Source organism: Lethenteron reissneri, chromosome 59 (genome assembly GCF_015708825.2).
Source record: "Lethenteron reissneri isolate LAM-NWPU_2019-01 chromosome 59, ASM1570882v1, whole genome shotgun sequence".
Classification (NCBI taxonomy): domain Eukaryota; kingdom Metazoa; phylum Chordata; class Hyperoartia; order Petromyzontiformes; family Petromyzontidae; genus Lethenteron; species Lethenteron reissneri.
This window is the reverse complement of record NC_083837.1, coordinates 738004-844553: the sequence shown is the minus strand read 5'-3', so window position 1 is coordinate 844553 and position 106550 is coordinate 738004. Positions and strand designations below refer to the sequence as shown.

General features: G+C 55.5%; 3 protein-coding genes across 5 annotated transcripts in view; 1 reads left to right on the top strand and 2 right to left on the bottom strand.

The window, feature by feature from the left end:
* Positions 1–12432, bottom strand: part of LOC133357708 (von Willebrand factor A domain-containing protein 3B-like) — a 13954-nt gene extending 1522 nt beyond the window's left edge. Inside the window, exons 1-11 of the mRNA XM_061575801.1 lie at positions 12319–12432; positions 9797–10094; positions 8349–8440; positions 6829–7121; positions 5863–6025; positions 4908–5080; positions 4224–4321; positions 3178–3324; positions 2248–2552; positions 1564–1721; positions 501–639 (exon numbers count right to left, since the gene is read on the bottom strand). Coding sequence (XP_061431785.1) covers positions 501–639; positions 1564–1721; positions 2248–2552; positions 3178–3324; positions 4224–4321; positions 4908–5080; positions 5863–6025; positions 6829–7121; positions 8349–8440; positions 9797–10049 — 1821 coding nt within the window. The 5' untranslated portion in view covers positions 10050–10094; positions 12319–12432. The remainder of the gene's footprint in view (positions 1–500; positions 640–1563; positions 1722–2247; positions 2553–3177; positions 3325–4223; positions 4322–4907; positions 5081–5862; positions 6026–6828; positions 7122–8348; positions 8441–9796; positions 10095–12318) is intronic.
* Positions 12433–17492: 5060 nt separating this feature from the next.
* Positions 17493–38834, top strand: LOC133357744 (protocadherin gamma-A4-like). Of its 3 annotated transcripts, none has more exons than XM_061575842.1 (7): positions 17493–17800; positions 25208–25305; positions 26269–27183; positions 29566–31482; positions 32413–32462; positions 33941–34185; positions 35255–38834. In XM_061575842.1, the coding sequence occupies exons 2-7, from the start codon at positions 25216–25218 to the stop codon at positions 35935–35937; spliced, it is 3900 nt and encodes a 1299-aa protein (XP_061431826.1). In that variant the 5' UTR covers positions 17493–17800; positions 25208–25215; the 3' UTR covers positions 35938–38834. The 3 variants fall into 3 exon arrangements, with proteins under 3 accessions (XP_061431826.1, XP_061431824.1, XP_061431825.1); XM_061575840.1 differs by having other exon boundaries at positions 29566–31494; XM_061575841.1 differs by having other exon boundaries at positions 25187–25305; positions 29566–31494.
* A 708-nt stretch (positions 38835–39542) lies between these two features.
* Positions 39543–106005, bottom strand: LOC133357781 (protein diaphanous homolog 2-like). Its single transcript, XM_061575901.1, is given in 29 exon segments — positions 39543–42873; positions 43626–43688; positions 44235–44330; positions 45021–45159; positions 45726–45890; positions 58021–58145; positions 61152–61281; positions 61703–61942; positions 62628–62729; positions 63432–63526; positions 65235–65333; positions 73707–73821; positions 74260–74449; positions 74451–74521; positions 76265–76369; positions 76992–77038; positions 77041–77055; positions 78060–78178; positions 78434–78550; positions 79131–79249; positions 79779–79889; positions 80610–80730; positions 81654–81790; positions 82600–82669; positions 82965–83039; positions 83512–83651; positions 86295–86399; positions 87399–87578; positions 105313–106005. Coding segments are annotated over 29 exon segments (3498 nt in total). The 5' UTR covers positions 105538–106005; the 3' UTR covers positions 39543–42691.
* Between the last annotated feature and the right edge of the window lie 545 nt (positions 106006–106550).

Below are 106550 nucleotides of genomic sequence, written 5' to 3'. Positions count from 1 at the left end.
CGCATCATCATCGTCGTCGTCATCAAATCATCATCGGTATCATCATAATCAACGTTTTTGGGTTTAGATCGCGTTATTTATAAATGTGTCGTAACCCTCCACCACCCGACACGGCCAATCAGTAAAAAAGTGTCACGTTGACAAAAGACAAATAGTTCACTGCTTTAGCCCACCGGTGTGTTGAAGCGTGAAACCACAACAATTTACAATTTGAGTACGACGTTTCGCTGGTAATTGCATCCAGCATCATCGGGCAATTCGCCAGAATGGTGAGGCTCTGCTGTGTCTCCCGTTCTTATATAGAAAGCCTACGTGTTAAACTGGTATCATCATTATCAAATCATCATCATTATCATCAGTATTGGGATGTTGCACTGCTTGCTGCGAGAGTCAAAAATGCAAACTTGACTCGTGACGTGATGCGGATAACACCATTAGCATTTACCTGGGGGGGGAAAAAACAAAACACTTTGGTGGCCATAAAACGTCGACTGACTCACGTCGATGAGGAGATAGAGCTTTTCTTTGAGCAGGTCCAGTTTGTCCTCCATCGAGAGGGAGGTGTCGATCAGGACGTACACACGGTCCTCCACGATCGAGCCAAACAGAACTCGGCTGCCTCTCTGCAGCCACTCCAGCCTGGGCGACACACAGGCAGCGACGTGACGACACACAGGCAGCGACGTGACGACACACAGGCAGCGACGTGACCACCACGGGACCCTTCCAGGGCCAGGCAACACATGCACCAACTCACCTGCGCCCACACAAAGCGACCCCTAAACAACCCAACACCTACACACACAAACACAATCCAACCCATGCATACACAACCCATCGTCCGTACAATCCGTCAGCTAATCGGCATGGATCTCTTCCTCTATCTACTATCACTGCTTTGTTCATCATAAGTAATATATTTTTTATATATATCTTTAACTAATACACAAGCCAACCAACACCTTACAAAAGCCAACACCTTATACAACACAAGGCAGTCAACAATCTACATGATAAAACAAAGACAAAGATCGCCTGTACAGCCTTAACAGACTGTTGGGGAAAGTTCTGTAAGCGAGTAGCACCTATGAATGCCGGCACGGCACAAGAGGGGGTGGGTGGCCAGCACCACGCCCGGCCGCCTTTGTCTCTCTAGTGGCGATGTTTACACACTGCACCAGGTACTCACTTGAGGCTGAGTCGACCTAGGGGAGGCCCAGGGACCGGTTCAGATAATCGTCACAGGTGTTGGCCGTGAGCGGGAATCGAACTTGGCTCGCCGGATATGTAGTGCAGCGCGCTAACGTGCTACACTACCACTCCGCACACACGCACACAAAACAAAGATCCCCCATATAGCCTTAACAGATTGTAGGGGCAAGTGCTGTTAGCGAGCAGCACCTATGAAGGCTGGAACGGCACACGAGGGGGTGGGTGGCCAGCACCACGCCCGACCGCCTTTGTCTCACTAGTGGCGATGTTTAAACACCGCACCAGGTACTCATTTGAGGCTGAGTCGACACACGCACACACACAGATTGTCGGTGCCGTGGTGGACTCCACCTGCTCTGGATGAGGCGCAGGGCGGCGGTGAGGCGCACGGCGTAGTCTCGGTAGACGCGCTCGGGCACGTAGACGTGCACCAGGGCCCCGTCGGCCCACAGCGTGTGCACGAAGCACGAGCAGTAGCGCGCGTTCACGAGCACGCGCCGCCGCCGTCCCTGCGCGCACGCACAAGCACAATATTCATTTACACTGCAGGAGGAATAACGATGAGCGGTAAAGCTCTTTTTCACAGGTGTCCAGTGGAGGCATGAGGTCAGAACATTACAACAAACAATACAACAAATACAATAAGAGTGCGAGGTGTAGGAAAAGTAAACAAATCAGCATGGGCTTTCACTCGTAATCTGAACTAAACTATAAACTATTTTTATATTTCAGAAGCAACCTGGCCACAAAAGAAGTGGCTAATCACGTGAAAATATTTATAGCAGCCAAATTCTGTTAAACGCGTGATTTCGATTCTAAATGTGGAGGGAAAAATCCACGCGACCACAAGGAGAACACGCAAACTCCAACTATGCAGCCGTCAGGGTCAGGCTCAAACCCACGACCTCCTGCATACCAGGCTAGGTAGTTAACATCGCCACCGTGGTGGTGCCACGGTGGCGATTTTGCCCGAATCGCCGAGGGGGCAAACCGCTTGGCAACAGGGGAGCGTTCCCCCCTCCCCCGGACACTCACGCAGTCGCCGTGTGCCGAGTCCACGACGCCGTCGGCGTGGCGGAACGCGCAGCGTCCCAGTGCCGTGTGCAGCGCGAGGCCGCGCGCCTCCAGCCCGTAGCGAGCGAGCCACGCGCGCGAGCTCTGCTCGGCCTCGTCGCTCCGCACGCTCGCGCAGTCCTCGCTCCATGAATCGCCATCATCCGCGGCGGCGGCGGTGGCATAGGTGGTGACGGCAGAGGTGGTGGTGGTGGCGGCGGCGGCAGCGTCGCACCGATTGTAGGGGACGCACGGCCACGACTTCTGGCACGCGCTCCGGCTTGGACCTGCGGAACGAGAAGCCCGCAGGCGGCAGTTGCCGCGTCGTTCGCTCTTCTTCCTCCAACCTTCAGTGCTGTTGACTCCCGGGCCCCCGTTTAAGTCCAGGTGAAGGGCTTTCCTTTTCCCCCCTCTGTTTATCACTGCACACGGCGCTTGGTTGCTGCGCCTTCGTCCACGCGGATGGCGCGGTGGACGTGGCGCGCGGCGACTGCGGCATGCGGTTTGTCCCCGTGTGATTCTGGCAAAATCGGCACCGTGGGAGCTCCGCCGTGCTCCCCCGAGATGTTAACTACCACGCCTGGTATGCGGGAGGTCGTGAATTCGATCCCATCCCTGACGCCTGCTGCTGTATATTTAGAGTTTGTGTGTCTTTCTCTCTGTGCTCGTGTAGATTTTTCTCCCGGTCCTCCGGTTTTTCCCTCTGTATTTAAAAACATGTGTTTAGAGTATTTGGCTGCTAAAAATTTCCACGCGATAAGCAACTTCGTTGGGCTATCATTTGTGATAGCCAGGTCACTTCTGAAAAAGAGCTGCATAGCTCAGTGTGCCTTGCCTGGTAAAATAAAAATAGTTTAAAGTAAAGTTTTGATAATGGACAAAGGCCTGTGCTGCATTGTCACGATGCCTTACGTTGTGGGGAAGCCGCGGAGGTAGTGGATGGACCAGAGGTGGCGGAGGGAGCGGAGATCTCCCGTAGGATGAGGCGGATCTCCCCGAGGATTTGCGATGCCTCCTCCTTCTCCTTCCAAACCTCCCACACATCCTGCTGAACGCCCACTGCGAGGCGAGGCGGGGGGGGGGGGGTCGCAAGACACCAGCGTTATCTTAGTTCCATGCGACGGTCAACTTGCAGCAACCCGCGGTTGTTCAGTACACCAGTTGGAAAGTTTTAATTTATTTTCTTTAACTAAGAAGGTGAACGTGCAGCCCCCACTAGAGCGAGCAGTCGAGAGCCCCTCCAGGGGGTATTGGGACTACTCTTCCACACGAGCCTGACATCTTGGAAGAGATGGGGGTGCACAGCGTTGGTGTACGGTGCTTTTTCTGCAATATTTTGCTGTCTTTTCTTGGATTTTCTGTTTGCACATAGTCACATAGTCACTTTAAGATGTTTTCTTGTTCATGTTTTTTTTGTTGTTGCGGTTGCACCCGATTCAAGAGCTGAATGGTTCACAGGGCTACACCAAATAAATGAAACTGAAACCTACACGTCCGTCCACCCAGCACAACCTGTCGATCGACCGTTGTTGCAACTGCCATGCCAGGGAGACCAAACCGGAGACCTCTGCATTGCAGGTCCAGTACGTGAACCATTACAACATTTGGAAAAATCCCGTCCACATACACACACACACACATATATATATAAAATATGACCAAATGTGTAATGATCTCCCTAAACTAAAATTAGATTTTTGTTTCCTCTCCCCCACAATGGGCACTTAATTGGTTGTGACAGTCTGCTACCATTTTCAAATTTCGATCAGCTTCCAGTTTGCGTTATTTTTCTCATACTGGTAGGAACCTCCTGGTTACACCAGCCCACAAGGGATTATTGTGTCCGTCCGTCGTGCAGGGAGGGGCTGAGTGGGGAGGGGAGGGTGGGGAGGGGCTGGGTGGGGAGGGTAAAAATACGCGAGCGCTAAGGACTGTCCCGTCGCTCGAGTCACCCTTACCGCACTGCTGGGAAGAACGCGGCTGGGAGGCTGAAACGGCGGTGTCGCGGGCGAGGGACACGGACTGGGCGCAAGACGTCAGCACGCACGTGTGGAACCTGCGGCAACGGACGGCATCAACGTTGTACCGACGGAGATGCTAAACGGTGCCTCCATCCCACTACGACGTGGGGTAAAACTCCAAAACAAACCCGAAGTGGAATCAGATTAAGAATGTTTATTTAACTGGAGGAAATCCGATGAGCGATAAAGTTATTTTTCACAGATGTCCAGCAGGAGCGGGTCAGAACGTTACAACAACAATACAGAAACACGATAGAAGTGCAAAATATAGAAAATGGTAAGAAAATCACTTTAAAAAATACAACAACAAAAATTATGAAACAATCAAAATAGGTTTGACCCTTTCTGGCAATAAAACAGGTGTTAAGATGTTCAAACACCAAATCGATAACTTTTGCAAGGCATCAAGTCTGCATTAACCACACACAGTACTTGTGGCAAAACCATGCAAACAAAACATGCTCCGATAATGAAATTGATTGGCCTACACCAGAGCCAGCAGCCTTCTTCACGGCCTAGTCTCACCAGTGTTAGACCAGAATCATTTTGAAACTGGCAACAAAGGTCCCATAAATATTTGTATCTGACCAGGTGAAGCCAACCTTCCCACGAGCCTCTCACCTGCCCCCCGTGAGGTCCGCGATCTCCCGCAAGAAGTCGCGCGAGGCCGACGGGGCGGCAGCGTCAACGCACGCGACGTGCACGGGACGCCCGGCCGTGTGCACCGCCTTCCTCAGCAGCTCACGGAACACGCCCTCCACGGGCCCGGCCACCACCAGGCACACCGCCTCCACCTGGCGGGCCGGGGGGGGGGGGGGGCGGCACGGTGGCCAGATGTTAACTAACTCACCTGGCATACAGGAGGTCACGGATTCGATCCTGGCCGTGACGCCCATTGCATATTTGGAGTTTGCGTGTCGCGTGGATTTTTCTCCCCACGTTTGGAAGCATGCGATTAGAGTATTTGGCTGCTATAAATTTCCACGTGGTAAGCCGCTTCGTTGAGCTATCATTTGTGATAGCGAGGTCGCGTCTGAAAAAGAGCTACGTAGCTCGGTGGGCCTTACCTGGTAAAATAAAAACAGTTTAGTGTTATATTCTTGGTTCTTTCGGTAAAGTCACGTAGAAGGGAAATACGTGACTTTACCGAAAGAACCAAGAATATGAATCCCTGCAGTCACGAAAGCTTTAAATCAAACAGTTTAGTGTTTGTTTAGTCTGGTCATATTTTCCCAAATTATTATCTCATAGGGCAGAAACACTTTCGAAGCATTCAGGGGGTTTAAAAAAACAACGCTTATTCAACAGCACTTGCCACTATAGGCTAAATGGTTAGATGGGGGATTTTAGTCTTTGTATGTATGTACGTTCAACTTCTTTCGCACCGTACGTAGCCAACCGTGCTAATCGGAGGTGCGGGGTGGGGGGGGGGAAGGGCAACAAACTAGACGCAAAAAGCAGTTCAGTTTGTTGTCCCTTCCCCCGTTACTCCGACATTACGCCCGCGTGCGTCGCCTCAGCCGACCGACCGCACGCCGCGAACACCGGCGAGAGCCTGGTGGTGCTCGGCTCTCACCGTGGGGTCCCCCAGCGCGTGCGTCAGCGCCTCCGCGCAGGCCGTGCCGCCGCAGGGCGCAGCCTGCGGCTCCAGCGAGCGGAGCCACGACGAGGCGGAGAGCAGCGACCGCGGCGTCACCGGCACGGCACGCTCCTGCCACGCCTCCAGAGTGTCACCCGCGCTGTGTCACACGCACACATGCACAAAGATCCCCCGCCGTGGAGCCTTACACAGACTTTTGGGGAAAGTGCTGTTGGCGAGTAGCACCTATGAAGGCCGGCACGGCACACGAGGGGGTGGGAGGCCAGCACCACGCCTGGCCGCTTTTGTCTCCCCGGTGGCGATGTTTACACACTGCACCAGGTACTCATTTGAGGCTGAGTCGATCTAGGGAAGCCCCAGGACCGGTTCAAATATTCGCCACTGTTAGCTGTCGTGAGCGGGAACTGAACTTGGGTCGCCGGGTTTGTAGCGCACAGCGCTGACCATTGTACCACCACTCCTCTTTGTCTCTGTGTCACACACACGCGCACGCACAGCCAGGGAAACACAACTGGCCAGATCAAAGGGATGTAGTGATGCATCGCTTAATATTGATTCGTATCACTACTTAGGTTCACGATATAGCCATCGAATCACGAAAGAGTGGATCCGTAAAAATGGTGTAAAGCCTATAACCAAATCTTCCTGAATGCGCCCAATCTTGTCGGATCTCAGAAGCTAAGCAAGTTTTGAGCCCGGATTGTGTTTGGATGATAAATCATGGTCAACAGTACAAGCCACCTTAACTAATCCGCACTGACCAGAGCGGGGAAATATAGTCCAATATATCCCACGACTGGAGAGGCTCCCATCCAGCAGTGGCTTGACACAGGGCCGTACCCGTACATATCAAGACGATTAATGTCATCCACGAAAAGCACGGATCATTACAGCGCTGCCGCCCCTTTTCACTTCACGATGCGACGACGCGTCCATCCGTACCGGATCACGTTAAACCGCTCCATCTGCGCCAGCTGTTCTTGAACCAGCAGAACGAGCGCCTGGCGCAGGGCCCGGAATCGTCCCTCGTGTGCGCCCCCCTCAGCATCTCCGGTGCCACCAACGTCGATACCGCCGCCGCCGTCATACAGCACCAGCGCGATGCTACGCTCGTGAAAGACGCCGAATGCCCGGCGCGAGCCTGAGCCGAGCCACAGCAGACGCTCGCGATAGAGCTGCTCGCAGCGCCACACCGCCTCGGCCAGGCTCTCCAGCTCCGCGCGACTTGCCGTCAGCTGGTGTTTGCAAGACAAAGCACACGCGGTCGGGCCCCGTCAGCGGCCCCGCTGTGCAATCGATCATTAATTCGATCAATCACCACGCGAGGGTCGTCCAGCGAGACTGGCAGTCTCCCCGATAGCTATCCGGTGCGCTTTCGGGTTGTGACGCGTGTTGTCCGGCATGACGGCTGACGTTTCGCTCCCGGAGAAGCTCCCCGCACGCGCAGCGAAAACATTGGACATCATGCCGAGCAACACGCGGTACAACCCGAAACCACATCGGTGAGCTCCATAGCAGAACCGCACACAACCCTCTGCAGGAGCGTGTCTCTTTTTTGGTACAAATGAGAGCAAAGGGAGAAATAAAAAACCAACACGGTACAAAACACTTGGAGCGTGTCTGGTTTGTGACGCATCTCGGATGGAGGATTGTGTCTCAACATGGCTCCACCATGCAACAACCAGATTATGTAGGATTCTGGTGGGGGGCTGTCGTGGCAGGCATTACACTAAATGCTATTTTCGGTTGCAATGCAGCCTCACAATGGCCAGCGCTTTGAAACGCAACCTTCCAAGCTTTCAAATACCTCTTGTTTTATGTGGTCGGCGCCACGACAGATTGCCTCGGGCTAAGCTGCTTCCGGGCACCGTACGATATGGTCGGCAGTAACGGCGAACAGGGTTGCATAATTCTAGATTTGAAGCTTTTGTGACTGCAAGGATTCATATTCTGAGGTTTTTTCGGTAAAGTCACGTAGGTAAAAAATTAAAATTAATAAAAGTAAAATAAAAATAAAATAAAGTGATACAGCTGTCGTGCTGTGACGGTTCCACCTGAAGACGGAAGCTTGTGTTGCCTCCGAAACGTCGTGATTTTTATTTTTATTTTACTTTTATTAATTTAAATGTTTTACCTACGTGACTTTACCGAAAAAACCTAAGAATAGGGTTGCATAATTCAATCAAATTGTCACGAGTTTGGATCATGACTTGATTGACATTTTTCCCTTATAGAATCTATAGACGTGTGAATCTAGAACCTGTACCAGCTACAATGGTGCGATTTAGATAATCTGTAGCAGTATGACTACAAACTATAGTGTTGTGAAACTACAGCACCTATAGTTTTATTAAAAATGTCGAATCTTACGTGGTGTGAATCTTTGGAATCTACGGTGGTAAGAATATATATAATCTATCATGTTGAGAATCTGTAGAATTGATAGTGGTGTGACCTTTTACCCGATAGAGAGTCCCATCTCGCCGGCAGTACTCCAGAAAGCGACCCTCGCCATACCGGGAGCTCACCAACCGGCCCAGGGACGGCTCAAAGTCTGCACACGCACACGGAACACGTGTCATGGCAATTTCAGCGTCAATGTCCTTTTTCGCCGTCCTTCTGCCGCACCTTCGATTAGCGCGATGTTAGCTACGTATACGGTGCGAAAGAAGTTCAACATATATACACATACATGATACGCATCGCTTAAGCGTAACTTTTTTGAGTAACACGTTTAAAAAAAAATACTGCAATTTTATGCGTTACAATTAGAATCACCGGACATTTCCAGCTCTGCCTGATCGCAACGGACAGCATGGTCAAATAACCCCCCCAAGAACCACAACTGAAGCCAGACTATCAGACGCTTCCAAAGTAACCGGTTAGCTTATCGGATATGGTGTGTAACGTTTGAAGTTTCCCCGTTTCACGTCGTGAGAGCTTCCTCCACTGTGGAGCAAGAGGCAGACAGCTCCACTGTAAGACAGCGAGCGGTGGCATAAACATCAACATATTTTCAGAGGTAAAAATGTCTTAGCGACCGCACGGCGCCAATGAGACTATAATGGAATTTTGCTCTGAAGTCTAAACCCACCCGATGTCGATTCTGCTGCGTCGTGTACAACAAAAGTTTATTCCACTGCTCGCCGTCTCTCCCAGAGGAGCTGCAACTCTCCGGCTCCACGGTGGAGGCGGCTCCCACAAACGTGAAACAGGGACACTTCTCACGTCACGCTCTGCGTCCCGTAGGCTCACACAGGCACTTTGGAAGTGTCTGACAGCTTGACCTCGTTGACACCAAACGGGGAGGCATTCATCTGGCAGTGGATTAACGCAGGAATGTAAATGATTATTCCACACTGCCAGACTGGAGGGATCGGCACACCTGAGCCATCGGCTAAACTAAACTAAAAAAATATATTTTACCAGGTAAGGCCCAATGATCTAAACAGCTCTTTTTCAGAAACGACCCAGCCACAAATGATCGATCAACGAAGTGGCTTATCATGTGGAAATGGATAGAAATCAAATACTCTAAAGGCATAAAATCTTGACTTAAAGCATTCGTGACTGCAGGAATTCATATTCTTTGGGTCTTCGGTAAAGCCACGTAGATAGGTAAAAAAAGTAAACTCGAAACGTCGTAGTTTTTTCATTTATTTTTTTCTTTTAACCTAAGTGACTTTACCGAAAGACCCAAAGAATACTCTAAAGGTATATTTTTTACATGCAGGGAAAAATCAAAGGACATGGAGAAAAATCCACGCAGCCACGAGGCGAGAGACACGCAAACTGCAAATATACAACAGGTGTCAGGGTCGGGTTCGAACACACGATCTCCTGTATACAAGGCGAGGTAGTTAACATCTCTCCGCCGTGGCTACCCAATGCTGCGAGAAGCAGGACTCACCCTCGCGCTGTCTGAATCCGATCCTGGCCAGCACGTGCCGGAGTGACAGCCTCTGCCTCTTGAGGCCGTGCTGAGCGACCCAGACCGACGAGGGTAGCTGCAGCGTGGCCTCGGTGCTCCACGCGGGGGTCACCCCCTCCCTGCTGCCGGGCCTCGACTCGCGCGTCCCCGTGGGGTCCTTCATCTCGCCCTCTTGACGCACGAAGGCCCTTGAACGCGGCCGCAGACTCCACTCGTCCGAACTTGACCCCATCTTCAACGTCACTTTATTTTCTTTGAAACGTAGAACCTGCTAAGTCTTAACAACACAAATAACACAGGAATCCGCATTAAAAGAAATGTTAGTAAATGCCATCATTTTAAATGGGCGCCACGGTGGTGTGATGTTAGGGGCCATCCATTTAGTACGTACGCAAAAAATCTGTCAAAACTTGACCACTCCCCACCTCCCTGTACGCATGCGGACTTTTTACACCCCCCCCCTACCTGCGTGTGTACGCCTGACGCTTTACAGCTCATCCGATTCCTCCAGCAGTCTAAATAAATATTCAGAAATATTCCGATTCAATGACTGTACATATTGTCTTTAATTCACGGTTGCCGAGCACAAGGTCTGAAACGCCAAGGGGTTAAGAGGCCGTCCATAAATGACGTCACGCACCTGGAGGGGGGGGTCAGACATTTGTGACGATGTTTGACGAGGGGGGGGTTTGAGAAATGTGACGTCACATCAAAATGCGCAACTTTAAATAAATATAGACAACACGTTCTACTTAATTAAATAGACTTTTTAATAAATGTTTTCTCCTACAACATCAGTGCAGCGCCACATTAAATACGCACTACAATGACAATAGTTTAAAGCGATTTGAAGCATGTTTTTTTTTGGGGGGGGGGCAGAGCTTTGTGACATCATAGGGGGGGGGTCTGACTTTTTGTGACGCCGTGTGACGAGGGGGGGGGATAAAAAAAATCGTCCAAAATCGCGTGACGTCATTTATGGACGGCCCCTTATCCCGAATCCCGGATAACCACACGGCGCTTCCCACTCGGCTAAAGACCAACAGATGCAGCCCGAATCTTTTAAACTCCCCCCCCCCCCCCACAATTCCCACACGTGCCCCCTACTACACACAAATCATCGCCGTCTCTTTAAACCGTCTCACTCCAGTCTACAAATCCCTTTTGACGATCTTGCTCCAACTTCTCTCGCCCCTCATTTATTTTTTACGATCAGAGGAAACAAGAAGATGCTCGGTGTAGCCGACACTTTGCTTCGTTCATCATTTCGGTTTTTTTTGTTCAATGCTTTGCTTTATGTGCCCCCCCACCCCCCTTTTCAAACGAAAGATTTCACAAAATATTTCACGCTCTTCTCTCCTCCTTATTACCTCCCCTCTCTCTCTACCCCCCCTCTCTCTCTACCCCCTCTCCTCTCCCTAAGCCATGTCTATGTTCCCCCTGTTTTCTATGGATTTTTTGTTTACTACAACAAGTGCTGCATCTGCACCCAGCCCTTCTCGCAGTCCTATGGCCTCCGACGGTAGCTCGTATCTGCAGTCTCGCGTCTCTCGCTCCTCATGTCCCTGGCCCGTCCTGTGCGCTCCCAATCTCTCCCCGTCTCTCTGCATCTCGATTCGTCACGCTCCTACTCCCTTCTCGCTCCCCTCCACTTGGAATCAACAGCCCCCTGCGGGCACACAGGGCAACCATCTTCACTCCAACCTGCAGCTTGCCTTCCTCCCTTAGAACAACCATCATCTCTGTTCCCTGCCCATCCTATCATGCAAGTTACTGCTACCTTGCTCCCAGATACGACCAGGCTTAACCCCAACCCCTATCACTACCCCTATCACAACCCCTATCACTACCCCAACCCCTATCACTACCCCAACCCCTATCACCACCACAACCCCTATCACTACCCCAACCCTTATCACTACCCCAACCCCTATCACTACCCCAACCCCTATCACTACCCCAACCCCTATCACTACCTCAACCCCTATCACTACCCCTATCAATACCCATATCAATACCCCTATCACTACCCAAACCCATATCACTAACCCAACCACTATCACTATCACGTCCCCTATCACTCCCCTTCCTTAACCTCTCCCGCCTGTTCTCCTGTTACCATAACCACCACATTCTAATAACCCCACTCTTAATCTCAACCACTATCGCCTCATGTACAATTTTACAATTGCTGTAAACCGCCCTGGAATAAGGCGCTGCTATATAGAAATCTACGTAAGCTAAAGCGATGGCACAGTTTCATATTCCGAGCAGCATGAACACTTCGTTAAACGATGCCACGATTCCGAGAGAGAGATCTTCCGTCGCAGAGAGAGAGAAGATGACGCCACCGCCCAGCAGCGCTGTGACAATAGCTGCTGATTGTAACGACGATGATGATGATTATAACAATGATTACAAGACATTAATCTACAATGGCAAGTCGACAAAACGTTAACAACTCGGCAGCTTGAAGGCAAACCCTCCCAGGGGACACTCACCTCCCTCCCCGCCTCCTCGCAACTTTCTCTAAAGTCGCTCCGAGCCAAGAAACATTCACTCACAACTTCATAGCGACCGCACTGTACGTACAGTCTTCGCCTCGGACACGTCGCCGTGGCAACGGACGCGCCTGCCGGTGTCACGTGACTGGGGCGTGAGGGTGACACGTGACGTGACCGGGGGGGGGCAACGTGAGGGTGACACGTGACCGGGGGGGGGGGGGCAACGTGGGGGTGACACGTGACCGGGGGGGGGGCAACGTGAGGGTGACACGTGACCGGGGGGGGGGGCAACGTGGGGGTGACACGTGACGTGGGGGGGGGGGTGACACGTGACGTGGGGAGGGGGGTAGTTTCCGACACGTGGTCAGGATCAGAACGAGAATACTGAGACTGGAGGTTTGGAATCCGATGAGCTGTGAAGCTCTTTGTGTCACAGATGTCCAGTTCGGGGCACGGGGTCAGAACGTCACAACAGCAACAAACACAATGACACGGCAGGAGTGCAAAGTATAGGAAAGGTAAACAAACCACTAACAGCAATACAACTAAACTGTTTGTATTTTACCAGGTAAGGGGCCGTCCATAAATGACGTCACGCGATTTTGGACGATTTTTGACCCCCCTCGTCACACGGCGTCACAAAAAGTCAGACCCCCCCTCAAATATGATGTCACAAAGCTCTGCCCCCCCCCAAAAAAATATATTAAACATGCTTCAAATCGCTTTAAACTATTGTCATTGTAGTGCGTATTTAATGTGGCGCTGCACTCTGATGTTGTAGGAGAAAACATGTATTTAAAAGTCTATTTAATTAAGTAGAACGTGTTGTCTATATTTATTTAAAGTTGCGCACTTTTGATGTGACGTCACATTTCTCACCCCCCCCTCGTCACACATCGTCACAAATGTCTGACCCCCCGCCCCCCCAGGTGCGTGACGTCATTTATGGCCAGCCCCAAAGACAAAGATCCCCGATTAGCCTTCACACACTTTCGGGGCAAGTGCTGTTAGCGAGCACAACGACAACAACCACAGCTGCCATTCGCCACTAAGTGCCAGGCTAGGTGCACGTTGAGGCAGTCACGTGAAGTGTCGAACGCCCGCTGGCAGGAGGTCACGGGACAGACCCAGCAGGTGCCACGGGTTCACTGACTGAGATGAGTGGCCGATGCACCACCCGTGCCCCAGACTGTGCCAACTCGCTGCGTTTTATCCGCCCGGCGCTCTGCTCGTTGTTGTGAGCGTCGCTCCTCTTGCCCTCCGTTGTTGCTGGAGGGCGACTGCCTCCAGCTGCCCAGTAGCAGCAGAAGTGTCCTTCACGAGCCTCCGCCAATTGTATAACACACACACACACAGAGGGTGGCCCAGAATTCAGGACACGCAGGATAATTCCGTTGATTTGAACACTGCCATTAGCACGAGATGACATCTAAACAACCAAAGACATTTTACGAAAGGCAGCTGTAATCTTGAAAAGAAAAGTCCTATATTCATTTAAAAAAAAATTAATGCAGCATGCATTCGTGTTAACAATGGAAGTTAGCGTGATTGTATGGGTGTTGAACTTCTTTCACACCGGACGTAACCAAGCGTGCTAATCTCAGGTGTGAACATTTGTTAAAATAAATATAATACCCCGAAATGTCCCGACTTTTAGGCACATCAAATACAAAGATCCCCCGTACAGCCTTAACAGACTGTTGGGGCAAGTGCACGGCACACAAGGGGGTGGGTGGCCAACACCACGCCCGGCCGCCTTTGTCTCCCCAGTGACGATGTTTACACACCGCACCGGGTACTCATTTGAAGCTGAGTCGACCTAGGGGAGGCCCAGGACCGGTTCAGATCATCGTCACCGGTGTTGGCAGTGAGCGACGAATCGAACTCGTGTCGCCAGGTTCGTAGTGTGTGGGTGAGTGTGTGGCACAAGCACCCACTAAAAACTCTGTGATACCTTCGATTCCTGAATCGACCAAGCTTGCACCATTATTAAGGCCTCGACACAGTAACGTGGTTTCTCTGTGTGCCTATGTACGTCTCTCTCTCTCTATATATGTATCTCTGTGATATCTGTCTCTACTTATATGTCTGTCTATGTCTCTGGTTCTGTGTTTTATCTCTCTCTCAAATGTAGCATTCTCAGGAAGAACGTAATCAACCAGGTAGGGTGTTGACTGTTATGTTATCCGAATTTCTGTTGTATTACATTACATTTCTAAGTATACTAGATTTGTGTTTCTATTTCATTTATACCTGATGATGATTGCTCGTGTTGCAATCGAAACGTCGTATGCTAGTATTTAATTTATTACTTTCTCTTTTTAAATCATTTATATTAAGTTCACTTGCTTGCGCGCTTACGTCCGTGCAAATCTTTCGGTCGTTTTTTAACCCACTTCCCGTGATCCAATCGAGCTGACATTTTGCACACACACTCGTTGTGCGTGACAATTTATATTCGTGAAAAATGTTTTCCATAAATGTACACTTTTTAGGAATTTTTTTTTATATTTAATTACCAATTGCTTAATGGTGGCAGGCAATCATCTGACCCATAGGTGGCAGCCATCTCAAGCCAGAGGACGAGAGGACTCTAGCCGCCACACATATAAAGGATTTATAGTGAAAAACGTTGTTTTTACGGGTTAATTTTTTATACGTGACTTTACCGAAAGAACCAAAGAGTAATTTCTGCAGTCACGAAAGCTCCTAATTAAGTTTGCACCCTTCCTTCTGCCACTTCGCCGACCCGCTGTGACCAGCGTGGTGAAGTATGGTCATGCAACTAGCAAGACCCACACGAGGTCGAGTAAGGATGCCTTTGTCATCCAGAGGTGGACTAACAAATCACTGCGCACAATATTGAATCACTACCATTGCAACTTTCGTTGTTTTATACACACGAGGTGAGACGATGTCAACAAAGAAAATGCACGCGCGTGCGATGTTGTGTATACTGTGAACCTTCACCGCAGAGCCGCAATAACTATTCCTGTGCGTACCTGTGTGTGTCTTCGTGTGTCTGTGTGTGTGCGTCTGTGTGTGTGTGCGTGCCTGTGTGTGGCTGTCTGTGTGTGTGCCTGTGTGTGTCTGTGTGTCTGTCTGTGTGTGTCTGTCTGTGTATCTGTCTGTGTGTGTGTCTATGTGTGTGTCTGTCTGTGTGTGTGCCTGTGTGTGTCTGTGTGTGTGTCTGATTTTCTGTTTGCACTTAGTCACATATTCACTTTAAGATGTTTTTTGTTCATGTTTTTGTTTGTTGCGGTTGCACCCGATTCAAGAGCCGAATGGCTCACAGGGCTATACCTAATAAATGAACTTGAACTTGAACTGTCTGTGTGTCTGCCTGTGTGTGTCTGTGGGTGTGTGCCTGTGTGTGTGCGTGCCTGTGTGTGTGTCTGTGTGTGTACATATAAACACGAAACACATTTCAAATACAACGTCAAACAAAATAGGAACGTTTGCAATGTGTGTGGTTACCGTGCGCACCGCGTACCGGTGAAAGTTTGTAAACTTTGTCACACACTGGGTTGGCACTCGTCCGAGCCGGCGATGGAAATTCCACGTTCCTATGAACGAGTCTGTGAACATTCACCAAACATCACCCTCCCCCCCATACACCATATCTCGTCAGGTCTCGGAAAACAACCGATCAGGAGGACTAAGCCAGGATAATGCTTCCATGTCTACTTGTTGCTACCAAAAGACACGAAATCCCACGTGATAATGGGCTGATGCTGCTGCTGTTGTTGTTGCGGTGCAGTAGTTTGTGACCGCGTTCTCTGGGACCATCATCAAGTTGAAGGCGTCCGGTCCCACCACGGGTCACGACAACCTCGGATTCAGACGGGCGGCATTGGCAGCTGTCTCCGGCATGGCAAGCGGGCACCCGTCGATTACATCTGCCGGGTGTCATCAGATCCTGTGCGGGGTTGCCCTCCTCCTTCCTTATCTTCTCGCATCGTCGCTATCCTGCAGAGTGGCTGATTCAGGTTTTGGCTGGATCGTGCTTTGTGCGATTGAACTTTTTTCGCACCAAAAAAAAGACAAAAAGCTCCCCCCGTATAGCCTGAGCAGACTGTCGGGGCAAGTGCTGTTAGCGAGCAGCACCCATGAAGTCCACCACACCCGGCCGCCTTTGTCTCCCCAGTGGCGACGTTTACTACACACCGCGCCAGGTACTCGTTTGAGGCCGAGTCGACCTAGGGGGAGGTCCCGGAACCGGTTCAGATACCATCGGTGTTGGTGGCCGTGAGAGGGAATCGAACTCGGGTCCGTCGGGTTTGGAGCGCAGCGGCACTCCCTACACACACGCACGTGCACACACACACACACCCCGCGAGTGCACACACACACACGTGCACACACACACACGTGCACACACACACACGTGCACACACGTGCAGCACCTATGAAGGCTAGAACGGCACACGAGTTGGTAGGTGGCCAGCACCACGCCCGGCCGCCTTTGTCTCCCCCGTGGCGATGTTTACTGCACACCGCTATACCAGGTACTCATTTAAGGCTGAGTCGACCTAAGGGAGGCCCAGGACCGGTTCAGATAATCGCCACCGGTGTTGGCCGTGAGCGGGAATCGAACCCGGGCCGCCAGGTTCGTAGCGCAGCGTGGCGCTAACCGTTGCACCACCGCTCCCCACACACACAGACAAAGATAACGATCCCCCGTATAGCCTTGACAGATTGTAGGGGCAAGCGCTGTTAGCGAGCACCTATGAAGGCCGGAACGGTACACGAGGGGGTGGGTGGCCAGAACCACGCCCGACCGGCTTTGTCTCCCTAGTGGCGATGTTTACACACCGCACCAGGTACTCATTTGAGGCTGAGTCGATCTAAGGGAGGCCCAGGACCGGTTCAGATAATCGCCACCGGTGTTGGTCGTGAGCGGGAATCGAACTCGGGTCGCCAGGTTCGTAGCGCAGCGTGGCGCTAACCGTTGCACCACCGCTCCCCACACACACAGACACACACAGACACATACACGCACATACACACACATACACGCACACAAGAACAATGACAATTCGTCACGAGCAGCAAAGCGCCAGCAACAGCAAGCCCAGCCCTGCAGCTCGTCGTTTCCTTCCTCGTGGGGTGGTGCTTGGTGGGTGACTGGCCATCAACCCCCTTCTCAAAGTCCCTCCGTGCGCCCACGCCGCTCCCAGTCAGTGTGGTTCTAACTCATCAGTGGCAGCAGCGGAGAGGTCCTCCAACAGCCCCGGACGGGAGCTGCACCTCCACAAATCGCTCGCCGATATCTCTTGCGGCACCGCAGGGTTGTCGGACAGGAAAAGTTGCCTCTAAGAGTTTTGTTTATTTCATTGTTTTTTTTTATTTCGCCCGCAAGGAGGAATGCTCGGCATACCTGTGCGGATCGTGGCCCGCCTCTAAACTCCCACTCATCGCGTGAGATTCATTTCGTGTTCATCTCCGTGCCTCTGCGGTTACGAAGATCTCTGACAAGGTAAAGTAATGTGTGTGCGCGTGTGTTTTTGTTTTACATTTTTACATTAATTCTTGAAGGCATTGATGCATTGTTAGCTCTGCCCGTGTTTCCGTCCGTCCGTCCGCCCGCCTGTGCGTCAATCTGTCTGCAGCGGTGTCATTCACTCACCAAATGTCTCGTGATTAGGAAACAGTGGCTTTTGCAACTATGGATGTACCGTATGTTGAACTTCGTTTGCACCGTACGTGGCTAGCGGCGCTAATCGGAGGTGCGGGGGAAGGACACAAACAACAACAAGCAGCTAGAGGAATTAGTTTGTCGAAGCTCGAAGATGATGATGATGATGATTTATAAGCGCACAGCTCCTGTGGCTTCCTAATGTCGGAAGGAAGAGAGCGTTCCAGACGGCCGCAAGAAGCAGCATCTGAAGACTTGCTGCTGCTGCTTTGGGAATTGATGCTTAAGCAGTCTTAACAATAATGGGTGACGTTTCGGGCACTGGCCCTTCGCGTGCACGTGCGACGAAGAAGGGCAACTGCAGCCCCGTATCATTGACGAATACGCTCAAGACGTCGTTGTTATTAGGATTATTATTTAATGTTACTAACAAAGACCAGTGCGTGAGTTGACTTTGATAGGCGGTTTAAAGATCATTGTGCAACTCAAGCCAAGCAGTGTTAGTTAGACTTCTCGGACTTGTTACAAGAAAACAATCACGGGGAAAATGAGAGCCAGTCAAATACTCTGAACGCGCGATGTTGATTCTAAACGTGGAGGGGGGAAAACCGGAGGACCCGGAGACAAAGCCGAACGACCACGGGGAGAGAGACACGCAAACTCCAAATATACAGCAGCAGCAGGCGTCAGGGTCGGGATCGAACCCACGACCTCATGTAGACCAGGCGAGGGAGTTAACATCTCACCACCACAGCGGTCTCCAACTCATATTATCCCCTCTGTTTCTCCACTGGTCTCTCTGCAGTCTGAGTGCTATGAAGAAGGGCCATTTCCCGAAACGTCGTATGTTATATCATCGTATTATTTTTAGGCCACGCACAGCGATGTGAATGACGAACGCGTTGGGTTTGTTCAACGCGTGATCATTCAATTGCGTTGTCTTTGCGTGCTAATTGTACCTGGAGTTGTATGTGTGTCTCTATATATTTGTGTGCACGTTGAACCTCTCCCGCACCGAACGTAGCGAGCCGTACTAACCGGAGTAGCAGCCGTCGTAGTTTTGTCTCGGACTACCACTGCGATGGTCAAGTTGTACTTTGTGGGTATCCACTCGAGAACTCAATATTGGAGCTGGAGGCGCTTGCACCTCCGATCAGCACGGTTGGGCCACTACGTACGGTGCGAAGGAAGTCCAACATACATACAGCAGTACCTTTACCTCTCTCGTGTCTCTCTCGGGGCGCGCCACGGTGGTGAGATGTTAACTACCTCGCCTGGTCTACTGGAGGTCGTGGGTTCGATCCCGACCCTGACGACGCCTGCTGCTGTATATTTGGAGTTTGCGCGTCTCTCTCTCTACGTGGTCGTCTGTATTTTTCTCCGGGTCCTTAGCTTTTATCCCTCCACATTTAGACTCAACATCACGACTTCAGAGAATTTGTCTATTGCTATAGATCCCCACGTGATAAGCCAGATGATTGGGCCATTGTTTGTGGTAACCAAGTCGCTTCTGAAAAAGAGCTAAGTGGTTCAGTGGGCTTTACCTGGTAAAATAAAAACAATCGTTTCAATCGTAAAATAGTTTATAGCTTAATAGTTTACACCGTGTGGGGCGAGCGGCTGATGATAATTCAATTTAAAAAAATATATATTTTCGAATGACCAATTTGTAAATAGGCACGTGCACAGTCAGTTGTGAATAGTTGGTTGTGATTCGGTGGTTGTGAATAGGTGGTTGTGAATGGTCGGCTGTGAATAGTTAGTTGTGCATAGTTGGTTCTGCACAGTTGATTGTGAATAGTCGGGTTGCCTGACTGTTTCTGTTGAGTGCCCCGTACGGGGGCTGATAGGGCCGTGTGAATGTTGCCACGCGTGGCCTCAAAGTCGATGTGCAAGGGTCCATCTCTGTGTGTGTAGCATATGTTATGAAGGGACACTAAATTAAAAAATAACACGTAAATATTAAAAGACAATTTTTTACTTGCACAGTAAAGTAATTGTATTTTTTCATTTGTGCTATACAGCCAGATAATACGACACATCGCTAACCTTAAACACCCAGTCGTTCATACAAGTTGAAGGCGGTATAGTACTATAGTAATAGAGCAAGTGCAGAATCACTGAACCGGAATTGATCGCTTGAAAAGCATTTAGCGCGGGGCCCTTGAAAGTGCGGGGTCCGTAGCCACATGTGTAGTAGCTACTACACATGTAGTAGCTACTACCACATATCTACATGTGTAGTAGCTACATATCTAGTAGTAGCTACCACACATGTGGCTACTTTTGCTACTGGGATAATCCGACATTGGCTGTGTGCACGCGCTCAGGGGCGGCCTGCAACAATCAGCCGCCTTTGTGTAAACAGAGAACCTTGGAGCGCTGGTGGTATGTCTCAGACGAGGTTGGCCACCACGGCTCAACTCTGCTTTGCGTCAGCCCGACATGAAGAGCCACTCTCTCGCGGGCTGCAATTGACGGCAATTACCGCCGGTAACCACCTCGCACGTGCCGTCACGCGGCTTTCTGTGACAAAGCGGATGCCAATTGACCCCCGGAACCTTTAGATTCACACGAACGGTAATTTTGGGTTTATCATCATCATCATCTTTTCTTCATCGGCATTATTATAGGGCAGCGTTCGGTAATGGTCCGCTTTAATCCCCAAAGCCTTTTTGTCGGTAAATGTTTTCTGTGGGTCATGGAATGCTCAAAAGCAACAAAAAGAACCCTTTTGACTGTCTGCTAACAGCGCGTTTAGTTTATCTTTCGACTTATGTATACATTTATCTTAAATGTTAGACTCGATCAATGAATTGGTCAAACACCGAAAAAATTACAGAACCCTTCTTGGGGTAAAAAAGCATCGTGATACTTTTGGCTTCGCTTGGTGGGAGAGTTTCTGTAATGTCATTCTCTCTCTGCGATACGATATCAATCTAAGCGATATTAATCTAAACTATTTTAATCTAAAACATATTAATCTCAACTATAATAATCTAAACTATTTTAATCTAAACTATAATAATCTAAGCGATATTAAGCTTAACGATTTTAAGCTTAGCGATATTAATCTAAACAATATCAATCCAAGAAATATTAATTTAAGCGATATTAATCGAAGTGATATTACGCTTAGCGATATGAATCTATCTAAACGATATCAATCTAAGCAATATTAATTTAAGCGATATTAATTTAAGCGATATTAATCTAGGCAATGCAAATCGAAGCGATATTAACTTGAGCGATATTGAAATGACCGGTAGATGCACCACCAGCTGTACCCCCCTACTGTGCCAGGCTAGGTGCTAGAGGTCTCGGGACAGACCCAGCAAGTGCCATGGGTTGGCTGACTGAGATGACTGGCAGATGCACCACCAGCTGTACCTACACATACATACACATACATTTATAATCACTTAAACGTCAAATTTTGTTTTAAAGCTTTCGTGACTGCAGGGATTCATATTCTTGGTTCTTTCGGTAAAGTCACGTAGAAGGGAAATAATAAAATAAAATAAATATAAAACACTTGTGATGGGTCGCTTCTGCAAAAAAGATAGAGCTGCACAGCCCATTGGGGGCCTTACGGCTGGCAAAAATAAACATCGTTAAATAGTGATAACAGTTAATGAACGTCTGAGTCTGATGCATGAAGGTTGAACCTCTTTTAGCACCGTGCATAACCAACCGCGCTCGTCGGAGTGGTGAAATCGGCTTTACTTGGTAAAATAAAAATGTAGTTCACTAAAAAAACACATTGCGATGCGCTAACCTCTCCTTTACTTTGCAACTACTTTGTTGTGTTTTTTGTTAACTGTTTGTTGGTGTTACTTTCTGACTCGTCTCTGGCCTGAACAGCTGTCATTAAAGAGCTTTATAGCTCATGGGATTCCTCCTGCCGTATAAATACACAGTCTGACGAATCGGTAACAGCTATTTATTTACGGATTTTAATCGTCGTTTGTTTTAATCTCACAACTATTTAGCCAGGATTTTTTTTTATTTCATGTCTGTTTTCTTGTTCTTGTTGTTGTTGTTGGTAGCTAAACAAGCGGCGACTATTACGATCTAAGCCATTCAATGCCGTTCACACAAAAAACCGGACGACGCCGATGACCACGTGATGTGGCATCGCCCGAGTGCGGCGATGCACACATTCTGTGACGTATGAAGCACGTGATCGTCATTATCGTGATACAATAATTGTTATTATGTCGTACGTAGCCCAGAGCTACTTGTCCACTTTTGAGCAAAGAAGTGTTGAGATGTGAGCGAGGCCTGGGCTGCAAAGAGCTGGTGACTGACGTCTAAATTACAGCAGCGAGCAAACGTCTCCACGTGACATCCACCAGCCCTCGGCTGTCACAGCACACACAGTAACTCTGTGCACAGTGTCGAGGTGTGATCCCCTAACTGCAGAGTTCAGCTTCACGAGTATGTCTCACATATTTTCCTTCCTGCGGGAGAAACACAATTACAGAATCCAGTCAAAGGCCCGCGACAATCATTTACCTTTGAGCTTAAATTTAGTGGCTTTCTTGAACGGGAACAATGCACAATGCTGCGTCAAATTCAATCAGTGCTGACGGAGGGTCATTGTGTGGGAATTATGGCTGTGGTTGTTATTGTTATTGATGATGGGCATGTCTGTGACACGGTGTGGGACGCTGGGGAGCGGTGGTGTAGCGGTTAGCGCGCTGCGCTATGAACCTGGCGACCCGAGTTCGATTCCCGCTCACGGCCAACACCAGTGACGATTATCTGAACCGGTCCTGGGCCTCCCCTAGGTCGACTCAGCCTTAAATGAGTACCTGGTGCGGTGTGTAAACATCGCCACTGGGGAGACAAAGGCGGTCGGGCGTGGTGCTGGCCACCCACCCCCTCGTTCGTGTACCGTTCCGGCCTTCATAGGTGCTCGCTAACAGCACGCCGTGGGTGGAGCGGTCTGGTAGCGGTCAGCGCTACTAACTAGGCCAGCCGAGTTCGATTCCCGCTCACGGCCACCAACACAAAGTGACGATTATATCATCTGACCCGGTCGTGGGCCTCCCCTAGGTCGACTCAGCCGCAAATGAGTACCTGGTGCTGTGTGTAGTAAACATCGTGGTCCGGGAGACAAAGGTTCCGTGCCGGCCTTCATGGGTGCTGCTACTCGCTACTAACAGCACTTGCCCCAAACCTTACCCACACACCTACCCATTCACCAGTCCACTTAACAACCACACTTATCCACGCACCCACGTATTAACCAAGCCAGCCACCTACATACTGACCAACGTATCCACCCACCTACATGTCAACTCGCCTATCTGCCCATCTCGACACCCACCCACCCACCTCCAACATTCAACACGCAACCATCAACACATGCCGACCGAGTGTCGGATTAAGCTAATGCGGGGCCTGTAGCACGATGTTATAAAGGGGCCCTAAATAAAATACAAAAAACACGTAAACATTCAAAACACGAATATTTAACTTGCATTGTAAAGTAATTGTATTTTTTCATTTGCTATACAGCCAGATAATACGACAAATCGCTAACCTTAAACACCCAGTCGTTCGTAAAAGTTGAAGGCGGTATAGTACTATAGTAATAGAGCAAGTGCAGAATCACTGAACCGGAATTGATGGCTTGAAAGCATTTAGCGCGGGGCCCTTGAAAGTGCGGGGCCCGTAGCTACTACAGTAGTACCACATATGTAGTAGCTACATATGTGGTACTACATATGTAGCTACTACACATGTAGCGATGTAGTAGCTATCAATTCTGGTTCAGTGATTCTGCACTTGCTCTATTACTATAGTACTATACTGCCTTCAACTTTTACGAACTACACGTGTAGTAGCTACCATGTAGTAGTTACTACACGTGTAGTAGCTACTACTACACGTGCATCCACTTTTGCTACCGGGATAATCTGGCACTGTGCCCACCTGCCCAGGTCACCTCCCACGACTCGCACAGACGCGGCTTCCTGCTCAGATTAGCACCGCGCCCGCGACCCACTCCACGGTGGCTTGCCCCGCCACCTTGGGGGCGATGCGCCAAGAAAGAGGAATGAACGGATGGGATGGGTGGATGGGGCAGGGTGGATGGGGCAGGGTGGGTGGATGGGATGGGTGGATGGGTGGATGGGGCAGGGTGGGTGGATGGGTGGATGGGGCAGGGTGGGTGGATGGGTGGATGGGGCAGGGTGGGTGGATGGGGCAGGGTGTGTGGATGGGGCAGGGTGGGTGGATGGGTGGATGGGGCAGGGTGAGTGGATGGGGCAAGGTGGGTGGATGGGTGGATGGGGCAGGGTGGGTGGATGGGTGGATGGGGCAGGGTGGGTGGATGGGGCAGGGTGGGTGGATGGGTGGATGGGGCAAGGTGGGTGGATGGGTGGATGGGGCAGGGTGGGTGGATGGGGCAGGGTGAGTGGATGGGGCAAGGTGGGTGGATGGGTGGATGGGGCAGGGTGGGTGGATGGGGCAAGGTGGGTGGATGGGTGGATGGGGCAGGGTGGGGGGCAGGGGCAGGGTGGGGGGATGGGTGGATGGGGCAGGGTGGGTGGATGGGGCAGGGTGGGTGGATGGGTGGATGGGGCAGGGTGGGTGGATGGGGCAGGGTGGGTGGATGGGGCAGGGTGGGTGGATGGGGCAAGGTGGGTGGGTGGGTGGATGGGGCAGGGTGGGTGGATGGGGCAGGGTGGGTGGATGGGTGGATGGGGCAGGGTGGGTGGATGGGGCAAGGTGGGTGGGTGGGTGGATGGGGCAGGGTGGGTGGATGGGGCAGGGTGGGTGGATGGGTGGATGGGGCAGGGTGGGTGGATGGGGCAAGGTGGGTGGGTGGGTGGATGGGGCAGGGTGGGTGGATGGGGCAGGGTGGGGCGGCTCTCGCTCCTTCTCACTGCGCGGAGACGGACGGCTGCAGAGCGCGCGGTGTTGTCACAACACACACGGGGTGGGGGGGAGGGAGGGAGGAGCGGCTGGAATTGTTGGGGCTTAGTCCAAGTTAATCTCCCCCCCCCCCTCTCGCTCTCCATCTCCTACTCCCTCCCCTCCCTCCCCCTCCCTCCCCTCCCTCCCATCCTCGCTCCCTCCCTCTCTCCTTTTTTGTACGATCAGAGGAAACAAGAAGATGCTCGGTGTAGTCGGCACTTTGCTTCGTTCATCATTTCGGTTTTTTTCCCATTGCTTTGCTTTATGTGCCCCCCCCGCCTCCTGTTTAAATGACAGATTTCTCTTTCTCGACTCCAGGGAGAGCGATGGCAGCAGCCCGAGGACTCCGCCTCGTGTCCCTCTGCCTCGCCACGCTACTCTGCTGCCACGCCAGCCCCACGGAACTGCGGCTCCAGGTTCGATTCTGAGCACGGGCGCCCCCCCCCCCCCCACTCTCCCCACACCGACTATCACGGTCCGCGACGTACGGCGTTGAACCAAGTTCCACCCACATGCATCGGAATCAGAAATATTATGACTATGAATCTTTCACGATGTCTAATTTGCCAGATAAGGGCCACTGAGACATTCGCTTATTTATCAGAAGCGACCTGGCCACAAATGAGAGTTTGAACGAAGTGGCCCATAATTTGAACATTTAAAGCGGCAAAATAATCAAAACAACCTCAATGCACGTTTTAAAATGTGGAGAGAAAAACCGGAGGACCCGGAGAAAAATTCTAAGCAACCACGGGGAGAGAGAGACACGCACACTCCAAATATACAGCAGCAGGCGTCAGGGTTGGGATCGGACCCACGACCTCCCCCATACCAGGCGAGGTAGTTAACATCTCACCACTGTGGTGCCCTGGATAGCCCATTGAGCTCAGAGTCGCTTTTTTGAAGGGTGATTCGGCTGCCAGGCAACATCAAAGCATTCCACAATTTACAGATAAAAAAAAACAAGTGAAGAATAATAATAGCAATTTGGTTGTAAAATCACTTTCACGCTCAGACTTTAGTGATTTTAACCGTAGTGTCGGTTTAAACGAGGAGAGAGATGGCAGTAGAATGGAGATGCCAAGAAACAAACCGGGTGGGTTCCAAAGACTTTTGGGGCAGCAGCAGCTACATGAAAAAAACTGATCATCCAAATTACGTGCGAAATCTGGGGAACTGTCAACAGGCAATCCAACGTGCATCGCAGATTTTATTTGGATTGCCCAACGGTAATCAATAGGCCAGAGGAGGTACGTTTAGACTCCACTCGCACAGCCCACCCCATCCAATGCCTGGATTAGAACCCAGCGGCTGGGTCAGTGGCGGTCTGGCGCCTCTCAACCCCTCACCTGCCCTCCCCCTCCCCCCGCCCTCGCAAGGTGCCGGAGGAGCAGCCGCCCGGCTCCGTGCTGGGCAGCCTGGCCCAGGCCCTGGGGCTGACGCCACGAGAGCTTCGCGACCGCGGGTTCCGGCTGCTGCCGCCGCCGCCATCGCCGCCGGGCCCCGGCGGCGCCGCCTCCTCCTCGCCGCGCCTCCTCGTGCGCCTGCGCGAGGCCACGGGCGAGCTCGTGTCGCTGGGCCGCCTCGACCGCGAGGCCCTCTGCCCCGCCGCGGCCGCCCAAGTCGCCCCACCGCCGCTGCCGCCGCCGCCGGCGTCTCTCTTCGCCGGCGCGGCGGCCGCCGTCGGAGGCCCCGACGCCTCCGCCGCCGGCCGGGAAGAGCCGGCGGCGTGCTCCGTGGTGCTAGACGCCGTGCTGGAGAGGCCGCGGCGCTCGGCGGTGCGCGTGGTGCTCGACATCCTGGACGTGAACGACAACGCGCCACGTTTCGATGCTGGCTCGCGGCGCGACGACGGCGACGACGGTGACGACGGCGACAATGGCGAAGAAGAAGGAGGCTGCGCCCGCGTCGCCGTGTCCGAGTCGGCGCGGCCCGGGACGCGCTTCGCGCTGCCCGCGGCCCACGACGCCGACGCGGGGCCCAACGCGCGTCTGCGCTACGCCCTCAACGCCAGCGCCAGCGACGCCTTCTACCTGAGGGTGTCTCGCGGCGACGACGACGACGGAGACGACGACGACGGCGGAGACGGAGATAGCGGGGGAGGAGGAGGAGGGTTCCCCGAGCTGGTACTGCGCAGGCCGCTGGACCGCGAGCGGCAGGCCGAGCACCGGCTGCGCCTCACGGCCACGGACGGCGGCTCCCCGGCGCGGGTGGGCGTGTGCGGCGTGGTGGTGCGCGTGCTGGACGCCAACGACAACGCGCCGGCCTTCGAGCGGCCGCACTACCGCGTCGAGGTGGGGCACCGCTCGCTGACCGTGACCCCATGACCCCTATCTCTGACCCCATGAGCCCTATCTCTGACCCCATGAGCCCTATCTCTGACCCCATGACCCCTATCTCTGACCCCATGACCCCTATCTCTGACCCCTGCGCGCGGGAAGCGGCGGCGCGGCAGAGACCCAAGTCCGATTCTCGATCGCCGGCCACCACCGGCACCGGTGACGATTCGCTGAACCGATCCGTGGGCCTCCGCTGGTGCGCTGTGTCATAAAACATCGCCACCAGGGAGGCCACCCAGTCGTGTTGCCGTGCCGGCCTTCATAAAGGGGCTGCCGCTCGCGGGCAGGAGGGGGTGGGGAAGGCAGAGGCAGCGTTGGGCGGCGGTGCCGTTGATGCTACGACACAATTAACCGCACGCCCTTCATTGTACGGTGGGCGGGGGGGGCGGGCAGCGTCACAGAAAGCGGCCGCGTGCCGGCAGGCGGCACGTCGGAGAGCCGGCGTCGCGACATCTCCATTCTCATTTTACCTTACTCTTGCGGCTCACCAACCCCCCTCCCTCCCTCCCCTCCCTCTCTTTCTTGTTTATCTGTTGTTTCATCTCACTGATCTATATCTCTCCTCTCCAGGTCTCTCCCCCATCTCTCTCCCTCTTATCTCCCGTACATCGCACTGATCTCTATCTAGGCCCCTGGAGGGCTCTCTCTCTCTCTCTCTCATCTCTCTCGTACGCTGTTTATCTATCACTTCATCCCACTCATCCGTACGCCGCTTGCGTCGCAGCCGAGCCTCATCTCTCGGTGTGGCCGTGGCCCGGCGGGTCACTCCCAGGGTCAGACGAAGGCCCGTGAGGCAGCGTAGCAAACTTGGCAGGAATCCGTCGCGGAGATGCGGCCGCTCTGCCGCTACGCAATGCGCGGGACCGACCTAAAACCCGAGATGGATTCCTGGTTCGGCACGGCATGGGGGGGAGGCCTTCAGCCAGCAACGGATTGACCAAACGACTGCAAACGGATTGGTAATTCTTTTGTTCGGTTGGGTCTGATCGCCGCGGAGCGAGCAAACAGTAGCGTGCGTGTGTGTGTCTCGTAACACCCCTTCTCCACCCGGCGCAAATCCACGTCAGCGAAGTTGTCGCGTAATGAAGAAAAATGCGGCCGAGCTATCTGCTGCTTCAGCAGGCAGCCGGCAGCAGGCAGCAAACAATAGCAGCAGGCAGCAGCAGCTGGCAGCAGGAAGCAGGAGGTAGCAGCAGGTAGCAGCAGCTCCTCTCGCTCGTGCCGCTGGAGCGTCGAACGATCAGGTCCGTGCGGACATCTCGCTGGAAGTCGCAGCTGACTGCTGCTGCCTGCTGCTGCCTGCTGCCTGCTGCAGCCTGCAGCCTGCAGCCTGCAGCCTGCTACCTGCAGCCTGCAGGCTGCCGTCCAGGGAGTTCCCAGAGCAACGAATTTGTCCTCCAGTCCGGGGACTGCGGAGCGCGCCAGCGTTCCACACTCAATTTCAGAGGGGGGGGGGGGGCACTTTCGCCGATAAGACATCAGCGGTGCGAGGGGCCGCCGCGCGTGTTGTGCATTGTCGGGGTGCCGCACGTCAGGGGCTGCACTAAAAAGGTCACCGGGGGCCGCCCAGTGGCCCCGCGGGCCTCGCAAAGCAGGAGCACTGCTGTGGGCGGCCATAGCGGGTGCAGCAAGGGTCGCCATGGGAGGGCCGTAGCGGCCACTTCCTCCCGTCGCTCAGCTGGCCATCGCGGACTTTGGCCTTCTTCCCACTCGCGTCTCGTTCCTCGAAACGTGCGCCGTGCGAATCCGCTCGCGGTGATGACACACATCCCGCACCATCGTGCGCCGATGATGAATCGCGTGGCCTTCGTCACGATCCTCATTCGGAGACGTGAATCACTCCGCCTACTTCCTAGGTCACGTTCGTTATCTGCAAACAAAACACCACAAATGTGTGCACGAGAGACGGCTTCCTGTCATGATTAATTACTCCGGCGCTGTGTCACGCCGGAGTAGCCAGCGTCGTTCGGCTTGTGATAACATCATCTGGAATTTATAGCTCGATATTTGTTTTCTCTAACGCGTCACTGGTTAAGGGGGCACATGACCGGGGCAGGTGGTGGTAGCAGCACTCTCAGGTAGCAGCAGCAGCAGCAGCGATGGTTGGTGCATCACGCACAGATGCCATGTCATCGATTAGCACGGTCGGCTACGCACGGTGCAAAAGAAGTTCGTGAAGTTGTGGCATGGCTCGGTTTTGCACGGTGGAAAAAACGACTCCCCGAGCCGTGCCGAGCCTCGCGTCCCGGTTGAGCCTCGCGGAAATCCGTGAGGCTCGAGACGATGCCGGCAATTGACGGTCGCCCTCCTGTACACCCCCCCTCCGTGTCGTCCCAGGTGCGGGAGGGCGCGCCGCTGGGCACCGAGGTGGCACGCGTGCGCGCCATCGACCCGGACGAGGGCACCAACGGGCGCGTGGCGTACGCGCTGAGCCGGCACGCGGGTGAGCGCGCGCGCCGCCTCTTCTCCATCGAGCCGCTCTCGGGCGTTGTGCGGCTCGCGGCGCCGCTGGACCGCGAGCGGCGCGCCGTCGAGGAGCTGTACGTGGAGGCGCGCGACATGGGCCCGGACGGCGTGGCGGCGCACTGCAAGGTGACGGTCGCCGTGCTGGACGACAACGACAACGCGCCGGAGATATTCGTCTCGGCGCCGACCGACGGCGGCGGAGCCGGAGCCGGAGCCGGCGCGCCGTCTTCCCCGGACGTGGCGGTCGTCACCGTCGGGGAGTCGCGCCCGCCCGGCTCGTTCGTGGCGTTCGTGCGCGTGGCGGACGGCGACGCGGGCGACAACGGGCGGGTGGAGTGCGTCCTGCGGGGCGCGGGGCCCTTCGCGCTGCGGCCGTCCTTCGAGAACGGCTTCGCGCTCGTCACGAGCGACGCCCTCGACCGCGAGCGCGCCGGCCGCTTCAACGTGACGGTGGTGGCGCGCGACGCCGGGCGCCCGCCGCTGGAGTCCTCCAAGGAGATCACGGTGATCGTCGCCGACGAGAATGACAACGCGCCGCGGTTCGGCGCGCCGTCGTACCGCGCGTCCCTGTCGGAGAACAACGCGGCCAACGCGCCGATCCTCGCCGTGTCGGCCCGCGACCCCGACGAGGGCGAGAACGGCCGCGTGAGCTACTCGATCGGCGCGGGCGAGGCCGGCGGGCTGCCCGCGGCGGCGCTGGTGTCGGTGGACGAGCGGAGCGGCGAGGTGCGGGCGCTGCGCCCCTTCGACCACGAGAGGCTGCAGTCGCTGAGCTTCGAGGTGGTGGCGCGGGACCACGGCTCGCCGGCGCTCAGCGCCACGGCCACCGTCGCCGTGGACGTGCTGGACCGCAACGACAACGCGCCAGCCGTCTCCCGGCCGCGTCTCCGGCGCGGCAACGCGACGGTGTACGCGCTGTGGAGCACGCCCGCCGAGGCGCAGCTCGCCAGGATCCAGGCCGTGGACGAGGACCCCGGCGACAACGGGAAGCTCGCCTTCCGGCTGCTGCGCGGCAACGACGGGGGCCTGTTCCGGCTCGACGGGGACACGGGCGAGCTGGCGACGACGCGCGACTTCGCGGAGGGCGACCGCGCCAGCCACGAGCTGCTGGTCGAGGTGAGGGACCACGGCAAGCCGTCGCTGTCGTCGCTCGCCACTATCCACGTCGTGCTCACCGACATCATCCCCGCGCACTACCACCGGGACGGCGGCGACGACGGCGACGACGACGACGACGGCGGCCTCTTCATGGGGCTGCCGCTCATCCTCATCGTGGCGCTCGCGGCCGTCTGCTCGGTGCTGCTCATCACCATGGTGGTGGTGGCCGTCGTGTGCAAGCGCGAGAACAAGGAGATGCGCACCTACAACTGCCGCGCCGCCGAGACCACGTACTGCCGGAAGCCCGAGAAGAACGGCGGCGGCGGAGAGGCGGAGCGCGGCCTCCCCTCGTCGTCCGAGCCGGGCGGCGTCGGCGCCCCGCCGCCCGACGTCATGCTGGGCCTCGGGGCGCCGATGCCGCCCGGCGTCATGCTGGGCCTCGGGGCCAGGGCCTCGCTCGAGCGGCTGTCCCGCCTGCTGGCCGAGACGTCGGGCGGGAGGGGGGGAGGCTCGCAGGTCGACATCGCGCGGGAGCACGCCTGGATGGCCGATGAGACGGAGTCGCTGCCGGCGTGCTACCCGGCGCTCGGAGGGGCGGCCCGCGGGTCGATGCGGACCTTCCGCTGCTGGGACGAGGCCACGAGCGCAGCGGCGGCGGCCGCTGGCGCCGCGGCGCGGTACGGCTCGCCGGTGAGAGATACGGTGAGAGATACGGGGTGAGAGAGACGTGGTGAGAGAAAGGGGGTGAGAGAGAGACGGTGAGAGACGGTGAGAGATACAGGGTGAGAGAGATGGTGACAGAGATACGGTGAGAGATAGGGGGTGAGAGACGGTGAGAGATACGGGGTGAGAGAGACGGTGAGAGATAGGGGGTGAGAGACGGTGAGAGAGAGACGGGGTGAGAGATACGGTGAGAGAGACGGTGAGAGACGGTGAGAGATAGGGGGTGAGAGACGGGGTGAGAGACGGGGTGAGAGAGACGGGGTGAGAGACGGTGAGAGATACGGGGGAGAGGTAGCACCGAGGTGATGACGACGATGATGATGATGATAGTGATAATGATGGTGATGTTGATGGTGATGATGGTGATGATGGTGATGATGGTGATGATGGTATCGTACGTTCAGTGTCAATGTTATCTCCGAGTAGCACGGTTGGCTCCGTCCGTTGCGTGGGGGTACAACTCGCTCACGCGTTCGTAGCGGTGATGTGTAGCGATAAACTGTGATGGTGGTGTCACACATTGAGTGACAATATCAACATCGTCCTCATCATCGTCATCGTTGGACTTTATCAGAATGAAAAGACAACACTGCCATGTATGCCTTAGTAAGGCGGCGTCGATCATTGACGTACGACGAGGCCGTCATTATCATAGATATTGGGGGGGGGACACACCGCAACACCAGGTACTCATTTGAAGCTGAGTTGTCCGAGGCGAGGAGGCCGTGAGTTGACCGCTACGCTGCGGTCACAGGGCCACGCGGCCTCCTGACCCTGCGCTGCGGAGGCGGCGGCATTGGCCCCACGATGGCCCCTTGACCTTTGCGCCGTGTCCCCGTTGTGTCGCCGCGTGGCCATGACGCCCGCCCGGCTGTCGCCCTGTGTCTGCGTGAGCAGCTGATACCCAGCAATGAACACCGGCTCAAGTTTCCCACCGACGCTTTCAGGTGATTGCGCCGGAGTTGTATGTGTGTCTCTATATATTTGTGTGCACGTTCAACCTCTCCCGCACCGAACGTAGCGAGCCGTGCTAACCGGAGTTCTGCATCACGGCATAACAACCACGGGGTAGCAGCCGTCGTAGTTTTGTCTCGGACTAGCACTGCGATGGTCAAGTTGTACTTTGCGGGTATCCACTCGAGAACTCAATACTCGGCGCTTGCCCCTGCACCTCCGATTAGCACGGTAGGGCCACTATGTACGGTGCGAAAGAAGTCCAACAAACATACAGCAGCACCTTTACCTCTCTCGTGTCTCTCTCTCTTTTGGGGCGCGCCATGGTGGTGAGATGTTAACTACCTCGCCTGGTATACAGGAGGTCGTGGGTTCAAACCCTGACGATGCCTGCTGTATATTTGGAGTTTGCGTGTCTCTCTCTCTGCTTGGTCGCGTGGATTTTTCTCGGGGTCCTCTGGTTTTTCCCTCCACATTTGGAATCAACGTCACCACGCGTTTAGAGTATTTGGCTGCGATCAGTTTCCACGTGATTGGGAGTCGTCATCGTTGTTGTGCCGTCATTTGTGACCGCCAGGTCGCTTCTGAGCAAGAGCTACAGAGCAACTCTGTGAGCCTCGCCTCAATACTTTAGTTCGTAGTCGAGTTTAGATTGCCTGAAACGCATCGACAGCAGCTGCTGCTGAAAACAGTGGTGATGATGATGATGATCTTGACGATTGATGGTAATGGTGATAAAGCTGTTGATGTCGATGATGATGAAGGCAATGGTGATGTTGGTGATGGTTGAATAATTACGGTCGTTCTTTCGGTAAAGTCACGTATACCCACGTGACTTTACCGAAAGAACCAAAGAGTATGGATTCCTGCAGTCACGAAAGCTTCAAATCAAGATTTTAAAAAACATCGTGATTAATTTTAAACGGCGGCATCGTTCGTGAAAATTGCATCTCACAATCGCCGCTGTGGAACCACAGACCAAGCTGGAAGGCTACGAGGCAATGAGCGTGCGCTATCAACTGCAATGTGGGACCTTTCCTGACAGTGCTTTATTGCCAGAAAGGGTAAACTCGATTGCTATACCTTGCTCTGCAGTTCTCTACACAGTAAGATGTTTCCAGCCTGTCAGCGAGCATCGTTTAAACACGCGGGAGCAAACCGGAGAAACCCCACGCATGCGAGGAGGCAACGCTCGATCCCATACAGATGGGACAAATGATATGAGACAACGACACTGGCAAAAGAGATCCCATGCTGGAGCTGCTCACCACGAGCTCTCAATGCCCTGATAGTGGCATTGCCCTTGTCCTGTTCACCTTTTGGCGTCGTTCTCTGGTCCGACGAGGCCCTAAAGAAGGCTGCCGTCCCTGGTCGTTGTTGTTGCTACGGTTCGTTTAAGGCAGCTCGTCATCGTCGTAGTCATCATCGTCGTCGTCGTCATCATCGCATCCCCCCGTGTCTCGCGAGCCAGGCGTGTGTGCACCGAAGCGGACGGCATCAGTGGCAAGGACAGCGGCCGCGGGAGCGACCCACGGGACAGCGACCCCGGCGACGCGGACAGCGACGCGGAGGGAGCCGCGGCCGGGATCCGCGCGGCGGCGGAGATGCCGCCACCGCCGCCGCCGCCGCCGGTCACCGCCGCCGACGGCGCCGCCGGAGGGCGCCGCGTGGCACTCGGCGCCGGGCCGCTCTGCTCGTCACGGCCACTGCGCCCCGGTACGTGCGGTGACAGAAGGCCGAGTGGTGGACCCGGATAATAGGATAACGCTTGAGAGCGGTGGTGGTGGCGGTGGTGGTGGCGGTGGTGGTAGCGGTGGCGGTAGCGGTGGTGGTAGCGGTGGCGGTGGTGGTAGCGGTGGTGGCGGCGGTGGTGGTGGTGGTGGTAGCGGTGGTGGTAGCGGTGGTGGCAGCGGTGGTGGCAGCGGTGGCGGCGGTGGTAGCGGTGGTGGTGGTAGTGGTGGTGGTGGTAGCGGTGGTGGCAGCGGTGGTGGCTGCGGTGGTAGCGGTGGTGGTGGTAGTGGTGGTGGCGGTGGTGGCGGCGGTGGTAGCGGTGGTGGTGGTAGTGGTGGTGGCGGCGGTGGTGGTAGCGGTGGTAGTGGTGGTAGCGGTGGTGGTAGCGGTGGTGGTGGTGGTAGCGGTGGTGGTGGCGGTGGTAGCGGTGGTGGTAGCGGTGGTGGCAGCGGTAACGAAAGTGGTGCTAGATGGCGATGCTTATGGAGCTTAGTTAGTTCAACACATCAGCTTTCGCGACCAATTGTAAATGTTGTCGGTTTACTCTCCAACACACCGGCGTGCTGAACCAGTAACGAATTGGCACGTTCTGTTGACGTGACAAACCTTCCTAATTGGCTATGTCGGGTGGTGGCGGGTTTCACGACACTTTTATTCCTACCCAATCTAACCTCCCAAAAAACTGCGCAACCGATCTGGCCCGAGGCCGTGCCGAGCCAGCGCAGCTTGGCAGGCGCCAGCTCCTCCTTCCACTGAGATGGGCCGGCGGGAAACGCGCGATGGCCTCGTACCGGCGCGGTTCGCGTGTGGCAGCGAGGAAAGTCTGGGATGGAGGCCGCCGGCCTGGGGCGTCTAGGGTCAGCAGCGTCGGCGAGCCGCCAGTGGGGCCCGAGGTGGACTCCACGTGACGACGGTGGCGGCCGATCGAGGGGGTTTTCGCCAATCCGTCCATGCGTCTGTTCGTCCGTGCGTTTGTCCACGCGTCTGTGTGTCCGTGCGATGGACTGAACGGACGTCCGTCTGAACGTCTTCTCCCGCGTCTCTCCCCCACCAGACCTGGCGCGGCGCAAGGCGACCACGCCGACGTGGGAGCTCATGCCGCACCGTGACGCCCGCTGCCTGTGCCCCACGCCGACGCCGCCCAGCGCCTCGGCGGCCGCCACTCCCGGCGGATCTCCCGCCCAGCGCCGTCGCCACCACCACAACCACCACCACCACGGCCACGCGGCGGAAGCGGACGGCGGCCGGCGGCGCCGCATGGCAATCTCCCACCAAGACGTGTCCGCGTCGAACCCTCGCCACAACAACAACTACCACAACAACAACTACTACCAGCAGCAGCAACCGCAAGACGACGAGCTGCCGATCCCGCGCCACCACGCGACGGCGCGCTACCACCACGTGAAGCGCGCCAACTCGGGGCCCCAGCGCCGCTCGCTCGTCAACCCCGCCGTGCCGGAGATGAGCCGCTTCATCGGCGAGTGCATGCAGGCCTACAGCTCGGGCACGCTCGCCGATGGCACGGGCAAGGCCCTCGCGTCCCGGCACACTTCGTCGTCCTCGTCGTCGTCGTCCTCTTCGTCCGACGAGGAGGGCGGCGGCGGCGGCGAAGGCGACGGAAGGGGCGGCCGGAGCGTGAGGTTCCACCGCTGCGGGGTGGCCGCCGGTGCCGACGGAGCGCGGGGGGCGGCCGGGGGCGGCCCGGCGTGCGGGGCGAGGGACGCGCTGGCGCTGTGAGCCGGCTTGCTCGCTCGCTGCTGTCGCGTGGCAATGCCGGTTTGTTGATGTTTGTCGTCGTCGTCGCTTCAATGTGGGACGCTCGGCAATGGCCGCCACGGCTCACGCGTTCACATTTTGTCCAACGCTCAATCCGACGGTGCGGCAACGTTGCCGCGACGATTTCTCCAGCGCGAGCACACTGACTTCGGGTTATTTGTTGCTGTTGTTGTTGTTTGTGTGGTTTAGCCGGCCTGCGCTCTGCCGATGAGCCTTAAGAGCGGTCGAAAACCTCTCCACGTGATCGTCCACTGAAGACGAACGCTGCCTCTGTTGAGTGTTGGTCTGGAAGGCCAACATGGCCAATGATGGACTGAGCAAAAAGAACGACACTTCCCACGCAGGACAGACAGATTTGACGTGCCGGTGATTATTTATTAAATTGTATAATGCGCGGAGTGCTCACTGTTTGTGTGTGTTGTCCTATGGATAGACTGGCACTTGTCATGGGAACGTGGAAAGCTCAACCGCTGGCTCAGGGCCAGTCGAGCGAGCGCCTCCTTCAATACCGGGACGTGGAAAACCAATCCCCCCCCCCCCTTATCGTCAGCGCTCACCCAACTCGCGTAAAGCGAAACGCGTCTTGGTTAAAAATCGCTCCGGTGATGTCCACATGACTCACGATATCCTTGCACGCAATTTGGACGTGGGGAGCGGTGGCGCTGCGATTAGCGCACATCCCCCCCCCCACGCCCGCCGGGCATGGCTGACATTCCCCCTCGAGACCATCGCCAGACCGACCAGCGTGGTGAAATATGGTCAAACAAACATACCCCGTGACCGGCACGGGGGAAGGAGGCCCTCATCCAGCAGTGGATCGCCGTGGGTCTGCAATTAAACGTTGTGGTTGCGAACGTAATTGTTGTTAAGTTGTTGTGCGGCGCAACTTTATATAGATCCAGGTCAGCCTCGCCGAGGCTCAAGACTCGTTGTGCAGGAGGGTCCTGCTACACGGGGCAACTTGCTGAAGTTTGGCTTCCGCGTGGTTGGTGATTGGGAAGTTCCAGAGAAAGCTAACGCCACGGCGATGGGGATTGCGAGGTTCATCCGTGAGGGGATGGTTCACAAAACCCACTTGCTGTACTGCCATCATGTGACCTGCTCCTTCAGAAGCAGGGCGACACTGGGGTTGGCTCTCCGCTCAAACACGGCTGAAGTCGCACGCCGACCGCGCCTGATGATTGGTGAAACACGGCACCTGTGACGTGGAGAGCGCCGGTTCACGTTAAGGAAGACCATTATCTGAATCTGTTCTGGGCCTCCCCTAGGTCGACTCAGCCTCAAATGAGTACCTCGTGCTACGTGTAAAACATCACCACTAGGGAGACAAAGGCGGCCGGGCGTGGTGTTGGCCACACCACCTCCTCGCATGCCGTGCCGGCCTTCATAGGCGCTCGCGAACAGCACTTGCCCCAACAGCCTGCGCAAGGAAGTGTTTACCAATCATCGGGCAAGTGCAGTGTGTGTACAACGGCTACGTTTGCCTGAGAACAAAGCTTAGCACACTTGTAAAGGTGGACGGCGGTGGGTTGGTGAGGATCTGAAGTGTGGACGGGACGACCTCCTTGACGCAGAGGCGTTCCTTCCACGCTCATTCGCTCATCGTCATAATCGTCATCATCGTCGCCGCCGTAGTCGTCGTCGGCATCATTGTCGTCATCGCCGCCGTTGTCATCGTCATAATCATCGTTATCGCCGTTGTAATCGTCATCATCGTTGTCATCGTCATCATCATCGTTGTCACACGAAGTGTCAACAAGTGAACATGAGGCCTACTGAAGGCTCTTGTAGAAACGTGGTCCATTACCCCGCTCCCCGTTAGCACGACCTGCATTCGCATGGCTGTATAAAGTCAACTTCCCAACCCTAATTTATTACTTATATATTTGTTATATATATCTTCGTATTCTTCGACATCACTTAATCACCTATTTACATTCTCACTGTATTTATACCCCTACTCTCGCACCGATGAAAATATCGCCGTGATTTTTGTTTCGTTTTTTTTGTAACCGCAGCGCGAACGGAGGGCGATTGAATAACCGCGGTGCCTTGAAAGTGAAACAATATAATGGGCAACGTTTCAGGACACGGGCCTACTTCATGGCCAAATGCCGTGCCATTAAAGGCGACTTCACGGGGCTCGACAGCAGCCAGACGAGGGCGGCGGTTTCTTCTTACGAACAAACGCTTCTCGTGCGCCGTGAAGAAGGGCCGTTGACCGAAACGTTGCCCGTTGACATTTTCTGTTTTGTGTCGAGTTTCGTGTTGTGTTTGGGCACCACCACGTGACTGGAACGCTTTTGCAGGCTGGGAATGCCACTCAATAAAGTGAGCCTCTTGGTCACGCCGATTGACTCCGTCAGTGCGATTGATTCTGCCCCCTGCGACTGTGTTTGCTGATCTCCCGCGCCGACAAACAGTGCCGGATTATCCCAGCGGCAAAAGTGACTCCAAATGTAGCTAAGGGCCCCGTGCTAAATGCTTTAAAGCCATCAATTCCGGTTCAGTGATTCTGCACTTGTTCTATTACTATAGTACTATACCGCCTTCGACTTTTATGAACGACCGGGTGTAATATTTGGCTGTATTGCAAATGATAAAATACAATTAATTTACTATGCAAGCTAAAAATGCGTGTGTTTTAATGTGTTTTTAAAATGTAGGGCCCCTTTATGCTACAGGCCCCACCCTGGCTTCATCCGGCACCGACTTCACGGCCCGCTAACTTCAAGGCTTTAACGCATTCATCATGTTTGTTATTATCGAACATTTTTTTGCAATGGTCTGTCATTGGGTGATGGTGATTTTGGCGACGTGGTTATGAGGAAATAAACTTATCAATGAATGCACGTCAATATTGCGTTTACCAACTGTCCGTTTTAGCGAGGTGTATCCTAACTGCTAGCGGAGGTAATTGCAAGCGAATTAATTACAATTCAACGGACACTGCATGCGTCATGTAATTTTCTCATCTCGCTGGTTACTCTTGGAAAGCGCGTTGTTTACGACCAATGATTTAGAACGGTCTTTTATATCGTTATAGGCTACGATCTGCATTTAAATGTTCTCGTAGTTACTGCATTAACCACACATCGTCGCACTTGTGGCATAAAAAAAGCAAGCAAACAAACACGCTCTGATCATCCTAACATCCGCAATTGTGTTTGAAACGGAATGGCCTACACCTGAGACGACATTTTGTCCGTTAGCTGCAAGGACGTTGCGATTTAAAGAGGCGTCAAAGTCGCGCGAGAAACAGTTTGTACCTCATGGAAACATTTGTGCATCCAGCCAAAGAAAAAACCAAATTAAAAACAAAAAAATGTACAAATGATATCCCGCCAGTTATTTTGTACCCAAGTTGAACTTTTTTGCGGAGCAGAGACCCCCAGGGCTCCCCCCCCCAGCTCGAGAACCACTGGTGTAGTGTAGCATGTAGTGTAGCATGTATAGCGTAGCGTGTAGTGTATAGTGTAGCGTAGTGTGTAGTGTATAGTGTAGCATGTAGTGTAGACGATTTCAATGCGCGCCGTTTTAACAAAGCTCTCTCACACACGCGCCTGCGTGCTTATTGTTAAGTTTTATTGTATCGTGTCCCGCTGGGAGAACTGACAGGACGTGCAGGTTTGTTGAAAACCCATGGCTTTGAACCATCCACAGCGAGAGCGTGGCAATGCGCAAAAAACCATCGGGTCAACTCAACCCGACTTTGGCGACTTCAACCTGGCATTGGACCCGACACGTAACAATAACAATATAGCTATGGGTATTGCATTATAATATATTTTTTGTTTATCAATAATAAAAACAATATTCTAGTGCAATGCGAAGGGTTAGGCTCGGTAGTAAAATGACGACAATGGCCGTGCCCATTACCGCTTAAATTTACAAGCGATTATAAAACTGTTGCAATATTATTATTAATAAAAAAGCACGTACACACGCGAATGCACTTCAGTGTCAAAACAAGCGAGCGGCCGCCTTTAAAACAGTAAAGCGCAAAATCTTCCCTGGTCCAAATACAAAACGGACCCTCAACGACAGACCGGGGCAGTGGATTGTCCATCACCGCTCTGTCCCATCGAGTCCACGACGCTCCCAGCTGACCCCCCCCTTTCTCTGTGCCACAAGTTGGAACGATGCGGGTGATGCGGGGGGGGGGGGGCATGCCACGTGGCATTGAGGGACGAGTGAGAGCAGCGATAGAGGGGGTTGCTTAGGGGATCACGAAAAGGGATCACGTGGGGAGGGATGACGGGGCGATGGAGAAGATGTTGATGTTGAGGCTTTAAGAGAAGAACGGAAGGCGGGGGGGGCTGCCTAATGTAGAATGGGAAGTTTACTCTTACGTACAATTTCATCATTGTTGTAAAGCGCCTTGGAATAAGGTGCCACATGAACCTACATAAGGTAATAAAAACAAATACAAACGACAAAGTTTGAGAACAGTTTGAATAAAAACGCAATTCCAGAAAAACAACCGAGACACGTTCCCCGCTTTGCGAAGTCCTCCCAGGAGCGCGTGGTGGCAGTCCCGGTTTAAATTCACCCTTGCGATCGACCAATGACAAGGTGGTCAACCCTTCGCCGAGAAGACTCGACGATCCGATCCCCGCTAATCGCGAGCGAGGCGGCCGCTGCCCATTCCGCGGAACACCGGGAAACTCAAATCGCGGAGAGGCTCAGAGATTCATCTTCTTGGTTCTTTCGGTAAAGTCACGTGACTTTACCGAAAGAACCAAGAAGATGAATCCCTGCAGTCACGAAAGCTTTAAATCGAAATTTAGGTTCAGAGATCTGGCGAGCGCACACCAGTCCCGGCTCGCGGCGATCATCAGTGCCGGATGAGCCCGGTCCACGTGGAAAACCGGGTTCCAGAGCCCGCGACGAGTGAGGAGCGACCGACAGATTGAACCGGGACGGACGCGTACCACGTGCGGAACGGACGCGGGTTGTTAATCCGCGAGCCTGATAATAATCCGCCCCAAGGTTCAATCCGTGTTATCGGCACAGACACAATTGCAGGTATCCCTCGGTTCACGAAAGGGACGCGCGTCCGTCGAAAACCACGAGCAGCAGGAAATGTCGCAGAATGGCTTTTCCCGTGACTTCAATACAAGAACATTCGGAATGTGTTTCGGACAGTCATTCCAACTCGGACACCACCTCTATCTATCACGTTTAGCAATCCAAAAATAGTAATAAAGAACGTTGACATTAAATCAATCGAATCACAATTTATAACAATTATAACAATTCGCCTTTTCAGGGAACTCGCCAAAAGATCTGCTGCACGTTGGAGTGACGCTGAGGCGACGCGGAGACGTCACGTTTGCACTGCAGGGACTCCGTGACGCTGTATCCGATGGATGACGACGCAGCCTCCGCGCGTTTGATGATCTCACGGTGCCCGGCGTGCCGTTGTTGAGATTTGGCCCACGTGAGAATTCAATTTCGTTCATCAAAAGGCGTCCATAATGTCAACTGCTTTCATGCGGAAATTCGTAAACCTAACGTTCGTTAATCGAGGGATACCTTTAAAATAAAATTGCGGCCGAAACCACAGACCACAATTTTAAAAGTCACATTTTTTTCTTCCCACGGATGTCGCTTCGGTTGAGCTCATGCCACGTCAGCTCCAGGCTAAGTGGAGCCGGGTTGCGTGGGCTTCCGAGCTGTTTTCATCGATTCTTTTCAAAAAGGTGGTCTCTCAATCTGGTCTTGGCAGCTTTAATAAAAATTACAATATAAAAATCGGACGAGCTAAAACATTTTTTTGTAAACAACTCCCGCTCATCGACGGCGATTACTCGGAGATGCCCCTTTAAAAATGGTGGCCGCCAAATAACCGCCACCCTCCAAAGGCGGGAACCCCCCCCCCCCCCCCTACGAGGTCAACGATGACATCACCCAGGACCGACCTGTCACCTCCCGTGCAGCGGCACCGGTGGTAACGGGGGAGGGGGGGGGGGTTGATTCCACGAATTGCCGCGACTCTATAACCCTTTCTCTGAAAACACCAGCGGTCGACGCACACGAATCTGACTCCCCGATTCTTACGCAACGCCATCTTAGTAACAGTAGTAATAATAACGACCGAAGCATCATTACACCTCCAATACACACACGGCATCGTTACACGCGCGGAGAGAATTGTGGCCGTGACCCCCACGAAGGCTGTAAAAGTGGCAGCCGCAGTAACGTTTGTGGCATCTGCGCGTCGTGCAGACGCGTTAACCGAATATTGCAAAGCAATTGGTCCCGTGAATACGAGTGGACTAATCATCCTATATATTTATACTGTATATAATCGACTCGGCAGGTAATGATACATTCCTTCGTTAATAAATTAGCCTCCCGAGCCGCTAATTAACTCGCCTAACCGAGCTCACCACTCACCCACGTTAATTTGACCTACAATCACCGTGTCCTATGATACAGCGCCGCGCACAGCCTCGCTAGCGACACTCGGCCCGACGGCCTCCGGAGGCGACGAGGCGGCAAGGCGTCTCTTCGTCTTCGTACAACTGCGCCCACGGCAGCGAGGAGCGGCAGGCGGCCGCATCTCGTCGCAAGTCCATCCCAGGCCGCGTCTTTGTCCCATCACCTCCCGCGCCACTTCCCGCGACATCCTCGAACCGATCATTCAACCGCCCGGGGCGATCCCGCGATGCGTTCCGCTCGCGGTGTTCGTCCCAGAATGCACCGCGGCTCACAGGTTGCGCAGCCGTGCCAGCAGGGAGTCGGCGTTCCCGACCGGATCGCCCTTGCGATTGGACCCCGGATCGGCCTTGCGATTGTGACGAGCGGACGGATCCGCATTCGATGCCGGAGTCCGCGCGGCGCGATTCCGATCCTGGGTTTTCTGACCACCCTTCGTCGCCGTCGTTGTCGCTGAGGACACAAAAAAATGTTGGTGAAACGGGAGGGACGGCCACGTGACGACGCCATCACGAGTTCGACGATTTCACAGAACAGGCTGCGGCAGTTAGCCCACCTAAAGCCTCAATATTGTAAAAAAATAATATTCTTTATTAAAATCAAGTTAAAATAACAGTTTAAACGGTGTAATTTTTTTGTACCAGGTGACCGCAATTTAAGTCGAGTAATTTTGGCTTCTTGAATCGACGTGGATCAAAGAAGATTTTTGTTCCTGGGTACTAAGTGTTATCACACGCTTTTCATTAACTCACTCTGTCTGTTGTTGTCGTATCCTCAAATCTTGTAACTCAATTTGAACCCACTTTCCAATGTCGTATCGACTGCAAACTTGGTATAGTTATGTCACACTGATGACAATACTATATTCTATCATTAAAAATAAAATATATATATTTTTTAACAATCTTTTTTATATGTTATGTTTCGGCTTGGGTCTAATTGTCCACGCTCAACTGAAGTTGGCTGTAATTGGCCACGGTCCCTTACGTTGTGGCAAGCTTCAGGGCCACTTCCTGGAGTCGTGGAGTTCTGCCATTACTAGTACATTTCATTAAAGCGTGTTTATAAAAAAGTTTTTTTAAATATTACTTATTCTGTAATTGCTTATGCCTCAAAAGTACAGAAGATGGCTGCTATTATTATTACTCCCCACAAACTTTGCTTCTGAGACAAGAGCGATACTGAGAGCGCTAACGGGCAGATACCATTGGCTGCCGCTTTCTCCGTTGCCTGCTTCTTTGCACCGATCGGAGCGCAGTTCTCCTCTCCTGCAACGAGTCACGGAACAATAATTAATCACTCGTGAGCGAGCGAGAGAGAGAGGTGAGAGAGAGGTGAGAGAGAGGTGAGAGTACGGCGGCCGCGGAGATGGAGCGACCAAATCGGCTCGGTGGGCCCTAACCTGGTAAAATAAAAAAATTGTGTAATTTTTATTATTTTTGTTTAAATAAAAAATAAAAACTCCCGTCGAACATTTCCATCATGAAGGTCGTTAACAAAAGTAACACCGGCGGGCATCGTCGCCTTCATCGGCGATCGCCAAGCGTCCGCGCCCCCCGTGCCCCCCCCCCGTACTCCCCGTGCCCCCCCTCATGCTCTCCCCGTTCGCTCCGTGCCCCCCATGCCCCCTCCGTATCCGTATTCCCCGTGCCCAATGTGCCCCCCCGTGCGCTCCGTGCGTTTTGTGCCCCCCGTGCCCCTCCGTGCACCACCATGCCCCCCATGTCTCCCGTGCCCCCCCATGTCTCCCATGCCCCCCCATTCCCCCCCATGCCCCCCGTGCCCCCCCCCGTGCCACCGGTGCTCCAGCGTACCTGTCTGGGGGGGGCTCCGCTTGCGCCGCTCACGGAAGGCAGCGCCGGACTGCAGCGCCTCCAGCAACGTGTCCATAACTCCCGTCTCACCACCCTCTGAAACGCCGGGAGACACGGGGGGGGGGGGGGGAGACACGGGGGGGGGGGGGCACACGGGGGGAGGGAGCACGGGGGGTGGACACGGGAGGGACAGAGGGTAGACATGAGGGGGGGGGCATGGGGGGAAGCGGGGGACACAGAGAGACACGGGGAGACACGGGGGACCCACGGAGACACTGAAGACAGGGAAAGTGGGACATGGGTATGTGAGGACACGGAGACATGCAGATAAAGAGAAACGTGAGCACACGGTGACAAGGATGTTCCAAGATGACAACCCCAACAACTCAGCGATGCCGGCTCAGTGTCTGCAAGGTGGCCATCGTGAAACCCGTGGGTGAAGGCGAGACTCCAAGTCACAGTGGTGATCGGTGACGCACAACACGGCCATCGCAAACCCCCTGCGGTGCCCAGCGTGCCACATCCAGAAGCAGGATGTCACCGGCGCCGTGACCGTGACCCAGCCACTATGAACTCCACGAGACCAAGATCCTCAGGATAGTCTTCGACAGACCGTTGGGGCAAGTGCTGCTATTTAATGAACCTCTGGTCGCATCTGCAATGTCCGCACGCAGACAGGCCCGTCGGGCCCAGCTGGTGGCGCTTGCCCGACGGCCCAGTCCGGGACCCTGGGCTGCTCCCACCGAGCGCCGCGACCCGCCCACGGCCCACGCTGGCGCCGCGTACCGGGCCGCTCGATGTCCGCCAGGTGCTTGCGCCGCTGCCGGCGCTCCGAGCGCTCCTTCTCCGCCGCCTCCTTGGCGATGCGCGCCCGCCCGATCTTCTCCTCCGTCTCGCGACGCTTGGCGTTGTCACGGAGAGCGTCCTGCCCCCCGCGCGGTGAGTGAGGCGCGAGGGACGGGGGGGGAGGGGAGGCGGGGGGGGGGGCAGCAGGGGGGGCGATGGAGTTGAGGAGACGACGCAGCGACCGCGGAGGCGAAAATTGTGGTGCCGTTGGTGGTGGTGTTGATGGTGGTTATGGTGTCATGGTGGTGATAGTGTTGTTGTTGGTGGTGGTGTTGATGGTGGTTATAGTGTCATGGTGGTGAAGGTGATAGTGTTGCTGTCGTTGGTGGTGTTGATGGTGGTTATGGTGTGGTAGTGAAGGTGATAGTATTGTTGATGGTGGTGATGGTGTGGTGGTGGTGATGGTGTGGTGGTGATGTTTATTGTGGTGGAGAGCGGCAGAGCAGTAGGTTAGCCCCCTGCGCTACAAACTCGGTGACCCGAGTTCGATTCCCACCAACGCTGTCAATGGTGATATTGACGGTGGCTATGGTGGCAACAATTTCAGCGACCCCATTTCCCACGCAACCCCCACGACCCTCGTGACCCCACGACCCCGTGACCCTCGCTTCCCCCACAAAACCCGTGACCCTCACGACCCCGTACCTGGAAGGCGGAGCGAAACTCCTCCAGGTCGGCGAAGAACTCCTCGGGGGGCACCTTGGCGATGTCGAAGGCGTAGAAGCGGCCCAGTTCGCGGTAGCGGCGGTCCATCCCGTCGCGCTGCTGCACCAGCTTGCCGTGCGTCTCGAGCGCCGCGCGCAGGAAGCCGTGAGCCCCGCCGACAACGCCGCCACGGAGTCAAGGGGGGAACTCGCCGGGCCTTCTCTCCCGTGGTGTTAGCGCTCGGTGTCGGTGCTGACGCGTTGTGTGGCGTTGTTGTCTTGTGGTGCTATTATGTGGTGTTGTTGTGGTGCGGTGTTGTTGTGGTGCGGTGTTGTGGTGGTGTTGTGTTGTGGTGTGTTGTTGTGGTGGTGTTGTGTTGTGGTGGTGTTGTGTTGTGGTGGTGTTGTACGCTGTTGCGTTGTGTGGTGGTTGTTGTTTTGTGGTGTTATTGGTGTTGTTGTAGTGCGGTGTTGTTGTGGTGTGTTGTTGTGGTGCGGTGTTGTTGTGATGGTGTTGTGTTGTGGTGGTGTTGTTGTGCTGTTGTACGCTGTTGCGTTGTGCTGCTTGTTGTTGTTGTTTTGGCGTCACAACAAAGACAACGACATCGTCGGCGCAAACACCGCCCCAAATTCTCAGCAAAAACATTCCCCCCATTGTTGTTGCTAATGACCTGTACAGTCATTTCCTGCCTTGTTATTGACAACAACAGCAGCAGCGGCGGTAGTAGTGGTAGCGGCGGTAGCAACACTCGGTGGTGCACTTCCCTTCGTGTCATCTGCACGCGAGTCGACGGGATTCGACGCGGGCACTTTGCGCGCGATCCACTGCCGGTCGGGGGACTCCTCCCCCCCGGCCGTACTTCACCACGCTGGTCACCGTGGGGGGGCTGGCGAACGCCGAGGAACGTACGACGCAGGAGCATAGAAGTACGACAGCGCGACGATGGTTTTGCCGCACCGCCCTCTGTTAGTGGCCCATTCAAGCCCTGGCCGGGCTCAACTCCGCTTAACCTCCCACATCAGAGGGGATCGGATGCGTTCCGGCTGACTTGACGACCGCGGGCCCACAAATTGGTACTTGGTATTTTATCCAACCCGGAGTGAGGATGGTAATGACGACAGCGAGAGCCGAACCTGTCACCCCGTAACGGCGAGCGGAACGACAAGTAGTTAAAGCTCTTACATTACACGCCGTGATTTCACTCGTGTGTTAACTCGATCCCGGCCACGATAATTAAATAAAACATTTACATTTAAAGTTATTACCCGAGCGCTGCTGAACGTCCATTAAGGAAACTGCGTAGACTTACAGGCCGCTGGGGCAGGTGCTGTGGGCAGAGACAAAGGTGCCCCGCGTAGCCTCAACGGAGCGTCGGGGCAAGTGCCGTGAGCGAGCAGCACCGAAGGAGGCCGGCGACGGCGCGTGGCGGGGTGGCGTGTGGCCAGCACCGCATACGCCCCCCCCCCGGCCACCTTTGTCTCCCCAGTGCCGACGAAGGAGCACGAGCCGGCACGACACGAGCCGGCGCAGGGGAAGGGGCCGGCGACGGTTTTGGAGGTCGCTCCTGGCCAGCGACGCTCCGCTGGTCGAGAATTCCGAGCCACAAATAAACAAACAAACTCCTCGTCGTCGTCGTCGCCGTCGTCGCGAGAGAGACGTGATACGAGGACGAAGCGGGAGGCGCCCTGGGGGCTTCCATCAACCCGCCTCCTGAAGCTTCCGGGAGGCCACAAAAGCCGTGAACGGCATCATCCACGTGGACGACAACGACGACGACGTTGATGCACACGTGGAAATTAAAAATCTCTGCGGTCAGTGCGCAGCGACCGTCGTCCCCACCCAGAACAGACGACTCGCGGGCCGATTGAGGGCTACGTACGTACGCACGTAGACCTTCTTTCGCGCCGTGCGTAGCCGGCCGTGCCAATCGCAGGTGCGGGGGAAGGAGGAAGAAACGAAGCAGGAGGAGGAGGCGCCATCACGGCGGCGATGAGCCGCCACTCCGCGGCCATCTGGCTCATCGACCAAACTAAGAGCTCAACTGTTTCTATTTGACCAGGTAAGGTAGGCCCCCACTGAGCTGTATCACTGGCTATCACAAACTATAGCTCGTCCAAGTGGCTTGTTATCGTGTGCAAATTTATCGCGTGCATCGATTCTAAATATGGAGGGAAAACACTGCAGGACCCGGAGAAGAATCCACACGACCACGGGGAGACAGAGAGAGAGGGCCGGGCTCGAACCCACGACCTCCCGCAGACCAGGCGAGGGAGTTAACATCTTGCCACCACGGCACCCAACAATCAGGGATGAGAGTTTGGGAGGCAGGAGGATAAGTTTGACCGGGCCACACCGTTGCTTCTAGTTCTAGCGCAACTCCGCCATCTGCAAGTCGGCGAGCTCCGATTCTTATTCCGCGTTAAAATTGAACAACGCCAAGGTGCGTGCTGGCGGAGGTGGCTAAAAAGTCCCATTCGGGCTCCGAATAAGTCGGCAAATTCCCTGTCCCCCCCGCCCCCCCACCCCCAGGGCCTACCTACAAGTAGGGATGGGGGGGGGGCAACATCTGGCCGTGGTTGTGCGGTTGAGGCTTGCGAGCCGAGGGGAGCTCCGACCGAGCGTCTGCGCCCCCCACCCCCCACGCCCTTCCTCTCTGCGGACTCTCGCTCGGCCCGCGATGGACGGCGCAGGAAGGCGAGCGCCCGGATGGACCGCGGCAAAACACAATAGCACGGCCGCCCCCACCCCCCAACCACCTACAACCACCCACCCACTCGGATCGCCAGCACCCCCACGGGAGTGGAACAGAAACCCCCACCCCACCACCCAACCCCCTCCCCCCCCCAGACTCATTGTCAATCCACTGCTGGATGGATGGGGGGCCCTCCCCCCGCTCATGCGTGGGTCGTTGTTTGACCAAGGTCGGCATGCTAGGTCAAACCCCACGGCGACTCGTTTCTTTATAGAAGTGTTTTTTGTGTTTAGTGTTGTTGTCCTTCCAACGCCGCACCTCCGGTTAGCACGGTTGGCTACATACAGTGCGAAAGAAGTTCAATGTACACACACACATACTGCACAGACTCAACACTGCCCATAGACTCAGCACTACCCATAGACTCAACACTACCCAGACTCAACACTGCCCATAGACTCAACACTACCCATAGACTCAACACTGCCCATAGACTCACACGACCCATAGAACTCAACACTGCACCTCCGATTAGCACGGTTGGCTATGTACGGTGTGAAAAAAGTTCAACGCACATGCACCCGGGTCTGCCCCGTGACCTCCTGCCAGCAGCGAGCCTTCCACACTTCACGTGACCTCAACGTGCACCTAGCATGGCACAGACGTCTCGGTGACGTCACAGTCGCTTAGTAGCGAACGGGCGGCCGTTGTCGTCGACTAGATTTGATGATGCGAGAGTTCGTCGGGGCAGGGAGCGTAGAAGTACAGTACAACAATGGATTGTTGCTGCACTGCCTCCCACGTAGCACCACGTGACGAGCCGCTTGGGGCGTGGTGCTCGCCCATCCGAGCGCCGTCCCGGCTTCCTGGGTCACACAGGAGGGGCCCCTGTTGGTACCGTAAACCGTCGGCCATCGTCTAACCGCTGCTGGATGAAGGCCGCTCCGCTCGCGCGCACGAGCCGACCTCGTCGCCGCTCCATCTCCGCAGGGGGGTGGAGACCCCCTCGTGTAAGTGTGCACCACTCCCTGGATCAGACGGCAAAACAATTCACCCCCCCCCACCCCCGCTACCCCCTCCGCCCCCCCCCCCCCACCGTGCCCACCTCCAACGGCACCCCCCCCCCCCTCCCCAGCAACCGCACGACCCGTCGCGATTCTGTGGGGGCGGAATCGCGATGCCATTCACGGAACCGATCCCATCGGCGCCGTCTCGTGTGGCCAACGGGTCTCCTTCGCCCTGTCGGCCTCAAAGTAAAACAATCGGCATCTCGTTCGATTGCACGAAACGTTTACCGATCCTCCGGGCAGGGGCCAGATGATTGGTCCATCGTCGTTACTTCGTCAGCGTGCCCAGCGCCGGGCTCTGCGCGATGACGACGACGACGACTCTAGGTCAGGCGATGCGGTCATCAAACGATCGCCCGACGCGCGATGACCGACACCACCGACCAACCACCCCCCCCACCGACCGCCCCCCCAAAACGATGACGCCGCGAACCCGCGACCCCCGCGGTAGCATCGCCGCTCGTAGAGGCGCGCTGGAGATGTTTCCACTCGGAGCCACCGAGGCAGGAAGCCGGAGCGAGGAAGGAAGGAAGCAGCTTTCAAGGGAGGGCCTTAGGAAGGAGCCATTCCTTCTTCGTTCGACTTTCCTTAACGTTTAAAAAATATATATTCACGACTTTGTTTCTGTGCGGAAGTCGAGGCTTCCGCTTTCGCGATGAGTTCTCACAGAGCCTCGGAGAGCGAGAGAGACGAGGGGGGGGGGGAGGAACGGAACGCGCTTCCAGAGGACGTCCACCACGGAGGCGGAGCGAGTTAATCCACGCGTGGTGCAGGAACACGGTGGATCATCGCGTCGCGACGAGAGATGGCGACGGCTTGGGGAGGAATCCACGCGGCGGTGGACGGTGCACGGTTGATGATGATGATTGTGATTGATGATGATGGTGATTGATGATGATGGTGATTGATGATGATTGTGATTGATGATGATTGTGATTGATGATGATTGTGATTGATGATGGTGATGATGGTGATTGTGATTGATGATGATGATTGTGATTGATGATGATGATGGTGATTGATGATGATGGTGATTGATGATGATTGTGATTGATGATGATGACCGAGTTTGACATTTTGACCGCGAGGTCACCCACACTCGTCGTGTATCGTCCAAACTCGCGGCACCGGTTCCGTTAATCTGGCCAGAGCGCTGGCCGCCATCGCCACAGGCTCGTGCGGCAATCCGCCACCGCCACCGCCACCGGCGCGTCGACACCGCGACGCCCTTCGCTGCCCGCCTCCCGTCTCCCGCGGCGTCGCCCTCCCGGGGCCGCTTTGATGTCCCCCTCCCAATGTCGCCCTCGCTCATTTTTCACCGCCGGTACTTTTGCATTTTTTTTTACTATTCTTATTTTGAAAACGGGTCGTGGCGTGGGAACAATCGGGCGGGCGGCCGGCACCGTGTGGGAGGGGGCTGCTGTTTGTTGGGGGGGGTGGGGGGGGGGGTGGGGGGGGTGGGGGGGGGTCTCGCTTTGAGGGCGGGGGACTTGGAGAAGCCGAAAGGGAGCTCGCTCGCGAGATGGAAACTGTCTGTTTAGTTTCAGGCCGGACACACTGCATGAGAACATATCCGGGCCGGGTTCCGATAGATCCGCGGTGGCCGGCAAAAGGCTCACGTACGTACGTGCGTGCGTGCGTGCACACGCCTATATCCACGTGCGCGTGTGTACGTGGATACGCACGCAACGGAACTCCCTCCTCCTCCTCCACAAAAAATAATAACAACATCACGCAACGGGCCGTTTGTGTTTTGCTTTCGAAAAAATGCAACGCTGCGCCGTGCGTTTACCAGCGTGGTTAGCGTGCGAGCGTGCCAGCAAGTTGGTGGCTACGTCGTTAAGGTAGATTAGTTTACGGGTAGGTACATTGGTGGGTAGGTACTTGGTGGGTAGGTACATTGGAGGGCAGCGACATTGGTGGGTAGGTACATTGGTATGTGGGGCCCGCGGCTGTTCTCAACGTTGGCCTACCGCTCCACCTGTGCCGGGTAAGGTCGGCATATCAATTGGAACGCAGGTTGGCAGACAGCGAGGCAGAAGCAGCCATTCGCTCGTCACGCGTCGTCCAGCGAAGCAGCGTTGCGCCAAAACGCGTCACCTCTTGCGACGGCCTTCACGTGAACCGCTCCGGGCTGATCACGTCGGGGGGGGGGCCGGGGGGGGGGGCCACGGGTGAGGGTGGCGCCGTTCCTTCGAGGGCCGCAGTCTCTCACTTCGAACGTCGACCCAAGTGAGCGCAATTCCCCTGCAGGAGTTTGCGCATCGAGGTGGGGGGGGGGGCGACGCGCGTCCAAAAGTAGTGAGAGTTGCACGAGCCGACGCTGAACAGCGGACGGCAAGAAAGGCCTCTCTCTCTCGCTCTACATCCGGTTCCGGCAGTCACCGGGACGCCGGCGCGGGCCCCCCCCCCCCCCCCCTGCTTAGCGTCGCGTCCATCGAGTGCAGCCGGAGAGAGCGATCGCACCGCCGCTAATCTGTAACTCTCGCGTGCCCACGCACACAAAGAGCCCCCCACCACCCACGCCCCCCCCCACCCCCCGTTGGAGGCCCGCCCACTCGTTTGGGGCCAACATTCAATGACAGGAAGTCGGCAGAATAAGAAAATTGTTAAAGTGAAGCGAGCGAGCGGGCGGGTTACAGGAGCCACGCCAACGGTTATCAGCCGCCCAGCCCCCTCCCTCCCAGCCAGAGTCAACACGCCACGTGGTGCCGTGTTATAACACGTCACGTGATGCCGTGTGTTATAACACGTCACGTGATGCCGTGTGTTATAACATGTCACGTGATGCCGTGCGTTATAACATGTCACGGGTTGGTAGTGTGGCTTTCCTGGATAAACAGGTAAATAGTTATTATTGAGTATTATACCCAGGACCCCCTCAATGGCCTCCGTGGCTCGTCACTGGGCGAGCGAAAAAACTCAGCCAAAGATTTAGGAGTTCCCCCGGCCACCAACGAACAAAAATAACTTTTTATTTTACCGGGTTAAGGCCCGACTGAGCTATGCAGCTCTGTTGTTTAGATTCGACCCGGCCAACACAAAATGAGAGCTCCAAAAAAGTGGCTTATCATTATCATCAACACGTTGAAATTTATAGCAATTACTCTGAACGCACAATTATAAAAATGTGGAGGGGAAACACCGGAGGACCCGGAGGAAAATCCACACGGCCACGGGGAGAGAATCTCCCAATATACAGCAGGCACCTTCAGGGTCGGGATCGAACCCACGGCCTCCTGTAGACCAGGCGAGGTAGTCAACATCTCACCACGGAGAGAGAGAGACACGCAAACTCCAAATATACAGCAGGCATCTTCAGGGTCGGGATCGAACCCATGACCTCCTGTAGACCAGGCGAGGTAGTCAACATCTCACCACGGAGAGAGACACGCAAACTCCAAATATACAGCAGGCATCTTCAGGGTCGGGATCGAACCCACGACCTCCTGTAGACCAGGCGAGGTAGTCAACATCTCACCACGGAGAGAGAGAGACACGCAAACTCAAAATATACAGTAGGCATCTTCAGGGTCGGGATCGAACCCACGACCTCCTGTAGACCAGGCGAGGTAGTTAACATCTCACCACGGAGAGAGAGACACACAAACTACAAATATACAAAAGGCATCGTCAAGGTCTGGATCGAACCCACGACCTCCTGCATACCAGGCGAGGTAGTCAACATCTCCTAGCCACCGTGGCAGCCAGTCGGCGAACAACCCAGGCTGCGGGGGGGGGGGGGGGGGGGCGTCTCTGTCCGATGACCTCACGCGAGAGGGCCTGCTGGCGATCTCATTAAACCCGCCCGTTGGGTGTGCACGTGCGCCCACGCCACCGGCTCCACGCGAACGTCAAACTCAATTTAGCAATCCAATCAAGCCGTCGCCGCCGCGGTTTTTAATTTTTTCCTCGCTCGGGGGGCCCCTTTACTTAGGAGCGCGTGTCGAGAGAAACGTTTGTTTCTCCCTCCCCCCCCCCCCCCCAGGGTCCGAGCGGGGGACATCTGCGTTGCGTCGCCGGACAAGCGGCGGGGGGAAGGAAGCTCCTGGTTGCCACCTCCGGGGGCGGCGCAACAAAGCGGGGAGGGAGCGAGCCTCGCCACACGGGGAGGGAGCGGGAGAGCTCCGTGCACACGACGCATCGTCGTCGTCGTGCGTGGCGCATGGCCGCGCGCAAACTCACAAAAGCCGGGCGAACTCTACGCGCACCTGGGGAGGGAGACTCGCGTATTGACGTCAGCTCCTCCGACGAGCGGACGTGGCCTGGGAGGACCTGGACAGGTGGCGACACGAGGGGAGGGGGCGGACGCCTGCAAAACAGGCGGCGGCCTACGTCAGGCTTCGTGCAAATTTCCTCTCGCGGGGGACGGCGCTTATCGTCAACAACATCGGCCCAGTTCTATCCACTGCTGGATGAAGGCGTCCCCCCCCCCTCCTCCTGCCAAGATAAAATCAGCAGCAAAGACAAAGATCCCACGTATAGCCTTAACAGACTTGTTGGGGCAAATGCTGTTCGTGAGTAGCAGCACCTATGAAGGCCGGCACGGCACACGGGGGAGAGTGGGGGGGGGCACCACGCCTAAGCAGCGCTGTTTTACACAGGTACTCATTTGAGGCCGAGTCGACCTAGGGGAGGCCCAGTCCCAGTTCAGATAATAGTCGCCGGTGATGGCCGCGAGCGAGAATCAACTCGGGTTGCCCGGTTCGTGGCAAAGCGCTGACCGCGACACTACCGCTCCCCCCCCCCCTCCACACACACACACAAACGAATACGCACGCACAGCTGCATATTAATAATCGGTATAAAACAATAACAATAATTGCCTTTCCGTTGTTCCTCAGCAGATTGCATCTCAATATTTTTATAATCTGTTGTTTGGGAAAAGTTAAACGTGTTCTTTGTTTGAATTGGATGACTTTGTTAGCACTGTTTACTGCAAGGCAGTTACACCCCCCCCCCCCCCCCCCATCATTACGAACGAACAATAATGGAGGTGGCTGTGTTGGATACACCAAGCTGCCAAGGCCGAGGATGCTGGGTTCAAACTCTGGGGCTGGGTGCGTCACTCTCTCTCGCTCGCTCTCAATCAATCGATCGTTCGATCGATCCATCAATCGATCGTTCGATCGATCCATACAAGAGCACGGATTAGATCAAAGCTGGACTCCTTGTTGCGATCACACCTGGGCCCAGGCCCCAACCTACCCCGCCGCAGCACCTGCTGGGAGCAGCCAGCGTGGACTGACGAACCGGCGCTCGCCAATTCATCTCACTCACCGGTGGTCAGTCACCTCCTCATCGCTCTTCTATCGCTACCACCACCGCGGGTTCCTGTTCCCGTGAGCTGCACTCGTTGAGTCCGACAGCCGCGTTGAGGACTCGGTCTGTACCAGACGCTCACCGCGTCGTCGTCCCATCATCCGCGCTGCGTTCAACCACCACCACACGTGCAGGTTCACGAAAAGTAACTCGCCCAGCCACTCACTCACCCACTCCTCACTCGCCCCCTACCCACACACTCGCCCACCCACTCTCAACACACTCGCCCACTCACCCACTCACTCGCCCACCCACTCCACACACACTCGCCCACCCACTCCCCACACACTCGCCCACCCACTCCCCACTCACTCGCCCACCCACTCCCCACTCACCCACTCACAGGGTTCACACCTTCCATATTCTCCCCCCCCGCTCTGCCCCCGCCCTGGAATTCCCTCCCAAAGCTCGTGGACAATAAATAATTCCACCAACGCAGTCACAGGGTCCGGGATCGAACCCGCGACCTCCTGCGTACCGGGCGAGGGGGGGGGGGTAACGGTCTCGTTGGGTGGCGCGGCGCCGTTAAGAGCTCCAAGTCGATCGACGCCGATAGCAGCGCCATCGCGGGGACGTCGGGGGGGCGGGGGGGGGCGGAAGGGCGCTAGATTTTGAAAATGTGACATAATGGAACAAACGAGAAAACACCGTGGTTGCATTATATTCCACTCGGCCGTTAATGCGGTCCACATACCGCCGATTTCCGTCGTAAGCAAATAAAAATATAAACAAAGATTTCCCACCCCCTCTCCCTCCCCTAGTGTCGCCCTAAACAGGCTGTGGGGTCAAGTGCTGTTCGCGGAGTAGCACCAGGTACTCGTTTTAGGCCGAGTCGACCTAGGGGAGGCCTAGGACCGGTTCGGATAATAGTCCCGGTGTTGGCCGTGAGCGGGAACCGAACGCGGGTCGCCGGGTTCGTAACGCAGCTCGCTAACCGATGCACCACCGCTCCCCACATACACATACTCACACACACTCACAGAATCACACGCAACAACCGCCATTCGCCACTAAGTGGCGGTGACGTCACCACGACGCTTGTGCCAGGCCATGTGCACCTTGAGGCCAGACACACACACGCACACACACACAGACACACACATACACACATACGCACGCACACACACAGACACACACACGCGCACACACACACAGACACACACATACACACAGACGCACACACACAGACACACACACAGACACACACACGCACACACACACAGACGACACACACACACACACACGCGCGTGCGAGTGGACAAGCGCAGGCTGCGAGATAGAATTGTGGCCACGTCACCCCATGATAGTGTGGGAGAATAAACAGCTACAGATGTAAAACATCACATGAGAGAGACTTGAGAATCAGAAACATTCGCACTCACGCAACCACACACACAAAGACCTCCCGTATAGCCTTAAGAGACTGTTGGGGCAAGTGCTGCGCGCGAGCGGCACCTCTGAAGGCCGACACGGCGCAATGATGTGGCCAGCACCACGCCCGGCCGCCTTCTCAATGTTGATTGTTGACAACAACAACAACCGCCATTTTCAATAAAGTGGCGGTGACGTCACCACGGGGCCTGTGCCAGGCCAGGTGCACTTTGAGGCCAAGTGAAAGTGTGGAAGCCTCGCTGGCAGGAGGAGGTCACGGGACAGACCCAGCAGGTGCCATGGGATGACCGACTTGAGATGACCGGCAGATGCACCACCAACCGTGCCCCCTGCCGTGCCAACTCACTGCGTTTTAGCGGCCCGGCAGGAGGACACGCACGCACGGACGCACGCACACGCGCACAATGGCGCACACATAAAGGGACGGACACACACACCCATTTCCTCTGCCTCCATTAAGTCTCGCGTTCAAATGGAACTATTCTGGTATCTGACGACATCCCGGCAAACGGAGAGCTTTCTGCTTGGGTCAATAAAGGGTGCAGCTTACTGGCACACACGCACGCATACACACGCACCTACACACACACGCAACACACGCACGCACGGGTACACACACACGCACGCACGGGTACACACACACGCACACACGCACGCACACACACACGCACGCACACACGCGTACACACACACGCACCTACACACACACGCGTACACACACACGCACCTACACACACACGCGTACACACACCCACACACGCACGCGTACACACACACGTACACACACACGCACACACACACACTCGCACACACACACGCACACACACACACTCGCACACACACTCGCACGCAAAAACGTACACGCATGCACACACACACGCACGCACACGCATGCACACACACACATCCTCCAACAATTGCCCAGGCTCTGTGGCCCTCTATCAGGCTGCTTTGATGCCATTTCTCAACTTGTTTTATTCATTTTGATTCTGCGTGGTAGGAGTGGCAGCCATATGGTTTTCATTTGATTGGCAGTGGCTGTATATGGGATTTGGTCCTCGTATATACATGGTGCTTCAAAAAAACACTTATATGGGACTATCGTTTTTAATGGAAAAATAATGTATAATGCCCTGTAACATGATAACAACTTGTACGTTACTAGCTTCTCAAAGTCAAGGAGTCTCTCCCACGTGTCCGCCATCGTTGTCAACGCGTGGCCTGGGATCTTCTCCAGGGGGTCTCCAGAGCTCGCTGGAGGAGGAGGAGGCACATTTCTCGTGGTTGTTGTTGCAAATTCTCAGAAGTGAACTTTTTTTTAAAACGCGCCCTGTATATAATTAATGTACAGCGACATGGAATGCTGTTCGCATGAATGACGCCAAATCAAGTGAAAGTATGATTATTATTAAGGTCTGTGGGGGTCCTATGCCTGACCGGCACCAGTAAAAAGTGTTAACACTCCAACAATTATCCAAGCTCTGCGTTCCTATGTTGTGATGCTTGACCAACACCAGACCGTGAGTGTTTACACGTGAGAGGAAGCCGGAGTAAGTGGAGACAAACCCCGCACGTGTTAAAAGGGGGGGTCCCGTTACCACTCAAGCTCAACAACGACAATCGCCCAAGCTCTCGCGGTCCTACATCGGGATGTCCGACCCAACTCCATTAATGCGCGAGGGAACCGGAGCACTCTGAGACAAACCTCCCGGCCCGCCCGGCGCGCGAGGGGGGTAGCGATCTCCCCCCCCCCCCGCCGCCCCCCACCGTGACCCCACACGGCGGCACCTCCGGAGGACGTCACGCGCGCCAGAGAGGATATCGTCATCTTGGCCACGAACTGGTCGTTGGGGTCGCTGCTCGCCGGGAAGGTCTTCAGCTCCTTGTCCAGCTGCTGGAGCTGCGTGCCCATGGCGGTGACGCTCTTCTGCACGTTCTCCGTCGACACTGGCGGGCGGGTGGGCACAGCGATGCCGGGCGGGTGAATGCCGGATTAAAACGACGGCGGTCCGGTGATAACGCGGCAATGCCGCTATTGAAACCGAAACAATGTTTTTTTTTTATTTTACCCGGTAAAGGCCCCACTGAGCTATACGGCTCTTTTTCTCAGAAGCGACGTGTCCACGACAAATGACGGCTCAACGAAGGGGCTCTTCATCATCCTCTTAGTTCTTTCGGTAAAGTCACGTAGGTAAAAAATGAAATTAAAATTCATCAAAAATAAAAACAATAAAATCACGACGTTTCGGAGGCAACACAAGCTTCCGTCTTCAGGTGAAACTGTCACAGCAAAATATCTGTATCAAGTGAAAGAACTAAGAGTATGAATCCTTGCAGTCACGAAAGCTTCCAATCTAGAACTCATCATCATCGTCGTGTGCAAACGCGTAGATGCAAAATACCCTAAAACGTGCGACGTCGATTCTAAATGTGGAAGGAAAAAACTGGAGCGCCCTGCGGAAAATTCACGCGACCACGGGCAGAGAGACACGCAAACTCCAAATATACAGACCTCCTGTATAGCAGGCGAGGTAGTGAACATTTCGCCCGGTCATACAAACTCCACACACTCACCGACTCGCTCAACAACAACCGCTATTCACTACTAAGTGGTGGTGACGTCACCACGGCGCTTGTGCCAGGCTATGTGCACTTTAAGGCCACGTGAAGTATCGAACGCAGGAGGTCACGGAACAGACCCAATTGCCATGGGTTGACTGGCCGATGCACCATCTGTGCCAACTTGCTGCGTTTTATTCACCTGGCACTCCGCTCGTTGTTGTGAGCGTCGCTCCTCTGCCCTCCGTTGTTGTTGGAGGGCGACTGCCTCCAACTGCCCAGTAGCGTCCTTCACGAGCCTCCTCCACTGAGGCCGATCTTGACACCGCTGGTACCAGTCATCGGCAAGTCCACTCACCTCACACACTCACTCACTCACACACTCACTCACTCACACACTCACTCACACACACACTCGCATCCGTGAGCTGCAAGTGTTCCCACTACGCCGCTACAGCTCACGTGACCGCTGGCTTACGCCGGCGGCGTTCAGAACGGCCGCATCTTCACGGGAGAATTCACAATAGCGAAAAAATATAAATCGCAATATAAAAAAAGAAAAAAATTATAATCTAAGCCATTTGTCCACGTGGCTTTCTTACCACGCTCTATGCGGCCTCATTTGTTCATTAGAAAAAATTACGATGCTCAGTTCCAGACACACAGGCACAGTGTCACACACGTGTCCCTAATGTAATAAAGCGCCCTAATGCCGAGTCTAGACTGCTGCGCTTAATTAAACCCTCGCCTGCCCGAGACGGCCGGGTGGCTCTGGGGTGAGAGACGCCGACTCGGCACGGATCCTGGGTTCTTATCTGGGCCGTAGACTCACACAGAGACCCGTAGACTCACACAGAGACCCGTAGACTCACACAGAGACCCGTAGACTCACACAGAGACCCGTAGACGCACTCAGAGACCCGCAGACTCACACAGAAATCCATAGACTCACACAGAGAGATATAGACTCAGACATAGATCCCGTAGACTCACACAGAGACCCATAGACTCACACAGAGACCCGTAGACTCACTCAGAAACCTGTAGACTCACACAGAGACCCGTAGACCCATAGACTCACACAGAGACCCATAGACTCACAGAGACCCATAGACTCACACAGAGACACACAGACTCACAGAGCCCACAGACTCGCACAGAGACCCGTAGACTCAGAGACCCATAGAGTCACATAGAGACCCGTAGACTCACACAGTGACCCATAGACTCGCACAGAGACACACTGACCCACAGTCCCATAGACTCACACAGACGGGGGGTTGCGATTGAACCGGGTTCTCAAGCCTAGCGAGTTGCCGGTCTGCTCAGAGAAAACCTTTTCCAGGGCTCCCTCTAGAGGGGCGGCCCTGCCTCCAGCAGGGACGTGGCCAGCGGTTGCGGGTCTGCACCTTCATCTCGACACCACCCACCCACAACAGGGGGGCCCGCCCAGCCCACTGTGTAGAGGCGGCAGCCCCTGCGGATGCTCAATCCACTGCTGGATGAGGGCCTCCCCCGCGCCGTGGCCATGATGGGATTGTACTGGGGGGTGGGGAAGATGCATTTCTCAAGGAATATTGGCGCAATAAAATTGCAAGGTGGGGGGGGGGGGGCTGCACCGTCACCCGTTGCGTATTTTTCGTCTTCTCCGATTGGTCGAGCCGAATCGAACCCAACGGTCGTGGTGGGCGGAGAGAATCGACGGCTTCGACGAATCGGATCTCGCAGCTGCCCTGTCCACGTGTCCACCGCTCCTCCACCTCCCCCCTCCCCCCCCTGCTCCACCGCAGCTGCTTCCTCCGAAATAAATAACCACCCCCCCCTCTTCCCCCCCCCCCTCTTCCTCCTCCTCCTCGCGCAGCGGGAGACGAGAACAATCAACCGGAAGGCTCGCGGACTGAGGCTCGCGGACGAGGCTCGCGGACGAGGCTCGCGGACGAGGCTCGCGGACGAGGCTCGCGGACGAGGCTCACGGACGAGGCTCGCTCTTCCCTAGGCCCCGGGCAGGCCCGCGGGCGACTCGGCAAAACGGGGGGGGGAGGCAACAACTCTACCCCCTCCCCCACATCCCCCCCAACCCCCACCTTCCCGGCCCCCCCCCCCCCCGCAAGTGGAGGTTCCCTAGAGAACGGTGGGAAAGCCCTCCCAACGCCACGACGGCTTTGCTGCTGCTGCTGCTGCCCCTGTTTCCGGGGAGAGGCCAACGACAACGACGGCCGCCTCTAGCGCTGGCGGCGCCTCTCGAGAGCCGTCGCCAGCGCTGGCCTGAGGGGCGATGCTCGGTGGGCATCGCCCCGCTGGTCCAGTGGAAACGAGTTTAGTTCCTAGCTTAGAGGCCTCCAACTGGCCACGCAAGTTCCCACGGAGTTCCCGCTGGTTCCGGTAGGTTCTCACCTTTGGCCGCCATCTCGACGCTGGCGATCTCGCTGGTGAACCTCGCGATGTCCGGGTGCTTCTCCTCGCACAGCCGAGCCAGGAAGTGCAGCAGCGTCTGGGACTGGTCGTGTGACTTCGTGTCCTTCAGCTGCACGCACAACGACGACGACAACAACAAAGATCCCCCGTACAGCCTTAACAGAATGTTGGGGCAAGTGCTGTTAGCGAGCACCTATGAAGGCCGGCACGGCACACGAGGGGGTGGGTGGCCAGCACCACGCCCGGCCGCCTTTGTCTCCCCCAGTGGCGAAGTTTACACACCGCACCAGGTACTCATTTGAGGCCGAATCGGTTCAGATAACCGTCACCGGTGTTGGCCGTGAGCGGGAATCTCGTCGTACCCCACGTCCCTTCGTGTCCCGCGTCTCACGGCATTCTACACGCACCACGTTGCACGTGGGCCCCTCACGTCGGGCGTGTCCAAGCTCGTCGCGTCCCGTGTTTCAATGTCCCGTCGTATCTCCGTTCCCGACGGGTCCACGACATCGTCCGCGCCGTCGCCCGCTCACCCGCTTCAGGAAGGAGAACTGGAAGCCGTGGGCGCCGGCGTTGCGCGAGCCGGCGTTCATCACGTTGCCCACGAGCAGCACCAGCTCCAGGAGGCGCGCCAGTCCGGCGCTGCGCCGCACCTCGTCGCACGCGGCGCTCACCGCCACCATGGCCGGGCTCAGCACGCCGGCCTGCTCCGCCAGCTGCAGGCGCAGCAGGATGGCGGCGAGGCGCGGCCGCAGGCGCGGCACCGAGCCGATCTGAGCCGACCGACGGCGAGGGGGGGGGGTACGGACGGAGACGACGACGACGTGAACGTTACGAACGGTCGGCTGTCGTCATGATGTCCCGACGTTTCGCCACCTCTCCCCTTACCCACCCCGGGCATGCTGGCAGCTTCTTCAGGGACCGAGCAGCGTCCGTGTGCGTTGCGTGTGCGTTGCGTGTGCATTGCGTGTGCGTTGCGTGTGCGCTGCGTGTGCGTTGCGTGCCTGCGCGTAGCGCTGGTGTTAGCGGTTAGTGCGGCTGCGCTACGATTCCGGCGACCCGAGTTTGATTCCCGCTGGCGGCCGACACCGGTGACGATGATATGAACCGGTCCTGGGCCTCATCAAGGTGGACTAAAACAAGTACCCGGTGCCGCGTGTAAACATCGCCACTGGGGAGACAAAGGTGGCCGGGCGTGGTGTTGTCCACCCACCCCCTCGTGTGCTACAGTGCGGCCTTCACAGGTGCCACTCGCTAACGGCACTCGCCCCAACAGTCCGTGAAGGCTACGCGGGGGATCTTTATCTTTGCCTGCCGCTAAGTTAGTAAGCGAGCGGTGGAGCGATGCTTCCCGGGCCCCGAGCCGTCGTTTCCCCGAGGCTTAATCACAGCGGGGCTCGAACCCAGGTCACCGGCATTCACCGGCCCGGTGCGCGTTCACCGGTGAGAGACACCCACCACCACGGCGAACTGTTCCGGCTCGCACATCTCCTCGAAGTCATCGCGCATCTGCATGAGCGACGCCAGGTGGTCCGGTTCCGGCAGCTGCTTTATGAGGTTCTGGGAGGGGGGGTGGGGGGGGGTACCGAGTCACGGACACGGACACCCGCCAGAGCGAGCGACGCGCCACGCCGACGCGTCGTTGACAGGCCATCACCGTGGCGACGCACATCGCATTCAGAATGTTGACTTGAGACTGCAAGAGGAACCCGATGAGCTGTGGAGCGCTTGGTCGCAGGCGTCCAGTCGGGGCACGGGTCAGAACGTTTCAACAAGCGACAATACAAAAACACAATAGGAGTTCCAAGTACGGGAAAGGTAAACACATTGCTAAAAGAGTATAGAAATTAAACTATTTTTATTTTCCCAGTTGAGGCCCACCGAGCTATTTCGCTTCTCATTCAGAAGCGACCTGGCCACAGATGACAGCTCTCATCATCACGTGGACATTTACAGCAGCCAAATAATCGAAATGAACGCCCTACAAAGCGTCTTGGTGGAGTAAAATTTCAGCGCGGCGGTCGTGTTCTGAGAGATCCAAACAATCGAATTCCACACCAGCCCAACGCTCTAATCTAAATCATCGGAAAGTGTCTTCTGCCCCGTGCCGCGGACAGCCGCTCGTGAGCGCAGGGCGAAGAGGGTCGAGGCCTTCGAAGCCTGCCTGGACCTGAACCGGGGCAGGGAGTGGCGGGCACGGATGGCTGTGGGGGATGGGGCCGGTAGGGGGAGGTGCGTGGGGGGACGGTGTGCAGCTCTCACCTGCACCATGGACTCGGTGAGATTCTCCTCGTCCACGGAGAGAACGGCGTTCTTGATGCCCACGTAGGACATCTTGAACGAGCCCAGGAAAATGGCTGCCGAGACAAACGCGCGCACGGTCACGGCGGAGATCCCCCCCCCCCCTCCCGCCCCCGTTGAGCGGTCAGCGAGCGGCCCGTTAACCCCCCTCCCGTTCCGAGACGTTTGCGAGTCGCAGGGTGGGGCGGGCGGGCGTCCCGTTCACCGCCGAGCGGTTAGCGGTCAATTTAATTGAGAGAGGCGCGACTGCGGCGGCGTTGTTTTGAAAGACGTCACTCAGGGAACCGCAGCGACACGGCTCTGCGATAGCCGGCGTCAAACTGTGCCGCACGCCCTCCCCTCGCGTGGCCTTTGACTTCCGATTCCGTTCGGATGACGTACGTGTGTACCGTCCTCCCGCGTACGTCATCGGAATGGGAAAGTTGTTCGGGACGGGACGGAGGGCGCACGAGGGAGGTGGGTGGTCAGCACCGCGCTGGCCCGTCGATGGCGCGCCGCGTCGGGTACTAATTTAAGGTTGAGTTGACCTAGGGGAGGCCCAGGACCGGTTCAGATAATCGTCACCGGTGTTGGCCGTGAGAGGGAATCAAACCCGGGTCGCCGGGTTCATAGCGCAGCGTAGTGCTAACTGCTACACTACCGCTCCCCACAAATGCACACACACGCACGAACACACACACACGCATACACACGCACACACACACACGCACGCACACGCACACACGCGCAGAGTCGCTATCAGCACCGAGGGTTAATGGTTTTGCACTGTTCCAGAGTCTGGAGAAGCGGCGAGGCTTTGCTGTAGGAAATTAAATAAATAACTCCTCCACAAAAAACGTTAAAACGTTATTTTAGTTTCTTACGCAACCCACAGGCCGCACGACCTCCTCCTGGGACGACATCTTATCAGCGGCATTGATTGCCGACAAGGAACACTCTGGGCCGGTTTCAACATTCAGTCTCTCATCAGCAGAGCCAGGCTACTCGCTTAAACAAACGCTTGTTTGTAATGAAACCAAGGATGCCGATAAGATTAACTCCCGAAAGGCCGTGCGGCCGACCGATTGCAAGAAACTATACTTACATTAACACGAGTAAATAATCCTTGATAGTAAATAAGCCTTTTATATATTTTTTTTATGCCCATTGGCAAACATGGGAAGGCGTTATTTACTCTGTTATGATTATCATTAACCTCCTCCAACGGGCTTCATGATTATTCCGGGTCAAGTGGAGGTGATGTGAGCGTGTCAGGTCGCGCGGAGGTCAGAGCACTCAACCCGCGTCCCTCCCTCCCCTCCCTCCCTCCCTCCCTCCCTCCCTCCCCTCCCTCACCCTCCCTCCCCCCCCTCCCTCCCCTCACCCTCCCTCCCCCCTAGGGTTTCGAATCTCTCCGAGCGCAGAGTGCACGGCTGGGCCGCTGTACCCCGCACCCAAACCCGCGTGCCTTCACTTCTCTCCTTCCCGCGACGGTGGCTGCTGTTGTTAGGGAACGATTCGCTCGACCCCTCCCCTCCCGTCCCACCGTTCGTCGCCTCGTCCCCGTTGCCCGCACGGGGCGTCCCCGTTTGTTCATTTTGTGTTGTTCTTTGCGCGTCAAGTTTGAACCCACACCGCCTCCGACGTGTTCCGTCGCGTTATGCCGCCCGCGCGACGAACGCCGTCGCCGTCGTTCCGCACCGACGGCACCACTGGTCCCTTCGCTTGCAAACCTAGCTGGGTAGCTGGCTACACGCGACGTTGCGGAATCGCGGCGAGGCTTACACAGGTTCTGCGCCGCCTTGGGGTCCAGGACCTTCAGCTCTTTGACCTTCTTCCTCTGCGTCAGCAGCTTATTGCCGTCCGCGTCATCGTCTTTCTTTCCTGCCGACGGCAAACGAGAACGCCGCGAGCCGTTAGCATTTGCACCTCCGTGGGCGGCATCATCGTCATCATTGTCATCATTGTCATCAGTCATCGACGTCATCGTCACCATCGTCACCATTGTCGCCATGTGGCCATGCCAAGGTGCCAGCTACGATATTCCCCATCGCTTCTCTCTTGCGGTCGGCAAAGAGCGGCGGAGTTGTACTGCACATCTATGCTGTGCCGCGTCTATGCTCCCGGCCTTCGCCAGCCCACGCGGCTGACCAGCGCGGTACAGAAAGGTCAAGCAACGAACCCCGTCGCGACCCACGTGTGCGTGGGGAGGCCCTCGTCCTAGTTCAGCAGTGCAGCCGTAACGAGGGCTGTTGGGCGACTTTGACGCCAGTGACGTGATAATGACCAGACAATACAAACGGAGAAGACAATACAAACGGGGTTGACAATACAAACGGGGTTGACAATACAAACGGGGTTGACAATACAAACGGGGTTGACAATACAAACGGGGTTGACAATACAAACGGGGTTGACAATACAAACGGGGTTGACAATACAAACGGGGTTGACAATACAAACGGGGTTGACAATACAAACGGGGTTGACAATACAAACGGGGTTGACAATACAAACGGTGGCACAAACCCCTGCCCCAGCGAGATCAACCCTTTCCCGTTCCGATGACGTACGTCATCGTTTTTTCTTCGTCGTACGTCGTCAAAATGAAGAAAAACCGAAACTAAAGATCTTCATGGGTACCGAGGCTCGCCACAAAGCCTCCCCCCCGCCCGTGTAGCCTTAACAGACTGTTGGGGCAAGTGCTGTTAGCGAGCAGCAGCAGCAGCATCATGAAGGCCGGCACTGTGGCACACGTGGGGGGTGCGTGGCCAGCACCACGCCCGGACCGCCTTTGTCTCCCCAGTGGCGATGTTTTCACATCGCACCAGGCAATCATTTGAGGCTGAGTCGACGTAGGGGAGGCCCAGGACCGGTTCAGGTAATCGTCACTGGTGGTGGCCGTGGGAGGGAATTGAACTCGAGTCACCGGGTTGGATAGTGCAACGCGCGCTAACCGCTATGACAGCGCGCTCATCGCAGGACACACACAGGACACACACACACACACGCAGGACACACACACACGCACAAGCAGGACACACACACACACAGGACACACACACACGCAGGACACACACACACGCAGGACACACACACGCACGCACAGGACACACACACAAAATCAGGAACCCTGAAAGCGCGTCACGAAACCGCATATTTCCGGAAGCGTCGAATCCGAAGCAACAAAAAAAACTCGGACGCTGGAAATAACGAACGCAAACAAGAAAACAAAAACAAAGGCCAAAATGGGAAAGCCGCGGGGGGCGTCGAGTGCCTGCCGCGTATCCTGTTGTCGCTCAGCGCCTTCGCAGAAAGGCGCCGAGCGACAACACGGAGGGCTGACGCGTGACGCGGGGCGGGTCTCGGGAGACGGGGGGCGTGACAACGGCGTCGTCCGTTCCCCCGCTCGTCGTTGCGAGAGGTTCGCTGGTTCGAATGCAGCGGCCGCCCCCGGAAAATACTGCCGTGCGCGTATTGACCGCCTTGCGGTGACGGTGATAATAATAATGCCACCGAGCGCCGTCCGCGTCGCTCGCGGTGAGCGTTGAAGATCCCCGTGACGTCGCTCGCAAGAGGCGGGCCGTCGGGGTGCCGCCATCCAAGTTTGAGAGGTTTCACCGCAGATTTCTCGACGGCGGGAATCTGCAAAGCGATTCCAGGACCCTCCGGCGAAAAGTCACGAGACTCGGCGAGGCTTCCCCCCCCCACCCCCCCACGCCGCGGGGGTAACGCAAACATGAAACAGGAGGTGTATTTTAAAATGTTAAGCACGATTAACAAATATAATCACGGGGCGGCTGAACCTCGCTGCGCCAAGGGGCGCTGCGTGTGGCCTGGGACCGGGGACGGGCCGCTTCGCAGGCGCGAGACGGCGGCCGCGTGCGTTCTTCCGCCGGCAGCAGCAGCAGCGCCGTCGTCGTTGTGAGCAGCGCGGTTACGAGGCGCACGGGAATCTCGCGGCCAATCGAGTCGCGGCGAACCGGCGAACTTTGGCGGGAACGGTCGAATCCGAGACAGGGAAAAAAATCCCGCGATGGGCAAGGTTTTGGCGAACTGCGAATGTTTCCGTTGTGCGGGAGACGAAGGGAAGGAACGAACCGGACGACGGAGGCGGAAAACCAAGACGGATGGGGCGCAACGGATGAGACGGTGCGAGAGAGACAAACGCTCGAAGCGCAGCTTGCGAAAGGCAACATCTCACAACCACGAGAGGGCCGCCACTCGCCACTCGGTGCCAGTGACGTCACCGCGGCGGTCGTACCGGGCCAGGTGCACCCTCTTTGAGGCGCAAGACGGGACACCCCCGACGACACGACAACGACGAACAACGTGGAGGGAAACGTCGGACATGGCGCCCACCTCACGTGGACAACATCGCACAAACACAACAACGCAGGACAACGCAAACACCAGGGACCTCTCGCCAACACCACCAACTCGCAAAACACGACAACGCCGGGTCTCGACGCCGCAACAACAACAAGGCGGTGACGGCGGTCGTCGTAATCGCACGCGAGTGAGAGAGAGCGAGAGAGCGGGAGAGCGAGAGAGCGGGAGGGAGAGCGAGCGGGAGGGAGAGCGAACGGGAGAGAGAGCGAGCGGGAGGGAGAGCGGGAGGGAGAGCGAACGGGAGAGAGAGCGAGCGGGAGGGAGAGCGAGCGAGAGAGCGGGAGGGAGAGCGAGCGAGCGGGAGGGAGGGAGAGCGAGCGAGCGAGTGAGAGCGAACGGGAGAGAGAGAGCGAGCGGGAGGGAGAGCGAGCGAGCGAGAGAGCGGGAGGGAGAGCGAGCGAGCGGGAGGGAGAGTGGGAGGGAGAGTGAGCGAGCGGGAGGGAGAGTGGGAGGGAGAGCGAGCGAGCGGGAGGGAGAGCGAGCGAGCGAGTGAGAGCGAACGGGAGAGAGAGAGCGAGCGGGAGGGAGAGCGAGCGAGCGAGAGAGCGGGAGGGAGAGCGAGCGAGCGGGAGGGAGAGTGGGAGGGAGAGCGAGCGAGCGGGAGGGAGAGCGAGCGAGCGAGAGAGTGAGAGCGAACGGGAGAGAGAGAGCGAGCGGGAGGGAGAGCGAGAGAGCGAGAGAGAGAGAGCGAGCGGGAGGGAGAGCGAGCGGGCAAGAGAGTGAGCGGGAGGGACAGCGAGCGAGCGGGAGGGAGAGCGAGCGGGCAAGAGAGTGAGCGGGAGGGACAGCGAGCGAGCGGGAGGGAGAGCGAGCAGGAGGGAGGATGTGCGGGAGTCGTCACGAGCTCCGCGGGACCTCCGCTTCCCGCGCGTGCGTGCAGGATGTTTGCGACGCGCGCACGCGGACGCACGTGGCCGCGCGCGGGGACAATGAATACCACCACCACCGCCCCCCACACGCCCCCCACACGCCCCCCCCCCACCGCCCCACGTGCGTTTGTCTTGACTCCGCTAATTGGCGGATGTCGCGATAGCGAGCCGCGCTCGTTAACCCGCCCGCCCGCCGCGTTGTTTTCCGAGGGAGATGCGACAGGTGGGCTGGGCATTGTTCACGCCGCTAAATGTGTTGTTGTTGTTGTTGTTCTAACCGGCAGCCGAATAATCGCTCTTCCCGGGGAAATATTATTTCCGTCCGTGTGTGTCGTTCGCCGGACGGACGTCCACACCGCTCCTGTTGACACAAACACGCCGCGCTGCGCCGCAGCCAGTCGGCCACCGCTCGCTCGTGAAGCTGCTGCGATCAATCGCTGGCCACACGACAGTTCAATCTCTGGGTCTCTATTGAAGTCCAGTGGTCTATAAGTCTGCGGATCTTGATTCAAGTCTCTGGGTTTGTGGAGAAGTTTATGGGTGTCCATGTAAGTTTAGCGGTCTATATTTAAATCTGCGGGTCCCTTTGTGAATCTATGGCTCTATATTATATGTGGTTCTCCAAGTCTATTGATCTGTTTTTCAATCCATGAGCGTACATGTGAATCTCTGGCTCTATAAATAAATGTGGGTTTCTAAATCGACGGCACCACCCACAGCACCGACAGGACATAATATTGACGCGGTTCTGTTTTGTTGTCGATAGAACAAAAACACCACATTGGGGGGAACGCAGCCGGATACAAGCCCGGCCCCATCGTACGGAAACACGCACACACGCACACACACACACACGCCCACACACACACACGCACGCACGCACAACAACAACCGCCATTCGCCACTAAGTGGCGGTAACGTCACCACGACGCTTGTGCCAGGCTAGGTGCACCTTGAGGCCACGTGACGTGTCGAACGCCCGCTGGCAGGAGGTCACGGGGCAGTCCCAGGTGCCACGGGTCGACTGACTGAGATGACCGAGATGACTGGCTGATGCACCACCTGTGCCCCCTACTGTGCCAACTTGCTGTGCTTTAGCTACCCGGCGCTCCGCTCGTTGTTGTGAGCGTCGCTCCTCCGCCCTCCGTTGTTGTTGGAGGGCGACTGCCTCCAACTGCCCAATAGCGTCCTTCACAAGCCTCCTCCACAGAGGCCGATCTTGACACCGCTGGTATCAGTCATCGGCAAGTCCACTCAGCTCCACGTCCTGCACCACATCACTCCATCTCTTCTCTAGCCCGTGCCGCGCCCATTAGATCCGGCCAAACAAAAGCTGTTTAGGCATGCGGTGGCTGGGTATGTGGGCTACATGACCCAGCCAACGCAGCCTTGCCTGCCGGAGGAACTCACCGAAGGGACTTTGCCCAGATCTTCCAAGGATTTGTGAGCTCCTCACACAATCCAGCCTGGTTAAACCCAGGATGGATCGTAGGCAGGCCAGCCTAAATGTTTCTAACCGGCGAAGATGCTCCATTAGGGGGGGTCCACGTTTCGCAAGCGTAGATAAGGGAGGGAATGACCGTGGCCGAGAAGACCTGAAGCTTCGTGCGGAGCGACAGACCGGTAGCTTCCACACAGCGTTACGCAACCGATGGAAAGATATTGACACTCAACTGATTCGGTCTGAGACCTCTGCTGCACACACATGCACACACGCGCACGCACGCGCACGCAAAGATTAAGACAAAGATCCCCCATATAGCTTTAACAGACTGTAAGGGCAAGTGCTGTTAGCGAGCACCTATGAAGGCCGCAACGGTACACGAGGGGGTGGGTGGACAGCACCACGCCCTGCCGTCTTTGTCTCCCCCAGTGGCGATGTTTACTACACACCGCACCAGGTACTCATTTGAGGTCGAGTCGACATAGAGGAGGCCCAGGGACCGGCTCAGACATTTGTCACCGGCAATCGAACTCGGCTCGCCGGGTTCGTAGCGCAGCAGCGCGCTCACCGCTACAACTTTCGCTCCGCACACACACACACACATTTACACACACACAGTCGCACACACAGTCGCACACACTCGCACACACTCGCACACGTGCGCTCAAGTGCACGCACGTGCGCTCAAGTGCACGCACGTGCGCTCACGCAAACTAACAACCGACTGATGGACGTGGGAAGCCTTTCCCGCCCGCCCCGTGTTTGTTCCTGTCCCGTGGTATTTTGCGTCAAAGCGACCTCGCTTTTAAGGGCCGCTCATCCTGTTGCGAACACGACAAGCGGATGTCCGCCACCCAGCAAGTGAAGTGACATTTTTTGTTTTTTTAAAATAAATTCCGATCCAGATTATCTGTCGGTAGCGATGGGAGCGACTGGCTCACGGGAAATTCTCCAACGTGGAGACGACACACGAAACCCCACGGACCCCACGGACCCCACGGCCCAGTTGTCAGATCAACGCCACCAAAGAGCAATCGATCAAAAGCAATGGCAGCAGAGGGGCAGATGGTGGGCGGCAGAAAGACGGACTGACGAGGAGGAGGAGGAGGCGGTGGCACGAGAGTAGAGATGAATGACAGCGAAACGTCGGCAACAGATGGACGCGGTGATGACGACGGCGACGACGGCGGCGACGTAAGGGGCCACACGGAGCGAGAGAGAGAGTGAGAGTGAGAGAGAGAGCGAGAGAGAGAAAGAGCGAATGCGCGAGTCTCCGCGTGTGCCGCCACTGCGGTCGCCTTGCGAGTAGACGGTGACGTGGGGCTTAGGAGCGAGGGTTCCGTATCGGCGGGGTCTGTGGGTATCGGATGGGATGAGGGTTCTGTGTTGGTCGCGCTTCGTACCCTCCCCACACACCCTGCCGATGCCGCGGTGCCGCTTCCCGATATTTCCGCGGCTCACGGAGTTTCCGGTAAAATCTGTGCCGGCAGGAAAACAGCGGGGGGGGGGGGAGGGCGGGGGGGGCTGGGGGGGGGGGCGCGTGGTTTACGAGGACGAGTGACACGTGCGGAGGACGCGGGGACGGACACGCGTGTCCGCTCCACGTGGCATTCTGTCACGGACGCAGGTGGGGGAGTCGAGATCCGGATTCCGGAGCATTTGGCACGCCGAGCGTTCCCGGCGTCCTCTCGGCGTGGGCGGGGGGGGAGTGGAGTGGGGGGACGGGAGTGGAGCGGGGGGGGGGGGGGGGAGTGGAGCGGGGGGGGGGGGGGGGGGGGGGGGAAGCGGGAGACGGGAGTGGAGCGGGGGGACGGCCGTCGCCACCGCCGTCAGCTACGCGGGGCGCAAATCGCGGTTCGCAGAATCCCGGCAAGGCGGCGTGACGACCGCGCGCCCACTGGCTTGCGGAGGAGGGCGGAGGTGGGGGAAGGAGAAACTGTGCGCACTCGTGGGGGGGGGGGGGGGGGCGGTGGGGGGGGGGGGCGGTGGGGGGGAGCCCCAAAGAATTTTGGGGGAATTTTGGTGAAGGCCCCAAAACTTCCCGCGCTGCAGAAGCAAACAGCAACAACAACCACAACACGCGCACACAAACGCCCACACACCCACATGCGCGCACACACACACACATGCACTCACACACGCTCACACACGCATGCACACACGCATGCACACATGCGCGCACACAATGGGTCGATGTGAGTCGAAGAGTCGATCTGTATCGATCGGAATGATGAATCGACCAGAATCAACCGAATCGAATAATCAATGTGAATTGACGACTCGATCATAATCCATCTGAATCCAACAAATCCATATAAATCGAATAATCCATCTCACTTTACGAATCGATCAGAATTTAATCTGAATCGAATATAATCGATCTGATTTAAAAATTCGAAATAAACTGATGAATCTATCCAAATCGATCCGGATCGATGCCTATGTTTCATGAGAATCAGAATGTTTATCTGCACTGGAGGAATCCGATGATCCGCGAAGCTCTGCGTCCACAGATGTCCCAGTAGTTTTAAAACGGATGTGCAGTCGACATCCGCCCGATGAGCACGGACGGTTGTGTCTGTACGGTGGAGTGAAAGAAGCTCAACGCACGCACAGACGCACGTGCAGGCGGCTCTTGCCGGGCAGTGAGCTCACCAGAGTCCAGAACGTAAACAGCGGTAATGCCACAGCCCCGCCAAGCGTCTGAGCAGCGCTACTACACCAACGGATGGTGGAGAGGTCGTGGCAAAGGCCCGTGGTGTGTGTGTGTGCACGTTGAACGTGGTGTGTGTGTGTGCGTGCACGTTGAACGTGGTGTGTGTGTGCACGTTGAACGTGGTGTGTGTGTGTGCACGTTGAACGTGGTGTGTGTGTGTGCACGTTGAACGTGGTGTGTGTGTGTGTGCACGTTGAACGTGGTGTGTGTGTGTGTGTGCACGTTGAACGTGGTGTGTGTGTGTGCACGTTGAGCGTAGTGTGTGTGTGTGTGCACGTTGAACGTGGTGTGTGTGTGCGCACGTTGAACGCCTATCGCACCACGGCACGTAGCCGGCCGCGCTGCTAGTCGGAGGCGGCGGTTGGGGGAAGGACAACAAGCTGAACACAAAAAGCAGTTCTATAAAGAAATGAGTGAGAGAGCGGGCGGGTGATAGAGTAAGCAGGTGAATAAGTGAGTGAGTGAGCGGGTGAGTGAGCGGGTGAGTGAGTGAGCGGGTGAGTGAGCGAGCGAGGGAGTGAGTGAGGAGTGAGCGAGAGAGCGAGTGAGCGAGCGGGTGCGTGAGTGAGCGAGCGGGTGAGTGAATGAGCGGGTGAGTGAGTGAGCGGGTGAGCGAGCGGGTGAGTGAGCGAGCGAGCGAGTGAGCGGGTGAGTGAATGACCGAGGGAGTGAGCGAGCGGGCAGGTGAGTGAGCGGGTGAGTGAGCGAGCGGGTGAGTGAGTGAGCGGGTGAGTGAGTGAGTGAGTGGGTGAGTGCGTGAGTGAGCGAGCCAGCGGGTTCGTGAATGAGTGAGCGAGCGGGTGAGTGGGCGAGGAGTGAGAAGTGAGTGGCGGCACCTTTGCCCTGCGAGGAGAAGGTGAGGGCGAGCTGAGCCATGAGCTCGGGGCTCTCGAAGCGATCCTCGCTCGTCTGCAGCCAGAAGCAGTCCGACGGCATTTCCTGTGGTGCAATCTACTCGCACACAGACACACACAGAGAAAAACATCTCCCGTGTAGCGCTTGTGCCAGGCTAGGTGCACGTTGAGGCCGCGCGAAGTGTCGAACGCCCGCCGGCAGGAGGTCACGGGGCAGACCCAGCAGGTGCCACGGGTCGACTGACTGAGATGACTGGCCGATGCACCTCCTCCATACACGCACAAAGACCCCCCATATAGCCTTAACAGACTGGGGCAAGTGCTGTTAGCGAGCACCTATGAAGGCCGAGATGAGTGGCCGATGCACCACGCACACACACACGCACGCACACACGGACACACACACGCACGCACACACGCACACACGCACGCACACACACACGCGCACGCACGTGCACACAGACGCACACACACACGCACGCGCACACACGCACACATACACGCACACGCACGCACATCCCCCCGGGGCGGGCACCTTGCTCCAGTTGGCGCGCTTGAGCACCACGCTGGGCTTGTACTCCTTCTTGGGCTTCACGCCGGGGGGCAAGGCGTTGAAGGCCCCCGCCATCGGCGGCGCGCCCGGAGGCCCCCCCGGAGGGGGAGGGGGCGGCGGGGGAGGGGGCGGTCCCCCGAGGCCGGGGGGAGGGGGGGGTGGCGGGGGCGGCGGGGGGCGGCGGCGGGGGGGGTGGCGAGGTTGCCCCGGCGGTGCCCGTGACCGCGCCGCCGCCCGACACGATCTGCGAGGAGGAGAGGGCAGCCGTTAGTCGTCGTCGCGCGCGGCGGGAGAGGGGTAAAGGTCCCCCGCGTAGCCTGCGCCGAGCTGTCGGGGCAAGTGCGGTCAAGCGAGCGGTGCCCGTGAAGGCCGGCGACGGGGGGGGGGGGGGGGGGCGTTGAAGGCCCTCGCCTTTAGTCGCACGGCGACGCGCACAGGAGGGATGTGCACAACAACAACAACCGCCATTCGCCACCAAGTGGCGGCGATATCGCCATCGTGCCTGCGCCAGGCTAGGTGCACGTTGAGGCCACGTGAAGTGTCAAGCGTCTGCTGGCAGGAGGTCACGGGGCAGACCCAGGTGCCAGCGGGTCGACTGACTGAGACGAGTGGCCGATGCACCATCCGTGCCCCTATTGTGCCAACTCGCTGCGTTTTATCCACCCGGCGCTCCACTCGTAGTTGTGAGCGTCGCTCCTTCGCCCTCTGTTGTTGTTGGAGGGCGACTGCCTCCAACTGCCCAGTATCGTCCTTCACGAGCCTCCTCCACAGAGGCCGATCTTGACACCGCTGATACCAGTCATCGGCAAGTCCACTCAGCTCCACGTCCTCCTGTACCATATCACTCCATCTCTTCTCCATGCCCGTACCGCGCCCGTTTAGCCCCCTCGATCCGGCCGAACAAAAGCTGTTTAGGCATGCGGTGGCTGGGCATGCGGGCGGACATGACCCAGCCAACACAGCCTTGCCTGGCGGAGGAGCTCACCGATGGGACTTTGTCCACATCTTTCAAGGATTTGTGAGCTCCTCACACAATCCAGCCTCGTTAAACCCAGGATTGAGCGTAGGCAGGCCAGACCGTGGCTGAGAAGACCCGAAGCTTCGTGTGGAGCGACAGTGTTTCTCCACAAGGCCCCACACAAAGACAAAGATTCCCCGTATAGCCTTAACAGACTGTAGGGGCAAGTGTTGTTAGCGAGCACCTATGAAGGCCGGAACGGTACACGAGGGGGTGGGTGGCCAGCACCACGCCCGACCGCCTTTGTCTCCCTAGCGGCGATGTTTACACACCGCACCAGGTACTCATTTGAGGCTGAGTCGACCTAGGGGAGGCCCAGGACCGGTTCAGATTATCGTCACTGGTGTTTGCCGTGAGCGGGAATCGAACCCAGGTCGCCAAGTTCGTAGTGCAGCGCGCTAACCGCTACACTACCGCTCCACACACACACACACACACAGGGACACACACACACACAAAGGGACACACACACACACAGGGACACACACACATAGGGACACACACACACAGTGACGCACACACACAGTGACGCACACACACACAGGGACACACACTCACACACACAGGGACACGCACACACACACAGTGACACACACGCACAGCGACACACACGCCCAGGGACACACACACACACACAGGGACACACAGGGACACACACACAGTGACACACAGGGACACACACACAGTGACACACAGGGACACACAACAGTGACACACACAGACACGCACACACACAGTGACACACACACACGCACAGTGACACACACAGTGACACACACACAGTGACACACACACACAATGACACACACATACAGTGACACACACACACACAGTGACACGCACACACACACAGTGACACGCACACACATACACACAGTGACACACACACACAGCGACACGCACACACACACGCACAGTGACACACACACAGTGACACACACGCCCAGGGACGGCTGTGCGCCCACTCGCCTGCTGCTGGATGCGCGCCACCTCGCCCTCGAGCTCGCGCTCCCGGTTCTCCTTCTGCTGCAGCGCGACCTGCATCTCCTGCCTCGCAGCCAGCTCCGCCTCCAGCTATACACACACACACGCACACACACACATGCACACACGCACACACATGCACACACGCACACACATGCACACGCACACACGCACACACACACACATTGCCCGTGCAGCCTTCGCACTGTGCGTAGCCTACCGTGCTAATCGGAGGTGCGGGGAAGGACAACAAACTAAACACAAAAAGCAGTTCCAAAATAAATTAGTTTTCAATTTCGACGTAAGAGTGCACACAGCTGCAGTGGCTTCCTAGTATCGGAGGAGCGTTCCCGACGGCCACAGAAGGGCGTCCGAAAGCGCCGCGCGATGCGGCGACCGCCTTTGTTCCATGGCCAGCCAGAAGCTGCTGCTGTTGCCGCCGCCGCGAGGATAACCGGAGTTTGCGTGATGGTTTATGCTCCTTGATGAGAAAGTGCCGTGTCAGCGAGCGGCACTTGTGAAGTCCGGCACGGCACACGAGGGGGTTGTGTGGCCGCAGACCACCTTTGTCTCCCCAGTGGCGATGTTTACACACCGCACCGGGTACGCATTTGAGGCCGAGTCGACCCGACCGCCAGAGAAAAAAAATGTACATCGCGCGCCGGTTGCGGACGCATTGGACAGGGCGGGGTTCTCAAGATTTTTCCGTCACCTGCTTTGCGAGTTCCTCCACCTTCCGTTCGATCTCCGCCGATTTTCCTTGTCCACCATCCCCTCTGCGGGCACACAAACACACCAAAAAAAGGCAAAGGTTCCCTGTGTAGCCTCCATCGTGCCGCGAGCGGTAAGTGGCACTAACGAAGGCGGCCGCGGTGCTCCACGGCGTGGTTTGGCCGCAATCCTAGCAGCGGGCACGACTACACGCAGCAGCGGTGGCGTGTTCGGCACTCGTTGCTGCAGAGAGCATCGCGCGTTCAAATTCGGCGGCCGCGCCCGGTTAAGACGCCATTGCGCCGGTCGCTTCGCTCACAGCGGACGACTTTAAAGATCCCGCGGCGTCGTTTGCTGGAGTTGTTGGGCCGTCGCGTGCCGGCGACGCGGTGCCAAATTAGCCAAATCAGAGGAATCTCACCGGAGGCGACTGGGCTGCGATCGCACACAGCGACCGTCGGCCTCCCAAATCGATCCTTCATTGCTCTCGATATCAATTTTTTTTCATTTCACCATCGGTTCATGGCAGCACCCCTCCTGAAAAAAATTCCCACGAGACTTTAAACTATTGCATTTTACCAGGGAAGGCCCACTGAGCTACGTGGCTCTTTTCAAGAAGCGCCCCGGCTATCACAAATGACAGCTCAAGGAAGTGACTTATCAAATACAAATTTAAAGCAGCCAAAAATACTCTCAACGCATGACGTCGATTCTAAATGAGGACCCGGAGAAAAATCCACGCGCGACCAAGGGGAGAGAGAGACACGCAAACTCCAAATATACAGCAGGCGACGTCAGGGTCGGGATCGAACCCACGACCTCCTGTATACCAGGCGAGGTAGTTAACATCTCACCACCGAGAGAGAGAAACACGCAAAGTCCAAATATACAGCAGCAGGCGTTGTCAGGGTCGGGGTCGAACCAATGACCTCCTGTAGACCAGGCGAGGTAGTTAACATCTCCTAGCCACCGTGGTGTCCCATTGAACCCAGGACTTGGCGAGGCTTCTCCCTCCACACCCCAATAGGGGAGGGGAGGGGGGGCACCCCCTCCCTGCCTCCCCCCTCACCGATGAGGTGCTCCACGTCCAGGCAGAATCGTTTGCCGTGCCGGAAGTCGGGATCGCAGCCGCCCCGGTGGAGCACGATCTGAGAGACGCACTCGTCCACCAGCCGGTAGTACTGAGGCCTGCGTGCACGCACACACACACACAAGGCAAAGGGCCCCCTGTGTAGCCTTCGCGGACTGGTGTGGGGCAAGTGTAGCAAGTCACCGGTGTTGGCCGTGAGCGGAAATCAAACTCGGGTCGCTGGGTTCGTAGCGCGAACCACTACACCACCGCGCCACACACACACACACACATCATATCGCCGCCGCCATATCGGTCGTTTCCCCCCAGAGATTTTGGGCCGAGCGGACCCGGGGGCGGGCGGGCGGTCTTACCGGGCGTAGAAGTCGTTGCGCACGAGCAGGAGGTGCTGCAGCAGCGAGAGGAGGAAGCCCTCTGCCGCAGTGTCCTTCACCACGTTCGCCACCACCGAGAAGACCTCCTGGACATCGGTGAGTGCCCGTCAAGGAGCGCCGTGTTGAGATGGGACAGGTGGCTCGGGGCTCAGGGGTCAGGGGTCAGGGGTCAGGGGCGCCGAGGGGAGCCGCTGAGGTCCTGGGTTCTACTATTAACCTATTTGTATTTTACCAGGTCAGGCCTACGGAGCTATATAGCTCTTTTTCAGAAGCGACATCGCCTGGTGTACAGGAGGTCGTGGGTTCGATCCCGACCCTGACGCCTTATGTAATTTGGAGTTTGCGAGTCTCTCTCTCCGTGGTGAAATGTTAACTACCTCGCCTGGTCTACAGGAAGTCCGTGGTCGTGTGGATTTGTCTCCGGGTCCTCCGTTTTTTCCCTTCCACATTTAGAATCGACATCGCGCGTTCAGAGTATTTGGCCGCTATAAATATCCCACGTGGACGATGACGACAAGCCACTTGGCCGAGCTATCGTTCGTGTTCGCCAGGTCGCCTCCGAAAAAGAGCCACGCTGCTCAGTGGGGGCCCTAGCCTGGTAAAATGAAAATAAAAATTGTATGTTTTGAATGTAAACGAATCTCCGTGCGTTCTCTCCATCGCGACCAAAGGATATTCGATCTCCAAGCGAATGTCGTGGTAGCGGTGAGAGAGCTCCAGAGAATCTTCCTCGCGGTTTTCATCGAACACCTTCAGCTGGACCTCGAGCTCCTCGTTCTCCAGCTTCCTCAGCTCCTGCGGCCATGACGACGACGACGAGGAGGGGGGGGGGAGGAGGAGGGGGGGGATGGCACCGCGTCTACACGCCCCTCTCCAACGACGCACACGCGGGAAGCCGTCCTGTGAACGTGGTGGCCTGACGACACTCGCCCGACAGACGATGACTCGCCATCAACTCACCTGAACCTCACCACCACCACTCACCAACTCACCTGAACCTCACCACCACCACTACAACCACTCACCACTCACCAACTCACCCGAACCTCACCACCACCACCACCACCACCACCACTCACCAACTCACCTGAACCTCACCACCACCACTACAACCACTCACCAACTCACCTGAACCTCACCACCACCACCACCACCACTCACCGACTTACCTGAACCTCACCACCACCACTACAACCACTCACCACTCACCAACTCACCCGAACCTCACCACCACCACCACCACTCACCACTCACCAACTCACCCGAACCTCACCACCACCACCACTCACCAACTCACCTGAACCTCACCACTACCACCACTCACCGGCAGGAGGTCGACGAGGCCACAGCGCATGAACTCGCTGCGCAGGTGAAGCCGGAAGTCGAGCTCGTCCACGGAGGTGACGAGAGCGTTGATCAGCTGCATGCACGCCACCTGTGGGGGGGGGGCGAGGGGAGGGGGGGAGCGGGGGGAAGGGAGGGTGCAGGGGGGAGAGTGCGGGGGGCGGGAGGGAGCGGGGAGGAGGGGTGGGGGAGTGGGGGAGTGGGAGGGAGGGGAGGGGGGGAGCGGGGGGAAGGGAGGGAGCGGGGAGGGGGGAGATGGAGGGAGTGGGGGAGTGGGAGGGAGGAAGGCAGGGCAGGGCGATTGATGTTAAAGAGGCTCAGCTGGCGGCAAGGGTGGGGATGGCGGCGAGAGTGACGATGATGGTGAGGATGATGGTGATGATGGTAAGGATGATGGTGAGGATGATGATGGTGATGATGGTGATGATAGTGATGATGGTGATGGTGATGATGGTGATGATGATGGTGATGATGGTGATGATGATGGTGATGATGATGATGGTGATGATGATGGTGATGATGGTGATGATGATGATGGTGATGATGATGGTGATGATGATGGTGAGGATGATGATGATGGTGATGATGGTGATGGTGATGATGATGGTGATGATGATGGTGATGATGGTGATGATGATGATGATGGTGATGATGGTGATGATGATGATGGTGATGATGATGGTGATGATGATGGTGAGGATGATGATGATGGTGATGATGGTGATGATGATGGTGAGGATGATGGTGATGATGGTGAGGGTGAGTGTGATGGTGACGCCGGCGAGGTTGCTTCTGGCGACGGGGTCCGCACCTTGAGTGGGAAGCTCTGCTGCTGCTGCACCCCCCGCACGATGCGGGAGAAGCGCTCCTCCTCCTTCTCCACCGCACTCGCCTCCACGTGCCGAGTCAGAGCCTCCAGGATCCTGCCGTGCCTGCACACGGGGGACGGGGGGCGGGGTCAGCGGTGGGGGTCAAGGGTGGGGGACAAACACAACGATAACGAATACGGTCACATGACGACGACGACGATGACGACGATGATCGTAGCCAACGATGACGACGACGGGAAACACCGTCACCGTCAAGGTGAGCGCTGATCATTGACGGACCGCGCCTCCGCCAGCCGTGTACGTTGGTCCTTCTCGGGATGCAAACTCTCACTTTGTCGCGCGGGCCGGCGGGCGGGAAGGAGGGGAGGGAGGGAGGGCAGGAGGGAGGGAGCGAGGGTGGGAGGGAGGATGGGAGGGAGGGAGGGGAGGGAGGTCAGGCAGGTGCCTTCGCCGCTATGGTGCTGGTAGCGCAGCAGCAGGGGATCTGGTGATGGGTTTTTGAGGGCGATTTGTTTTCTTGTTGGTGTCTATGAACACAGTAACACACAATGGGACTAATGTTACACGGGAAACCCGCGTTATATCTCTGATAAAAAAAGGGAGCACATAAGCAAACAAAAAAACTAAAACAAAAAACGACATGATGAACAAAGTAAAATGCCGAAAGACCGAGCATCTTTCTCGTCTGATCGTTAAAAAAAAGGAGGGAGAGAGTGAGCGAGAGAGTGAGCGAGAGAGTGAGCGAGAGAGTGAGCGAGAGAGTGAGCGAGTGAGAAGGTGAGCGAGAGAGTGAGCGAGAGGTGGGGGTTTACATAAAGCAAAGTTATTATTAAAAAAAAAAATTACGAAATGATGAACGAAGAAAAGTTCCGACTACACCGAGCATCTTCTTGTTTCCACTGATCGTAAAAAAAAGGAGGGAGGGCAGGAGGGAGGGCAGGAGGGAGGGAGGGCGGGAGGGAGGGGCAGGAGGGCGAGAGGGAGGGCGGGAGGGAGGGTGGGAGGGAGGGAGGGGACACACTCACATGCCGCCCTCATCCAGGATGCACAGCGCCGACAGCAGCTTCACGGCGTCGGCCATCATGGGCGGGTAGGCCGGGTCGACGGCCCGGGACAGGAGGTAGACGCCATTCTCCTCCGCGAGCATTCGCATGATGCCGTACTATGGGTACACGAGACAAAGGTCCCCCGCGTAGCCCTTAACAGACTGCCGGGGCAAGTGCTGTTAGCGTGTCGCGCCTGCGAAGGCCGGCACGGCGCGCACCGACGAGACGGTGAGTGGCCAGCACCACGCGGTAATGTTTACACACCGCACCGGGTACTCATTTGAGGCAGAGTCGACCTAGGAGAGGCCCAGGACCGGTTCACATAATCGCCACCGGTGTTGGCCGTGAGCGGGAATCGAACTTGGGTTGCCGGGTTCGAAACGCAGCACGCGAACAACTACGCTACTGCTCTCCCACACACAACAACAACAACAACCGCCATTCGCCACTAAGTGGCGGTGACGTCACCACGACGCTTGTGCCAGGCCAAGTGCATCTTGAGGCCAAGTGAAGTGTCGAACGCCCGCTGGCAGGAGGTCACGGGACAGACCCAGGTGCCACCGGTCGACTGACTGAGATGACTGGCTGATGCACCACCTGTGCCCCCTACTGTGCCAACTTGCTGTGCTTTAACCACACACGCACGCACACATGCGCGCACACACACGCACGCACACGAACGCACACGCACGCATACAGACGCACACACACGCACACACACGCGCGCAAGCACACAAAGACCCCTCGCGTAGCTCTTCACAGACTGCCGGGGCAAGCGCCGTTAGTGAGCGAGCATCGCCGATGAAGGCCGGCGCCACCGCCTCCGTCCGCGGGCGAGCGAGCGAGCGGGCGGGGCGTGGGAGCGTGGGAGCGTGGCAACGTGGGCGAGCGAGCGGGCGGGCGGGCGAGCGGGCGGGTAGCTCACCTTGTTGTTCATGAAGGCCTTGAGGCAGCGGATAATCTCGTGTTGGTTCTTCTTGCAGATCGCGTCGGAGCTACGGCCAGACGGGCAGGGTGGGGGAGGGGGGGGGTCAGCGGCGGTGGTCGCCCAGGGTGAATATTCGTCGTTGCAAACGCAGCGGACGCAGACTCGGGCCTGATGAGGCCGCGTGACCCAGAGGTCAGGGACACGGAGCCGGCACAGCTGAGAGCCTGGGTTCCAATCCGGGTCTCAGCCACAGACTCACACGGAGACCCATAAACTCACACGGAGACCCATAGACTCGCACAGAGACCCATAGACTCTATATAGACCGAGCGTCACATCGACCAAGTTGTAATGCCTCTTACCGGTTTGAGTCCTGCAGAGTTTTCAGCGAGGTCAGGAGCAGCCCACAGCCCTCCTTGCCAAAATTCTCCACCCAGCTGCACACACACAAAGACAAAGATCCCCCGTGTAGCCTTAGCAGACTGCTGGGGCAAGTGCTGTTCGCGAGTAGCACCTGTGAAGGCCGGCACGGCGCACGAGGGCGTGGGTGGCCAGCACCACGCCCGGCCGCCTTTGTCTCCCCAGTGGCGATGTTTCCACACCACACAAAGCACTCATTAGAGGGGCTGAGTCGACCTAGGGGAGGCCCATGACCGGTTCAGAAAATCGTCGATGGCTGCGAGCGGGAACCCAACTCGGCTCGCCGGGTTTATGGCGCAGCGCGCCGACCGCTGCGCCACCGCTCCCCCCACGCGCACGCACACACACACACACGCACACACACGCACAGCACACACACGCACACGCGCACACACGCACGCACACACGCACGCACACACGCACACACGCGCACACAGCACACACACACAGCACACGCACACACACGCGCACACAGCACACACACAGCACCTGACGGGATTGCTGTTGAGCGAGACTCGCAGCGACTCGAGGCACGTGAGCAGCTTCTCGTCGTTGAGGCTCGTCTTGAGGCCGTAGACGTACTCCTGCGACGAGCACAGCGCGCTCTCCTCGCTCGAGCGCACGCCCTGCTCGCACACAAAGTAAAGACAAAGATCCCCCGCGTAGCCTGAACGGACTGTTGGGGCGAGTGCCGTGAGCGAGCGCCTATGAAGGCCGGCACGGCACGATGGGGTGGGTGACCAGCACCACGCCCGGCCGCCTTTGTCTCCCCAGTGGCGATGTTTACGCACCGCACCAGGTACTCGTTTGTGGCCGAGTCGACCTAGGGGAGGTCCGGGACCGGTTCAGATCATCGCCACCGGTGTTGGCCGTGAGCGGGAATCGTACCCGGATTGCCGGGTTTGCACAGCAGCGCGCTGACCACTACACACCACCGCTTACGTACGCACACACAAACAAAGATCCCCTGTGTAGCCTACACAGACCGCTTGGGGCAAGTGCTGCTCGAGAGCTGCTGTTTGTGTTCAGTTTGTTCGACTTCCCCCCCCCCCGCACCTCCGATGAGCACGGCTGGCTACGTACGGTGCGAAAGAATTTCAACGTACACACCGACACGCTTTCTTTTAACTCGCTCTGTCTGTTGTTGTCGTTGTTGTTGTATCCTCAAATCTTGTCACTCAATTTTAACCCACTTCCCAATGTGGTATCGACTGCAAACTTGGTATAATTGTGTCATACTGATGACAATACTATATTCTATCATAAAAAATATATATATTTATTAACATTCTTTTTTATATGTTATGTTTCCACGGTGAACTGACGTTGGCTGTAATTGGCCACGGTCCCTTATGTTATGGCAAGCTTCGGGGCCACTTCCTGGAGTCGTGGAGTTCTTCCATTACTAGTACATTTCATAAAAGCGTGATTTTAAAAAAGTTTTTTCAAATATTACTTTTTCAGAAGCGACCTGGCCATCGCAAATGATAGCTCAACGAAGTGGCTCATCATCATCACGTGCACATTTACATTTACTCTGAAAGCGTGACGTTGATTCTCAACGTGGAGGGAAAAACCGGAGGACCCGGAGAAAAATCCACGTGACCACGGGGAGAGAGAGAGATAGACACCACAAACTCCAAATATACAGCAGCAGGCGTCAGGGTCGGGATTGAACCCACAACCTCCTGTAGACCATGCGAGGTAGTTAACATCTCACCACAGAGAGAGAGACACGCAAACTCCAAATATACAGCAGGCGTCGTCAGGGTCGGGATCGAACCCACGGCCTCCTGTAGACCAGGCGAGGTAGTCAACATCTCCGGGCCACCATGGGGGCGCCACGGTGGCCCAGAGCCGTTGCGTCTCCGGGTTCTTTGCGACTTCAAAGGGCCTCGGAGACGCAAGTTCAACAAAGCCGTGGCACCGCCCGGCCCCCGCCCGCGGGCGTCAACAAGCGGCTGACGCGGACTGGGGCGGGGGAAAGTGCCGAGGCAGAGCGGATGTTTGACGATGGGCCGAGGGGGATCGGAGAAAGTTCCCAAACCGGTTGTCGCGTGAAGGTGGACGTGCGGACTACTCACCAGCTGCGGGAGGAGAGCGCGAGGCGAGCGGGAGCACGCGGGGGCGGCATCGGGGACGACACAGACAAGGGGGGGGGGCGGGGGGGGTTGCAGAGATCGTTAAGAGTCACAGCGACGGGAAATTGGTCGAGGTGCACAAGCCGCCTGTCGTAGAGCCGGGTCGTCGCGGGGGGCACGACGACTTCGAGCGACGGTCAAACCGAGTCGTCGTGTCACGTGTGGGCAAACGCTGCCACTCACACACACACACACCCACTGACCTACTCACACACTCGCACACACCCACTCACCCAGTCACCCACTAACACACACACCGACTCACCCACTAACACACACACACAGACTCACTCGCTCACACACCGACTCACCCACTAACACACACACACAGACTCACTCGCTCACACACCGACTCACCCACTAACACACATACACACAGACTCACTTGCTCACACACAAACTCACCCACTAACACACACACACAGACTCAACTACCCACTCACCCAGTCACCCACTAACACACACACACCGACTCACCCACTAACACACACACACACAGACTCACTCGCTCACACACCGACTCACCCACTAACACACACACACAGACTCACTCGCTCACACACCGACTCACCCACTAACACACACACACAGACTCACTCGCTCACACACCGACTCACCCACTAACACACATACACACAGACTCACTTGCTCACACACAAACTCACCCACTAACACACACACACAGACTCAACTACCCACTCACCCAGTCACCCACTAACACACAAACACCGACTCACCCACTAACACACACACACAGACTCAATCGTTCACACACCGACTCACCCACTAACACACACACACCGACTCACTCGCTCACACACCGACTCACCCACCAACACACACACACACAGACTCACTCGCTCACACACCCACTCACCCACTAACACACACACACAGACTCACCCACTAACACTCACATACCGACTCACCCACTAACACACACACACACACACAGACTCACTCGCTCACACACCCACTCACCCACTAACACACACACACAGACTCACCCACTAACACTCACATACCGACTCACCCACTAACACACACACACAAACTCACCCACTAACACACACACACCAACTCACCCACTAACGCCATCCCCAGCCAGCGCTCGCGCTCGTGGCGACTCACCGACTTGGACGAGTTGCCCACGTAGCGGACGACCATCTCACGCTTGGTGCACAGATCCTTCTCCCGCAGCGGCGCCTTCTTAGCCTCACTCAGGTTGAGGTCCTCCTGTGGCACACACCACCACCATCGTCACCACCACCACCGCCATCGTCACCACCACCATCACCACCACCACCACCGTCACCACCACCATCGTCACCACCAGCGATTAGCACAGTTGATTACGTATGGTGCGAAAAAAGTTCAACATACACACACCCTGCCGCGTCCCACCCTGCCACCCACCCCCTCGTGCGCCGTGCCGGCCTGCATAGGCGCTGCTCGCTAACAGCACTTGCCCCAACAGCCTGTTAGAGGCTACACGGGGGGGGGCTGGTGTAGGGGGCTTCACCCGGTAAAATAAAAATCGTCGATTACATGTTTTAGCAATTCGTTTACCTTCCCTATAGTTTGTGACTGGGCTCGTTTCTGCGTTTGTTGTTGCGACGTTGCTGTGACACCCCCCCCCCCCCCCGGACATCGGTGACACAAAAAGAGCTTCGTAGCTTTTCGGATTCCTCACGCGGTCTAAACAAAGATCCCGATTGATGGTTGACAATCTCAAATTGATGAACAAAAACACGAACGCATGAAAAAACACGAGGAGGCTTCACCTTTCCTGCCAATAAAACGGGATGGTGTTAAGATGCGTAAACACCAAATAGAAACCTTTTTGCAAGGAATCAAATTACGGCATTAACCACACACAGTAACTGCGGTGAACATGTCAACAAGCACGTGGCTCTGATGATACACGATGCGTTACTTTATACATACGTGACTTTACCGAAAGAACCAAAGAGTTTGATGCGTTGTCTTTGAAACCGATTGGCCTAGACCAGAGCCAGCGGGCCTTCTTCATGGCCTAGCGAAGACAGCGCCACGCGTATCACAGCACTTACAGCTGCACGGGGGGGGGGGCCCCGTCGCGACTGCGACACTGGCCCCCCGCGTCGCCCCGGCGGCCACGGGAAGCCGCGCCCATTTCCCCCCCCCCCCCCGCCGCGTACCCGGCGGCGAGTGGCCAGCCGCCCCCCCCGGTTCACGGCACGCGCGCCGGCTTACCATCATCTTCTCGAAGAGCGGCTGGATCTCCTTCTCGGAGAGGTTGGAGGAGGCGAGGACGGCGGAGGGCGACGCCAGGACGGGCTCCGACATCTCGACGGGGCCGCCGCCGGCACCGCCGCTGGCGTAGCGCACCGAGTTGGGGCGCTCGCGCCTGCCGCCCGGCCTCATGAAGTCCATCTGCACCACGACGCGACGTCATCCACAGGTGCCGTTACGACTACGATCGCCGTTTACCACGTCATCATCTCTCTACCGTTATGATGACCAAGATCACCAATGCTCACCACAAGCGCCCTCATCATCTCTCTACCGTTATGATGACGAAGATCAATGCTCACCACAAGCGCCCGGCTACCCGTACCCGGCCGGGTACGGGTATTGGGTACCCGATTGCGACCTCTGCTTCCATGGTATGGAAGGCCGGAGCGCCCCGCAACGCCGTGGTGGGAGCGAAAATTCGAACTCCGTTGACTGCCCCGGCTGAAACTCGGCTTGGAATCGAGGAGTCTCAGGCGGTGCCTGCCGGGCTCCCGGCGTCTCTTTGACCTCCGACCCGAGCCGGGTCGCCTACGAGACAAAGGTCGGAGATCAAACGGACCGCCGAATCCGAGCGGCGCGACGGCGTGAGAACCCACGGCGGTTCGTGGGGGCTGGCGGGAGGAGCGTGGGAGGGCACGGCATCACGCGAGCTCGTTGTGCTCGTTGTGCCGTCGTCGTTGTGCCCGGAACAAAGAGGCAACGTGCGGCTGCCCGACACGTGGGGCGCGCCCTCTGCACGTCCGGCGCGCTCTCTTGGGTGGGTTACCGCGTTGACGTCCGACGTTTCGCCCCCACGTGCCGGGGCCTTCTTCGGCAATCAAATCGGTTTGGGTGGGGAGGGAGGTCTCTGGGCACAGAGGGACTGACCGACTGGTCTGCTCGCTTCTCTTGACAAGAACAAACCGATAGACCAGCCTCCGATTGGGTCACACAACAACAACAACATTGTTCCCGGAGAAGCTCCCAGCGCGCAGTAGCGAAACGTCGGACATCGTGCCAAACCACACGGGGCGTGACCTGAGAACACAACAGAGCGCTGCACAGCAACGCGGCAGCCGTTCACGACGTACGTGTGTGTGCGCGTGTGCGTGTGTATGTGTGTGCATGTGTGCGTGTGTGCGTGTGTGCGTGTGTGTGCGCGTGGGCGTGTGTGCGCCTGCATGTGTGCGTGTGTGCGCATGTGTGCGTGTGTGCCGTAGTGTGGTGGTCAGCGCGCTGCGCTCCGAACCCGGCGACCCAAGTTCGGCCGGGCGTGGTGTTGGCCACCCACCCCCTCGTGTGCCGTGCCGGCCTTTATAGGTGCTACTCGCTAACAGCACTTGCCCCAACAGTCTATCAAGGCTACATGGGGTAACTTTGTTTCTACCTTGGCTCCGCGCGTGTCGATGTTATCGCGCTGCGTGCGAGCTCATCGCGGGACTGGAGCCTTCACCGGAGCAGAAACAAATCGCGGAGTGTGGGCGGACACGGGAACGGCTGGTTTCACTTCCGCCTTAAGGACTTCGGACTTGAGAGAGATCAAAACAAACGTGCAGCAAAATAGGAGCCCCCCCTCCCCACCGCCATACCCGGTAAAAGGTTATAAAAAATGTTCAGACCTATGTCTCGGACACTTTGAAGAGGCGGGTAATCGTTAAAGTGACATCGTGCAGTGATTTAATTAATTGGACAAAAGGAATATGCCAATACCCTTCAACCGATACGGTTTAGCTCAACTAGTAACTAAATGGCACGTTCTGTTTACGCGACAAACCGTACTAATCGGCTGCGTTGGGTGGTGGCGGGTTTAACGACACATTTAAATTCACGCCATCTAACCCAAATAACCGCGATTATGGATAATACAAAAGAATGTGACGATTAATATTGCGGATGTGGTTTAAATGACAATGATTACGATCATTGTTTGACAATGATAATAATTAGATGGTGATAATTAGAATGACGAACACGGAAATGACAACAATGACTGGATGATGCTGCTGCTGCTGATGATTATGATGATTATCGTGACAACGACCACAATGACTGTAGAACGATGATGATGATGATTCGACGCTTCTGATAATATTCTTTGGGTCTTTCGGTAAAGTCACGTTGATAGGTTCAAAGAAAATAACAAAAAACTACGACATTTCGATCGCAACACAAGCGGTCGTCATCAGGAAGATGACTCTATAACGATGGTGATGATGATTATTCGACCATTATGATGATCATAATGAACACAATGACTGGATGATGACGATGATGCTCATTCGACGCTTATAATAATGATAATTGTGATAATGACAATGATGATTATTCGATGATTGTGATAGTGACCACAATGACAGTATAACGAGAACGATGATTATTCGATGATCGTGATAACGACAACAATGACGGTATAACGATGATGACGACGATGATTATTCGATGATCGTGATAACGACAACAATGACTGATGATGACGAGATGAGTCGCTGACCAAGATCTAAACTCGTGGACTTGGGACTCTGACTCAGCCGCACGCCACCACCACCACCACCGACGCCGCCACCACCACCGCCACCACCACCGCCACCGCCACCGCCACCGCCGTCGTCTCGCGAGCGCCAATCTGCCGTGCTGAGCGCAACGAGTGGGGCGGCCGGCGGTTACCACTGCCGATGCTCAAGTCGCATTCATTCACAACAACACAACAACAACACAACAACAACACAACAACAACTTCATACGCATTCACATCCAGCGCATGTATAGAGCAGCGGTTCGTAACCTTTACTGCATGTTAGTCTATGGGCAGTGTTAGTCTATGGGCAGTGTTAGTCTATGGGTAGTGTTGAGTCTATGGGTAGTGTTGAGTCTATGGGTAGTGTTGAGTCTATGGATAGTGTTGAGTCTATGGGCAGTGTTGAGTCTATGGGCAGTGTTGAGTCTATGGGTAGTGTTGAGTCTATGGGTAGTGTTGAGTCTATGGATAGTGTTGAGTCTATGGGCAGTGTTGAGTCTATGGGCAGTGTTGAGTCTATGGGTAGTGTTGAGTCTATGGGTAGTGTTGAGTCTATGTGCAGTGTTAGTCTATGGGCAGTGTTGAGTCTATGGGTAGTGTTAGTCTATGGGTAGTGTTGAGTCTATGGGTAGTGTTGAGTCTATGGGTAGTGTTGAGTCTATGGGTAGTGTTAGTCTATGGGTAGTGTTGAGTCTATGGGTAGTGTTGAGTCTATGGGTAGTGTTAGTCTATGGGCAGTGTTGAGTCTATGGGTAGTGTTAGTCTATGGGCAGTGTTGAGTCTATGGGTAGTGTTGAGTCTATGGGTAGTGTTGAGTCTATGGGTAGTGTTGAGTCTATGGGCAGTGTTGAGTCTATGGGTAGTGTTAGTCTATGGGTAGTGTTAGTCTATGGGCAGTGTTGAGTCTATGGGTAGTGTTAGTCTATGGGCAGTGTTGAGTCTATGGGTAGTGTTGAGTCTATGGGTAGTGTTGAGTCTATGGGTAGTGTTAGTCTATGGGCAGTGTTGAGTCTATGGGTAGTGTTAGTCTATGGGCAGTGTTGAGTCTATGGGTAGTGTTAGTCTATGGGTAGTGTTAGTCTATGGGCAGTGTTAGTCTATGGGCAGTGTTAGTCTATGGGTAGTGTTAGTCTATGGGTAGTGTTAGTCTATGGGCAGTGTTAGTCTATGAGCAGTGTTAGTCTATGGATAGTGTTAGTCTATGGGTAGTGTTAGTCTATGGGTAGTGTTAGTCTATGGACAGTGTTAGTCTATGGGCAGTGTTAGTCTATGGGCAGTGTTAGTCTATGGGCAGTGTTAGTCTATGGGTAGTGTTAGTCTATGGGCAGTGTTGAGTCTATGGGTAGTGTTAGTCTATGGGCAGTGTTGAGTCTATGGGTAGTGTTAGTCTATGGGTAGTGTTAGTCTATGGGCAGTGTTAGTCTATGGGCAGTGTTAGTCTATGGGTAGTGTTAGTCTATGGGTAGTGTTAGTCTATGGGTAGTGTTGAGTCTATGGGTAGTGTTAGTCTATGGGCAGTGTTGAGTCTATGGGTAGTGTTAGTCTATGGGCAGTGTTGAGTCTATGGGTAGTGTTAGTCTATGGGCAGTGTTAGTCTATGGGCAGTGTTAGTCTATGGGCAGTGTTAGTCTATGGGTAGTGTTAGTCTATGGGTAGTGTTAGTCTATGGGCAGTGTTAGTCTATGGGTAGTGTTAGTCTATGGGCAGTGTTAGTCTATGGGTAGTGTTAGTCTATGGGCAGTGTTAGTCTATGAGCAGTGTTAGTCTATGGGCCGTGTTAGTCTATGGGCAGTGTTAGTCTATGGGTAGTGTTAGTCTATGGGTAGTGTTAGTCTATGGACAGTGTTAGTCTATGGGCAGTGTTAGTCTATGGGCAGTGTTAGTCTATGGGCAGTGTTAGTCTATGGGTAGTGTTAGTCTATGGGCAGTGTTAGTCTATGGGTAGTGTTAGTCTATGGGTAGTGTTGAGTCTATGGGCAGTGTTAGTCTATGGGCAGTGTTGAGTCTATGGGCAGTGTTAGTCTATGGGCAGTGTTAGTCTATGGGTAGTGTTAGTCTATGGGCAGTGTTAGTCTATGGGTAGTGTTAGTCTATGGGTAGTGTTGAGTCTATGGGCAGTGTTAGTCTATGGGCAGTGTTGAGTCTATGGGCAGTGTTAGTCTATGGGCAGTGTTAGTCTATGGGCAGTGTTAGTCTATGGGTAGTGTTAGTCTATGGGTAGTGTTAGTCTATGGGCAGTGTTAGTCTATGGGTAGTGTTAGTCTATGGGCAGTGTTAGTCTATGGGTAGTGTTAGTCTATGGGCAGTGTTAGTCTATGAGCAGTGTTAGTCTATGGGCAGTGTTAGTCTATGGGCAGTGTTGAGTCTATGGGTAGTGTTAGTCTATGGGCAGTGGTAGTCTATGGACAGTGTTAGTCTATGTGCAGTGTTAGTCTATGGGTAGTGTTAGTCTATGGGTAGTGTTAGTCTATGGGTAGTGTTAGTCTATGGGCAGTGTTAGTCTATGGGCAGTGTTAGTCTATGGGCAGTGTTAGTCTATGGGCAGTGTTAGTCTATGGGTAGTGTTAGTCTATGGGCAGTGTTAGTCTATGGGCAGTGTTAGTCTATGGGCAGTGTTAGTCTATGGGTAGTGTTAGTCTATGGGCAGTGTTAGTCTATGGGTAGTGTTGAGTCTATGGGTAGTGTTAGTCTATGGGCAGTGTTAGTCTATGGGTAGTGTTGAGTCTATGGGCAGTGTTGAGTCTATGGGTAGTGTTAGTCTATGGGCAGTGTTGAGTCTATAGGTAGTGGTAGTCTATGGGTAGTGTTAGTCTATGGGTAGTGTTAGTCTATGGGTAGTGTTAGTCTATGGGTAGTGTTAGTCTATGGGCTGTGTTAGTCTATGGGCTGTGTTAGTCTATGGGTAGTGTTGAGTCTATGGGCAGTGTTAGTCTATGGGTAGTGTTGAGTCTATGGGTAGTGTTGAGTCTATGGGTAGTGTTGAGTCTATGGGTAGTGTTGAGTCTATGGACAGTGTTAGTCTATGGGTAGTGTTAGTCTATGGGTAGTGTTAGTCTATGGGTAGTGTTAGTCTATGGGCAGTGTTAGTCTATGGGCTGTGTTAGTCTATGGGCAGTGTTGAGTCTATGTGCAGTGTTAGTCTATGGGTAGTGTTAGTCTATGGGTAGTGTTAGTCTATGGGCTGTGTTAGTCTATGGACAGTGTTAGTCTATGGACAGTGGTAGTCTATGGGCAGTGTTAGTCTATGTGCAGTGTTAGTCTATGGGTAGTGTTAGTCTATGGGCTGTGTTAGTCTATGGGCTGTGTGAGTCTATGGGCAGTGTTGAGTCTATGGGTAGTGTTAGTCTATGGGCTGTGTTAGTCTATGGGCAGTGTTAGTCTATGGGCAGTGTTAGTCTATGGGCAGTGTTAGTCTATGGGTAGTGTTAGTCTATGGGTAGTGTTAGTCTATGGGTAGTGTTAGTCTATGGGCTGTGTTAGTCTATGGACAGCGGTAGTCTATGGACAGTGTTAGTCTATGGGCTGTGTTAGTCTATGGGCTGTGTGAGTCTATGGGCAGTGTTGAGTCTATGGGTAGTGTTAGTCTATGGGTAGTGTTAGTCTATGGATAGTGTTAGTTTATGGGTAGTGTTAGTCTATGGGTAGTGTTAGTCTATGGGTAGTGTTTAGTCTATGGGTAGTGTTAGTCTATGGGTAGTGTTAGTCTATGGGTAGTGTTAGTCTATGGGTAGTGTTAGTCTATGGCAGTGTTAGTCTATGGGCAGTGTTAGTCTATGGGCAGTGTTAGTCTATGGGCAGTGTTGAGTCTATGGGCAGTGTTGAGTCTATGGGCAGTGTTGAGTCTATGGGCAGTGTTGAGTCTATGGGCTGTGTTAGTCTATGGGCAGTGTTAGTCTATGGGCAGTGTTAGTCTATGGGCAGTGTTAGTCTATGGGCAGTGTTAGTCTATGGGCAGTGTTAGTCTATGGGCAGTGTTAGTCTATGGGTAGTGTTAGTCTATGGGCAGTGTTAGTCTATGGGCAGTGTTAGTCTATGGGCAGTGTTAGTCTATGGGCAGTGTTAGTCTATGGGCAGTGTTGAGTCTATGGGCAGTGTTGAGTCTATGGGCAGTGTTGAGTCTATGGGCTGTGTTAGTCTATGGGCTGTGTTAGTCTATGGGCAGTGTTAGTCTATGGGCAGTGTTAGTCTATGGGCAGTGTTAGTCTATGGGCAGTGTTAGTCTATGGGCAGTGTTAGTCTATGGGCAGTGTTAGTCTATGGGCTATGTTAGTCTATGGGCAGTGTTAGTCTATGGGCAGTGTTAGTCTATGGGCAATGTTGTCTATGGGCAGTGTTAGTCTATGGGCAGTGTTGTCTATGGGCAGTGTTAGTCTGTGGGCAGTGTTGTCTATAGGCAGTGTTAGTCTATGGGCAGTGTTAGTCTATGGGCTGTGTTAGTCTATGGGCAGTGTTAGTCTATGGCATCTCGCATCTCCAGGGGGTGCGTGCACCCCAGGCTAAGAAAAACCACTGATCGAGAGCCAGCTGGAGCTGACGGATGGAGATTCGTTGTAAAGGACAACGTTGCTCTAAGAAGGGTTAGGAAAAAGCACACTTGGAACAAATCCAACTCGAAAAAAAATTATTCTGAATGGGGAGAAAGAGAACACAAATGTTTAACTTTTTTGGGGTATTTATGCAAAACATATTTTGCATCCAAACGTTTTTGAGATCACTGGAACAAAACATGACACCTGATTTTTAAATCCGATAACCACATGGTTTGTAGGCATGTGGAATTTCCACATTCCTATCGCAAGATACGATGGGTGCCACCCCCCACAAGGCGGGGGGGGGGTCTTTTACCGGCGAGTGTTGCCGACGCCGTGAATCGCGCATCGGCCAAGAGCGAGCTGCTGCTGCTGGTGTCACCGTCCTGTCCCCAAGGGACGGACGTCTCAGGAGCGAGCTGCTGCTGCTGGTGTCACCGTCCTGTCCCAAAAGGGACGGACGTGCCATCGCCGCAACCGCCGCCGCAACCGCCGCCGCCGGCGACGATGGCGGTAAAATCCGTGCCGCTTGGGAGCGCCCCCCTGCCAACGCCGTGGGTCGCGGCGTGCCGTTCGGGCGGGGGGGGTCCACGTTACGCGAGCGGGGGAGAAACACCGGGTCGGGAAGCGCGACGCGGGAGGAGGAGTTTGACGCAGGCACGAGGGGAGAGAGACTCACGGCGGCAGGCGATGGCAGGCGCACTCCACGGAGCGGAGGATTTGAGCGGCGGGCGACGTTCGAAAAACTCCGTCACCGCCGAGACGTGCAGAGAGGTCGGAGCGCGCCAGGTGTGCTGCGCGTGTGGGTGGGAGCGCGCGCACCTGTGTGCGTGTGTGCGCGCGTTTACGACGCACCGGCCAATCGCGTGCCGTCGCCGCGCCCGTTTGAAAACAAAAAGGAGGTGACGGTGAGCTGAGCGGGCGACTTTGCACCGAAACGTTTTTTGCCGGCCAACAGAAAAGCGGGAAAATTAAAACAACAAACCGGAGCGGCTCGCACGGCGGAGACGCTGCCGAGCCACCGAGCCGGCACCGCCGAGAAGCTGGGTTCGAGTCCAGGTGTCAGCCGCTGCCTGCGATTGTACAAACAGCAAGTATGTTGAACTTCTTTCGCACCGTACGTAGCCGACTGTGCGAGTCGGTTTTAAAGAAATTAGTTTTCAATCCAGATTTAAACCGGGTTCTCAAGTACAGTGACAAGTTGATTGTCTCGGCCGAGCTACCTACGACTGCAAAAAACAAATTATCACTGAATCCGCACTCAATGTGTTCACCTTGCAGCTTCAAGAATGTAAATATCGGTTCGGCCGTCATCCGACAAACATTGCGCTGTGGCAGAGCGGGTGCGCAAGTGCTGCCCCCTACTGTGGGGACCAGACGTCACTTGAAGGGACCTCAAGAGGTAGTTCTCTAATATCCGCTTCCGTGGGCCATGCTGCAAGGGCTTCTAAGGGTGCCTCGCGTAATATAAACCGGCCCACGGATACAAGAAGGCATTGCACTGATATGCGGAATTCACAAATGGAATCTTCGACCAAGTGATGTGACGCAGTCAGCACGATCGGGATACATTGAAGGGGGGGGGGTGAAATGGCAAAATAGAACTTTAGGGAATAAAAGTAATTTTTTTAAACGCAAGTCGGCCATCCAACAGAAGCGCAGCGGAGACGGATGATTTGTTTTACTCGGTGACTGCGACGACTCTCCGGGGTTTGGGGTCTCGTGATAGCTTGTGGGAGCGATCCGTGGAGAATATCCATGCCACGGTTAAAAATTATAAACCTTCGCTGCCGCCACCACCACCGCCGCCGCCGCCACCACCGCCGCCGCCGCCGCCGCCGCCACCACCACCACCACCACCGCCGCCGCCACCGCCACCATCACGTGCTTTTGCACAGGAGGCGTGGGCAACTTATGTTCGCTCAGCATCACTCTTTCAGATGAACCATTATCCACACACACACCGACACACACACACACCAACACACACACTGACACACACACAGCGACACAGACACAGCGACACACACACAGCGACACACACACTGCGACACACACACCGACACACACACTTATAGACTCCGATACACACACTGACACACACACTGACACACACAGCGACACACACACACCGACACACACACTGACACACACGAACCTCGACTCCCTTCTGCCACTGCAACTGCTCTCTTACAGTCACACGAAGACTCACACTCCTCAAGAACGCCGTGCGGCATGAAAAGGAAACATTAAATCGTAGGGCAACGTTTCGGGCAATGGCTCCGTGCCATGACAAAGGGCCTCTGCCCGTAACGTTGGCTATCTTTATATATCTGTCTGTTTTAAGGCCACGCACGGTGTTGTGGAGGAATGTGTTCGCTTGATGTCCGAGCTGGCGCACCACCACGGCCAACGCAGCAGGAACAGAAGCGACTGGCACACTAACACACGTGCGATGCATACAGAAAATAAAATAATAATCATTAACATTTATTTGCAAGGCGCCTTGTAAGATAAGATTAAGGGAAGGCCAAGAGAACAGGAGAGCTAAATAGAGTCAACAGACTTAAGAAAAATGTGTTTTTAGACGCGACTTTAAAGTATCCACATCGCCGGTTGAACGAATTCCCAACGGTAGGCTGACACGCCACTAATTCACAGCCCCGTAGCCAATCCGCTGCTGGATGAAGGCCTGCCCGTGCGGTGACAGCCATGGCGGGTTGTACTTCACGCTGGTGAGCATGGCTTGAAGGGAGTACCCACCTGCAGTGTGCCACCCCAATACAGCTAGAGGGGTTGTTGTTTTGACCATACTTCACCGCACTGGTCAGTAAGAGTTGGTGAGGGGCGGGGGGTAAAGGGGAGCCGACTAGAGTCCATCCATGGCTGGGAATCGATCTCGCGTATCAGCGGGTTCACAGTGCAGCGCGCAAAACCGCTCCACCCCTACAACTCCTGGGGTTGTTCTTTTGACCATACTTCACCACACTGGTCAGTAAGACATACTCTTTGGTTCTTTCGGTAAAGTCAGGTGGGTAGAAAAATAATAGATCACGACGTTTCGATCGCAACACAAGCGACCGTCATCAGGTGGGACAACCACAGCAAGAACAAACTGCTGTGGTTGTCCGATCGAAACGTCTTATGATGGATTCCTGCAGTCACGAAAGCTTCAAATCAAGATTGGTCAGTAAGAGTTGGTAAAGGGGTGCCCACTACAGTCCATCCTTGGCCGGGAATCGAACTCGGGTGGCCGGGGGGTGCACAGCGCAGCAGAGCGCCGGTGGCGTCGCTGCTTCCACAGCTCCCCGACCGACAGACCGACCTCGTGACGATGAATGCGGAGAGGGCGGAGTGACGATTTAGGAATTCCATGAATTCAGCCTCCGCCCGAGGCCCTGCCCCAAAGACGCTGGCAGGGTGTCTGAAAATCACGGGATGCCAACCGGGAGGGAGGGAGGCAGGGGCAGGGGGAGTGGGGCTGGGGAGGGGGGTGCGGTTCCGAAACTAAAACAAGTTCAGTACTTCTTCTTGGTTCTTTCGGTAAAGTCACGTAGAATGGAAATAATAAATAATAAAAAGAAAACATAATAAAGTAATTCTCACGACGCTGTCTTTCTGACAGACCTGCTCTTCACCTGAGGACGGCTGCTTGCGTTGTGGCCGAAACGTCGTGAGAATTATTTTATTATGTTTTATTTATATTATTTTATTATTTCCCTTCTACGTGACTTTACCGAAAGAACCAAGAAGATGAATCCCTGCAGTCACGAAAGCTTTAAATTGAAATTTAAGTTTAGTACTTCTCCGGACTTTGACGCGAGGGAGATGGTAAAGGTGTCCACCCCGGCGCTCTATAGAGGGGGCTTCCCGCCAGCAGTGGCAAGCGTAGCGCTGCAGCAGCTGTAACCTGGAAATCGCGCCGATCACGAAATGTATTATTCACTTTATTTACCAGGTAAAGCCCCACCGAGCGATTAGCTCGGCGTTTTGTCTCTGAAGAAGCGACCTGGCCGTCGCCAATGACGGCTCAACGGGCAAATATGAATCTGAAGAAGCGACGTCGATTCGAAAATGTGGAAGGGAAAGAAGAAAAACGAACGGAGGGCCCGGAGAAAAATCCACGCGACCACGGGGAGAGAGACACCGCAAACTCCAAATGTACAGCAGGCGCCTGGGTCAGGATCGAACCCAGGACCTCCTGTATACCAGGCGAGGGAGTTAGCATCTCACCACTTAGAGAGACACGCAAACTCCAAATGTACAGTAGGTGCCCGGGTCAGGATCAAACCCACGACCTCCTGTATACCAGGCGAGGGAGTTAACATCTCGCCACTTAGAGAGACACGCAAACTCCAAATGTACAGCAGGCGTCCGGGTCAGGATCGAACCCACGACCTCCTGTAGACCAGGCGAGGGAGTTAACATCTCGCAACTCTGGCGCCCCAGATCACATATGTACGTACGTTGAACGTCTTTCGCAGCGCACGTCGCCAACCGTGCTAATTGGTCGTGCGGGGGAAAGACAACAAACTAAACACAACAAGCAGTTCTGAACAAATGAGATCAGATCTAGGAAGCGAAGCGGGGTTTTTAGCCTCGTCAGTACTTGGATGAGACACTGACTGGGAATCCAGTACCATCATAATGATGACGTGGCATTCACGCCGTTCTGATCGCACAAGGCGAAATCACAAAACGTGTTAATTTGTGGGTAATACATCTTTTGGGGGGGAATTTGGGACGGCGAAACCGGTATCCACGGCCCGCTTTTCTGAACATCACGGGATCGTTAACGTCCGCCGTGAAGCGGGCGATGTGAATCTACGCTCAACTCCCCCCCCACCCCCCCCCACAGTGTTAAACCAGGACGGCCGCCGGGCTGAAGCCACGGGGGGGGGGGGGGGGGGGGCAAAGGCACCGCCGCCCAGCTACGTCACCGCCCCCAACCCCCTTCATGTAAGAATGGCCCGCGGAAGTAGACATCACAGAACTACCTCCCCGAAATGGCTTTTTAAAGCGAACTCTGGTTCACAACGCGGGGGGGGGGGGGGGGGGGGGAGCTGCGCTTTCCCGCCCGCCACGCCGCGTTTGACTTGGCGAATGCTTTTTGCGCGTTACTTTGGACGCGGTTAAGAGCACCAAGTGAATTTTTTTTTTCAATAACAAACTAAATAAATGGATGTGTCGATGTTCTACGAGTTGGACGTCAGCCCCACGTAGCAACAAAGCCGCGGGAGAGCCTCCTCCTCCCACGTACAGCGGCGACCAGCAGTCGCGCCCGGCACGCCCTGACGCACTTCACAGCCGGAGTCGATGTGCACCACGATCTCCTGCCTCACACGGCCGGGCCCCCACGGAGTACGCCCCCCCCCCCCCCCCCCCCCGTCGATGTTCGGAAGCAGCACGCCCCTCGGGTCACGCCGGCTACGCCAACAGAGAGTAACGCTCAGCGCACAACGGTAGCTTTCATTACTTCTCGCAGCTGGAATTTATCAAGGTTTTAAAATGCAGAAATTCAATTTCATGTTTTTATTAGCGGTCGGGACTGGGCTGAGACCATCAAACTCACTGCCCCTGGCAACCCAGTCTAAGCACGGGTGGCCGGCCTGCCTGGGTTTAAACCCCAACACTTGAGCGGTCGTCAGCCCAGCCGAACCATCCGGCCACTCCAACCACTGCCGACGCTGCCAGACGATTGCGCGCCGAGTCAAACCCCCCCCCGCCCCGACCGGGATTCGAACTCGGACAACCGCGGGTGACGTGCGGACCGCAGGGCGGCGTCGCTCAAACAGGGCGGATAATGACATCGGACGATGACGACGACGACGCCGCGGCATTTTAATCGAAGAGGTGGAGGCTCCGTGCGACGCTGCGCGGAACTCGTCCGCCGGCTCGTTAAACCAGGTGGCGGACGCGTAAGCCAGCGGACGGGCGCGCCCCGCGGTTACCGCTTGGGAGTGAGGGCGCCGTGGCATTTCACGTCCTATTGAGTCACTTACATTTTTAGCGCTTTTGTAGATAAAAGTTTTCAAATGCGTTTGTGCGCGTTCTCTCCGTCCTGCGTCCGTCTGTTTTTGTCCGCTCACCCGTCCGTGCGATGCAATAGACACTTTGAGCGTGAGGTCACGTTGCTACTTAGGGACTTGACCTATTAGAACACCGGCCACGTTGATCAAAGGGCAATTGCCCAAAGGTTGTAGGAACAAACCAGCGCTAAAGGCCTGGCCTTGGCACCCCGGCCCTCCCAGCAGAGCCCCGTGGTCTCACGGCCGAGGCACGCTATCCGAGCCCCGTGGTCTCACAGCGGCCTACGGAGGTGCGCACCCGGTCCGCTGCTGTGTAAATACTTCAAAGGGGTAAACGAATGGGTGCCACAGATGGTAACTCCCTCGCCCGGTACACGGGAGGTCGTGGTTTCGATCCCGACCCCGACGCCTGCTACATATTTGGAGTTTGCGTGTGCTCCCGCTGGTGGCGTGGATTTTTCTCCGGGTCCTGTGCAGCTCTTTTTCAGAAGCGACCTGATAGCCACAAATGATAGCTCCGCCAAGTGGCTCGTCATCATCATCACGTGGGAATGCAGAGCAGCAGCCAAACACTCTAAAATGCACGTTGATAAACGTGGACGGAGAAGAATCCACGCGACCACGGGGAGAACACGCCAACTCCAAATGTACAGGTGGCAGGGTCGGGATCGAACCCACAGCCTTCTGTATACCAGGCAGAGGTCGCAATCGGGTACCCGATACCCGTACCCTACCCGATACCCGGCTACCCGTACCCGGCTGGGTACGGGTACGGGTGTACCCGTTTGCGACCCTGGTGCGGCCGGGTACGGGTAAGGGTAGACCGTGAGTCACTGGTGAGTCACCGTTTGTCACTCATTTCCCAACGTCTCGTCTCTTCTCACAATTCAAGATCCTAGAATCAACCCACCCGCGCCTGCAACATGGCTTTATCGGTTTACCAGGCGAGGGAGTTAGGTCACCCTTACCATGACTTATAACTAAGCATGACCCTGCATGGGCACGTCAATAATGACAACCGACAGCACTTTCAATCCACCGCTTGACCAACGCATCCCCCCCTCTCGCCGTACCGGTCACTGGGTGGTTTTAGGCCATACTTCACCGCAATGCTCAGTACAAGTTGGTGAAGCGGAGAAGGGCCAGAACCAGTTTGGGAAATTACTTGCAAACGACGTTATGCGCGACCAGCAATCGAACTCAGGTCCATCCGCAAGGTTCCCAAGCGCAGTGTGCTAACCGCTGCACCGCCGCTCCCTCCCCCATTCCCAGTAAAATAATAAGTGGAAACCACGCAGAAAATTGGCCGTGGCTGATAAGGAAATAAACCAAAGCCATCGCGCATGGGCTGAACTGTTGGGGGGGGTGGTGTTGTTCTGGCTTGTGGTTAAACAGTCGAAAGGTTTGTGTCCAGCACAGGCGATTGGGGACGAGCCCGTTTAACCGTCTTTGTGTTTAGTTTCTTCTCCCTTCCCCCCGTACGGTGCGAAAGAAGTTCAACACACGAGCGTCATCACCGAACATCATCACCGAGCGGAATCAAGTGGACTACCGAGGTCCGTGTAGGGACTTTCAAAAACATTTGGCGGGTGACCCACACTCACACTCACCCCCCTCTGTTCGCTTCTGCCACTGCAATATGGACCCTTGCAGTGACAGCAGCAGTGGCTAACACACGCACATGTCATTCACTCACACACACACAACAGACTGTAGGGGCAAGTGCTGCTATAGCGAGCAGCACCGATGAAGGCCGGCACGGCGCGAGAGGGAGTGGCAGGGCCTAGCACCACGCCCGGCCGCCTTTGTCTCCCCACCGCTGATGTGCTGTACACACACAATGCACCGGGTTCAACATTTATGGCTGAGCCAGCCTAGGAGAGGCCGGGCACATGTTCACATATTCGTCACCGATGTTGGCCGTGAACGGGAACTGAACTCGGAATCGCCAGGTGCGAATGGGCAGTGGCCTCACCACTTGCGCCACCGCTCCCCCACGCGCACACACACAAGGTAAAGATCCCCCAGCCCAACCGCAGAGCTCTGAACAGACTTTAGGGGCAAGTGCTGTTGGCGAGCACAACAACAACAGCGGCGGTGAGGTCACCACGGCGCTTGTGCCAGGCTAGGTGCACTTACGAGGTGAGCACACACACACATGCATGTTTACAAGTACATGATGTTCAAATGTGTAGGTTTTATGAAACAGGCGCTGTCAAATATTAACCACTTCCTTACCAGCTGTCAAAACGTCATGCCTACCACGTGTGCGCGCACGTGTGTGTGTGTGTACACGTGTGTGTGTACACGTGTGTGTACACGTGTGTGTGTACACGTGCTTGTGTGTACACGCGTGTTTGTGTGTACACACAAACACGCGTGTACACACACACTGAACCGGTCCTGGGCATCCTCCCCTAGGTCGACTCAGCCTCAAATGAGTACCCGGTGCTGCGTGTAAACATCGCCACCGGGGAGACAAAGGCGGCCGGGCGTGGGTGCTGGCCACCCACCCCCTCGTGTGCCACCGTGCCGGCCTTTGTCGGTGCTGCTACCCTTGCCCCAACAGTCCGTGAAGGCTACACGGGGATCTTTGTCTGTGTCTGATTGTATTTGATGATCATGAAAATGTCGTGATCATCGCCAGCGACATTTTCGTTCTTGTTATCATCACCACAGCCATCGTCGTGGCAACGGTCATTCTAAACATACATCGACATCGTCAACATCACTATGGATTCATCATCGCCATGATCATTATACATGTGACGTCACCATCGTCATCAATGATGATCAATCGACTGCTGGATGAAGGCCGACCCAAATCACTGTACCATTGCCATCATCATCATCAGAGCCATCGTCATCACAATCATCATTTTAGCAATCATTAAGACAGAATTCACAGTGATTGTGATCATTGTGACGGCGTCTTGTTGATGTCGTGATTTTAGGATGATGGTAATTGTTGTAACGATGATTAATGATGACGATGGCTGAGCATGAACGTGGTGATGATGATGATGGTTGTGATACCAGTGGTGATGATGATGTTGATGGTGGTGATGATGATGGTTGTGATATCAGTGGTGATGATGATGATGTTGATGGTGGTGGTGATGATGATGGTTGTGATACCCGTGGTGGCTACAATGTTGACGGTGGTGGTGATGATGATGATGGTTGTGATACCAGTGGTGATGATGTTGATGGTGGTCGTGATGATGATGGTTGTGATACCAGTGGTAGCTACAATGTTGATGGTGGTGATGATGGTTGTGATACCAGTGGTGGTGGTGATGATGTTGTGATGATGTTATGATGGTCATGCCACTGATGATGTGTCCGTGATGGTAGCAACGATGGTGATGATAATCGTGATGGTAATCACCCCGCTGATGATGATGCTGATGATTTACAGTCTAAAACTAGGAGTGAAATTAACATTGATGATGGTGGTGGCACTACATGTGATGACTATAATGTTGATGGTGGTAGTAGTGGTGGTGATGTCTGTGATGATGATGTTGTGATGATGATGATGTTGTGATGATGATGATGATGTATGTGATGATGTCTGTGATGATGATGATGATGTCTGTGATGATGATGATGTTGTGATGATGATGTCTGTGATGATGATGATGTTGTGATGATGATGTCTGTGATGATGATGATGTCTGTTATGATGATGTTGTGATGATGATGTTGTGATGATGGTGGTGATGATGGTGGTGATGATGTTGTTGCTGTGATGATCATGATGTCTGTGATGATGATGTTGTGATGATGATGATGTTGTGATGATGATGGTGGTGATGATGATGTTGTGATGATGATGGTGGTGATGATGATGTTGTGATGATGGTGGTGATGATGATGTTGTGATGATGGTGGTGATGATGATGATGTTGTGATGACGATGATGTCTGTGATGATGATGTCTGTGATGATGATTAGTTCCCATCAAGAAGTGGAGAGACAAACCAACTACAGCAGCAGATGATGATGATGATGGTGGTGGTGAACATTCATTCATTATAATCCTGTGATGGTTGAATTATTTACGACTATTTAACACCAATGACACTTTCACAATATTATTGATGACGATGCATTACCGATGCTCACAAATGACATCGACTGTTGGTTATTTAAGAGTCATTAATTATTGATGATTTTAACACCGATTTATTGCTGATGTACAGTATCCTTGAATGTTATACTGATCGCGTATCATTGACGTCAATAACTCGACTGTTTATCGATCACGATGACAATACTGCCCCTGGTGATCATTTCGTCGCAATAATCATTAGCGATGACGGCGTCATGTATAAACATGCTCTCGAGAGAATACATCATAACGATGGTGGTGATGATGGTGATGATGATGGTGACGGTGATGATGGTGATAATGATGGTGGTGATGATGATGATGGTGATGATGATGGTGGTGATGATGATGGTGGTGGTGATGATGGTGGTGATGATGGTGATAATGACGGTGGTGATGGTGATGATGATAATGATGGTGATGACGGTGATGGTGGATGATGACGGTGATGATGGTGATGTTGATGATGGTGATGATGACGGTGATGATGACGGTGGTGATGATGATGATGGTGATGATGACGGTGATGATGACGGTGATAATGATGGTGATGATGACGATGATGGTGACGATGATGGTGACGGTGATGATGATGGTGATGATGGTGGTGACGGTGATGATGACGAACACTCGAGAAATGATTGCCGGCCTTCATCCAGCAGTGGACCGACCGACGATCCCGAGGGAGCCGAGGCGAACTCACAAATTTCGACCTCCTCAGCTGGTCCGGGACCTCGTCCGAAGCCGCCGCCGACGACGAGGAGGTGGTGGTGGATGTGTTGGTGGTGGAGTTGGTGGTGGTGGAGTTGGTGGTGGAGACGCCGAACTGGTCCCTGTGGGACGACGCCGACGACTCTCGCCGCAGCGGCGCAGAGGCAGGAGGAGGAGAGCAGTCCAGACCCGCCGCCTTCTCTCCCTCGCTCTCCATCACGGGCGCTGTTGTTGCTGTTGTTGTTGTTGATGTTGTTGTTGCTGCCGTTGTTGTTGTCGACGGCGGTACAGCAAGCTAACAGCGAGGACTGTGCCGCAAAGCACGCATGTGTCACCACTGTGTGTCTGTGTGCGTGTCTGTCTGCGTGCGTCTGTGTGTATCAGCGTGTGTCTGTGTGTGTGTGTCTGTGTACTGTCTGTGTCTGTGTGTATCAGCGTGTGTCAGTGTGTCTGTGTACTATGTGTATCTGTGTGTACTGTCTGTATCTGTGTGTGTGTCTGTGTATCTGTGTGTATCTGTGTGTGTCTGCGTGTGTATCTGTGTGTATCTGTGTGTGTCTGTGTATCTGTGTGTATCTGTGTGTATGTGTCTGTGTGTATCTGTGTGTGTATCTGTGTGTATGTGTACTGTGTGTATCTGTGTGTGTATCTGTGTGTGTATGTGTGTACCCGCGTGTGGCACCGCTTGCTGCTGCTGCTGTAGCCCAGCGTGGCTGGGCACGTGGGGTGGGGCGCGGCGCTTTTACAAGCTGCACCCCAAAAATATATCACCACCACCCCCATCACCACCATCACCCCCCCACCACCATCCACCCACCAACCACCACCCCCCCACCACCACCCCCATCACCACCACCCACCGACACCCCCCCCACCCATCGCCACCACCCCCTACCGCCACCACCCCCCCCCCACCATTACCCCCCCCCCCCCCACCACCAACACCCCCATCACCCCCCCACCAACACCCTCCACCACCCCCCCACCACCACCCCCCACCACCATCACCACCACCATCACCCACCACCATCACCACCACCCACCACCCCCATCACCCCCATCAACCCGAACACCCCCCACCACCCCCCACCACCATCATCACCACCACCCCCCACCACCCCCCACCACCACCTCCCACCCACCACCCCCCACCACCACCTCCCACCCCCCACCACCACCCTCCACCCACCACCAACGCCCCCATCACCCCCCCACCAACACCCCCCACCC

Excerpts from the sequence above, each read along its gene's own strand:
- LOC133357744 (XM_061575840.1), top strand. The coding sequence starts at position 25,216 with ATGGCAGCAGCCCGAGGACTCCGCCTCGTGTCCCTCTGCCTCGCCACG. Across the intron at positions 27,184-29,565 it reads GGCCGCACTACCGCGTCGAG|GTGCGGGAGGGCGCGCCGCT; the intron begins GTGGGGCACCGC and ends GTGTCGTCCCAG. Across the intron at positions 34,186-35,254 it reads GTCACGGCCACTGCGCCCCG|ACCTGGCGCGGCGCAAGGCG; the intron begins GTACGTGCGGTG and ends CTCCCCCACCAG.